This window comes from Choloepus didactylus, chromosome 2 (assembly GCF_015220235.1).
Source record: "Choloepus didactylus isolate mChoDid1 chromosome 2, mChoDid1.pri, whole genome shotgun sequence".
Classification (NCBI taxonomy): Eukaryota; Metazoa; Chordata; class Mammalia; order Pilosa; family Megalonychidae; genus Choloepus; species Choloepus didactylus.
Window position 1 is genome coordinate 1,595,624 of NC_051308.1, and position 144,179 is coordinate 1,739,802.

At 38.3% G+C, this 144,179-nt stretch overlaps 2 protein-coding genes across 6 annotated transcripts; both read right to left on the reverse strand.

Moving 5' to 3' along the window:
• Positions 1 to 1,413: 1,413 nt before the first annotated feature.
• KATNA1 (katanin catalytic subunit A1) lies at positions 1,414 to 63,681 on the reverse strand. Of its 5 annotated transcripts, none has more exons than XM_037819239.1 (11): positions 63,505 to 63,681; positions 35,158 to 35,332; positions 30,326 to 30,483; positions 20,307 to 20,487; positions 13,363 to 13,484; positions 12,166 to 12,271; positions 11,052 to 11,210; positions 3,721 to 3,847; positions 3,021 to 3,155; positions 2,598 to 2,724; positions 1,414 to 1,774 (listed from the first exon to the last, which is right to left on the reverse strand). In XM_037819239.1, the coding sequence occupies exons 2-11, from the start codon at positions 35,317 to 35,319 to the stop codon at positions 1,576 to 1,578; spliced, it is 1,476 nt and encodes a 491-aa protein (XP_037675167.1). In that variant the 5' UTR covers positions 35,320 to 35,332; positions 63,505 to 63,681; the 3' UTR covers positions 1,414 to 1,575. The 5 variants fall into 5 exon arrangements, with proteins under 5 accessions (XP_037675167.1, XP_037675176.1, XP_037675171.1 ...); XM_037819248.1 differs by lacking the exon at positions 63,505 to 63,681 and adding an exon at positions 46,929 to 46,948; XM_037819243.1 differs by lacking the exon at positions 63,505 to 63,681 and adding an exon at positions 36,068 to 36,119.
• Positions 63,682 to 69,199: 5,518 nt separating this feature from the next.
• Positions 69,200 to 116,086, reverse strand: LATS1 (large tumor suppressor kinase 1). The gene is made up of 7 exons (XM_037819293.1): positions 115,613 to 116,086; positions 112,344 to 112,491; positions 102,959 to 104,472; positions 100,475 to 101,057; positions 81,711 to 81,893; positions 81,407 to 81,513; positions 69,200 to 73,048 (listed from the first exon to the last, which is right to left on the reverse strand). The coding sequence occupies exons 1-7, from the start codon at positions 115,961 to 115,963 to the stop codon at positions 72,539 to 72,541; spliced, it is 3,396 nt and encodes a 1,131-aa protein (XP_037675221.1). The 5' UTR covers positions 115,964 to 116,086; the 3' UTR covers positions 69,200 to 72,538.
• Positions 116,087 to 144,179: the final 28,093 nt, after the last annotated feature.

Below are 144,179 nucleotides of genomic sequence, written 5' to 3' on the forward strand. Positions count from 1 at the left end.
TCATTTGATTGTATTCTGTTCCAAGCCTACTTACCTTGAATACACCAGGATTTAAAAGACGTATTCTCACTTGAAAATAAACTTTTTTGGGGGGAAGAAAACTAGTTTTGATTAAAATTATGTAAAAATATTGCCCAGGTGAGAATTACCTCTCTATGACAACTGCTTTTTTCACTTACACTGCCTGAAACCAAGGTTCAAATCTGTTAAGGAGCCCATCAGCATCCCAGGACCAAAACGTGCCTTTGGTTGTGTGGCTCCAAGTACAGTGCTTTTTGTCCAGCGGCAGTGTTTGTCTCACTTTTTAAGATCATCCATGTTGATATATTTTACAGTATGATCTAGTACGGACAACAGTTAACTTTACTTCCAAGTGATATATGGATATTTTATATTGTTCCATTTTTTTAAAAATGTTGGCTGCAAGCCAGCATTCTAAAAATAATGCCCAAGGAAGTGGTGGCTTAAAAAAAAACTTTAGATTTAGACTAAATAAATATGTAGGGGTGGGGCAAGGGTGACAGGGAATAATGTTCCATTTTGCCTTTTTATTGAGTAATAATAATGGCTCTGTGAAATGAGTCCTATCTCCATGATACAGAATAAATAATAGCATGCAGCTTACAATTCGATCCTACACTCAGCTAGTACAACTTGGTATTTTATGCTCTTCCTCATTCCCTAAATTGCTAGAAAACATCAATTCTAACTGCAAATGATGACAGGGTCTTATTTCATCCAGTAAGCATAGGTGGTAGATTTAGAGAAAGGAAAACTTTCAGTGGCTCTCTGGCCAATTAGAGAATGTAGGCTTTGCATCTTGTTCTGGTTTCTCTTCTGTAGGATGGGATGATTCCTGTTTTGTTTTGTTTAAGGTAATCATAAATGGACCACTAACTATTATATTTTGTTTTAATGACACATGGCATCCATGAGTTCCTGGGTGCTCAGCCAGTGAAATGAGTCTAATTAGAGTACAATGAGTAGTACAAGTTTAGAAATAACCTCCTTGCCTGTAGCACAGCCTCTTACACAGACAGAATAGTCACGTAAGTTGTATCCTTTTTAACTCCTTTGAAATGCCCAGTAAAATGAAGGGTCTTTAAAGCTCTCCTGGGAAGAGGGGGAAGCTAGCATGACTAGGAGGTAGGAAATCACCTCGGACCTGATTCATGCTTCCACTGGCCATGTGTGTAAAAGTGTCCAGGAATTTGAGTTCTACTCACTGGCACCCATGGAGCTAGAGCCACTCTTACTCTCCTCTCTCGAAGGAACAGCAGCAGCAGACGGTGGGAGAGAAGACGCTATTCTCAGAAGTGCATCTAAAGACAGTTTTGAAGCTAAAAATAATAGCATTTCTGTTGTAACATTTGTGGTTGAAATAAAAATCAGATAATGCCAAAGTAAAACAAATTTGCATCTTAAAAAAGTACCTTTATTTAAACAGAATCATAAGGTTTAAAAAAATCTTATCATGAAAGTTTAAAAAAATATAGCACTCAATACAATGAAAATACTACATTTAATTATTATTCAGACATTTAAGGCAGTTTCTCACAGTTTACATGCGAGAATTCAGCATGATCCAAACTCAAATATCCATTTCTCGTATCTTTCAATGTCCGCAGCAGAAACTGACTTAGAAACCTTTTTTAAAGCCATTTCAAAATCCTCCATAGTTGTAGGCATATGCATTTCTTCTCTTGAAAGATTTCGGATTTCTTCTGGGGTCAGACCTTCAATACGCCTTCTCATTGCCATCAAGGATGCATCCCTAAAAAAAATTAAATTTTTTTTTTTTAAAAACTTACCTACATAGATATTTTGATTAAATGAAGGAAAATCTGTGACTAGAAAATTTTTCAATGCCTGTGTTGTAAAATTCTCTAACTGATGATCTTAGTACAGATACATGTGTAGTATTACATAGAATATTTTATCTATCCTGATATTCTCAAAGTCTATTCTGGGTTGTTTTTTAGTAGTTATATCTTCTATAGTGAAATATGTTAATCAATTTAAATAAACAATACTGAGCATGAAGTCCAAGAAAAAGTAAAAGGGTTCAACAGGGAAGGTAGGAACTGAATTTCAGCAACCTTGCTGATAAGCATCCAAGCTAATACTTCGGTTACGACAAAACCTACTTGAAGCAGCAAGATCCAAGACAGTTTTTTTTTTTCTTTATATTGCTCTTCCTATCATCTTGGGTAACCTACACTGAAAATGAGATTGTATTCTCTTTGGATACGCCCCATAATGTCTTACAATCCTGTTTTCTACATAACAATATAGGGAAGGAATGCACCAACAATTTTCTTATCCAAGATAATTACTGATTTTCTATTTAACGCAAATTGTTCTAACCTTAGCTTCTTAAACTTGTAGCTTTCAAATGAACTGCAAGTTCTTCATGGACATGTAAGATATCCAGATATCTTACCAGCACCTGTTAACACTAACTTAAAACCAAAACTTGTGTCTCCAGCTATAAACTGTAATGGGTGGTCTTTATTTTTCTTTTATCTTACCTCAGCATTCTAAACATAATAGAAGTTTATACCCATACAAACCTATGCTTCCAAAATAATTCATACCTGCACACGTTGGTAATGTCTGCACCTGAATAACCTTCCATGTTTTCTGCTATATTTGCAAGGTCAACGTCATCAGCCAATTCCAGCTCACGTAGACTTATTCGTAGTAGCTCCTCTCTGCCTTTTGCTAATAGTAAAAAGAGAAATTTTAAAATGTAAGCCTTCAACGTAAACATAGGGTATCATCATTTCTCAACTCTGTGAGTTTGAAGATTCAAGAGGCATTCCTTACTGTTAATTTCCTAGTACCTAGAGCTTTAGGCTCTAGATCTAGCCAAATTGAAACAGCCAGAGTGGTTAATGTAAGGAAAGATACTCAACATCTGTTTGTTAAAAGAAAGTTCATTAACAGAATTTGAGATTTCTACATACAAACACCTGAAAGTTAACATGAACTTTTGGATGAGCTTTGAATGAAGATACCTGATGGTAATGGAATATAGATTCTTTTTTCAAGTCGTCGTCTTAAAGCTTCATCAATATCCCAGGGAAAATTAGTAGCTGCCAGAACCATAACCATCTTGGAAGGGTCATCATTTTCAGAAGCACCGCCAACGCCTAAAAGAAGGGTAAGGAGGAAGGGGAAAAAAAAAGTTTATACAAAATGAAGCCCAGATACTTAAGGACCAAATATTTGGCACATGACAATACAAAGTCATACAATCTCTGAAGTCTCTTGAAGACTTTTAAAGCTAACGTGAAGTAGTCCAAGAAAAATGAGTTTTTATGATATGCAAATATGACTCAAAAGAGATCTAATAAAAAGACCAGCTCAGTTCAGCTACCTATCAGCTAAAAAAAGTCTTCTAAACCATTTAGGTTGTTCTCTAAATAACGTCTATTTGCATTTATTTCTATTTCACAACTAAAAGATAGGACATTTTATATAGCAATGGGGTCTGAAACTAGCCATCATTTCTGGGGTCACCACTGTCATTGTACCAGATTTATCACTTACCAATCTCCAGGAACTAACCTGGACTTTACTACTTGCTGCCCCTCTAGTAAGAGGGTTGTCTGGTAGGAGTCAGGAGCCCCTGTGAGAAGCCTGGGGCTAGCCCTGCGGCGGCGCTTGACCCACCACTCCCAGCCACCCACCCCGAGTCTGGTCATGTCCACACACCATCCATCTGAACAAGCAACTCTGCCTTCACCCTCCTGCTGGCTTCGTGCTCTTCAGACGTCCCTCTGCGACTGCAAATGGAATCTATCTCATCAATAAATATGGTGGCTGGAGAATAAAATCGAGCCTAAAGGAAGAAACAGTGCAATACCAGGTTTTCATTTTATTTTACAATAATCTACAAGTTAGCAATTAGAAGACAGCTGAGCATCCTGCCGTACTGGGCACCTGTCCCTCTGTCCCTAATATTGGGGATGGAGGATAGAATTGGAACGGCTGAAATATAGCCTCTTATGCAGACTTACAATTAAATATTATATGACAATATTTTTTGTTCCACTTAATGTAACTGGCTGTTAATGAGTGACATAAATACAGGATTATCCAAAACTCTACAATGATATGGATAATCACAGTGGGAAAACATTTACAAGTACAGGTAGGTGTTCTAGCTAAAAAAAATTTTATTGGGAAGAACCATTACCTTAATAAAATCATATACATGCCCTCTAAGACATTCTAATTATATTGCCATTTTCTCCCTAAGGCTAATACATGTAGATTTTTGCCCTCTTAAGTAGTCAATTAGAAGAGTAAATTTATACGGCCCACATTTTTTTCACTGAGATAAAAGTCACATAAAATACACCATTGTGTACAATTCAGTGGTTTTCAGTAAATTCATAATGTTGTGCAATCACCATCACGATCTAATTCCAGAACATTTTCATCATCCTAAAAGGAATGTACCCATTAGCAGTCACTCCTCATATCCCCCTCCCCGCCAGCCCTTGGCAACCAATAATCTACCCTTCTGCCTCTGCAGATTTGTCTATTCTGGACACTTCATATAAACAGAATCATACCATATGTGGCCTTTTGTGTCTATCTTATTTCACTTAGCCTAATGATTTCAAGGTTCATCCATGTTGCAGTATGTATCAGAACTTCATTCCTTTTCAAGGCAGAATATTATCAGCCATGAAATATAAGTTTATAAAAATATGTTTATTTTTGCACCTTAAGTGCTGTTCTAGTTTGCTAATGCTGCCGTATGCAAAACACCAGAGATAGATTGGCTTTTAAAAAAGGGGGTTTATTTGGTTACAGAGTTACAGTCTTAAGGCCATAAAGTGTCCAAGATAACACATCAGCAATTGGGTACCTTCACTAGAGGATGGCCAATGGTGTCCACAAAACCTCTGTTAGCTGGAAAGGCGCATGGCTGGCATCTGCTCCAAAGTTCTGATTTCAAAATGGCTTCCTCCTAGGATGACCCTCTCTAGGCTGCAGTTCCTCAAAAATGTCACTCTTAGTTGCACTTGGGGTATTTGTCCTCTCTCAGCTTCTTCAGAGCAAGAGTCTGCTTTCAATGGCTGTCTTCAAACTCTCTCTCATCTGCAGCTCCTGTGCTTTTTTCAAAGTGTACCTCTTGGCTGTAGCTTCTCTTCAAAAGTTCACTCTCAGCTGCACTGAGTTCCTTCTGTTTGTCAGCTCATTTATATGGCTCCACTGCTCAAGGCCCACCCTGAATGGTGGGGCCATGCCTCCATGGAAATTATTCCATCAGAGTCATCACCCACAGTTCGGTGGGGCAAATCTCCATGGAAACACTCAAAAGAATCACAATCTAATCAAAACTGATACATTTGTCCACACAAGATTACATCAAAGATAATGGCATTTGGGGGACATAATACATTCAAACTGGCACAAGTGCATTCCTTCCTCAAACCCAAGAACAGAGAATAATAATCTCATCATTAAATGCTAGGCCTCAGACAGCATTTACTCTACTAAATAGCTTGTAAAACTCAACAGTATCATTTTACTTTTGGGATATTAAGGAAGCAGTTTATCATCGTACCTAAAACTTTCTTGTAAATCATTTTTACAACATTCAAAGATATACCCAAATTTACAGAAACACTGCACGGAAAATTTGAACTTAAATGATGACAAAGATTCCTCAAAACAGAATTTGAGTGAACAAACATCATTTTAAAGGTTTTTCTCAAAATAAAAGTAAAATAAAAACGGCAGGTGGACATTATAGACTTGAACATTTAATTGTATTGAGTCTATCAATTCTTTTGGACCAAGAGGGTATAATCTAGTACAATGTTGAGAGGCAACTGTGTTGATAGCAATATGCCTTCAAAATATGGAGTCTATTAACTTAGAAAATTCTAATATTTAAATTTCACTTTTTTTTCCTAGTTGAAAAGTTGAATTCTAAGTCATCTCGTCCCTCCAAATTTCATTTTTAATATAGTTGTTACTTGGGTTTTAGGTATAAAAAAATGTACTTACTTTACAAGAACTGTAGAGAGGGAAAAAATAAACTGATCTTTAAAACACCCAAGAAAATTCTCAATTGGAATTCTAGCTAGGAACCATCTAACAATAGAATCTACATGGACAAAATTAAATTTCAATGTATTTGACGCTGCTCCAGGGAAACACCACTAGGCTGAGTTTTCCCAAAACTGGGGGTGTGTTAGATGGGTAGATGGCATGTGCAGAATTGGCTTTGGGTTAACCCGGAGAGTCCCATGGAGAGTTCTGTAGTGGACACCAAGCATTTCTGCCTGCACAGCATCCCTTCTGGTGGAAAGAGAAGCCTTCTCTTTCATTTGTAAATCATCCCTCTTCCATTCTTCCACTATTTCAAAAGCGGCCATGCAGCTCCAGGGGTGTGACTGAGGGCTGCCCACCAGGTCACTCTAATACCCAACCACAAAGAAGGTTCAGGCGTGGGCGTGTGACCCAGTGAACTGAGAAGCAAGTGCTGACTTCCCTGGGATTCCCGTAAGGACTTCAGCTTCTGACGGCCATTGCAGCCAACACTAGGGCCTACATAAAAGCAGAGCCAGCCCAGAAGTACACAGATAAAGGTCAGCAAGAAAGCTTCCTGAGGACATGTGCACAGCTGGACCAAGCTAGACCTACAAATATAAAATGTAACTTCTTTTGTTTAAGCTCATTTTGCTGGATTTCCAACACTTTAAAATGAGATTTCTCAATAATACAATAAAAATTAAACTGTTATTTTCTTGTGTGTATATGTTACCATGCCATGGACAGATTTTCACAAACTCAAGTGGTCTTATTTAAAATACAGGCCATGAAGCATGCTGAAAATCCCCTACACCGGTATGTATATATTATGTCCCCCAGAAAAAGCCACGTTTTTTGATGCAGTCTTGTGGAGGCAGACGTATTAGTATTGATTAAGTTGGAACGTTCGGATTTGGTTGTTTCCATGGAGATGTACCCCACCCAACTGTGGGTGATGACTCTGACTGGATAACTTCCATGGAGGTATGGCCCCGTCCATTCAGCGTGGGCCTTGATTAGTTTACTAGAGCACTATATAAGCTCAGACAGAAGGAGCGAGCTTGCTACAGACAAGAGGGACACTTTGAAGAATGCACAGGAGCTGAGAGAGGAGCTTCAGCTTACAGAGACATTTTGGAGATGGCATTTGAAAGCAGATTTTTGCTCCAGAGAAGCTAAGAGAGGACAAACGCCCCAAGAGTAACTGAGAGTGACATCCTGAAGAGAAGCTGAAACCTAGGGAAGAACGTCCTGGGAGAAAGCCATTTTGAAACTAGAACTTGGAGCAGACACCAGCCACACGCCCTCCCAGCTAACAGAGGTTTTCCGGATGCCACTGGCCTTTCTCCAGTGAAGGTACCCTTTGTTGATGGACACTTTATGGCCTTAAGACTGTAACTGTGTAACCAAATAAACCCCCTTTTATAAAAGCCAATCCATTTCTGGTATCTTGCAATCTGGCAGCATTGGCAAACTAGAATATCCCCTTTGAGGGATCCTGGGGTGGGGGTAGGGGGGTGGAGGAGCACATCTCAAAACCATCCTCTACAGAGATGTCAAAACCAAGGTATGGAGAGGCAGTACAACTGCTTCATGAGACAGTCCACGTGACAAACAGAAAAGGCCAAGCTGCTTTCAGATATGAGCCCTAACCATCAGTTAGTCACAAGGGCAGAAGCTCCAAAATGTAGCCCTGGTGTGTGACTGAGCCACTCCAAGATGAGCAGGTAGGCAGTTCTCTAATGATGGATTGTGATTTTCCCAAGCAACATCAGGGATACGATATGCCTTCATAAACCCTTCTATAAAAAATAAGCAATGCAAATTAGCACTTAGTAAGAGGCTTCCTCCACAGAAGAAAATGGTCATTTTTCTTAAATATAAAACACTGTGTTAAAAAATAGACCAAATAATTCTTAAAGAGTAACAGCTAGTTAAGCCCTTCTGGGTCAGTCTTATATTAAGCAGTTTACATGCATTAGCTTGTTTTGCCTTCATAACATTACAGAAATAGGTCCTGTGTTATTTATCCTTTTCTTACAGATAAAGCAACTTGGAGGGTCAGAAAAGGGGAGTAATTTGCCCACAGTTACCCAACTAGGAAAGTGGCAAGAGAGCTTTGAACCCAGGCCACCTGACTCTAAACAGATTCCTCACCAGACCATATGTTCTATTTAGCTTACATCTTTTAAAGGCTTAGTTATTGTAGAATACATTTGCTTTTTTCCTGAAACAATGGGCACACTGATTTATCAAAATGATATAAAGAAGTTCTCCATTAGATTGCTATTGTGCTAAGAAATAATAATAAGCTATCAGGTACATGTTAAAATTTGCATTCTGGTCTATGGATTATCAAAGTAGAAGAAGAAAGAAAAAGGGAACTGAAACAGGAAGAAGTCCTTCGAGAAAACAGAAAATCTGCTATTGTTTTGCTAGGTTTGTTTTATTTTGAGCCTAGAAAGGAAGCTATTAGCCTGGTCACCTAAGGCTTCGTCCAGTATTGTTAAGAATTTCAGGCTTTGTCACTATCTCCATGGTAAGCATACCCTGTTCTAACACTTCTACCTACACTATTTCTTCACTGAGACAAGTTAACTTAGTGAAGCTTAAAGTCTGAAGTCTAAAAGCTGTTGAGTTGAATCCAAACATTCTACTGGATGCTGATGAATTACATTTCTCTTCCTACTAGTATGCAGATGTGTCGAGGTGGAAGAAGGAAAAAGAAACTCAAAGTCAGAAAAACTTAATCCAAAGATCAAGTCATTAAACTCAAGATATTTGGTGAGGTTAACAGATTGGAGAGCATCTAAGTTTCAAAACTATTTATGATTTCACCTTTCAGCCTTAATGTTATGATACTGTGTCTTACTTTCCTAGGGCTGTCTTAACAAAGTACCACAAACATGGTGGCTTGAAACAACAGAAATTTATTTTAGTCTCACAGTTCTGGAGGCTAGATGCCTGAAATCATGGTGTCAGAACATGGTGCCATGTTCTCTCCGAAGGCTCTAATGGACCCTTCCTTTCCTCTCTTAGATTCATCTGGTGCCCAGGCAATCCTTAGTGTACCTCGGCTTTTGGTACATCACTCCAACTTCTACCTCCTTCTTCACCTGGCTTTTTCCCATGTATGTGTCTCTTTATCTTCTCCTCTTCTTATAAGGACACCAGTGATTGGATTTAGGGCCCATCATACTCCAGTATGACCTCCTATTAACCAATGACATCAGCAAAGACTATTTCCAAATAAGGTCACACTGTGAGGTTATGAGTAGACATGACTTTAGGGGGGACACTGTTCAACCACTACATACTACATTTACCATATTATAACTAAGCCTATTCATTTAAAAAGCTTAAGAATAATTTCAAAATCCTACAGCCAAGCTCAGCAGATATGAATGTCAGTATTACTGCATACAGCCACTGTCAAAAAAAAAAAAAAAAAAAGCTGAAAAAGAGCCCAGACTTCAACTAGTGATATGAATGAAGCAGGTCTGGTTAAGACCAGGGCAAGCCAGGCCAAAGGATAAAGGTTGAAACTGATTGTGTTTTAAAACTTCAACTTTCATATGAGACCAAGGGAATAGATATCTATTTGGTACAGGATCTAAATTTTCTGAATGGTACAACCCTACAGTCGATTTGTTCAAACACCACAATTGCGTGGAACTTTGAATAGGGAGTGAGATACAGCAGGTTAGTATAGGCTGGAGTGAAACAGTGACACATCCTAGAGTAATCTGGGCAGATAATAAAAAATATATTTACAGCCTCCCCCTCCCCAGCCCCGAGGATCTGGGGAAAGGTGCGGATGTCTTGGACATCCTCACCTGGACTGGTGTTGATGTTGTCACAAACATTGGGACTGGCGGTTTGATGTGCTGAGCCCTCGAGCATGGGACTTGCCCTTATGAAGCTCATTACCACAAAGGAGAGTCTAAAGTTGTATGTAATGGTGCCTAAGAGTCTCCCCCTGAGTACCTCTTTGTTGCTCAGATGTGGCCCTCTCTCTCTCTGGCTGAGCCATCTCGACAGGTGAACTCGCTGCCCTCCCCCCTACGTGGGACCCAACTCCCAGGGGTGTAAATCTCCCTGGCAACGCAGAGTATGACTCCCGGGGATGAATGTGGATCTGGCATCGTGGGACTGAGAGTATCTTCTTGACCAAAAGGGGGATGCAAAATGAGACGAAATAGTTTCAGTGGCTGAGAGATTCCAAATGGAGTCGAGAGGTCACTCTGGTGCACATTCTTATGCACTATATAGATAACACCTCTTAGGCTTTAATGTATTGGAATAGCTAGAAGCAAATACCTAAAACTACCAAACTCCAACCCAGCAGTCTGGACTCCTGAAGACAATTATATAATAATGTAGATTACAAGGGGTGACAGTGTGATTGTGAAGACCTTGTGGATCACACCCCTTTTATCTAGTGTATGGATGAGTGGAGGAATGGGGATAAAAACTAAAGGAAAAATGGGGTGGGATGGGGGGATGATTTGGGTGTTCTTTTTTCACCTTTATTTTTTATTCTTGTTCTGGTTATTTCTGATGTAAGGGAAATGTTCAGAGATAGATTGTGGTGATGAACGCATAACTATGTTATCATACTGTGGACAGTGGATTGTATATCATGGATGATTGTATGGTGTGTGAATGTATTTCAATAAAACTGAATTTAATTAAAAAAAAAAAATCCTACAGCCAAAACAAAAACAAAAACAAAAACAAAATCCTATAGCTTCTGAGTAATGGTAATCCCATAATGTGAGCATGCCCACAAACTAGCACAGATGAGGGAAGGAGACAAAGAGAAACAAGTTATTTATATTAGTAAAGGATGTCAGCTTTCAAGTGCACAGAAATCATATACTGTGGGCAAAATGTCATCCGGCTTAGCTATTTTTTATACTGGAGATAGTTACAACTCACTTTCTTCCCTTTCAGAGGAAAGAATCATTAGAGCTGTCTCAAACATTCACCATTTCAAACAGAAGACGAACAAGCTTCTCAGACTCTCCTCTGTATTTGGAAGTAAGAGTTGATGAAGAGACATTGAAGAATGTTGTCTTGCATTCAGTAGCTACGGCTTTAGCAAGGAGGGTCTTTCCAGTGCCAGGTGGGCCAACCATCAACACTCCCTGTTGGGAATACAATAGCATAAACAAAGGATTAATCTGACATCTCCCAAGCTGGTTTTACTTGTTCTAATTCACAACAATGTCATTACCAAATACCAAATTTCAACCAACTTATATATAATATTTTAAGACCAATAAAAGACAAACAGAAAGATAAACAGACAACAAAATCATGATTTCCTTTTTCCAATATTAAAATTTTGGAACTCAGAGATGGAAAAAAGTAGTTTATAAGATCAATACTCTAACTCAGACACCACCAATTTAGGTATATTCCGTGCCAGTCTTTCTGCCCAAATTAGGATATTTTTTAATATAGTTGTACTCAAAGAATACCTACAATTCTGCATCATACTGTCACTTAACATTTAAAAGATTTTATAAATATTAGCAATAGTAAGTGCAAAGTAAGTCATTAGCATATATTTTCTAAATCCAAGAAAGGTTTCCTGACAGGCTCTTTTCAGTCAAGCCATGACTTTAAAAAGTACCCATTAGAGTCCTGTTCAGAGGACATTATTTTGCAACCTTTGAAGTAAAGAGCCTGCCACGTTACCTTTTCTTTTTTTGAAGTGAAAACATAGCAGGTATTTATTAATTTCTTAAGAACAATTCCAAAAAACACAGGATACAAAACACAGACATACAAAATGGAGTGTTTTTGCACGGGCTGACCAACTAGTTTATAGTTGTAAATACATTTCCATTCTAAATTTGCCGTGTATCCAACTTTCCAAAGGTCACATTGTACCTATTCCTTATTCCAGGGATCTGGCAATAGCTTGTGGACTAAAACAAAATTAGGAGTAACACCAACACATACTTTTTAAATTTAAAATATTCTTTACCTAAACCACTCTCTCCCCACACCTCTCCCAATACAGATAAACAGTGGCTCCATATAGCAATACACTTGCCATTCACTTTGATAATACCATAATACTAATAAACTTACCTTCCATGGTCTCCTAATGCCCTTAAAGAATTCTGGCATCCACATAGGTAATACCACAGCTTCCTTAAGCAACTTCTTAGCTTCTACTAAATCAGCAATATCATCCCTGAAAGAGAAGACATTTTATCAACAATCCCTCAGATTATATATTTAACTCCATGTAGCTGTTTCTGCAATTCCCCAGAAGCACAGGATTTTATATTGCTGCCAGATGCCAAGCCCCACACAGGTACCAGTGAGTGAACACACAGGGCTGAGGCCCACCATGTCAACCAGCACACACAAAGAGCATCATCTGAGTCTCAAATCTTGGGAGTAAGGATGTTCAGCTTGGCTCATTAGAAAAGAGGCCTATGAGACCACTTGTAAGGATGATCCCTTCCATCTCATAAGTTCCTGCTCTCCTGATGCTCTATCCGTCAACAACATGATTTAGAAACAAGGAGTCCATTAGAAAAACATAAAAGAAAGAGTGCATAAAGCAAAGCAAGTTCTAACATTGCTGCTTTGCCCCAATTCTATTAAGAGGAAGACACCAAGGTATCACACCAAGGGTATCATAGAGATTACAATGAAGTCATCCCAACCATGAGTACAGCATCACTACAAGTAGTACACATGGCACATTTTATTATGAAAAGAACATCCTTTATTGTAAAAATACATATTCATTATATAAATATTGAATTAGAAAAATTATTTTCAAAAGGTCACCCAAAACCACACCTAATAATCCTTAAAATTTTAAAAGAAAATATGTAACAGAATGTACCTGAATTAGTGAGAAAACGAGCTTTTAAAAATAACTTGTTTTAACAGGTTACAGTTCTGTGAATAGATGTAATATTAAACAAAGTTAAGAACCAATGCTCCAAGTAATGGGGAAAAAAGCAACATCTACAGGAGAAACCTTTAGATAATAAGCAACACACATGCATAAAAACCACTGGCTCTTCACCATTGATTTCGTAAACAGAGGATGACATTTCTTACCCGCTTTGTACCTAAGAAGTAAGGTGTCAGGCAGGCCCAAGAGCCTGGCCTGGAGTGCAGTCTTCCACACTGGATTATGCCCATGCTGGGGGCAACTGGTTCTGACTCCAAGCTCCGATCTTTGGTGTGTGCCCACATGAACCCCATTTCCAGTTTCAAAAAAGCATCATCGGCACCCAATTATTTTGATGTGATATGACTTACCATCGGATATTAGGATTCTGAGAAATTATATCTCTTTCCAAAGCTTCCACTAAGTCCTTATCATATCCAGTAGAGTCAAATTTATTTGTCTCTGGTTCTGTAATTGCAGCAGGTGATTTGTTCTAAATTGGGAGAAAACATAAATTTCTGATTGATTCAAAAATCCTATTTTATTTCTGTTGAGTCAGAAACAAAGACTAAACTCAAGTGATATTTTTTAAAAAGCTAAAATAATAGCACAATAAGAACAGAATCAAAGACTCTAGGTCATCCTTCTATGACTATCAGTTTAACATTCAGTTTGTTTTTACATAAAGAGAATGACGGATAAAAAAATGTTAAAGAAAAATAACAAAAATAATGATACATACAAGTGGAGAGAATCCAAAAACTTAATACTGAGAATAACTTTGGTCATGATTATCAGAAAGATATGGCATCCATCTCAAAGCTTTAAATGTGTTATGGTTAAAAACAGATGTTTTACTTTACCAAGACTACAGCTCACTCTTTAAGCCCTATTTGATTCCCATCAATGCTCCTAAAAACGTCCCTTTTCACTATTTCCATGCCCTCCAAAAGAGACATCTCAGTCCTTAGGAGAGAGATTCTCCCATTCTCATCACACATTAGGGCCACACTTCCCAAACTGTGTATTATAGTGACCTGGGGTATCATAGCAACTGCACAGGGGCACTGAGGGACATTTTCAATGATGGAGGGAACACAGCGGTATCTGTGGACCACTGAACCACCAGTTTGTAGTGGCTTGCACTTTCAACATTAAGATTGTCATATTCATGACTAAATATACAAATATAAAAAGTACAAATATAAAAATGTTTTTACATGGGGGAGAAAAAATGAATGTCAACCTTGCAAGGTGTTGAAAAAGGGATGGTACTGAGGGAAAAAATATAATCACCCCAAACTGGAGTCTGTAGTTAAGCGTAACTTATAATGTTTCCACTAAATGTAACAAAGGCAATATACCAAAGCTCAATGTCTATGAGAGGAGACTATAAGGGATGGGTATGGGATTCCTGGTAATGGTGTTGTCTAACCTTATTACTGTATTGTATTGTATTGTATTTTAATTTTTTTATTATTCTTAAATAATGAATATGTTCAAGTGCAGACTGTGGTGATCAATACATAACTATATGATGATTCTGTGAACAACTGATTGTAAACTGTGGATGACTGTATGGTATGTGAATATATCTCTAAAAAACTGCAAGGAAAAATACAGACAGAGGGATACAAGTGCTGGAGAAAACGTGGCGAGAGGGATGTACCTATCCAGTGTTGGTGGGGAAGTAGAATGGTGTAGCCTATCTGGAGGACAGTGTGGTGGTTCCACAAGAAGCTAAGTATATGGGTGCCATAACGTCCTGCAACTTCATTATGTGGTATATACTTGGAAGATCTGAGAGCAGGGATACGAATGCACATTTGCACACTGGTGTTTATGGCAGCAGTATTCAGGATTTGTAATGGCTGGAGGTGGCCTAAGGGGACACTGACTGATGAACAGAATGGTGAACTGTGGCATATGTTGACAATAGAATATCGAGCAGCTGCAAGAAGGAATGAAGCTGTGAGACATACAACTAGGTGAATGGATCGTGAGGACAGCATTTTGAGTGAAGTATGCCAGAAACGAAGAGACAAACGTAACACCTCACTGATATGGACTAACTATAATGTGTAAAGTCTGAGAATTGAATCTTAGGGCACAGGTTATCAGGGGAATGCTTCTTGTAATGGCTCCTAGATTGTAAGCTCTTACAGCAGTCACATCTATTCCTGAGTTGTATTCCTCAGTCAAATTCAGAGATGCTGAGCTCTTTGTGTATACCCTGGTCAGTCTCTGGAACTTTGGGTATCTGTGTGACACTTGAAACTCAGAGTTAGAGCTCCACAGCTATGAATGTCAGTATTACCTCATACAGCAACTATTTAAAAAAGCTGAAAACGAGTTCAGACTTCAATTAGAGATATGAATGAAGCAGATCTGGTTAGGACTAAGGCAAATCAGGCCAAAGTGTAAGAGATGATACTGACCATGTCTTAAAACTTCAACTTCTGTGTGAGACCAAGGGAAGAGATGTTTATTTGGTGCGGGATCTGTATTTTCTGTAGCACACTAAATAATTTAACTTGTATGGCCAGTTTATTCAAACACCATAATTACATAGAACTTTGAATAGAAAGTGAGATCTGGTAGGTTTGTATAGGTTAGTGTGAAATCCTGATACATCTTAAAGTAATCTGGGCAGCAAATAGAAATGTATTTGCAGGGTCCCCCTGAGGAACTGGGGAAAAATGCAGAAATGTTGGACTTCCCCACCTACATTACTAACATTCTCACAAACATTGAGGACTCCCAATTTAGTGGGCCAAGCCATCTATCTTGGGGCTTGCCCTTTTGAAGCTTGTTACTTCAAAGGAGAGGCAAAGCCTACTTATAATTGTGCCTAAGAGTCTCCCCCAGAGAACCTCTTTGTTGCTCAGATGTGGTCTCTCTCTCTCTAAGCCCACTCGGCAGGTAAACTCACCGCCCTCCCCACTACGTGGGACATGACTCCCAGGGGTGTACATCTCCCTGGCAACTTGGGACATGACTCCAGGGGATGAGCCTGGACCCAGCATCATGGGATAGAGAAAATCTTCTTGACCAAAAAGGGGAAGCGAAATGAAACAAAATAAAGTTTCATGGCTGAGAGATTTCAAATAGAGTCAAGAGGTCACATTCTTATGTGCTATATAAATATCCCACTATAGTGTATTGGAATAGCTAGAAGGAAATACCTGAAACTGTCAAATTGCAACCCAGTAGGCCTTGATTCTTGAAGACAACTATACAACTAAGTAGCTTACGTGGCATGATTGCGTGACTATGAAAACCTTGTGGCTCACACTCCCTTTATCCAGTGTATGGACAGGTGAGTAAAAAAATGAGGACGAAAGTTAAATGAAAAATAGGGTGGGAGGGGGGATGGAATGCTTTGGGTGTTCTTTTTTCACTTTTATTCTTATTTTTTTGGAGTAAGGAAAATGTTCAAAAATTGACTTTGATGATGAATGCACAACTAAATGATGGTACTGTGAACAGCTCATTGTACACTGTGGATGACAGTATGGTATGTGAATATATCTCAATAAAATTGAGTTTTAAAAAAAAAAAGATTGCTACATTCCTCTCAATGAAGCTGGGTTTTTGGCATTTTCTATGACAGAATGTATGGTGGGAAAATCAATGTGTAATAGGTCAATGTGGGTGGGATGTTCGTTCTGATTCCAAAGTTAAGAAGTTGTGCAATGCCCAACAGGTATTAAGTTATTAGGACATAAGCACTTACACTACATGGCCAAATAAGCTTCTGGTAATTTACATATTCAGTATCCAAAATGAACCTAAAAGATTCAAGGAAATAATTGTGCAATACTTATAAAGAGAAGAAATGGGTTATCTTTCCTTCTAAATATTTATGAAGTTGTTATTCATTCACAGATATTTTACCAGTATCTATTCTGTGCTAACAGCTGCAGGAATAGAAAGAAGACACTGCCTTAACTATCACGAACGTAAAATGTAAACTGAAGAAGAAACAAACAGAAGGCGCATTCTAGTTCTTTCTCTTTGTTCCCACATGAGATAATGCTGAGGGAATGTTTGCAGACAAAGCAATAAGTTTTTTGTTCATCAAATTGAGCAACTTCCTCTCTATTCCCACTTTTCTGAGAGTTTTTATGGGTGTTAAATTTTGTCAAATGCTTTTTCCTTCATCAATTAATACAATCATATGATTTTTTTTCCTCTTTAACCTATTAATATGGTGAATTACAATGATCAGTTTTCAAATATGGAACCAGCCTTGCATACCTGGAATAAACCCACTCTGCCCACCCTGTTGATGAGGCCGGTTCCCCATGGGTCAGGCTCCTTTCCGACTCCATGTCACCCATACACCATGGCCCCAGACACACCCTGGCCAGGAAGTACTTCACCATTTACTAGCCCTCATCAGCAACAATGGTCTTGCCTCACCTCAGCTAAGGAAAGGTGGAAAACATGGATCTTGATTACTAAGTATTATCAGCCTCTTAAGCACTAAAAAGCTTTAAAAATCTTTATTTGTAGAAATGGCTGAGAAAATATTGTGGAATGATGAGAAGTATTAAGTTGATACACTCCAAAACAACTGCACACACCCAAATGTGCTTCATGTGCACCCCTGATGTACTTGATAAAAACATTTACTTTTTACAAGAGCTGCTAAAGAAAGTGAAAACAACATTTTGTTCCCAGCCCTGCCAGACATATAAGCAGACTTTTTTGTCTTCAGAATTCAACTATTTGGGGTATATATCTAGGAGTGGAATTGCTAGGTCATATGGTAATTCTATGTTTAACTCTTTGAAGAAACACCAAACTTTTACACAGTAGTTGCATCATCTTATGTTCCAACCAGCCATGCACAATAGTAAGCAAAACAGAATAACCTCTGTCCTTACAGGGAAGCTATTATGTCCCAGTCAGGCTGTAACTTTCTGTCTACTGCCTATAGTCCAGACTCATGCTTGGCTTTCTTTGAAGATCCATCACTATCTAGCCCAGCTCTACCACTCCACACTTCTCTCTTCTCCCCAAGCACACCCACTATCCTAACACAAACTTATTATCACTCTAATCAGAACACAATCGTCATCATTCTCACTGTCTCTAGGCTCATATTTCCTTTTCTCTACTCCATTTAGAATAGACCAATTTAACAAAGAAAGATTGTCAGAATGCAATGATAACTGAAAATAACGGGCTACTTTATAACTCCACTTACGGTAAGAAAAAGAAATCACTCATAAAGAAGATGGGCCAAGGAAGCCTTGGTACTGACAGACTCCACCAGACCAGACTTGTTAGCCACCTCCCCAACCCCTGTTATCCTTTCAAGAATGAACACAGAAAAACTGTTAGGAAAGTGCAGCAATACAGGACTACAGGATTATCTGGTGAGAGAGACTCAGAGAGTTAGCTGGCCAGATTTAAAGGAGGAAGTCAATCTCAGGGTGGGGTGGGGAGGGGAAAGTAAGGCTCTTAGCACAAAACCAAGAGCTAACAAGGAAGGTGGTTGATTAAAGACTTGGCTTTGCTTGTTATTGCTTGAGGTTCTCACACAGAATTAAAAAGCTAGATTGCAAATCTAGGAGAAAGTGTGAAGCAAGGACTGATGTAATGTTTTGGGAAAGAGCTGATTGGAGCAACATTGGGGGGCTTTCTGTTTTGCTATCCTCAGTTGTCTCTTTTGCACAGGTAGTGTGGATGGGGTCCTTTTGGCACAACAAGCTAGACAAGTTACCTTGTATTTTACTACACTGGGCTGGGATGGGAACGGGAGAAGGTTGGGGAAGGAGAAGTAGAAGAGATGGAAGCAGAGGAAATAATACTGAGTTCTTAGATTTTTATATGTGTCTTACTAGGACAGTACCAATCCTCAAAAAATATCCATTAGCACCAAACTCTTGGTTTTTAAATTCCATTATCCATCTGAAAGGAATCAGGGCTCCCTAGAAAACTGGGCAATTCTAGGAACAGGACAGGGGAAATATAAGATAAGTCTGGGGAAATATAAGATAGCCTCTCCTACTGTGCCAGAAAATGAAGTCCTCAAAAATCAATGGGGACATGTCAAAAAGAAATAGGCTACAGCTTCAAAGGGCACTCACTCCTCAAATCTGGAACAATTTAAGCATCAAAATAATAATGATAGCAACAGACTAAAACTCACTGACTAAAATAAGTCCATACTGATATAATTAAATAAAAAGGAAGAAGGCAAATCTTTTCCTTACCATAGAATGCCAATTAATTAGTATCAAAGAAATAATGGCATTAGAAAATCATGAGTTTTCCCATCATCATAGTGACAACTAGTTTGGGCCAAGAATCATCATTGAATGCTAAAATGTGTAGGTGAAAGTCTGATAAGAAACAAGATTTCTACACAGCATCAAAGTATCTCCCTACAAATTATTATAAAGGGAAAAATAGTAACTCTACAGCGGACAAACCCTGCAGACAGCACTTTAACCAACCAGTAAAGGGACAAATAAACATCATGTGCCTCTTCATGTGATACATTAGCACTCAAAGGCAAAACATCACTTCAGCAGTACTGCTGCCAAAAAAAATGCATAACTTTAATCTAATCATGAAGAAATATAAAACTAACTCAAACTGAGGGACATTCTATAAAATGACTGGCTTGTACACTTCAAATATGCTAGGTCAAAAAAAAAAAAAAGAAAGAAAGAAAGAAAAGAAAAAAGCTAGGTCAAAAAAGACAAAAGAAAGGATGAAGAAATGTTCTTAGATTAAAACTGACTAAAAAACACAAGTGATGTAATGGGTGATCCTGGCCTGGGGAACAAAACAGCTATATGTAACATCATTAGGACAATCAGTGAAATTTGATTTAGGCCTTTGGATCAGATAATAGTACTCTATCAACATAAAATTCACTTCTTTAGATAACTGTATTGTGTTTACATAAAATGATATACTAGCATTTAGGAAATATCCTCTTAAGTATTTCAAGGTAAAGGGTCCTAATATCTACAACTTAATCTGAAATGGTTCAGGGAAAAAAATGTAACCAGAGAAAGCAAATGATGATGCTAGTTAAACTGTCCTTATACTATTCTACACTATTCTTGCAACATTTCTGCAAGTTTTAAATTATATTGAAAGAAAATTACAAAAAACAACCAAAAATATTTGTCGAATGGTGAACGGGAAAAACATCCAGCTGAGGTGGAGCACTACTTAAGTTTTACTATTGCTCTGGCAAATGGTTAATGACTACAACTTAATAAAATTTGTACAGTGTTCACTGTTAAGGTTGACGAATATTTCATTTCTGAAACACAATAACATTTACCTTTTCCTCTCTTCCTTTATTCTGTTCTCTCTTTTCCCGACTACGCGCTGCTTTCCCTCTGTCACTGTGAAGACTCTGTGCAGATGGACGATGAACTCTGACAGCTGTACTTGGACGGTTACCATGTGGCTTAGGGTCACTGCACTGAGGAGACTGGCGTTTTCTAGGGCCTGGTGAGGGTCTAATCAAACACAAGGTCAATACAATCCTAATCAACTCCTGCTGTTGGTCCAAATATGAGGCACACACACACAAGTGTGCAAACCAGCAGCTACGAAGGAAAGAGGCCAAGGCAGAGATGAAACACAGGACAGGACTGAATAAAGTAAAGGACACCGAGCCTAAGACCTAATGGTTAAATTGGACACAGCAGTCTGTGGTGGTTTACAGAGAGGAAAAGTAGCATGAGATTAGTAGTAGTAACAGAGTTACAACTGATGTGTGGTGCTTTATATTTACATACATCATCTCATTTCACATTTATTTCTGTGGCAGAACACAGACCTCTCAAACATTAGGCTCCTGTTACACTCTGAGACTTGGCTGGAGCCTTTAAAAAGGAGTAATAAAATGGGGAGAGGGTCCTCTTCTCAAATACTACAGAGTACAGGTAAGCAAGAAGATACATAAAACCAAGTAAGTATACTAGAAGGTACAGAAAAGGACCTAGTGCAATGGGAATAGCCTCATGCAGACGGAAAATTAATTGGGCCTGGAAATACAGAATCTGAATTGAACAAGAGGGTGCAATTGCAGACAAGAGAACTGAAGAACAAAAAATTCAGAAGAAGCATGATCTGTGTAGAGGATTATAAAGAAAACAACCTGATAGATAATGGTGAGCATCAGATGATACTGAACAGATGAAGTGGTTTGGCAAGTATAAGACTGGAATGCCAGTTCATAGCATTTGCTTTTTATCTAAGTGCCAACAAGGAACACTGAACAGGCTTTAGAAAGATGAGACTAAAACAAAAGATATACTGTTAAAGGAAACAAAGAAAGCAGGCACATCAGCTTATAGGACACAAATGTTATCAAGGCACAAGATTAGGGTCCAAGAGACACTAAAAAGACTCTCCTAGATATGGGAAGCTGAGGAAATTGGGAGGATGATGGGAACAAACCAAGGTACAACTGGAAGTGAAGATGGGTGTTCAATTTTGGAGAGAAAATATAGCCAGTGAAAATGTTCCCTTAAAATATGTAATTATTTTTCCTCCTACTAGAAAAATACAACACAGACACTGAAACACAACAAACTATAAAGAATAAAAAAGTCACCTGTAACACTGTAACTCCACTATCTAGAGTTAATCTTTTAACATATTACTTTCTTTCATTTAAACAAAATTGGAACTATTATATATACATACACTCATATTTTTCTCTACTTATTATATCATGAGGCATTTGCTGTGTCATTAAATAGCTCTCTCATAAATGACCTTTTTATGTGTACAAGTTTTTTATTATGGTAAAATATACATAACTCAAAATCATTTTAATTTTAAGTGTACAATTCTGTGACAATAAGTACACTGAAAGTGTTGTGCAACCTTTAACTACTTCTAGAACATTTTTATCATCCCAAACAGAAACTGGTATCCCTTAAGTACATTTCCCCCTCCCCACAGCCCCTGGTAACCACTATTCTAATTTTTGTCTCTAGGAATTTGCTTATTCTAGTGTTTCATATAAGAGAAATCCTTTTGTGTCTGGCTTACTTCACTCAACATGATGTCTCTAAGGTGAGTCCATGCTGTAGTATGTATCAGCACTTCATTTCTTTTTATGGCTGAATAATATTCCACTGAATGGTTATATCTCATTCTGTTTATGCTTTCATCTGCTGATGGATATTTGGGTCGCTGTCACCTTTTGGCAACTGTGAATAATGTTGCTATAATTTTCCACACATAAAAATCTTGGTTAATTTTTTTTCCTTAAGAATTTTAAATATCCCACTGTCTTTTGGTCTGCATGTTTTTGATGAGAAAACTGCTATTAATTTTATTATGAATCCCTTGTATGTGAAAAGTAGCTACTCTCTTGCTGCTTTCAAAATTCTCTTTTTCTCTTTGGATTTTGACAATTTCACTATAATACATCTTGGTATAATACATCTTTGAGTTTATCGTGCATGGAGTTCACTGCGCTTTTCAGATGCGCATATTCACATCTTCAACTAAATTTGGGAAATTTTCAACCATTATTTCTTCAAATACTTTTTCTGCCCCTTTCCTTCTCTCTTGATCTTCTGAAGACTTATGATAAGTATGCTGGTGTGCTTTATTTTGTTGAGACACTGTTTTCTTAATTTCCTTTAGCTCTTTTTCTATGGTGTCCCTGAGCTCACTGAACATATTTTAGATAGTTGATTTAATATTTTAACTAAGAGTTCCAACGTATGGGCTTCCTCAAGGATGGGTTCTGTCAAATTCTTTTTTTTCTTGAAAACTGGTCAGTCATATTTTCGTATTTCTTCATGTACTGTATAATGTTTGTTGTTGTTATTGAGCTGGACATTCTGAGTATTATGTCATTATAACTCTGGAAATCTAATTCTCCTGTATCACTGGGAATGTTTTTTGTTGTTGAGAGCTGGAGCCACCAGTCTGTAACATTGCCAAATTAGTTTTTGCTCGCAAATAGGAAAAGGAAAGAGAAAAATGAAAAAAAAAAAAAAAGAAAAGAAAAGAAAAGAAAAAAGAAAAAGAGGTATGTCTCTTTCAGACTTCTCTGCTGCCTCCACCTACCGAGGGTTAATACAATGGCCACCCCAAGATCAAAAGCAGCTGTCAAAATCAGCAATCAAAGGCAGCTGACAGCAATCAGAACACCACCCCCCTACTCCCACCACAGCCTGGATTTTGGAGGATTTAAAAACAGCAGTTTAAAAATAATTTTTAAAGCCCTTTCTCTTAAACGTATGTACAAGTGAAAGTGTGTGTATGTGACAGCAATGAAGACATATATAGTACATCAGACGATAATAAGTGCCATCAAGAAAAATAAAGAAGCGTTAAGGGACTTTAGGATGATGGGAGGTGGTGTTTTAGGTAAGGGGGTCAGAAATGGCCTTTCTGATGTGACATTTAAGTAGAGCTCTGAAATAAAAGAAATAAGCCATCTGACATCCAAGCTGAAAGAATGGCAAGTGCAAAGGAATGAAGCCTGCAGGTGTAGGGCTTGTTTCATGGGGCTGGAGCACAGGGCCAAGAGAGGCTTGTCAGAACTGAAGTCACAGAGGCACCAGGGGCAGACTTCACAGGGGCCTGAAGGCCATGATAAGAACTCTGGGCTCTATTTTATAAGATGGGAAAATATTGGAGAAACATCATTTGACTCACCAAATACATTTTAAAAGAATCACATCTAACAGTGTATAAGCTACTTCTGACCTTTCTTTTACAAGGCTTCAATTAACCTCCGTTTGATTACATTTTTGTGCAGTTCTCCAGAAGAGTAAAATTACTGGATGTGCTGAATCTTTTCCAAATGAGACTAAAATTCAGGGGATGACAAGGTTAGAATCACCAACAAAGTTGAAAGAATTAAAGTAAGTTTAAAAAATATGAATGCAAATCAAGACTAAAAGGAAAAAAAAGTTTTGAAGGAAAAAGTAAAATAATTTACAGGAAATTAGCAGCAAATAAAGTCAAAAGAGGGAACTTCATAGTTTACAGTAATACAAGATGTTCAAAATCTGGGACAATAAAAGGTATCGAAGAATGCAAGCAGCAACAAGAAGGGACACTACTTAGGGTTCATCATCACAGAACTGTTTGAGACGAAAAGGCTCATCTAATTCAACTTCCTGCTACCTCAAAGAGATAGCCCTCCTGCCTCTGACTGTAAGACTCAGTGACCAATAGTTCACTGGGAAGCTCTTAACAATAACTGAAAGATAATGAAATACGTATTTAAAAAAAAGGAATTAGGGACCAAGTGATGATTCTCAGGAACAAAGAGAAAAGAGAAAGTAAACAGGAATAAAACATATAAGACAGGCAGAAAAAAACAAAAATATAACTAAGAAAAAAGTAATCACAAATGTAGAAAAAGTTTAATCCACAAATCTTCGAGGGAAAACAACTGCTAAGAACATGGTTACATCCTATGCAAAAGTTGGCAAAAGCAGAGAACTGTTTGCTATGGACTGTAAATCACAAATGTTTATGATCTGAAGAGCAAATTAAACTATTTAAGCTAAAGTTTCCTCATCAGAAATTGGGGCTAAAAAATTAGTACTTATTCCTTCAAAGACTTTATAATAAATGTAAAGGAAGTAAGAGAGAACCTGACACATGGTAAGGTTGTAGTAGCAAGCTTTAGGACATAGTCCTTCCACAAAAACAGCTATTGAACAGGCAGGAACTATCTGTAACAACTGTTCTGGTGCTCCAGCAGCCAGAAAAACACTGTACAGAATACAGGGAATAGCGGGAGGAAGAGGCTGAAAAACTAAGGTAAAGAAGAATTTCTCTCTCCATGTGATGGCTGGCAGTGCCATCGCCCACTCTCATAGCAGACCACCTTGGGATCCACCCCCTGGGATTAGCTCACTGTTGGCAGAAAGGGACATAAAAACCCTCTTCTACAAAAACAGGGATAGACATAGCCTATCATCAATCATGGTTTTTGAATAGTGAATTCAGATCCTTGCTGTTTCAGTGCCCACCCCAGCCTCCACACAAAGGCTGCTACAGCCAGTGCTTCCACAGGTCTGCAGGGAACAGACAGCTAAAGGGCTGCATGTGCTGTGCAAGCCAGGAAAGCATAGCCTTGGGGAGCTATCAAAGAGGCCATTGGTGTCCTTCCCAATCCCCTCCCCAGGGCACTTTGGAGTTGTTGCTCTGCTCCCTTCTTGTGGGTCTCTGACTCTGTTTTGAGTGAGAAATACTGACCTGTGAAAGTCCTCTCCACGGTCACCTTCCTACCAGAATCTGCCCACCAGGCAGAAGCAGCTAGAGACAACAAAAGAAGAGTAAAAAACTCCAGAGTCAAAACAAAAACAAATCTCAAGATTCCCAGAGAAGGCACAGAGCAAAGGAAGTGTGCTGGTTTAAAACTGTTATGTGCCCCAGAAAAGGCCATGCTCTTTTAATCTATTCCTGTGAGTGCAGCCCTTTTGTGGGTGAGACCTTTTGGTTAGGTTATTTCAATTGAGATGTGACTTAGCCCATTCAAGGTGGGTCTTAAACCTTTTATGAGAGGATAAAGGACAGAAAAGGCCCTGATTGCTCAGAAAGAAAAATCCCCAGAAGAGCTGAGAGAGCCACTGAAGCCAGAAGCTGAAACCAATGAAACCCAGGAAAGAAGGACCAACAGACACCGGCTATGTGCCTTCCCACATGACAGAGGTGTCCCAGATGCCAGAAGCCTTTCTTTAGAGAAGGTATCCTCTTGATGCCTTAATCTGGATATTTTCAAGGCCTTAGAACTGTAAATTTGTAAGCTTATAAATCCCCATTGTAAAAGCCAACTCATTTCTGGTATATTGCATTCTAGCAGCTTTAGCAAACCGAAACAGAAAGCTTTCTCCTGGAGGTGAAACAACTGCACAAAAAGTATAATTTAAAAAATTATACTGCATATACAAGGAAAGAATGAGATGAAGAAGAGGTGAAAAAATCTGATCAGTTAAACATGGACTATTCTAAAGGTCTAGAATAAGTTTAACAAAGTGTCAAAGAAGAGACTTAACACAAAACCAATCAACAATAAAATTCTAAGCAAAAGAGAGACACTGACCGTCAGAGTAAACACATCAAGATAATCAGATGCCTAGACATCAGCAAAAACTTACAAGCCATATTAAGAAGCAGAATATATGGCCTAGTCAAAGGAACAAATTAAAACTTCAGAGGAGACACAGAATTTGGGACAACTAATCGAAGATGTTTAAACAACTCCCCTAAATCAATTCAAAGAGATGAGAGAAAATATGGCTAAAGGAGATAAAGGATATTAATAAAGACATTATGTGAGCATAAGGAGGAATTTGAAAGTATAAAAAGAAACATAACAGAAATTATGGGGATAAAAGGCACAATAAAAGAGATATAAAACAGCAGATCTGAACAAGCAGAAGAATGAATCAGTGAACTAGAAAACAGGACAACTGAAAACATACAGTCAGAAAAACAAATAGGAAAAAGAACAGAAAATATGAGCAGTGTCTCAGGGATCTGTGTGAAAGTATGAAGTGTACAAACATATGCATCATGGGTGTCCCAGAAGGAGAAAAGGGAAAAGGAACAGAAAGAGTACTTGAGGAAATAATGGTTGAAAATTTCCAAATTCCTAGGAAAGACATAAATACGTATGTCCAAAAGGCAAAACAACTCCAAACAAAATAAACCCTAACAAACCCACTCAGAAACCAATACTAATCAAAATGTCAAATGCCAAAGATCAAGAGAGAATTGTGAAAGCAGCAGTACAAAAATGGTTTGTCACACACAAGGGATCCTCAGTAAGTCTAAGCTGCCAATTTCTCAACAGAAAACAAGGAGGCAAGAAGGCAGTGGTATGATATATTTAAGATACTGAAAGAGAAAAACTGCCAGCCAAAATTTCTTTATCTGGCAGAACTCTCTTTGAAAAATGAAGTAGAGTTTAAAATATTCAGAGAAACAGAAACTGAGAAAGTTCATCAACAAGAGACCCACCCTACAAGAATTAGTAAAGGGAGTTCTGCAGGCTGAAAGGAAAAGACAAGAAAGAGTGGCTTGTAGTACTGCGAAGAAATGAAGATTATCGGTAAGGTAACTAAAAGGTAAAAAAGAGAGATTTAAAAAAAAGATAAGACATAAAAAACAAAGAATAAAATGGCTGAAGTACTGCCTTTACAGTACTAATACTGAATAATAGTGGATTAAATGGCCCAATCAAAAGACACAGATTGGCAGAATGGATTAAAAAAGCATGATCCAACAATACACTGTTTACAAGAGACTCACCTTAGACCCAAAGACACAACTAGGTTGAAAAAGATGTTCCATGCAAGTAGTAAGCAACAACAACAAAAAAAAAAAAAAAAAAAAAAAAAAAAAGGAAAGAAAGAAAGAAAAAGATTTTAAATGCAAAACTCTTATAAGAGACAAAGAAGGACCCAATACACTAATAAAAGGGGCAGTCCACCAAGAAGAAATAACAATCATAAACATTTATGCACCAAATTATGGAACCTCAAAATATATGAGGCAAAAACTGGCAAAACTGAAGGGAGAGACAGACCTCTCTACAATGATAGTTGGAGACTTCAATACACCAGTCTTATCAATAGCTAGAACATCCAGATGGAAGATCAATAAGAAAACAGAGAACTTGAATAATGATGATAAATGAACCAGACCTAACAGATACATACAGAACATTGCATTCCAAAACAGCAGGATACACATTCTTCTCAAGTGCGTATAGATCATTCTCCAGCATAGACCACATACTGGATCATAAAATAAGGGGAAATCAATAACAGGTAGAAAACTGGAAAACTGACAAATGTATAGAAGTTAAACACACTCTTAATCAGTATATCAAAGAAGAAATTGCAAGGAAAATCTCAAGACAAATGAAAACAAAAACACAACATATCAAAACTTAGGGGATGCAGAAAAGGCAGTGCTGAGAGGGATATTTATAGCTCTAAATGCTTAAGAAGAAAGAGCCATTGATTGTACACTCTGGATAGTTTGTGTGGTGTGTGAATAAAACTCTTAAAAAAAAAAAAAGCACATGATACGATGCTCAATGTCAACTAGCTATTAAGGAAATACAAATCAAAACCACAATGAGAGAATCACTTCACACCCACAAGAATGGCTACTGTTAAAAAAACAGAAAATTACAAGTTGTTGGAGAGGATTTAGAAAAATAGGAACACTCATTCATTGCTAGTAGGAATGCAGAATGGTACAGCTGCTGTGGAAGACAGTTTGGCAGTTTCTCAGGTAGTTAGATTATAGAATTACCATATGACCTGGCACTCCCACTACTAGGGTATACACCCAAAAGAACTGAAAGCAGACTCCAAAAGATATTTACACAGTGGCATTATTCACAACTGCCAAAAGATGGAACCAACCGAAGTGTCCATAAAGCGATGAACTGATAAAAGAAATGTGATATATACATACAATGGAATATTACTTAGTTGTATAAAGGAATGAAGTCCTGATATATGCGACAACATGAATGAACCTAGAGAACATTATGCTTAGTGAAATACACCTGGCAAAAAAAGGCAAATATTGTATAGCTCACTGATATGAACTAATTGTAATAAGCAAACTCCGAGTTAGAATCTAGAATATAGGTTACCAGGGGATAGACTGGGGGTAGAAAATGGAGAGCTGATGGTTAATTTGTACAGAATTTCTATTCAGGTTGATTGTAAAGGTTTTGAAATAGATGGTGGTGATGGTAGCATATTATTGTGTGTGCAATTAACAGGTGAATTAGGTATGTGAATGCGGTTGAAAGGGGAAGTTCTGGGTTGTGTATGTTACTAGAATCAAAGTTAGAAGATAAAACATTAGACTGTATAACGCAGTGAACCCTCTTGTGGATGATGGACTGGGTTTAATAATACAAGTGTAGGAATGTTTTTTCATGAACTGTAACAAATATATGACACTAATACAAGGTGCTAATAATAGGAAACAAATCCACCTAATGTAAACAATGGACTATATTTAATAGTATTATTTTAATGATCTTTCAACAATTGTTAACAAAGGTACCACACTAATGTAAAGTATCAACAATAGGGGGGTATATAAGCTGTATGTATTTTTTTACTGGACATTTCTGTGAACCTACAACTTCTCCAATTAAAAAAAATAATAATTTAAAAAAACAACAAAAAACATTGTTAAGTGAAAGAAACCAGACACAAATACAACATATTGTACAATTCCATTTATATAAAATGTAAATATAAATAAATCTATAGAGACAAATAGATTAGTGGTTACGTCCCTAAACCTGGAGAAAGACAGATGGATTGAGAAGTGACTGCTAAGGTGTATGGGGTTTTTCTTTTGGAGTAATGAAAATGTTCTACAATTGATTGTGGTAATGAATGCACAACTCTGTGAATATACTAAAAGCCACTGATTGTACACTTTGGATGGACTGTATGGTAAGTGAATATATCTCAATAAAACTTTAAAAAAAAATCAAAGCTGGATGAACTCAAAGCAATGTTCTACTCCCAAAGCTCTCAAACTAGTTAGGGGCCAAAGAACCTGGAAGTCATAGTGCTCTTTGTATCACAGCCCAAAATATTCACGTACTTAAAGCATAATACAAGCTAGAGAAACTGTTATGTGAGTGAAACACATACTCACATCTACCTGCACACTTGTCAGTTAAAAAACACACAGTGAAACTAAGTATGATTGGCTGTTTTGAGCATTTTAGTAAATATCAGTTTTCATTCATTGTTCATTTGCTAGCAGTTGCTAATAGGAAGCTGAAAAAAAAAAAGATGCCAGAGAAAAACCTAAAATTCAACATCGTTCTTTATTTTTCTTTGTGAATTAAAAAAAAAGGAACCATTTTTCAATTTTAGCAGCAGTATAACTTGATGACCAGCAGTATTCTGTGACAGTTTTGAGAAACCCTGTTCTAGTCTAACTCCTTTGCTTTACAAAGGAAAAAACCTGAGGCCTAGAAAGGTTAAAGGATTTTCCCAAAGTCAGATAAGGGCAAAGACAGAACTTGATCTCTGATATTTCAATTCTCAGCCTCATGCTTCTTCCATAAGATAATGTTTCCAATACTTCAAGCTCATTCACCAAAGCAATTTTTGACTTACTGCCACTGAAATTTTATCTTCTGAAATAGATCACAGAGTCATATGATACACAATTTAAGAGTTATAAAAGGGCCTTTTATAAAAACCTCCCTCTCATTGCTGTCTCTCAGCCGGCTCTCCTCCTAATAATAACAAATGCAATCAACTTCTTGTGCTAATTTGTTTCTTCAAAGGTCCCCCCACTTACCTTCGTTCAACAGGCACAGGCAAGGACCAGACCTCTCCCTCAGAAGCTTGAGGTTCATGTTGTGCAGCTTTCAAGGGAGTACTCTCCAGTTTAAAGCTCTCTAATGTTTTCATGATATCCTTAACATGTTTAGCTTCCACATTTATTTCCTGCCAGACCTGGTTTCAAAGAAGAATATGGATCCTTAAATTTCTATAACTAACAAACCACTGCCGTGATTAAACTAAGGCCATTTCTTAGAGATGTCAGAAACCTCTCTCTTGACATCAGACATCCAGTAAATCATAACTGAGAAAATGAATTACTATTTTGGCTAATTAAACCATGTTGCTAACTGTGGTTCTTATTCAAATTGAGTAACAAATTGAAAAGTTACCCATATCTTTAAAGTTGGAAAAAAAATAATACTTTTGCAAGTTGCACTTTGATGGTTTCTACAATATTTAATTTACTTTAAAAATGCTGATCAAAATCCACTAAATTAATATCATAACTCCTAATGGATCGCAACCTACAGCCTGAAATATATGGCTTCAGAGGACAAACATCTAAATTCAAATGCAACCAAGATTTTTTTTTAAATAATCTTAACTCAATTTTTAAAAATGAAATATGTAATACTGAAATGAAGTCTGAAGTTGAAAATGTTTTATTTTAAAATTAAATGATTTAGTTTTTAGTATCTTTACAAAAAAAGCTTAGACTTTTAAAATAAATGTTCTCTGGCTTAAGAGTAAAAGGTCTTAAACATTCTTCAGTGACAAACTTGAGACTCTTATGAAATAAAATATTTTCCCCTCTGGTAACGTAAGAGATATGGAGGGGCAGATTTACCTGAGGTTGAGTTCAAAGAGGGAGGATATTCTCTCTTTTAAAGAAATTAAGGGCAAATATGGAACAATATCAAAAAAGCAGTTCAGAAGAGGCTGAGATAATAACCTAGAAGACCAACTCAAAAAGACGACTTCTAGTATCTGCACCACTTGTTTTCTTTTACGACATAGTTGAACCTTATTATAAATGTCACCCTCAACTACACCTGTAAGTCTACAATTTCTACTGTTCTAAGTGACTTAAAGCTGTTCAAACGGGATTCAACTATGGTGCGCTTCATAATGCTATACAGGGAATAGGGTCCCAGTGAGGTTCAAGTGTCATTCATAGTTTCAACAATGGCTTAATAAAATCAACTCTAATTTTACCAGCTAAAAATCTATGCTAGAAATAAACTTCAAAATCATTACTTTTTTAATCTATTAGAGTATTTTAAAAAGAGTTTTTAGAAAGTATTCTTTCCAAGGCTCCCACAAGCTCATAATCATACAATCAGAATAAATGAGTAGAACTTATAATACTGATGACGGTGTAAATGGACTATTAGTAAAAGAAGTTTGCAAGTACCATTATATACAAATCCATGCAATAAATCATAGTCTTAATGTGCAGCTGCATATAGCCATTTCCAACTGCTTAAACCTCTTTTGATTACATAACCCATTAAAACATATAGCTGAGGACTCGGGCAAGATGGCGGCATAGAGAGGAGTGGAAGCTAAGTAGTCCCTCTGGAACAACTACAAAAAACCAGAAACAACTAGTAAATAATCCAGAATAACTGCGGGGGAACAAACGAGACCATCCACTCATCATACACCAACCTGAATTGGGAGGAATGCCCGAGAACACAGCATAAAATCTGTAAGTAAAACCTGCGGAACCAAGTCGTGAGACCCCCTCCCCCACAGCCCGAGCTGCAAAGCCTCCTGGTGCCAGAGAAAAGCTCTCTCCCAGCAAGCGAATATAGCTCAGCTGAGCTCCAACTGGAGTTTTAAGTAGCGAGTGTGAACTGCTCACTACAGGTACGCATCCCCAAAAACAGACAGAGGCTTTGGGTGACGACTGACCTGGGAGAGCCGGAGGGTCGCCTTGGACTGGGTCTGAAGGGGACTATCTGTTTCTTTTTCGGCTCAGTGGAGAAAGCCCCAGTCATTTTCAGTTTCCAGGGCTGTGACTCAGGGAAGGGTGGAGACACAAGCAGACAGCGAGACCACTGAAATGCTAATGACCTCCACCTGGGGGGTCTGTCTTCTCTAGGAGGAAAGGGGTGGGGCCCTTTCCATTCAGAACCAGACCCCAGAGCCTGGGGGAACACAGCCACACCTCCTCACACCAGTCAAGAATTATAGGCTAACAGGCGTCACCTGCTGGGCAGAAAAGCACAGTGACTCGAGGCATCACAGGGTGGAGCAATTTTCTAAGACACACCCACAGGGAAACCAGATACTGAATATTTCTTCCCTCTGGGACCTGAGCCTGTTCTGGTCTGGGAAAACCTGATTTGGATAACCAAGGAAACCATGCCTAGACAACAGAAAATTACAACCTACATTAAGAAAAACAAAGTTATGGCCCAGTCAAAGGAACAAACGTACACTTCAACTGAGATACAGGAATTTAAACAACTAATGCTAAATCAATTCAAAAAGTTTAGAGAAGATATTGCAAAAGAGATAGAGGCTGTAAAGGAAGCACTGGGCATGTATACAGCAGAAATCAAAAGTTCAAAAAAACAACTAGTAGAATCTATGGAAATGAAAGGCACAACACAGGAGATGAAAGACACAATGGAAACACAAAACAGCAGATCTCAAGAGGCAGAAGAAAACACTCAGGAACTGGAGAACAGAACACCTGAAAGCCTACACACAAAGGAGATGGAGAAAAGAATGAAAAAATATGAGCAACGTCTCCGGGAACTCAAGGATGAAACAAAGTACAATAATGTACATATCATCGGTGTCCCAGAAGAAGAGAAGGGAAAGGGGGCAGAAGCAATAATAGAGGAAATAATTAATGAAAATTTCCCATCTCTTATGAAAGACATAAAATTACACATCCAAGAAGCGCAGCGTACTCCAAACAGAAGAGATATGATTAGGCCTATGCCAAGACACTTAATAATCAGATTATCAAATGTCAAAGACAAAAAGAGAATCCTGAAAGCAGCAAGAGAAAAGCGATCCATTACATACAAAGGAAGCTTAATAAGACTATGTGTGGATCTCTCAGCAGAAACCATGGACGCGAGAAGGAAGTGGGGTGATATATTTAAGACACTGAAAGAGAAAAACCGCCAACCAAGAATCCTGTATCCAGCAAAGCTGTCCTTCAAATATGAGGGAGAGCTCAAAATATTTTCTGACAAACAGACAATGAGAGACTCTGTGAACAAGACACCTGTCCTACAGGAAATACTAAAGGGAGCACTACAGGGTGATAGAAGACACGAGTGCATGGTTTGGAACACAATTTTGGGAGATGGTAGCACAACAATGTAAGTACACTGAACAAAGGTAACTATGAATACGGTTGAGAGGAAGATGGGGAGCATGTGAGACACCACAAGAAAGGAGGAAAGATAACGACTGGGACTGTGTAACTTGGTGAAATCTAGAGTATTCAACAATTGTGATAAAATGTACAAATATGTTCTTTTACAAGGGAGAACAAGCAAATGTCAATCTTGCAAGGTGTTAAAAATGGGGAGGCATTGGGGGAGGGATGCAATCAGCATAAACTAGAGACTGTAACTAATAGAATCATTGTATTGTGCTTCCTTTAATGTAACAAAGGTGATATACCAAGGTGAATGCAGATAAGAGGGGGAATAGGGGAGGCATGTTAGACACTTGACATTGGTGGTATTGTCTGATTCTTTATTCTACTTTAAGGTTATTTTTCCGTTTGCTGCTTCGTAGCTGTCATTTTTTTTCCTCTTTCTTTTGTCTCTCTACCTTCTTTGACTCTCCCTCCTGCCTTGTGGAAGAAATGTAGATGCTCTTATATAGATAGTGGTGAAGGTGGTGAACACATAAATGTATGACCATGCAGAAAACCATCAATTATTTACTTGGGATGGAATGTATGGTGTGTGAACAAAACTATATTAAAAAAAATGGGTTGATGACAAAACCTCGAGGGCAATATACTGAGTGAAATAAGCCAGACACATTAGGACAATTATTGCAGGGTCTCATTGATAGGAACTAATTATAATATGTAAACTCACAGACATGAAATATAAGGTACCAAGATATAGGACGAGGCTTAAGAACGGGGAGTGGTTCCTTAGTATGAGCAAAACGTTCAATTAGGATGAACTTAAATGTTTGGAAATGAACAGGGGTATTGGTAGCAAGATGTGAGAATAACTAACAGTGCCGAATGGTGTGTGAATGAGGTGGAAAGGGGAAGCTCAGAGTCATATATGTCACCAGAAGGAGAGTTGAAGGTCAAAAGATGGGAATCTATAAAACTGAATCCTATGGTGGGCAATGACCATGATCAACTGTACAAATACTAGAAATCGCTTCCATGAACCAGAACAAATGTATGACAACACAATTAGAAGTTAATAATAGAGGGGCATATAGGGAAGAACTATATATCTATTACAAACTACATAATACAGTTAGTAGTATTTCAACATTTTTTCATAAACAGTAACAAATGTACTATATCAATACTACAAGTCAACAATAGAGGGGGGTTGGTTAGGGATAGGGGAGGATTCGAGTTTCCTTTTCTTTTTTTCTTTTTTTATCTTTCACTTTATTTCTTGTCTGGAGTAATGAAAAGTTTCTAAAAATTGAACAAAAATTAAGTGTGATGGATGCACAGCTGTATGAGGGTACCCAGGAGCAAGTGATTGTACACTTTGGATCTTTGGATAATTGTATGGTATCTGAACAATCTCAATAAAAAAGAAGAAAAAAAAAGGAAAAACAAACAACAACAACAACAAAAAAACATATAGCTGACATGCCTCTTACCTGCTGCCATTTCTGCTGGAGGTATGTGTCTTTCACAGAGTATAGATACTTGTTCATCTGGTCAAGGACTCCCTGATAGTAGACCATTGCAGAGTCATAGTTTCCCAGCAAAGCATATTCGCGAGCCAATTTGACATTCTCACTAATCATAAGAAGACTCATGCTCAATTAGAAGCTAAAAAAGAAAGAAAAATGCTTTCAGATTACGTCTCTTAAAAATAAGAGTTTTTAAAGAGTATTTTAAAAAGAGTTTTTAGAAAGTATTCTTTCCAGGGCTCCCACAAGAAGCTCATAATCATACAAATTGCACTTTTCAGTCTCTGTACATTTCCCCATGCCCTTCTCACTCCTTCAAAGAAGCATCTCTTCAGTTACCACATCTGAAAGGCTGGCTCGGATGGCAGTTCTCCCCCATGTTAACCCCTCAACTCCTCTGCTCAAAGTAAGCTCTCCCTCTTTGAAAAATCCCTTGGCTCTTCACCATGACCTTTTATCTCAAGGCCTTTATCTACTTTGAGTTAGAGTTGGTTATGCATGTCCTATCTCTACCAGACTACATTCTGAGAGTAGGATCTGCACCTGGCAGTGTGAGACTGTCCCCAGTGCACTACACACTGTTCTTACTGAACATCTGCAGAATGAATGCTCAATGTCGTACAAAAGTTTGAAGGCAGTGTGGTATAGCAGAAAGCGTACTTCTTTTTTTCATCCAATGTCTTTATTACTCATCTACCCATACACTGGATAAAGGGGGTGTCAATTACAAGGTTTTTACAATCACATGGTCATAAGATGAAGGTTATAAAGTTATACAATCATTATTAAAGATCAAGGCTACCGGGTTACAGTTCAAAAATTTCAGGTATTTCCTTCTGACTATTTTAATACACTAGAAACTAAAAAGAAATACCTATACAATGAGCAGTAGTCATAATCATTCGTTGACTCCTAACTTCTCAATTACAACTCCTCCCTCTCATCTGATTATTCTCTCAATCTTCAGGGATACCTGGGCAATGACCATTCTATACTTCTTCATGCTGAAAATGGGTGTCGACATTACTGGGCAGAGGAATGAAGCTGGCTGATATTCTTGGAGAGACTAGTACCTCTGGGTTTCAGGGATTATCTGGCATAGGAGGTATCTAAGCTTCTGAAAAAAAAAAAAACTTAGTAGGTAAAACTTTTATAGAGTCTTAGAGCTCAGGGTATTCTTTAGGGTTTTCAGGAATACTGTTGGTTGGGGCTTGGCATATGTGCCAGTTTGGATGTACTATGTCTCCCAAAACCCTGTGTTCTTTGATGCAATCTTGTGGGGGCAGATGTATCAGTGTTGACTAGGTTGGAATCCTTTGTGTTTCCATGGAGATGTGATTCAATCAGCTGTGGGTAAGACCTTTGATTGGATAATTTCCATGGAGGTGTTATCCCACCCTGAATGGGTGGGTCTTAACTGAATCACTGGAGTCCTATAAAAGCGTTCACAGACAGAAGGAAGTGCTACAGCTGAGAGACACATTTTGAAGACGGCTGTTGGAAGCTGACAACTGACATTTTGGAGAAAGCCATTCTGAAACCAGAACTCCAGAGCAGACGCCAGCCACATGCCTTCCTAGCTATCAGAGGTTTTCCGGATGCCACTGGCCACCCTTCAGTGAAGGTACCCAAAGGCTGATGACTTACCTTGGGCATTTTATGGCCCTAAGACTGTAACTTTGTAAGCAGATAAACCCCCTTTATAAAAGCCAACCCATTTCTGGTATTTTGCATTCCAACAGCATTAGCAAACCGGAACAGCATACTATAGCAATTTGCAGTATCTGGCTGAAGCTTGCATAAGAGTAATCTCCAGAATGACCTCTCAACTCTATCTGAAATCTCTTATCCACTGAAACTTTATTTTGTTTCACTTCTCTTTCCCCTTTTGGTCAAGAAGACATTGTTGATCTCATGATGCCAGGGCCAGGCTCATCCCTGGGAGTTCAGTCCCATGTAAAAGCACAACTTTTGAAATCAGAAAAATCTTGGTTAGAATTATAATCCTGTCACCTTGAGCAAGTTCTTTAACTTTTCTAAGCCAAAGTTTAAAGATCTATAATACTGGAATCGTAATAGACATGGAATCACACCCAGTGGAGAAGCAGGGATGTCAAAATCCTACCCAAAATCCCAGGCTTTCTCTTCTCTGCCAGCCTTTGATAGTTCTCATTCTCTAACTAGCTACAGATACAACTGCTCATCTTTTACCCAATTAGGATATGTCATGTATTATATTTTAGGATCTGTATTACGATCTTCCAGACCAAACATCTTTCACCTCAGTATCAAGTCCAGTTCTCAAGCACAGAACAAGACAGGAAGCCAAGAGAGCTGCTGGTTCCCCTCTGAAACTCATCCTAGCAGAGTCACTGACAGTTGGGAAACGCTGATGGACTCCAAAACTCTAACATAAAAATTCTGAAATGCCAATGAAATGACTGATGGGACTGAATTCCAATGTGTGGAATAGAGGTGGGGGTGGGGGTCATTGCAGCCCAGAGGAAAACAGAACAGTTTAGAGTTTTTGATCTGGGCCCTTTCTGACTTCTCCTATCCTAAGGAATTATTGCCCACCCTACCTCATGCCAACATGGGAGAAAACCAGCAATGCTAGCCCAGCACTGGATAGAGACAACAGGGCAAACCTCGGCCAGAAGAGTGGAGAACAGATAAAAACAGAGGTAAGAGTGATGTCAGCAAGACGGCAGAGGAGAAAGTTCCAAATGCATGCCCATCCCATACCACAGAAACATCAAACTGTCAAAATCAATTTTCTCAGAATCTGGAATACAGTCCAGTAAACGCAGCACTCAAACAAATGCTGTGTGCCGGTTCTTTAATGCAATCTTATGAGGGTAGGCATTAATCTTTTGACTGAGTGTTTCCATGGAGATGTGACTCAATCAACCATGGGTGAGACCTTTAATTAAATTATCTCCATGGAGATACAGACTCGACCCATTCAGGTGGGTCTTAATTAAACCACTGGAGTCTTATAAGAGAGCTCACGGAGAGGCGGGGCAAGATGGCAGACTGGTGAGCTGTAAGTTTTAGTTACTCCTCCAGGAAAGTAGGTAAAAAGCCAGGAACTGCGTGGACTGGACACCACAGAGCAATCTGTCTTTGGGCATACTTCATACAACACTCATGAAAATGTCGAACTGCTGAGATCAGCGAAATCTGTAAGTTTTTGCGGCCAGGGGACCCGCGCCCCTCCCTGCCAGGCTCAGTCACGTGGGAGGAGGGGCTGCCAGCTCCGGGAAGGAGAAGGGAGAACTGCAGTCGTAGCCCTTCTCGGAAACTCATTCTACTAATCCATACTCCAACCATAGATAGACTGAGACCAGACACCAGAGAATCTGAGAGCTGCCAGCCCAGCAGAGAGGAGACAGGCATAGAAAAAAAAAAAATAACACGAAAAACTCCAAAATAAAAGCAGAGGATTTTTGGAGTTCTGGTGAACACAGAAAGGGGAAGGGCGGAGCTCAGGCCTTGAGGCGCATATGCAAATCCCGAAGAAAAGCTGATCACTCTGCCTTGTGGACCTTTCCTTAATGGCCCTGGTTGCTTTGTCTATTAGCATTTCAATAACCCATTAGATCTCTGAGGAGGGCCCTTTTTTTTTTTTTAATCCTTTTTTCTTTTTCTAAAACAATTACTCTAAGAAGCCCAATACAGAAAGCTTCAAAGAATTGCAATTTGGGCACGTCAAGTCAAGAGCAGAACTAAGAGAGCTCTGAGACAAAAGGCAATAATCCAGTGGCTGAGAAAATTCACTAAACACCACAACTTCCCAAGAAAAGGGGGGTATCCGCTCACAGCCACCATCCTGGTGGACAGGAAACACTCCTGCCCATCGCCAGCCCCATAGCCCAGAGCTGCCCCACACAACCCAGTGTGACGGAAGTGCTTCAAATAACAGGCACACACCACAAAACTGGGCGTGGACATTAGCCTTCCCTGCAACCTCAGCTGATTGTCCCAGAGCTGGGAAGGTGGAGCAGTGTGAATTAACAAAGCCCCATTCAGCCATCATTTCAGCAGACTGGGAGCCTCCCTACACAGCCCAGCAGCCCAGAACTGCCCTGAGGGGACGGCACTCACCTGTGACATAGCACAGTCATCCCTCAACAGAGGACCCGGGGTGCACGGCCTGGAAGAGGGGCCCAATTGCAAGTCTCAGGAGCCATACGCCAATACCAAAGACTTGTGGGTCAGTGGCAGAGACAAACAGTGGCAGGACTGAACTGAAGGATTAGACTATTGCAGCAGCTTTAAAACTCTAGGATCACCAGGGATATTTGATTGTTGGGGCCACCCCCACTCCCCGACTGCCCAGAAACACGCCCCACATACAGGGCAGGCAACACCAACTACACACGCAAGCTTGGTACACCAATTGGGCCCCACAAGACTCACTCCCCCACTCACCAAAAAGGCTAAGCAGGGGAGAACTGGCTTGTGGAGAACACGTGGCTCGTGGACGCCACCTGCTGGTTAGTTAGAGAAAGTGTACTCCACGAAGCTGTAGATCTGATAAATTAGAGATAAGGACTTCAATAGGTCTACAAACCCTAAAAGAACCCTATCAAGTTCAGCAAATGCCACGAGACCAAAAACAACAGAAAATTATAAAGCATATGAAAAAACCAGACGATATGGACAACCCAAGCCCAAGCACCCAAATCAAAAGACCAGAAGAGACACAGCACCTAGAGCAGCTACTCAAAGAACTAAAGATGAACAATGAGACCATAGTACGGGATATGAAGGAAATCAAGAAGACTCTAGAAGAGCATAAAGAAGACATTGCAAGACTAAATAAAAAAATGGATGATCTTATGGAAATTAAAGAAACTGTTGACCAAATTAAAAAGATTCTGGACACTCATAGTACAAGACTAGAGGAAGTTGAACAACGAATCAGTGACCTGGAAGATGACAGAATGGAAAATGAAAGCATAAAAGAAAGAATGGGGAAAAAAATTGAAAAAATCGAAATGGACCTCAGGGATATGATAGATAATATGAAACGTCCAAATATAAGACTCATTGGTGTCCCAGAAGGGGAAGAAAAGGGTAAAGGTCTAGGAAGAGTATTCAAAGAAATTGTTGGGAAAAACTTCCCAAATCTTCTAAACAACATAAATACACAAATCATAAATGCTCAGCGAACTCCGAATAGAATAAATCCAAATAAACCCACTCCGAGACATATACTGATCACACTGTCAAACACAGAAGAGAAGGAGCAAGTTCTGAAAGCAGCAAGAGAAAAGCAATTCACCACATACAAAGGAAACAGCATAAGACTAAGTAGTGACTACTCAGCAGCCACCATGGAGGCAAGAAGGCAGTGGCACGATATATTTAAAATTCTGAGTGAGAAAAATTTTCAGCCAAGAATACTTTATCCAGCAAAGCTCTCCTTCAAATTTGAGGGAGAGCTTAAATTTTTCACAGACAAACAAATGCTGAGAGAATTTGCTAACAAGAGACCTGCCCTACTGGAGATACTAAAGGGAGCCCTACAGACAGAGAAACAAAGACAGGACAGAGAGACTTGGAGAAAGGTTCAGTACTAAAGAGATTCGGTATGGCTACAATAAAGGATATTAATAGAGAGAGGGAAAAATATGGCAAACATAAACCAAAGGATAAGATGGCCAATTCAAGAAATGCCTTCACGGTTATAACGTTGAATGTAAATGGATTAAACTCCCCAATTAAAAGATATAGATTTGCAGAATGGATCAAAAAAAATGAACCATCAATATGTTGCATACAAGAGACTCATCTTAGACACAGGGACACAAAGAAACTCAAAGTGAAAGGATGGAAAAAAATATTTCATGCAAGCTACAGCCAAAAGAAAGCAGGTGTAGCAATATTAATCTCAGATAAAATAGACTTCAAATGCAGGGATGTTTTGAGAGACAAAGAAGGCCACTACATACTAATAAAAGGGGCAATTCAGCAAGAAGAAATAACAATCGTAAATGTCTATGCACCCAACCAAGGTGCCACAAAATACATGAGAGAAACACTGGCAAAACTAAAGGAAGCAATTGATGTTTCCACAATAATTGTGGGAGACTTCAACACATCACTCTCTCCTACAGATAGATCAACCAGACAGAAGACCAATAAGGGAATTGAAAACCTAAACAATCTGATAAATGAATTAGATTTAACAGACATCTACAGGACATTACATCCCAAATCACCAGGATACACATACTTTTCTAGTGCTCATGGAACTTTCTCCAGAATAGATCATATGCTGGGACATAAAACAAGCCTCAATAAATTTAAAAAGATTGAAATTATTCAAAGCACATTCTCTGACCACAATGGAATACAATTAGAAGTCAATAACCATCAGAGACTTAGAAAATTCACAAATACCTGGAGGTTAAACAACACACTCCTAAACAATCAGTGGGTTAAAGAAGAAATAGCAAGAGAAATTGCTAAATATATAGAGACGAATGAAAATGAGAACACAACATACCAAAACCTATGGGATGCAGCAAAAGCAGTGTTGAGGGGGAAATTTATAGCACTAAACGCATATATTAAAAAGGAAGAAAGAGCCAAAATCAAAGAACTAATGGATCAACTGAAGAAGCTAGAAAATCAACAGCAAACCAATCCTAAACCAAGTACAAGAAAAGAAATAACAAGGATTAAAGCAGAAATAAATGACATAGAGAACAAAAAAACAATAGAGAGGATAAATATCACCAAAAGTTGGTTCTTTGAGAAGATCAACAAGATTGACAAGCCCCTAGCTAGACTGACAAAATCAAAAAGAGAGAAGACTCATATAAACAAAATAATGAATGAAAAAGGTGACATAACTGCAGATCCTGAAGAAATTAAAAAAATTATAAGAGGATATTATGAACAACTGTATGGCAACAAACTGGATAATGTAGAAGAAATGGACAATTTCCTGGAAACATATGAACAACCTAGACTGACCAGAGAAGAAACAGAAGACCTCAACCAACCCATCACAAGCAAAGAGATCCAATCAGTCATCAAAAATCTTCCCAGAAATAAATGCCCAGGGCCAGATGGCTTCACAGGGGAAATCTACCAAACTTTCCAGAAAGAACTGACACCAATCTTACTCAAACTTTTTCAAAACATTGAAAAAAAATGGAACACTACCTAACTCATTTTATGAAGCTAACATCAATCTAATACCAAAACCAGGCAAAGATGCTACAAAAAAGGAAAACTACCGGCCAATCTCCCTAATGAATATAGATGCAAAAATCCTCAACAAAATACTTGCAAATCGAATCCAAAGACACATTAAAAAAATCATACACCATGACCAAGTGGGGTTCATTCCAGGCATGCAAGGATGGTTCAACATAAGAAAAACAATCAATTAAACACATTAAAAACTCGAAAGGGAAAAATCAATTGATCATCTCAATAGATGCTGAAAAAGCATTTGACAAAATCCAACATCCCTTTTTGATAAAAACACTTCAAAAGGTAGGAATTGAAGGAAACTTCCTCAACATGATAAAGAGCATATATGAAAAACCCACAGCCAGCATAGTACTCAATGGTGAGAGACTGAAAGCCTTCCCTCTAAGATCAGGAACAAGACAAGGATGCCCGCTGTCACCACTGTTATTCAACACTGTGCTGGAAGTGCTAGCCAGGGCAATCCGGCAAGACAAAGAAATAAAAGGCATCCAAATTGGAAAAGAAGAAGTAAAACTGTCATTGTTTGCAGATGATATGATCTTATATCTAGAAGACCCTGAGAAATCAACGATACACCTACTAGAGCTAATAAACAAATTTAGCAAAGTAGCGGGATACAAGATTAATGCACATAAGTCAGTAATGTTTCTATATGCTAGAAATGAACAAACTGAAAAGACACTCAAGAAAAAGATACCATTTTCAATAGCAACTAAAAAAATCAAGTACCTAGGAATAAACTTAACCAAAGATGTAAAAGACCTATACAAAGAAAACTACATAACTCTACTAAAAGAAATAGAAGGGGACCTTAAAAGATGGAAAAATATTCCATGTTCATGGATAGGAAGGCTAAATGTCATTAAGATGTCAATTCTACCCAAACTCATCTACAGATTCAATGCAATCCCAATCAAAATTCCAACAACCTACTTTGCAGACTTGGAAAAGCTAGTTATCAAATTTATTTGGAAAGGGAAGATGCCTCGAATTGCTAAAGACACTCTAAAAAAGAAAAACGAAGTGGGAGGACTTACACTCCCTGACTTTGAAGCTTATTATAAAGCCACAGTTGCCAAAACAGCATGGTACTGGCACAAAGATAGACATATAGATCAATGGAATCGAATTGAGAATTCAGAGATAGACCCTCAGATCTATGGCCGACTGATCTTTGATAAGGCCCCCAAAGTCACTGAACTGAGTCATAATGGTCTTTTCAACAAATGGGGCTGGGAGAGTTGGATATCCATATCCAAAAGAATGAAAGAGGACCCCTACCTCACCCCCTACACAAAAATTAACTCAAAATGGACCAAAGATCTCAATATAAAAGAAAGTACCATAAAACTCCTAGAAGATAATGTAGGAAAACATCTTCAAGACCTTGTATTAGGAGGCCACTTCCTAGACTTTACACCCAAAGCACAAGCAACAAAAGAGAAAATAGATAAATGGGAACTCCTCAAGCTTAGAAGTTTCTGCACCTCAAAGGAATGTCTCAAAAAGGTAAAGAGGCAGCCAACTCAATGGGAAAAAATTTTTGGAAACCATGTATCTGACAAAAGACTGATATCTTGCATATACAAAGAAATCCTACAACTCAATGACAATAGTACAGACAGCCCAATTATAAAATGGGCAAAAGATATGAAAAGACAGTTCTCTGAAGAGGAAATACAAATGGCCAAGAAACACATGAAAAAATGTTCAGCTTCACTAGCTATTAGAGAGATGCAAATTAAGACCACAATGAGATACCATCTAACACCGGTTAGAATGGCTGCCATTAAACAAACAGGAAACTACAAATGCTGGAGCGGATGTGGAGAAACTGGAAGTCTTATTCACTGTTGGTGGGACTGTATAATGGTTCAGCCACTCTGGAAGTCAGTCTGGCAGTTCCTTAGAAAACTAGATATAGAGCTACCATTCGATCCAGCGATTGCACTTCTCGGTATATACCCGGAAGATCGGAAAGCAGTGACACGAACAGATATCTGCACGCCAATGTTCATAGCAGCATTATTCACAATTGCCAAGAGATGGAAACAACCCAAATGTCCTTCAACAGATGAGTGGATAAATAAAATGTGGTATATACACACGATGGAATACTACGCGGCAGTAAGAAGGAACGATCTCGTGAAACATATGACAACATGGATGAACCCTGAAGACATAATGCTGAGCGAAATAAGCCAGGCACAAAAAGAGAAATATTATATGCTACCACTAATGTGAACTTTGAAAAATGTAAAACAAATGGTTTATAATGTAGAATGTAGGGGAACTAGCAGTAGAGAGCAATTAAGGAAGGGGGAGCAATAATCCAAGAAGAACAGATAAGCTATTTAACGTTCTGGGGATGCCCAGAAATGACTATGGTCTGTTAATTTCTGATGGATATAGTAGGAACAAGTTCACAGAAATGTTGCTATATTATGTAACTTTCTTGGGGTAAAGTAGGAACATGTTGGAAGTTAAGCAGTTATCTTAGGTTAGTTGTCTTTTTCTTACTCCCTTGTTATGGTCTCTTTGAAATGTTCTTTTATTGTATGTTTGTTTTCTTTTTAACTTTTTTTTTCATACAGTTGATTTAACAAAGATGGGAAAGTTAAAAAAAAAAAAAAAGAAAAACAAGGAAAAAAAAAAGATGTAGTGCCCCCTTGAGGAGCCTGTGGAGAATGCAGGGGTATTCACCTACCCCACCTCCATGGTTGCTAATATGACCACAGACATAGGGGACTGGTGGTTTGATGGGTTGAGCCCTCTACCATAAGTTTTACGCTTGGGAAGACGGTTGCTGCAAAGGAGAGGCTAGGCCTCCCTATATTTGTGCCTAAGAGTCTCCTCCTGAATGCCTCTTTGTTGCTCAGATGTGGCCCTCTCTCTCTGGCTAAGCCAACTTGAAAGGTGAAATCACTGCCCTCCCCCCTACGTGGGATCAGACACCCAGGGGAGTGAATCTCCCTGGCAACGTGGAATATGACTCCCTGGGAGGAATGTAGACCCGGCATCGTGGGACGGAGAACATCTTCTTGACCAAAAGGGGGATGTGAAAGGAAATGAAATAAGCTTCAGTGGCAGAGAGATTCCAAAAGGAGCCGAGAGGTCACTCTGGTGGGCACTCTTACGCACAATTTAGACAACCCTTTTTAGGTTCTAAAGAATTGGGGTAGCTGGTGGTGGATACCTGAAACTATCAAACTACAACCCAGAACCCATGAATCTTGAAGACAGTTGTATAAAAATGTAGCTTATGAGGGGTGACAGTGGGATTGGGAAAGCCATAAGGACCAAACTCCACTTTGTCTAGTTTATGGATGGATGTGTAGAAAAGTAGGGGAAGGAAACAAACAGAGAAAGGTACCCAGTGTTCTTTTTTACTTCAATTGCTCTTTTTCACTCTAATTATTATTCTTGTTATTTTTGTGTGTGTGCTAATGAAGGTGTCAGGGATTGATTTAGGTGATGAATGTACAACTATGTAATGGTACTGTAAACAATCGAAAGTACAATTTGTTTTGTATGACTGCGTGGTATGTGAATATATCTCAATAAAATGATGATTTAAAAAAAAAAAAAAAAAAAAGAGAGAGCTCACAGACAGAAGGAGCCAGAGCAGCTGAGACAGACATTTTGGAGATGGCTGTTGAAAGCAGATGCTTGGAGACATTTGCAGATGCTAGCCCAGAGTCTGTTCCAGAGAAGCTAAGAGAGAGACAAGCCCAGAGAAATTTTGGAGAACGCTATTTTGAAACACAACCTGGAAGCAAAGGAACAGCAGACACTAGCCACGTGCCTTCCCAGCTGACAGAGGTGTTCCAGACACCATCGGCAATTCTTCAGTAAAGGTATCCTCTTGTTGATACCTTAGTTTGGACACTTTCATGCCCTCAGAACTGTAAATCTGTAAACAAATAAACTCCCTTTATAAAAGCCAATTCATTTCTGGTATTTTGCATAACGGCAGCATTAGCAAACCAGAACAGATTTTCAAGCTGTATTAGCTAAGAGTTCTCTAGGGAAACAGAACCAACGGGAGATATCTGTAAATATGAGATTTTATAAAAGTGTCTCACGCAACTGTGGGGATGCATGAGTCCAAATTCCATATGGCAGGATGTACGAGTCCAAATTCTGCAGGGCAGGCAGCGAGCTGACAACTCCAATGAAGGTCTTCATTGAACTCCCCAGGAAAGAGTGGCTGGCTGAAGAAGTGCAAGTTCTCTCTTTTCTCCCTTAAAAGTCTTCAACTAGGCAGTGGCATGACATATTTAAAATTCTGAGAGAGAAAAATTTCCAACCAAGAATACTTTATCCAGCAAAACTCTCCTTCAAATTTGAGGGAGAGCTTAAATTTTTCACAAACAAATGCTGAGAGACTTTGCCAATAAAAAACCTGCCCTACTTCAGATTCTAAAGGAAGCCCTACCAACAGAGAGACAAAGAAAAGAGAAAGAGATACAGAGAATTTTAACAGACATATATAGTACCTTACATCCCAAATCACCAGGACACTCATTTTTCTCCAGCGATCACAGATCTTTCTCCAGAAGGGACCATAAACTGGGACATAAAACAAGCCTCAAGAAATTATATAAAAAAAAAAAAAAAAGAAAAAAAAAGAAATTGAATATACTCAAAGGACATTCTCCAAACACAATGGAATACAAATAGAAGTCAATAATTTTTGAACTATAACTCCACTATTTACTTCCTACATGATATAAATTACACAAACTCTAAGGACAAATCAGTGGTTTCGAACTCAATGTAAAATATGTAATTTTAGACAACTATATAAAGGTGGGGGAATGAAGGAGTACAGGAACATAGTTTATGTGCCCTATTGAAGGGAAGGTGGTATCAAAGAAAAACAAGATTGATAGGGATTTAAGAGGTTAATTTTAAGCCCCACAGTAAACACAAAGAAATTATCAGAGAATATAACCATAGAGATGAAAAGTAGAGTTTGGGTTAAGAGAAATGGGAGAAGGGGCAATGGGGAGTTAAGAAAGGAGTGTAGGGTTGCTGTTTGAGGTGAAGGGAAATTTCTAGTAATGGATGGTGGGAAAGAGCATAACATCATTCTAAATGTGATTAATCCCACTAATGGAAGTCTAGGGAGGGGGTGGAATGGGAAGATTTAGGCTGTATATATGTTTCCACAATTGAAAAAAGAAAAAAAAAAAAAAAAGGGACAAGTTGAGACATAAGGAAAAGGAAATATAGAATGTAATCACTGCATGATTGTTGAATCTCTTATACTTAGCTGTGCTTAATGGAATTACATAAAAGAATGTTCTTGTTCATGGGAAGTACATACATGAATTATAGTGTATGTTCAAGGATGTGTGCAGCTAACTCTTATACGTTCAGAAGACAGAGAAATATATGATGGATGATAGGGAGGGAGGGAGGGAAAGAAATAGTGATGTGACAGCATGTTAAAGTTGGTGGATTGAGCTATAGGAGGAGGGGATTCAGGGTATGATGGAATTCTGTGTATGGGGCTAGTATTGTTTTGTTTTTTTGTTTTTTTTTGGCTTTAACTACGGAAATTTATTAGCTCATAAGCCTACAGTTTTGAAGCTGTGAAAATGTCCAAATCTAGGCATCATCAAGACAATGCTTTCCTTTTTTTTTTTATCTTCATTTTACTGAGATATATTCACACACCACGCAGTCATACAAAACAAATCATACATTCGATTGTTCACAGTACCATTACATAGTTGTACATTCATCACCTAAATCAATCCCTGACACCTTCATTCGCACACACATAAAAATAACAATAATAATAAAGTGCAAAAGAGCAATTGAAGTAAAAAAGAACACTGGGTACCTTTGTCTGTTTGTTTGTTTGTTTCCTTCCCCTATTTTTCTGCTCATCCATCCATAAACTAGACAAAGTGGAGTGTGGTCCTTATGGCTTTCCAATCCCATTGTCACCCCTCATAAGCTACATTTTTATACAATTGTCTTCGAGATTCATGGGTTCTGGGTTGTAGTTTGATAGTTTCAGGTATCCACCACCAGCTACCCCAATTCTTTAGAACCTAAAAAGGGTTGTCTAAATTGTGCGTAAGAGTGCCCACCAGAGTGACCTCTAGGCTCCTTCTGGAATCTCTCTTGCCACTGAAGCTTATTTCATTTCCTTTCACATCCCCGTTTTGGTCAAGAAGATGTTCTCCATCCCGCGATGCCAGGTCTACATTCCTCCCAGGGAGTCATATTCCACGTTGCCAGGGAGATTCACTCCCCTGGGTGTCTGATCCCACGTAGGGGGGAGGGCAGTGATTTCACCTTTCAAGTTGGCTTAGCTAGAGAGAGAGGGCCACATCTGAGCAACAAAGAGGCATTCGGGAGGAGGCTCTTAGGCACAATTACAGGGAGGCCTAGCCTCTCCTTTGCAGCAACCGTCTTCCCAAGGGTAAAACCTATGGTAGAGGGCTCAACCCATCAAACCACCAGTCCCCTATGTCTGTGGTCATGTTAGCAACCATCGAGGTGGGGTAGGCGAATACCCCTGCATTCTCCACAGGCTCCTCAAGGGGACTCTACATATTTTTTTCCTTGTTTTTTTTTTTTTTTTAAATCAACTGTGTGAAAAACAAAAAAAAATTTAAAAAAAACAACCATACAATAAAAGAACATTTCAAAGAGACCATAAGAAGGGAGTAAGAAAAAGACAACTAACCTAAGATAACTGCTTAACTTCCAACATGTTCCTACTTTACCCCAAGAAAGTTACCTAATATAGCAACATTTCTGTGAACTTGTTCCTACTATATCCATCAGAAATTAACAGACCATAGTCATTCCTGGGCATCCCCAGAATGTTAAATAGCTTATCTGTTCTTCTTGGATTATTGTTCCCCCTTCCTTAATTGCTCTCTATTGCTAGTTCCCCCACATTCTACATTATAAACCATTTGTTTTACATTTTTCAAAGTTAACATTAGTGGTAGCATATAATATTTCTCTTTTTGTGCCTGGCTTATTTCGCTCAGCATTATGTCTTCAAGGTTCATCCATGTTGTCATATGTTTCACGAGATCGTTCCTTCTTACTGCCGCGTAGCATTCCATCGTGTGTATATACCACATTTTATTTATCCACTCATCTGTTGAAGGACATTTGGGTTGTTTCCATCTCTTGGCAATTGTGAATAATGCTGCTATGAACACTGGCATGCAGATATCTGTTTGTGTCACTGCTTTCCGATCTTCCGGTATATACCGAGAAGTGCAATCGTGTATGTTCAAGGATGTGTGCAGCTAACTCTTATACGTTCAGAAGACAGAGAAATATATGATGGATGATAGATAGGGAGGGAGGGAAAGAAACAGTGATGTGATAGCATGTTGAAGTTGGTGGATTGAGCTATAGGGGGAGGGGATTCAGGGTACGATGGAATTCTGTGTATGGGGCAAGTATTGTTTTTGCAACTATTCATGTAACTTTGAATTTACCTCAAAAAAAAAAAAAAAGACAAAAAAAAAAAAGTCTTAAACTGATTAGATTAAATCCAGCCGAACGAATGCTCTCATTGCGGAAGACCTGCTCTTTGTTGATATTCAGCCACAGATGCAACCAACTGACCGATGATTTAATAAACCAGCCTTCTGGTTTATTAACCAGCCACAAATGTCCTTGCAGCAATGGTTAAGTCAGTGCTTGTTTGACCAGACACCTGGGCACTATCTCCTGGCCAAGTTGACACATGAACCTAACCATCACATGCTGAATCAAGAAGAGGCAACCTAAAAAAAAAAACAGGAAACCTGCTTGGCACTTTTACCAGAATTGGCCCCACTCCCTTCCTGGCTAGGCCACCATATTTAGGAACTAACAGTGGTTTGCATTCCCAGGACAGGTCTGGTATATAGTTAAGGAAAGAGAAGAGTACTCCTAAGGTGAAAATTAGTGTTTTTATGCCTGTTGCAATCCATCTGTGACTACCTGAAAAATGAACTCAAGGCACTTGTCTGTTATGCTAATCCAGAATTTGCTGGAGAAAAGAATTGATACAGAGCAGTGGCACACACTGAACAAACCACAGGCACCTGCAGGAAAGCTATAGGAGAGATTTTTGGGGAAATTAGTAATGTCCAGGAGCATTCGTGCATACTAGGGGGTTCTGAAAGCCACACTCATATCCAGGGCAAGAAGCATGCTCAGAAAAACCTGAGAAGACCCTAAGAATTCATCTTGGGCTGACGTACAGGCTTAGTATACACTGCATAAGTGTTGAAGGAGAGCCTCAACACAGAGCCAATTTGAAAAGGCTGGGAAAGATGTTTTTGTTTGTGTTTTTTTTAATTGTTTTATTACAACATTCAAATGTCCAGATTTCAACAAAAATACAATAAGGTAAGAGTCTCCACTTGAGTGCCTCTTTGTTGCTCAGATGTGGCCCTCTCTCTCTAACTAACCCACCTCGGCAGGTGACCTCACTGCCATCCCCCCTACATGGGATCTGACTCCTAGGGGCGTAAATCTCCCTGGCAACGCGGGATATGACTCCCAGGGATGAATCTGGACCCAGCATCCTGGGATTGAGAACATCTTGACCAAAAGAGGGATGTGAAATGAAATGAAATAAAGTCTCAGTGGCTGAGAGATTTCAAATGGAGTCAAGAGGTTACGCTGGTGGACATTCTTATGCACTATCTATATAACACTTTATAGGTTTTAATGTATTGGAATAGCTAGAAGTAAATAACTGAAACTATCAAACTCCAACCCAGTGGCCTTGACTCTTGAAGGCAACTGTTTAACAATGTCGCTTACAAGGAGTGACGGTGTGATTGTGAAAACCTTGTGGATCACACTCCCTTTATCCAATGTATGGATGGATGAGTAGAAAAATGGGGACAAAAACTAAAAGAAAAATAGGGTGGGATGGGGGGATGATTTGGGTGTTCTTTTTTACTTTTATTTTTTTTTTTTTAATAATTTTTTTATTTTGGAAAAAATGTAAACATACACACTAGTAGAGAGAATAGAATTAAAACCCTCATGTGCCCACCACCAGCTTTAATGATTGTCAACATGTGGTCAGCATAATTTTTTATACACACACCAGTGCCCCTTCCCCTCCTCCCCACCCAGATTATTTGAAGCAAATCTCAGCCATATTTTAATTTTTCCTTAAAGTGCATATCCATAAAAGATAAACATTCTGAAAACCATAACCACAATACCATTATCATACCAAAAGTTTAACAAAAATTCCTTAATATGGCAAATGTACAGTCCGCAATCGCATTTCCCTAATTACCCTATCATTTTGCTACATTTCTATAATTTTTTTATCTTCATTTTATTGAGATATATTCACATACCACGCAGTCATACAAATCGTACTTTCGATTGTTTACAGTACCATTACATAGTTGTACATTCATCACCTAAATCAATCCCTGACACCTTCATTAGCACACATACAAAAATAACAAGAATAATAATTAGAGTGAAAAAGAGCAGTTGAAGTAAAAAAGAACACTGGGTACCTTTGTCTGTCTGTTTCCTTCTCCTATTTTTCTACTCATCCATCCATAAACTAGACAAAGTGGAGTGTGGTCCTTATGGCTTTCCCAATCCCATTGTCACCCCTCATAAGCTACATTTTTATACAACTGTCTTCGAGATTCATGGGTTCTGGGTTGTAGTTTGATAGTTTCAGGTATCCACCACCATCTACCCCAATTCTTTAGAACCTAAAAAGGGTTGTCTAAAGTGTGCGTAAGAGTGCCCACCAGAGTGACCTCTCGGCTCCTTTTGGAATCTCTCTGCCACCGAAGCTGATTTCATTTCCTTTCACATCCCCCTTTTGGTCAAGAAGATGTTCTCCGTCCCACGATGCCGGGTCTACATTCCTCCCCGGGAGTCATATTCCACGTTGCCAGGGAGATTCACTCCCCTGGGTGTCTGATCCCACGTAGGGGGGAGGGCAGTGATTTCACCTTTCAAGTTGGCTTAGCCAGAGAGAGAGGGCCACATCTGAGCAACAAAGAGGCATTCGGGAGGAGGCTCTTAGGCACAACCATATACTTTTATTTCTTATATTCTTATTCTGATCCTTTCTGGTGTAAGGAAAATGTTCAAAAATAGATTGGGGTGATAGATGCATAACTATATGATAACTACTGTGAACAGTTGATTGTACACCATAGATGACTATATGGTATGTGAATATATCTCAATAAAACTGAATTTAAAAAAAATACAGTAAGGTCACAAACACAAAAAAGGATGGCCCATTCAAAGAAGCAAAATAAAACAACAGAAACCATTACTGAGGTGGCCCAGAAACTGAAACTACTAATCAAAGACATTAAGACATCTCTCCTAAATAAGTTCAATGAGATAAAGGAATTAAAGTTCCAAATGCATGCCCATCCCAAACCACAGAGGCTTTGCTTTTGAACCACTCTAGGGAATTGTTAATTTCTGTTACTGTGGTCTTCAGCTCTGTTTGAATCCTTTTCATAATTTCCATCTCCCTGTTGATACTCTCTTTGTGCTCATCTGTTGTTTTTCTGATTTCCTTTAGTTCTTTGTCCATGTTTTCTTTTAACTCTTTGAGCATAATTAGGACCATTCTTAAAGTCTTTGTGTGGAATGTCCCATCTATGATCCTCTTCATTGATGGTATCTAATGCTTTAATCTCCTTTGCCTGGGCAAAGCAGACTGGAGCTGGCAGAAGACTCCACCAATTAAAATCATCTAGTTTGAGTAGAAAAAGTGAATGAAGAAAACTGAATAGAGCCTCAGCACACCATCAAGTGTACCCACATACGCATCGTGGGAATCCAAGAAGGAAAAGAAAGAGGCAGAGCGTCAAAGAAATAATGGATGAAAACTTTTCCAATTTAAAAGACATGAATATACCCATTCAAGATGCTCAATGAATTCCAAATGTGAGGAACCCCAAAAGACCCACACCATGCCATGTTATAATCAAACTGTCAAAGGAAGTGTCAACCTTGGATACCACCAATGTCACAGGTGACACTGCCAACTCATGGTGGGGGTGGAGATAAAAACCCCAGGGTACAACCTAACCTTTGCCAGCAAAGCCTCAGAAAGAGAAGCCACTGGGAAGGCACATAATGACCCAAAGGATACCATCTCTGCCAGCAGGGTCCTATGCCAAATTATGGGATGGATTTATTTGGCTAACTCTTATCATTAGGAAACTTTCACAAGCTGCCTACCTCTGTTAGGAACAAAGAAACCACTCAACAGACTACAGACCAATAAATACTAGATATCTAGACTGCATGTCTCCTGAGAAATGCTCCCATACCACTGTCCTCATCAGCAATGAATGGTTTACCACTAACTGGGGCTGATACCCCGATAACTACTAGGTTTCCCCTAAAGACAAACAGCAGTTATAAGGCACAAACATGTGGCTGTGGGGAAGACAGGGAGATGTACTCTTGGCTTCCCTTGGATGCACTCTAGGATATTAAACACAACCCAAGCCTTAAATGAGCCTATTTAGAAAGGGAGGTAAAGAAAGTCTGCATTCTCTTGGTGGGATTATTTCTCTCTGATTTTATTCCCCAAGGAGGGGATACTGACATCATGCTCAAGACAGAAATCTTCCAAAAGTAGGTAACCACGGTCCTAAACATTAATAAACACAGCATCTCTGCAAAAAATCAAGAAACTGTAGCCACGTGGGCTTGTGTAAGATGGTACTACAAAACCACATGGCCTGCTCTCTCTCTGGCTAAGCCAGCTTGAAAGGTAAGATCACTGCCCTCCACCCTACGTGGGATCAAACACCCAGGGGAGTGAATCTCCCTGGCAACGTGGAATATGACTCCCGCGGAGGAATGTAGACCTGGCATCGTGGGACGGAGAACATCTTCTTGACCAAAAGGGGGATGTGAAAGGAAATGAAATAAGCTTCAGTGGCAAGAGAGATTCCAAAAGGAGCCTAGAGGTCACTCTGGTGGGCACTCTTACGCACACTTTAGACAACCCTTTTCAGGTTCTAAAGAATTGGGGTAGCTGGTGGTGGATACCTGAAACTATCAAACTACAACCCAGAACCCATGAATCTTGAAGACAGTTGTATAAAAGTGTAGCTTATGAGGGGTGACAGGGGGATTGGGAAAGCCATAAGGACCACACTCCACTTTGTCTAGTTTATGGATGGATGAGTAGAAAAATAGGGGAAGGAAACAAACAGACAAAGGTACCCAGTGTTCTTTTTTACTTCAATTGCTCTTTTTCACTCTAATTATTATTCTTGTTATTTTTGTGTGTGTGCTAATGAAGGTGTCAGGGATTGATTTAGGTGATGAATGTACAACTATGTAATGGTACTGTGAACAATCGAAAGTACGATTTGTTTTGTATGACTGTGTGGTATGTGAATATATCTCAATAAAATGAAGATTAAAAAAAAAAAAAAGAAAAAAAAACCACATGGCCCAACATGGCCCTGGATATACTCTCTGTGGCCCGAAGTGGAACATGCACCTTATTAAAAACTGAGTACAGCATCTATATCTCAGATAAAGAAATGAAAGTGAATAAGTCCTTAGGCCACTTGCAAGAACAATTGCAACACAGAGATTAAATGAGTGATAACTCATGGTGGTCCCAAAGAAAGGCTTGGTTTGCAGGGTGGGTATCTTCTGGAAAATACTGTTGATGAACATTCTAGGTGTTGTGGTAATTGCACTTATTCTATGTACTTTATATACTGGTGGTGTGGGTTCTGTCCCAAATGCTCTTTAAAAAAGGAAAAAGTTTTATAAGCTATACTCCCACCCCACCCATGGCATAGTGACTTTTGCAAAAGAGGGGAGCATGTGAGATAGTAAGGGCTGATCAGAGGGGTGTATGGTGTGATATATATAGCATCTCCTACCTGACCAAGGATTGATCTCACCTCTGCCCTCCTTCTCAGACATCTCTTCCCATAACACCCTAGAAGCAGACTGAGCTTTTGACTGCTATAACCTTGGGTGCAGCCTGCCCCAAGCACATCTTGTTTTAGAAAAAAGCACACCCAGATGTTTTCCCAATACTTGCACACAAGCCCCTGGTACTTAGCCACCTTTGTTCCTCAACCATTTATAATCTGTGAAGCAGTTACCATAGGCGCGGACATACTCAAGTGATCTTGCCATCTCACTGTCCATCACATGGTATGTGCAACTCTTCGTAAGCTCCCTTAATAAATGCTTTTGGACCAATCATCCTGGCATTTAGTGCTTTTCTTCGGAATTGCAACCAGCCCCATAGTTGGGTGGTTTGGGGCAGTCACAGGTAGGTGGTCTTCCACTATTCCTTCTTGTGTTTCCTGCTACTGTTTCAGCAGGATGCAACATACATGCTACAACATGGATGAAACCTGAAAACTAATTCAATAAATCGAACTAATTTGAATGAAATAAGCCAGACAGAAAAGGACAAATACTGTATGATTTCACTTATATGAGACACTTAGAACAGGCAAAGTCATAGACACAGAAAGTAGATTTGAGGTTACCAGGGGAAGGGGTAGGTGGGGAGTTACTGTTTACTAGATACAGAGTTTGTATTTGGGGTGTTTAAAAAAAGTTGTGAAATGGATAGGGGCGATGACTATTTGCTTATGGGATTATAAGTATCAGAGCTGTATTGAAGGCGAATAGGAAAGAAAGGGGCTGTTTAAAGGCATGTTTCCCACAGATCAGCACCACAAATATAGATGGATGCTTGCATGATATACTTCTAAGGTATGACACCAGCACAGAGAGTTGACAACAGAAAGGTACACCAGGGACTATAATTAATAGAAATACCATACTAGTATTACACAAATACTAGGGACAAATAATTAAGAGCTGACAAGAGCTACGAGATGTTTGGGGTCATGAGAAATGTTTAAAATGAAGAGTGAGGAAGATTTTACAACTAAGTGATGATAATGTGAGATGTGGATGGAATTTTGTGGACATAACATATGCTATGTGAAATTAGGAACCCCCTGCTTTATAAGTCAAGCCCTGGATACTGAGGCTTGCTCTGGTGAAACTTACAGCTATAAAGAGGAGCCTAAGCCCATCTGTAATTATGCCTAGGAGATACCTCCAGAGAATCTCTTTTGTTGCTCAAATGAGGATTTTCTCTCTCTAAGCCTAACTCTGCAAATAAATGCATCACCCTCCCCCAATGAGAGACAGGACTCCCAAGATGAATGAGCCTTCCTGGTGACATGGGATGTGGATTCCAGGAATAAGCCTGATTCTGGCACCAAGGGACTGAGAATGCCTTTTTGACCAAAAGAGGGAAGAGAAAGCCAACAAAATAAGGTTTTATAGGATAAGAGAATTCAAATAGAGTCTAGAGACTGTCCCGGAAGTTCCTCCTATGCAAACCTCACCTAGATATGCCAAATGACCACAATATGATAAGCCCAAGTCAACAGCAGTCCCGAAAACCTTAAAGAATACCCAGATCCCTATCTGAGAATCTATAAAGGTTTCACTCACTAAGTTTATTCTTCAGAAATTAAATCCTTCAGAGACTCCTATGCCAGCTAAGTCCCATAAAGCTGACACCCCTTTTCAACATGAAAAGCTTAGGATGGTCACTGCCTGGGCATCTCTGAAGATGAGGAAAGTGACTAAACTAGAGGAAGGGGTAGCAACAGACAAGAGGGAATTTAACAAAGGATTATGAATTCTGAATCTTTATAAAATTTTCTTTTTCTTAGTTGCTAAGGTATTAGAATAGTTAGAAGGAAAGAACTGAAATGGTGGAACTGTAACCCATAGCATCCTTTGAAATTTGTTCTATAACTACTTGTTAAATTGTAATTTGAAAGCTATACCTTTTTGTATATAGGTTATATTTCACAATTAGGAAATAACTGAAACTATGGTACTGTCACTCACAACAGCTTTGGAAATTTCCTATATAACTATTTATTAAATTATATTTTGAAAGATACTACCTTGTATATATGTTATATTTCATAACTGAAATTGTGGAATTATAACCTATAACATTCTTTGAAATTTGCTCCTAACCACTTGTTAAATTACATTTATGTATATGTTATATTCTACAATAAAAAATATGAAAGTTTTGATAACAGATGGTGATGACAGTGGCACAATATTATGAATATAATTAATACCACTGAATTGTACACTTAAAATGGTTAAAATGGGAAAATTTGTTCTGTAAATGCTATTACAATAAAACTTTTTTAAAGTAAACAAACAAAGGTCAATAACAGAAAGTAGAGCTCATACCACATGTCAATACCGCATGGTCTCTTCTATGCTTCTGCTCACCTTAGGCTACACGATTGCAACTGAGAAAGACAGTTCTTAGAAAAGAGCGTTACTCAGGCTGAGGATCCCAGAACAGCAGGATTGGGACAGGAGACATTATCAAAATGAGAGGGAGTGGTTGCATACACTGGACTCACCATACCTCACCACCTTAAGAAAGAGTGAACATAACTAAACCAAGCCATTAACTCAAGACAAAGACTCACAAAATAAACCAAATTGTACTAAGGAAAAAAATAAAGAGCAGAAATCTAAACAAACAACAGCACCCCCTCCCCCCCAAAAAAGATTTATAGACTCAATATCTGGCTTTTACAAAAAGAAAAAAAAAAATCTCTAGCAAGACCGATTAAACAAAGGGGAAAAAAGGACATAAACAAAATACAAAATGAAAAAGAGGAAACAGTTAGACAGACGGGAGATTAAAGAAAATGATCTCCCACTTTAAAGAGCCCCAGGCTAAGTTTTTATAGATAAGTTTTACCTAACTTCTAAATAGAGAATAATTTCAATCACAGGAAAGGTGATCCGGCGCATTTACACATTTTCTGTATGTTTGGATTAAAGGAGACAGGGTATGTCAGGAAAAAGCGAGAGAGTATCTGATACATAACGGGCAATAAAAATATGTTATTATTTTAAAAAAAAGCTTATTTAGAAACAAGGGAGAAGCACTTAACTCTTTTTTATGAGGCTGGGGTCACCTCAATTTCAAATCTGAATAAGAATACAAGGGAAAAAAACCTATAGGCCCATTTTACCTATGAACATAGACATGGAAATCCTAGATAAAATATGAGCTAAACAAACTGAACGATGCATCAAAACACACAAACACACACAAAGAGAAACACACACACACACACACCCCAAGATCAAGAAGGGTTTATTTCAAGTATGCAAGGATGGATTAATATCAGAAAACCCATCCTTTTAATTCCTTACATTAATGAACAAAAGGACTTTTACACAAAAATAGTCAAGAGCATAAAGTGCAATTCGCAGAGAAAGGAAAACCCAAATGGCTAACAAGTACAGGCACTGGTAATTTATTAATCAAAATCAAAATAGTAAGATGTCTTTTTTACATTTACCAGATTTCAAAAAAAAAAAAAAAAATTAGCAATCTCAATAATACTAAGTATTGTCAAGTTCTGGGCAGAAAAGAAAGCCCTCACATACAATTTGGGGCACAAACTGGGAGAGCCATGTTAGAGTGCAATGTCAGGACTTAGGAAAATTATGTATGCATATGTTCTTTGATTCAGCAATCCTATTCTTCTGTAAATATTTCAGAGAAAATCTCAGATAGATCCACAAAGGAACTTACATTTGGATGTTAATGACAAAACTATTAGAAAAATCGAGGGGTTGGAGGCAATCTAGCTATTCCCTGCTAGGGGAATAAATAAGAAAATGTGGAATATTTGAATACATGTAGCAGATGGAAGCAATAACTAATTTACAAATAGTAAAATGGATAGATCATCAAAATAAAGGATTGGATGTAAAAAATGTTTTAGACACAGAACAAGATCTACATCACAGTATCATTTTATAAATTAAAAATGAACATGCTATATAACACACTCCTTTTTTTAAAGGATACATATATACTCAAGAACATACATTATATATATTAGAGTGTCTATGGGGGAAAGTGAATGAAGAAAGCAGATTGGGGGGTGGGAGGGTAGCGGGACAAAAAAACAGGAGAAGGGCCTATATCCATAGATAATGACAATGAGCTTCTAAGATGGCTCTCAATGGGCCCCAACTGTTTGAATGTGGGCTTCTAACAATATAATGAAATGTCATTTCCAAGATCAATCTGTGCTTACCCCCTCTGGCTGGCATCACCTAAGGGAAACCAGTTACCACACTGCAAGCTGTTCTGCATAAAGGCTCACATGGCACAGAACTGAGAGAGGCCCCAGGCCAGCAACCACTGAGAAACACAGGCCTTCACTCCAGGAGCCCATGAAGAACTGAATCCTGCCAACAACCATGTGAGTGAGCTTAGAAGCAGATCCACCTCAAATTGAGCCTTGCAATGACTGCAGCCCTTGCTTATAGCCTTGTGGGAGACCATGAGTCAGAGGCACCAAGCTAAGTCTTGCCCAGATTCCTGACCCAAACGAACTATGAGATAATAAATATTTGTTGTTTAAGCTATGAAATTTTGGGCTAATTTTCTACGTAGCAATAATATTAATTGAGGTCTATGATAACTAAAGCCTGGCATCTGAGGTCCAAAGCAAAAAGGAAAAATGCCCATAGCCTAAATAGTGCCTCCGTAGAGTCATGGCCACTGATAATATTCCACTAGAATAAAAGCTTCATGGTCATGGACCATGTATCTCTTTTATTCACGGTTGTAGCCCAGCACCTAGAATCATGCTTGGCATACAACAGACACTCAATGAATTTGTGAGTAAATAATTCTTTTTGGTTTTTGTCTTAACTACTAAGATTCTATCCTGACTCAGCATTCTCACATTCCTTAATCCTCAACTCATCCCCAAGAAAGCTGTATTATGGCTTGGCTTCTGCATAATTACTTCTGCTCTGAAGCCCATGCCCTACACTGACAGCCAGTCTCAGTAACTGTGTTCCAAGCATAGAACTGGGGCCAGATGCTGATCTGGATGGGCTTGGCTATCAGGCCTCTCATGTCTTTTTCCTTTCTCCCTCTTCACTTAATAGACCCTTTCCATATCTTTCTTCCCTTCCCACCCCCACAAAAAATTAAAAACAAACAAACAGAAAACCCCATGAAAACTGTAATTAAATTGTTACATACAGATGGTTTTTTGTTTGTTTTGAGGGCCACAGATCTATAGTCCCAAAGTCACTTCAAGCCTTCTTCAAAGGTTTTGTTACGAACTTCCCTTTCTCACTGGATAAAATTCCTTAGGAGACAATGAATTGACATTTTCTAACAAATATACATGTAAAGTTGATCCAAGGCCATATTATCAAGTGACTTGAAAAATTCCTGATTATGAAAGTAGCAATGTGTTTCCTGAAAATAATTGCAAAGCATCCTTAGTTTGCCAAACATTAGCCAAAAATAATTTTTCCAACTCCTTCAGTAGCCTCTACCACAAGATATCCTTCTCAAATGAATGGCAACACTGTAATTTATGCAATTCTCCTATGAGCAAGAATATGTCCTTATCATTGGTAAAATTACACCACAGGACAGAAACAGGCCTAACTAGCACAATATGAAGAAATGAATATATCTGAAGGTTGAGAAATCAAATCTTAACCACCATGAATTGTAAACATTAGCTATTGGTTCAATATTAATAGAACACTTATAAAAAATGATTTTGTTCAAAAATTCAGACTCTTGGTTACACAAATTATTAGAGAGAAAAATAACCCCAGGCTATGCCCACTTCCTTGTATAGCAAGCTTTTCTTTACCATATTCAATAAGAACCACTCTTTTGCTTATATGGCTTGAGGATTTCTGATTTAGCTAATGACTATATTCATTTATTTAAACTACAAAAGATGGATCACAAAATTTCAATTAAAGTAACAAAGTCAAATTTGTATAATTAAGTACTAAAAACTCAACTTTACAGCAAATTTCTAACAAATGTGATATCTGATGCCGTGTGGATCTCCAAAAAGACTTAAAATGTTTTTTTCTTCTCTATGATTAGGAAAAAGAAGTGATGAAAGAGACTGAAAAACAACAGCCAACACATCAAACTACACAAGTTCTAAGATTCATATTCTCTCTCAAAACAACAAACAGAAGGTCCTCCCCCATCCCACCTCTGAAAAGGATACTTTATACACTTAATTTTCTAAGGAAACTGAGGCTAGGTTCCACTTATACTGCAGTTTTTACCATAATGTACACAGATCATTCACTCAAGAAATATTTAAGGAGTACCTACTGAGTTGCAAGAAATTGCACTGAAGACAAAAAAAAAAAAAAGCATAGAACATTAAACAGGCTAAAAAGATAACATCAATGTTGGAAGCTTGAAAATGTTTTAAAAATATTTAAATCTGTTTCCTAAAACAAAAACATATCATGAAACTCAATCCTGCATCTTCTCGAAGGCACGTCAGTAAACCAAATGTGTAACTTTAAAAATGGCAATTTGCCAGTAAGCGATTTTCAGAATGCTCATCTCTGGGATACAAAAGCAACCATAGGCTAATTTAAAGTCAGTCATTGATGACTATGAATAAGAACAGTAAATGAGTCGCCCACGACCAATTATAGCAAGTCATACATTTTTCTTACATTTATAATCACATGATAAATTACTCAAGCATGAGAAAGTATCACTATAAAAAAAGCATCAAAAGGAAGCCTATCAGAAAACAAAATTACATATAAAGTCTACTATGTATGTATTTGATAAACTTTCCTGCAAAAAGACAACTGGATAATTTTCAGTTTACCCTGAACAAAACAAAAATAAACAATCAGTGAGTGTAGAAATTAAAATGTAATTTAAAAGCTATATTCAAGCCATATCAATAAACGGCACACGCAAAACCCATTTAGCATCTTACCAACTTTGACCATTTTGACTTAATAGGCTATCTTTTTCAAACAGCTGAGGAACTAAAACAAAACAAAATTTTGAACATACACACACACACATTGTTGTAAAAAGCAATTCAAAATTCTCTAATCTTCAGTATTTGTCAGAACAGGAAAAAAAAATGCAGACTCCCGTGTTATCCTACCTAGTATGCCTTAGCACTGAATCTGTAAAACGTAAAAAATTCTTGAATAACCAAAGACGTAAAGAAGTTTAACATAGCTTTTTATAATCTAGGAATATTGGAAAGTAGATCAGCACTGCCTTTTTTTTTTTTAAAGCATGGTATGTGCCACAAGATATTAATATTAATACAAGAGAGAGTTCTCTCGCTATTTCTTTACGTAGGGACTCACTGATTACAAAAACCACTCCATGTGAAAAAGAAATAGGACTGCGTATTGATACATTTAGTACACTATGAGCATTACGAAAAACTTCCTTGACACCATGGAGTTCTATCATTGTGACTGTGTGGAAAAGATCTACTGCACACATTCTAAGACTAAGAATGTTTTCAAAGTAACTAAGGGTCTAATTTCAAGGAGGAAAACAAAATAGTTTTTCAAGAAGAAGGGTGTATCATGGTGCTGCTGGACATTAGTCAATAACATATGAAAGTGGCACTTCGCAGTTAAATGGGGGAACTATTTTTGATTGAACAGAGCTTGAAATTACCCATTAAAAGGCACTTAAAGATCTACGTTTATTCCTTACTTCGTCACCATAGAATATACAAAATGAAACAAATGTAAAAGTTTTCCAAAAGGTACCAACTGTAAACAAAAAGCCATCAGACTCCCAGAGGACGACCGGCTCTAGAATGAACTAAATGAGAAACAACATCCTCAACAATATTGCACCGACCTAACAAAATACAGAAAAGGAAGCTGAATAAAGACAGAGGAAATAAAGACAGGTTCTCTCCGCCGGAGACTCCTCTAAAAATACAAGCCTACAGGTGGGAGCTGCAGGAGACCCCGAAAGCCCCTGGATGGACGAGATTCCTCAGGTAGGAGCCTCACTTGAGTTATACATGTCGGTGACAAAAGCAAGGACCCGCGCGCCTCGGAGCAGGTACGGCGGTTCGCAACAGGATGCGCAGCGGTCCCCACCTCAGTACCCCACCCGCCCTCAGGACCGTACGGAGACCCTGCACTTACCTAAGGCGGCTCGGAGCGACACCGCCTACCGCCCGCCGCAGGAGCAGGCCCAAGCGGGCTCCCGCCGACAAAGGAGGGCAACTGGCCCCCCCGCCCGCTCTGGAACTGGCACTGCCCACTCCAACTACCGCCACCCCCCAGCGTTGCTGCGGCTGGTCGAAAACCTGACGGCGAATGCAGCACGGTCACTTCCGGTTCCGAGAGGTGCCGCGGTGACTCCGACGCACGCGAGGTGACGCGCTGGGAGCGCAAGCGCCAAACGACGTAAGCGCGCCCACCAAAGGCGAAGGCGGGGAAGGGAGGAACATGCGCTTGCGCAGGGGCAGGCTGCGCGAGACCGGAAGGCGGGGGGCTGGGCGGGGCAGACAAGGGCGAGGCAGCGGGGCGCGCCTGCGCAATTTCTCATGGCCACCTTGAGGCGGAGGTAGTGGACTGGAGTCACTGAGCCGGTAGCACTTCGATACCTCGTATCTTTTTCGAAGTGTTTGCTCAGGTTGCCTCCCATTTGATTTTCAGCGCAGAAGTTAGGAGCGTGTCCAGATCGAACGAGAGGTTTAAAGCCAGTTCTCAGGACTCGGCTAGAGCCCTTGTCACAGAGAGGGGCCACAAGGGGGCCAACATAGACCGTCACACAGCCTGTTTTAGAATTTTCATTTTCTTTCTTGGCTGTCCTTATGTCACCGTTTGACAACAAACCGATGTGATTTACAGATATCACGTAGTCGGCAGTGCTGCTGGCTGTCTTCAGCTTCAAACTCCATCCCCCGTCTTCAATTTAAAGAATGGGGCACTTACCCTTTAGGAGTACATGGTAATTAAATTTCTAACATTAAAGAGTCCCAGTAATTTACTATAGATTTGTGTAAAAGCAATTCAAGGGAAATGCGTCCACTAATTCCACAAATATTTACTGAGCCAATAATACGTGCCAGACATGTTAGGCCCTAGATACAATGTGTTAAAAAAAAAAAAATTAACAATAATTCATGGAAGGTAAAGTCTTGTAAAATTCCCAATTAAGTAGAAAATAATAGCTTCACCATGTTGCATATGGAGTCTATTGTAATAGGGCACAGGAAACTATACCTAGTATATCTTTTTGTAATTAAAAAAAATGATTCAAAGAGGTACAGCTTAATTACTCTAATTAGGCTGAATTCAACCTTCAAATTTTTATGAATGCAGGGGTATGCTAATTTACAATGCCAAGTTATAATCTAAAAATTTCTCAAAAGGTACAAAATGAATACATGTTCTATTTCATTTATATGAAATACTAGAACAGACAAAACTTATCTGTGTTAACAGAGTAAATGAGTGCTTGTGCCTGGGGTTGAACTGAAGAGGTTGCGGGTGGGTGGTGGAGATGGAATGCAAAGAGGCATGAGGAAATGTTTTGAGATGATGTACTTATTCTATGCCTTGATTAAGGTAGGGGTTACACAGCCATACACATTTATTAAAACTTATCTACACAGTACATAGAAAATGAATGTATTTTATTTTATGTAAATTATATCTCAATATAGTTGTTTTTTGGAGTTAAAAAAAAACAAAAACAAAAACAAAAAAACCTCCTCCAGAGTGACTTACATTCACTACTTCCTTGTCTTCACTAGTTGTACCGCTCAGGGAAGGCAAGTCTCTGATGTAACAACCCCTAAATCACTAAGACTTCAAACAATAGGTTTTTTTTCTCATTCATTCTACACATCAACAAGAGAGTGGATGCAGGCACTGGGACCTACAGTAGTAGAAAACAGAGAATTAGATAATCGCTTCTGCTTGGATATGGTTTGTAGTCATTCTGCCCACATTTCATTGGCCAGAGGAAGCCATATGACCAAGCTTAACTTCAAAGGGATGGGGATATTCAACTCTACAGTGTGTCCTGAAGAAGAAATAATATTTGTGTACCACCCTTGTTGGTCGGAAGATTCCCACTTCCTGATTTTTAAACTTATTACAAAGGTACAGTAATGAAAACAGCATAGTACTGGTGCAAGGACAGACATATAGACCAATGGAATCAAATTGAAAGTTCAGAAATAAACATTTGCATCTATGGCCAACTGATTTTTGACAAGGGTGCCAAGTCCACTCAATTGGGAAAGAATAGTCTTTAACAACTGGTGCTGGGAAAACTGGAAATCCATATGCAAAAGAATGAAGGTGGACACCAACCTCACACCATATATAAAAATCAACTAAAAATGGATCAAAGGCCTAAATGTAAGAATTGAAACTATAAAAAGCTGTGGTGGTTGAAATTGTATGTACCCCAGAAAAACATGTTCTTAAATTTAATCCATTCCTGTGGATTAATGCTGAAGTTACTTCAGTTAAAGTGTGGCCCAGGCCAATCAAGATGAGTCTTAAACCTATTACTAAAGTCGTTTATAAGCAGAGTGAAATTCAGACAGTCAGAAAGAAAGCCATGTAAGCAAGAAGCTGAAATTCAACAGAACCCCGAAAAGAACAGAGAGGCCAGGAGAGGCCACCATGTGCCTTGTCGTGTAACAAGCTAAGGACCAAAGATCACCAGCAGTCAGCTCCAGAATGCCAGTCTTCAGGAAGAAAGCATCTCCTCAATGATGCCTTGATTTGGGCTTTTTCCTAGCCTCAAAAAGCTAATAAATTCCCCTTGTTTAACCTGACCCATTTCATGATATTTGCTTGAGCAGCCTACGAAATTAAAACAAACCCTAGAAGAAAACGTGGGAAAGCATCTTCAGAACCTTGTGTTAGACAATGGTTTCTTAGGCTTTATACCCAAAGCATGAACAACAAAAGAAAAAAACAGATAAATGGGACTTCAAAATTAAAAATATTTGTGCACCAAAGAATTTTATCAAGAAAGTAAAAAGACACTGTACAGAATGGGAGAAAATATTTGGAAACCATACATCTGATAAGGGTTTAATATTCAGAATATATAAAGAAGTCCTATAACTCAACAACAAAAAGACAACTCAATTAAAAAATGGGCAAAAGACATAATAGGCATTTCTCCAATGAAGATATAAAAATGGCCAATGAATATGTGAAAAGATGCTCAATGTCATTAGCTGGGAAAAGTGGATATCCACATGTAAAAAATGAAAGTGGGACACCTACCTCACACGACATACAAAAATAAACTCAAAACTGATCAATGATCTAAATATAAGAACTAAATTACAAAACTCTTAGAAGAAAACAGGGAAATATGGTTAGGAGCTTGTCACAGGTAATGGATTTTTAGACTTTACACCAAAAGGACAAGCAGCAAAAGAAAAAATAAACTGAATTTCATCAAAATTAAAAACTTCAGTGCATAAGACATTATCAAGGAAGTGAAATGACAACAGATTGGGAGAAAGCATTTGGCAACCATATATCTGATAAGAGTTTAATATTCACAATATATAAAGTACTCCTACAACTCAGCAACAAACAAAACAAACAACCCAACTAAAAAAATGAGCAAAGAATTTAAATAGACATTTCTCCAAAGAAAATATAAAATGGTCAATAAGCACATGGAAAGATGTTCAATACCATTAGCCATTAGGGAAATGCAAATTAAAACCATGAGATAGTACCTCACACTCACTACAATGGCTATCATTAAAAAAAATGTGTGGAACTGTAACCCATAATATTCTTTGAAATTACCTATATAACTACTTGTTAAACTGTACTTTGAAAGTTATCACCTTTCTTTATATATATTTCATAAGGAAATAACTGAAATTGTGAAACTGTAACCCGTAATATTCTTTGAAATTTGTTAACTACTTGTTAAATCGTACTTCGAACGTTATCACTGTTATGTATATATATATTAAATTTCACAACAAAAAATGTATTAAAAATAAGTGCTAGTGAGAATGTGGAGAAATAGAAAGTCTCATATATTGTTGCTGTTTGTAAAATGATGCAACCACTGTAGGTAACATTTTGACAGTTCCTCAAAAAGTTATGCATATGATGCAGCAATCCCACCTTAAGGTATATACTGAGAAGAATTAAAAGCAAGGACTCAGACAGATATCTGTACACTGTTGTTCGTAAGCATCATTATTCACAACATCCAAAAGGTGAAAGCAACCCAAATGTTCATCAGTAGATGAATGGATAAGCAGAATGTGGTATGTACACATAATGGAATATTACTCAGCCTTAAAAGGGAATGCAGTTCTGATACCTGCCATGACATGGATGAACTTTGAAGACATCATGTTAAAGTGCAATAATCAGACCCAAAGGGACAGATATTATATTATTCCACTTATATGAAACAGCTTGAATATGTCAACTTATAATTAAGACAGAAACTAGAGTGCAGAGTACCAGGAGCAGAAGGGAAAGGGGAATGGGGATTTAATCCATAATGGCTATATGGTTTCTGTTTGGGGTGTTGGGAAAGTTCTGCTAATGGATGATGGTGAGGGCAGCACAACACTGTTAATGTGATTGATCCCATTGAATGGTATGCTTGGAGTGGTTGAGATGGGAAAGTTTATGTTGTATATGTTTCTACAATCTAAAATTTTTAAAAAAGCAACTAGAGATAATGACAAAGGCAAAACATGATCCTGAACAGGATCTAATAATGGAGGAGAAAAGGCTCCAAAGGACATTATTGGGACTTTGAGAAAAATTGGAATATAGATTATAAGCTTTCTGTCAATGCTCAATTTTGTTAACTTGATAACTGTACTTAAGGTGGTGTTCCAGTTTGCTAATGCTGCTGTTTCACAAAATACCAGAAATGGATTGGCTTTTATAAGAGGGGTTTATTTGGTTGCAAATTTACAGTCTTAAGGCTGTGAAAGTGTCCAAACTCAGGCATCAACAAGAGGATACCCTCACTAGACAAAGTCTGACGGCGTCCAGAACACCTCTGTCAACTTGGAAGATATTTGGCTGGCATCGGCAGGTCGTTCATTCTTGGGTTGTTTCAAAATTGCTTTCTCCAAGATGTCTCTGGGTGTCTTTCAGCTCCTCTCTCAGCTCCTGTGCGTCCTTGCTTCTTTCTCCCACGGTGTCTCTCTCAGCATCTGGGAGCCCTCTCTAAAGCTTCTCTGGGGCAAATACTAGGCTGCATCTCTTAGCTTAGCATCTCCAAATGTCCTTCTGTCTGCATCTTCAAGTATCTCCAAGCATCAGCAAGCATCTGTGTTGGCTCTTAGCTCTCTTAAACACTCAAGTGAACTAATCAAGACCTACCCTGAATGGGTGGGGTCCATACCTCCATGGAAATAATTTAATCAGAGTTCCACCCTAAACAACAGACGAATCAGTCTGCCCCCCCAAGATTGCATTAAAGAATATGGCTTTTCTGGGGGACATAATATATCCAAACTGGCACATGTGCTTATGTAAGTGACTATCCTTGCTTAGGAAAATGTACATGGACGTATTATGTGTTGAAGGAGCATGATGAATACAACCTGCTCTCAAATATTTAGAAAATAGATTGATCAATTGATCCATTTATTGATAGATGGATGATTTGATAGATGGTTAGATGGATAATAGAATGATATGACAAACGTGGTAATAGGTTAAAATTGCTGGATCTGGGTATTGGGGATGTATGTTGGAGTTCTCTGTATGGGTTTTGCATTATTTTTGCAACTATCCTGTTAAGTTTGGAAATTATTTCAAAGTAAAAAGGTTAAGAAAAAAAAGTCAGCCTTCCACATAATTGAGAGATTGGAATTTTGCTTTTTTATTATCCCACCAAATGTTACACTAGAGAAAATGATTGGGAAAATACAAATAGATTCACTAAAAACACAGGTGATTATTGATATCTATTACATTCAAAAGTATGCAAAACAACTTAGTTATATTGCAAAGATGTAATTCCTTTTCCTAACAAAGCATTATTTTATAAAAATGTAGTGTTGTCATTGATTCAATTTTAATACAAAATATTTATATACATAATACAATATAAAATAAACTGGTATAGTGCCTTCCACAAGGGGATATATTAAGGCGCTTGACAAATATACCAATATGTTGACCCAAATTACGTTCTGCTTCAATTTAAAGCAAATAGGCTAAATGTCTCACTTAAATACAAAAGAGCTGTTTGTATTTGTTTACTAAAGGAAAACTTCTAAGGTACCTTGGGTAACAGCAGCAGCAATGTCTAAAAATCCTCCCAATGCATTCTCTAATTTCTAACATATTATTAAGTCAGAATAAAACATTTCCACTCACAGTTTTGCACATTGCAACAGCAGAAGGTAATAACTTTTTAAAAAAAGTCAATCTCAGGTGACTTCTTAGTCATACATTCTATAGTTTCTATTATAAGTAAGAAGGTAGGAAAGATACAGTAATAGGTCCTGCCTTAGGATGTCACTGGACAGTATACAACAGCATCTACAATTACATAACTATAGAATACATTTTATAAATACTATTGATATGCATAAAAAGGGTTACCCATAAGAAAGACAGCATTTTTTAATAAGTGGGAAAATTATTTTGAAAACATGTATAACCTTATTTCAGTTCAGAGTATCTAGATTTTTTATGTTGTTGCTCTCATCTGTTTGATGAGGAAGCACCAGATTTTATACTGGGAGAGCTAGATATAGTTTGGGAATAAGATAGCTAATAAGAAAACCAAACTACAAAAACTGCAGATACAAAAGGCTTGTACACTGCTTCAGATAAACACGCAAAGCTTATAGTGTCAGAGGATTTTGAAAATAATACAAAATTTCTAGTGTCCTATACATTTGTTAAGTAAAGGCAATACAGATTCTGTGGGAGGAGTGGGGAGTAAGTAACAGCACCTTAGTTTTCCTATAATGCAAATGTAACAGTTGGTTTTGTACTGTATTGCACCAGAGTCCAGAAGTAAAACAACTAAATGGAAATTTAAATGTCAGATTGAAAAAGCTCAAAGATCAAGAGAAATATCTTAAAACTGTGAGAAACTGAAAATTCCTGAACTAGTTTGTTTTGCATAGGACTTTATGGGGCCAATTAAATGTTCTATGAAGTGAAAACTGCCATGTCATTATAGTGCATTTTCTTACAATTCTGATTAAAAGCCCTTCAGAAATAATACTTCAATAAAAAGCCAAATATCTCAGTGCCCTAAAACGGTGTTTAAAACATCTCAATGTTGAACCAGCAAGAGAGAGGCAATCATAGGGACATCTTATCACATGCTACACAGATCTTTTCACATCACAAATTGTCAATATTTATATAAAAATGTGCTAATTTGAGGACTAATCAACAAATTAATATCAAAGTCCTTAGTTTAATTAATTTCCTTGGACAGATGTCCATAACCTAGAGTTTGTGACAGGTTTCAATGTGTTCAGAATCCCCTGAAACTGCAAGCAATTTTATGTATATGTGTTTATGTGCATTTTTCTGGGTAGAGAGTCCACAGCTTTCATCAAATTCTCAAAAGGACTAGTGACTCCAGAAGACTCACCATTACATGGCAGTGGTTTTGAAGCTGGGATCTGAGGTGTCACCTTGAGAAAGGTGGGAAAGGTAAGCTAAATAAATGTACCTTTGCCCTCCCTCCAATTTGACTGCAACAGCATTGCCTTTAAATTTACTTATATATAGCCTCCATTAGCTTTTATATGAAGAAAGCTAAGACTTTGAGAAGCATTAGAAGTATGCCTCTTATCTGCAAATAATACATTTTGATAAAACACTTCTATATCAGTGGAGCTTAAGGAAAGGAAATAACAATACAAATTTTACTAAAATCAGAATAGAGCCCTTTCCTGTTCCTAAAAGATAAGCTAAATGTATTTTGGTATAAAACTACAAGTCTTCCTTAGAACTTAAGCATTATATATAGTAGGCATGTTGAAAATCATATTATTTAATCTTATATAAATTTAGGAGGATTTGAATTTTCTAAGACCACTATGTAACGTTTCTTAATTACTAATGGCTATCTCAACTAAGAATTAATGATTAATGTGTTTTACCAATTTCCTGCCATTGGCTAAAATATTGCCAAATCACCAGATTTTCCTTTGCCAATCACAGTCTGCATATATAGCACTGTTCTGAAAGAGGAAAGCTGTAACATTACTGATGACATCAACAAAACTAGTCACTAGAGAAAAAGTACTTTTCTAGAGAGTACCAACAAATAATTTCTAATCAAACTTTCCTATGAAACTGAAAATAATTTCTCTGCTTGGGGAAGTGGAAAAACATTTTTTGAATTTCAAAATAAAAATATGAAAGATCTTGGCTTTAAGCACTCTAAAATTTTGTTGTATAGCAACTCTGTTCCCTTTTAAAACTGTAAGCAGCATTTAAAAAAGAGCCAATATGGAAAGAAAATTGGTAGTGCTTTGGCTTCTTTTAAAGCCAATAATTCTTAAGAATTAAATGCTATAAGATGAAATATTACACAGAGAGAATAACGATAAACTGCACTATTTTTCCTCCTGATGAACATATTAATATTATTTCAACCCTGTATCTCCCAGTTTCAGTATGTGACTTATACAGATTATCATTAGCCCAGGAACACTCACCAACATGATGGCTTAATTTCTCTACCTTATTTTGTACACAAAACAAGGTTAAAGACAAAATAAAAAAAAAAAAAGCTCTGTAAATATGGGGTATAGTTCGTATTTGGTTAAAGCAAGGTAAAACTAAAACTGTCTTTCAAAAAAATTTCAAACTCTTCTTTTAAAATTATTTAGCATATATACAAATACATACCAGACTTCTTTTAAACAAAGCAATATTTTTTAAGTACTTTAAGTACCAAAAACTGATTATAATGTCCAGTTCATAATTTACTTTCTTATAACAATTTTTTCTAAATTAATGATTAGAAAGGCTTGAATAAATTAATATTTAAAAAGAATTTCCCATAATTTAGGAAAATAAAATAGCATACACAGAGCACATACATAGCTCTGTTACATTTGGATAATTTTACTCTCAGAGCCTCCAAACACCCTGCATTTGAGGCCTATTTGCAAATCCTCATTACCAAACTATGGTTCAATCATTCTCTAGTGTGTTAAACATACACAAGATCGCGATTTTTTATCTCCAAGCCTGTGTGTTGGTCATCTTCATCTGACTGTTGCTCTGAGCCTTGTGAATTAATGTACTCATATTCAATAGGCTTGGGATAATTGTACGGATAGCCATTGTCATCAAAAAACCTCCGAAAGGTAAATTCATAAAAAGCATGTTCTGGATGCTTTCCATTTTTATACCATCCATTGAGAGTGTCATTTACATTTTCCTCCTCACTGTCATCACTCCACAACTTATCAGGATCAACCGGATCAAAATTTGATGTATCCGTTGGGTGTGTAATCTTAGGAATGTATGAAGCAGATTGCTGTCTCAGGTCACTGGAGAAATCAATTGTTTTAAAAAACGGATGAGCTTTTATTTCATCAGCACCATTCTTGCCTAAGCGATCTTCTGGTCCACGGCAAAGTTTAATAATAAGGTCAGAGGCTTCAGGACTAAGTTTGGCTTGTGGTGGAATGTGAAGAGATGTTTGCCAGTTGATAACCTTTAAAGAAGATTTTAAAAGTTAGTAGGGAAGACCTCAGTAACAAAAACACATCCAAATTTTATAGGAAAAAAAAACCTTACTGGATTATTTGTGGTTTTATTTTTTAATGAAGTGCCACAGTATTTAACCTTCCACATCTTATTCAACATATCATATCTGGATAACTTTTTCTCCTACCTCTTCTCTCATATTTCAAGACTCACTGTAAGTTTGATCTCCCTAATTCATCCTTTCTACTTCTGTAGAATCTGACGGCTTGCACTGGGCATCCTCTGCATTGTGTATCTATTTCTATTACAGTACCTTCAATTTATGTATGCATCCTACTGGAGAATAAAGTTCCATGAGGCTAGGGACCATGGTTTATTTGTTTTACATTTTCCAGTGTTTGGTAAATTGCCTGGCACATATTAGATGCTTAATTAGTTTTGTTCCTGTTTTAAATAAACTGGAATGAGTAAGGAAAAAAGGAAGGCTAAGAGAAGCCAGACGATGTAGTTTCCCCTTCTGAATGAACTCTTGGAGACGGGGGTGGGAGTGGGGGTATGGGTGACATAACAATCTGACTACAATGTGAAAAGTGTTTTGGGTACAAGTAAACTCAGTTAAATGAAAGAAAGCATTGCTATTTAACTTAGATAAAACATCTTAAACCTGACACAAGTATTAATAAATATTTGTTAAATAAATGAACCTCACTCCTCCTTATTCATAGATGCTTATCAGCTGCTGTAGATGGAAGAAAAATATACTCCCATTTATAATATCTATCCATCTTAAAGCCTTATGCCAGGTTAGAAAAAAGAGATGCTTCCACCAGTAACAGAATATATTTGAAAATATGCTTTAAAATATAACAATAGAGAACCTAAGATGGTGGCTAGGAGTGACAGGGCAAAAAAACAACTCCATGAAAAATACTAGATAAAAGTCAGAAAGTGACCCAGAACACCAGTTCCAGCGATGCACCAGCTGGACAAGCTCTGCTAAATCCACAGGGACCGTGCACTTGGTGAAACTGGGAGTATGCGTTCTGAAATGAGTAAGTGAACACGCTGAATGTCCGGCAGCCATGCTGTGGTGTGGGGAAACCGTGGGTTGGCATTTGGAGGCAGACTGGTTCTTTTTTAAAAAAGACCCAAAAGTGGCTGCAGATATAGCAGCGAGAACCACACAATGAAGCGTAGTGGGAACGGGCTGTGCGAACGCCTCATCTGGTGTGGAAGATAGCCTTTCGTGGACCCACTGCTAATTGTCTCGGAGCAAGGAGGGCAGAGGTGAGCCAAAAAGGAGAAAAAAACCATCCCCCTTGCAGCCATCGTCCGGTGGGCTGGGAATGCTCTGCCCGGCGCCAGAGCCACGTACCAGAGCCACATCTAGGGACCCAGTGTGACGGGAAGTATTTCCCGCAACATCGCACACATGCCACAATATCGGGCGTGGACAGTGGCCTTTCGAGCGCCCACAGCTGGTTGTCCCGGAGCTGGGAATGCGGAGTGGTGCAAAAAGGGGGAAGGTTAACATGCCCCATTCAGCCATCTTTACAGCAGGCTGAGAATGCCCCTACATGGCCCAGTGCCCCAGGGCTTCCCTTGAGGGACGGCGCGCACTTGTGACGTAGCACAGCCTTCCCCCAGCAGAGGCCCTGGAAGGGCATGGCTGGGAAGAGGGACCCACTCAGAAATCCCAGGGACCCTATGCCAATACCAAGCACTTGTAGGTCAGCAGCAGAGACAATCTGTGGCAAGACTGAAATGAAGGTTTAGACTCTTGCAACAGCCTTAAATCTCTGGGAACACCTGGGAGGTTTGATTATTAAAGCTGCCCTGCCTCCCTAACCACTCAGACACACGCTGCACATTCAGGGTGGACAGCACTAACAACACACCCAAACCCGGTGCACCAATTGGACCCCACAAGAACCAGACCCCCACACGCCACAAAGACAAAGTCAGGGAGAACTGACTTGAGGAGAATAGATGACTCGTGGATACCATCTGCTTCTTAGTTAGAGAAAGGGTACGCCACCAAGCTGTAGATCTGACAAATTAGGGATTGGGGTTTGAATAATCCTTCATATCCTAAAAGAATACTATCAAGTAAAGCAAATGCCAAGAGCCCCAAAACAACAGAAAATTTTAAAACATATTCAAAAACCAGACGATATGGATAACCCAAACCCAAACACCCAAATCAAAAGATGAGAAGACACACAGTACTTGGCTCAAATAATCAAAGAACTACAGACAGGCAATGAGAGCATGGCACAGGATATAAAGGACATGAAGAAAACCATGGCGCAGGAGATAAAAGACATAAAGAAGACCCTAGAAGACCATAAAGAAGATATTGCAAGAGTAAATAAAAAAATAGAAGATCTTATGGAAATTAAAGAAACTGCAGGCCAAATTAAAAAGACTCTGGATACTCATAATACAAGATTAGAGGACGCTGAACAACTCAGCCTCCTTGAGGACCACAGAACAGAAAATGAAAGAACAAAAGAAAGAATGGAGAAAAAAACTGAAAAAATAGAAATGGATCTCAGGGATATGATAGATAAAATAAAACGTCCAAATTAAGACTCATTGGTGTCCCAGAAGGGGAAGAGAAGAGCAAAGGTCTAGGAAGAGTATTCAAAGAAATTGTTGGGGAAAACTTTCCAAACCTTCTACACAATATAAATACACAAAGCATAAATGCCCAGCGAACTTCAAACAGAGTAAATCCAAATAAACCTACTCCAAGACATATTCTGATCAGACTGTCAAATACTGAAGAGAAGGAGCAAGTTCTGAAAGCAGCAAGAGAAAAGCAATTCACCACATACAAAGGAAACAACATAAAACTAAGTAGTGACTACTCAGCGGCCACCATGGAGTCAAGAAGGCAGTGGCATGACATATTTAAAATTCTGAGAGAGAAAAATTTCCAACCAAGAATACTATATCCAGCAAAACTCTCCTTCAATTTTTCACAGACAAACAAATGCTGAGAGATTTTGCCAATAAAAGACCTGCCCTACTTCAGATAATAAAGGAGCCCTACCAACAGAGAAACAAAGAAAGGAGAGAGAGAGAGAGAGAAATTTAACAGACATATATAGAACATTACATCCCAAATCACCAGGATACACATTCTTCTCTAGTGATCACAGAACTTTCTCCAGAATAGACCATAGGCTGGGACATAAAACAAGTCTCAATAAAAAAAAAAAAAAAAAGAATTTGTTTAAAGCACATTCTCTGATCACAAAGGAATACAAACAGAAGTCACTAACCATCAATCAGAGACTTAGAAAATTCACAAACACTTGGAGGTTAAAAATGAGGGGAAGATGAAAACATTCCCGGATAATCAAAAGCTGAGGGACTTCACCACCAGTAGATCAGTTCTGTAAGAAATGCTAAAGAGAATTGTGCAGGGTGAAAGGAAGGGACACTAAACAATGGACTGAAACCACATGAAGAAATAAAGATTTCCAGTAAAGATCACATGGTAAACATAAATACCAATTCTACAATTTTTGATTTGTAACTCTACTATTTACTTCCTACAGGATCTAAAATACATAAAGTATAATGATAAATCAGTGATTTTGGACTCAATGTAAAATATGTAACTTTTAACAAGAACTACCTAAAGGTGGGGAAATGGAGGAGTACAGGGACATACTTTATTTGTCCTATTGAAGTTAAGTTGGTATCAAAGAAAACAAGATTGTCATAGACTTAGGATGTTAAATTTAAGCCCCACGGTAAACACAAAGAAAGTATCAGAGAATATAACCATAGAGATGAAAAGTGAGTAGGGGTTATGAGAAGTGGGGGAAGGGGCAATGGGGAGTTAAGAAATGAGTGTAGGGTTTCTGTTTGGGGTGAAGGGAAACTTCTAGAAATGCATGGTGGGAAGGTGATAGCATTGCAACATTCTAAATGTGATTAATCCCACTAATGGAATGCTAGGGAGGGGGTGGAATGGGAAGATTTAGGCTATATATATGTTTCCACAGTTGGGGAAAAAAAAAAAAAGTCTAAATAGATGACAATAAATGCCAAGGATGATCCCGGATGGGATCTGAGGATGAGGAGAGGAGGCTCAAAGGGACACAGATGGGATACAAGAAAAAAAAAAAACAGGAAATACAGAATGTAAGCTTTATATCAGTGTTGAATTTCTTGAACTTCTTAGCTGCACTTAATGAGATTGCATAAAAGAATGCTCTTGTCCATGAGAAAGGTATATGTGAATTATATTGTTTTTTCCAACATATGTGCAGCTTGCTCTCATATGTTCAGAGGACAGAGCAATAGATGATGGATGATAGATAGGGAGGAAGGGAGGGAGGGAGAGAAGGAGGGAAAGAAAGAAATGGTGGTGTGACAGGATGTTAAAGGTGGTGGTTTGGGGTATCGGGGGAGGGGGTTCGGAGTATGATGAAGTTCTATGTATGGGGTTTGTACTGTTTTTGCAACTGTTCCTGTAAGACTAAATTTATTTCAAAATAAAATTTATTAAATTAAAAAAATAAAGTAAAAAAAAATACTGGAAAAAAATCAATAATACATATTGATCACCGATCCATGGAAATAAATTTTAATATAAAAATCAATTTTAAAAGCTGATGAACATTTGACCATATGGACAAAAAATTTATTTAAACAATCTCTTTCTGTTCTACACTTTTACATTGTTTACAAATTCTAATTATATAAATACAATGCCACAACAAAAATTTTTACAGTTAAATATTTGCATATATCTGCAATTACTATTTTAGAAATTTTTACATGGAATTATACCAAAGAGCATGCAGAAATTTAAAGCATTTGATATGTTTCACCAAACTGAATGGCTAAAATTTTAGCTTATTTCTAATCAAAATTTCTGTAAAATATTATTTAATTAACATTTACTGGGTATTAAGCTCTGTGTATGCAAAAATGAACTTGAAATAGCCTCTCTACACTTAAGGAGCTTACAGTTTAGTGGAGGGATGGAAGAACGTAAAGAGATATTTTCAACATGTTTTGTTGAAATAATTCTACTTCCAGTTAGGAAGCAAAAGGTCACAATAGCCCATTGTTTCTACTGCAAAAAATACTAAAACTGGATAAATGATAAAATCATGTATTTCAAAAGCTATCAGAGAGCTATAAAATCAATAAATCAATAGATTATTTTAGAGAGAGATGAGCTCTTCCTAAGTGAGCAGAGATGTTGAACCCAGATATTAAAATTAGTGGTAAAGATGTTACGATAACTACTACTTTTATGTATCTTGCTTTTGGTGTCATTTCTAAGAACTCGTTACAGGTCACAAAGATTTTCTCCTAAGAGTATTATAGCTTTACGTTTTACATTTATATCTATAATCATTTTTAGTTAATCTTTGTGTAAGGTGTGAGGTTTAGATCGAGGCTCATTTTTTGGATATGATTGACCAATTTTTCCAAGAAATTTGTTGAAAAAACTATCATCTCTCCGTTTGTACCTTTGTCAAACATCAAATACCCATATTTCTGTGGATCTATTTCTGGACTCTATTCTGCATCATTGATTTATGTGTTTATCTTTTTGCCAGTATCACAGTTTAGATTATTGTAGACTCACAGTAAGTCTTAAAATCAACTAGTGTGAGTCCTCCAACTTTGTTTTTCTTTTTAAAAATTGTTATTATTATTTTAGTTCCTTTTTCTATGCATACAAATTTTAGAATCAGGATATCTATATCTACAAAAAATCCTGCTGATTCTGATTGGAAATGAGTTAAATATATAGATTAATTGAGAGAGAACTGACAAGCTTTAAGTCTTCAAATCCATGAACATGGTATATGTCTCTCCATTTACTTATATCTTCTTTCTTTCATCTTTTGTCAGTATTTTGCAGCTTTCAACATAAAGATCTTATTCTTGTTCTGTCAGATTTATACCTAAATACTTCATGGTGGGGGGTGGGCATTTTAAATGGTATTGTTTTAAAATTTCAGTTTCTAGTTGTTCATTGCTTTAATATAGAAATATGATTGATTTTTGAGTGATAGCCTTGTATCCTGCAACCTTGCTAACTCACTTATTAGTTCTATGAGTTTTTACATAGATTCTCTGGAATTTCCTACATAAAAAATCAAGTCATCTGTGACTAGAGGCAGTTTTTATTTCTTCCTTTCTAATCTGTATGAGACTTAATAATTTTCCTTGCTGTACTGCACTGCTTAAGACTTCCAGAACATGAGTGACAATACGGACATCCCCATTTTAAGGAGAATTAGTGTCCAATGCTGCACGCACACATACACTCTCTCTCCTTCTCTCTCTATACACATGCACACACACATATACACATATATACTTACTTATGTATATATTTTTAAATGATGGTGAAATAAAGACATTTTCAAACAAACAAACCTAAGACAAACCTGAGAGAATGCATGATCAGCAGACCTGCACTATAAGAAATAATAAAGGCAGTTTTCCAATACAATATATTAAATTCAATGACAGAAGTAGTCACAGCTTTGGGGAGAGTATGACAGAAGAGATGGTATCTCAGGAAACATTCAAAGAATGATTAAGAATGATCAGGAAGGGGTGTGAATCTCCCTGGCAATGCAGGATATGGCTCCCGGGTGTGAATCTGGACCCGGCATCATGGGATTGGGAACATCTCGACCAGGGGGGAGATGCGAGATGAAATGAAGTGGAGTTTCAGTGGCTGAGAGATTCCGGGTGGAGCTGAGAGGTCACTCTGGTGGACATTCTTACACACTATATAGGTAACCTTTGTTAGGTTTTAATGCATTGGAGTGGTTTGAAGTCAATATCTGAAACTATCAAACTGCGGCCCAGTAGCCTTGATTCTTGAAGACAATTGTATGGCAATGTAGCTTGCGGGGGATGACAGTGTGGTTGTGAGAGCCTTGTGGATCACTCCCTTTGTTCAGTGTATGGATGGCTGAGTGGAAATGGGGGACAAAAACTAAATGAAGAATAGGGTGGGATGGAGGGGATGATTTGGGTGTTCTTTTTTACTTTTATTTTTTATTCTTATTTTTACTTTTTCTGGTACAAGGAAAGTGTTTGAGGAATGGATTGGGGTGATGAATGCATAGTTATGTGATGGTACTGTGAACAGTTGATTGTACAGTTTGGATGATTGTATGGTATGTGAATATATCTCAATAAAATTGAATTTAAAAAAAAAAAAAAAAAAAAAAAAAGAATGATCAGGAGTTAACCATGAATCAGAAAGAAGAATTGTGAAGGAAGGGAAAGAAAGATGAAGGATATTCCAGGTAGAAGGGATAGCAGAACAAAAGAACAGAGAACAAATTTGGACACTAATCCAAGGATAAGGGTTTTAATAGAGAAAATTTACGGTCAAAATTGTGAGGAGCTTCTCATTTAAGCAAGGTATTTTGAAGTGACAATACAGGTATTTGTTAAGTAGTCTGGGACTATAATGTGCAAGGAAGGAAAAAAGGAAGTTGCAGTGGCTGATAGATAAGGAGTAAATTGGAACACATTTTCAAAACGGACTAAAGATCTCTAAGGGAATGATGATTGTGAGTAAGGAAGGATATAAGATTATGGTGATAGTGGGATAATGGAGATTAGAATTCTTGGATGGAATTTTACTGGGTTCACAGACCCTTAGAAGTTCATTCTTTAACCCCACATTAAGATGCTAAGTAAATCTAATGAATAAAAAGTCTATGGTTAGCGACTTTGTGACAATTCTTCTAGCAGCAGAGAAAAATTTTTGCCATGCTCAGTCATAACTGGACTAGGACTGTATTATTAATCACTTTTATTACTGAATCAACTTTGGAACATAATAGAAAATTTAAGAAAAAATGTAAATATTCCCTAAATTCTCACCTTAATGCGGTTGTTAATTTCTGTTTATTCACATCTAGTCTTTAATAATACAATTAGTTTTAATGTAGTTTAATGTCAAGTGCACGTAAAATCTGGTGATTTGACTTTTGTTTTTCCCCTTAGTATTTTCCACATATGCCTATTTCTTCCACATAGTTAAGATTTTTTAATGACTGCATATTACTTTGTCTTTATAGGCATCCTAATTTTCACCACTGTATAGCTACGTTAGTTACAAGTTTTCACTAGTGCTATAAATATCCATACTTTATACAATGCAGATATTTTTCTCCTTTTGATAATATTCCTTGAAATAAGTTTCAAGAGGCCATATTACTAACTGGGGTCAAAAGTTATGAACATGTTCATGGCTCTTGTTATAACTTAAGTTGTATTCTTGAGGACTGAGATGATCAAAAGACACATCTCCAAATGAATGGGTTATTACTAAAAAGATTCTGTACATTACCTTCATTTGTGTCTCTAATGGTGTTTGTGCCAAGAAAGGAGGTTGTCCAACCAACATTTCAAAAAGAATCACACCAACACTCCACCAGTCACATAACTGTGTATAACCTGAAATAAGATACCAAAATTACATTCATTCATGAGCACTTCAAAAAAAACATACAAGATGAAGAATATCCAACTTAACATTAAATCACCAATTTGTACAGTAAAATTAATACTTTTATCATAAACCTGAAAACTTCGTATATGTTTCAGCTGGTCGAAAGGCACATCAGTATTATTTATGAAACAAACCACTTCACCTGTTCGTAGTAATACTTCAGGTGCAATATAATTGGGAGTCCCAACCAAAGAATGTGCTAGACATCTCTGGTGCTGACGTGCAGCTCTCCGCTCTAGGGGCTTCAGTCTGTCTCCACATCGACAGTTAGAGGGGTCACTCCATTCATTACTGAAATCCATGCTATCTTGCCTTGGATGGTCACCTGTACATTAAAAAAAAAAAAAAAAGAAGAAGAAGAAGAAATAAAGGAAAGAAATAAAATAAAATCTACAAGAACAGGAGTACACCTTAAAGTCCATTTAATGTTTTGACATCAAGATTTGGGGTTAGCAACATTTTCCCCAAATAAGATGCAACGCCAAATAACTGATGATGTTTATCACCAACTGAAGCTTGTTTTCTGAGATATCACTAGTGTAAGTCTTACATTAAGAAAAATAAGCAGCATACCTGAGGGGGCCTCAAAGAAGATGGCAGAATAGGAGACGCAGAGAAAACTTCTCCTCTGTGAAAAGGACTAGAGAAGGGGCAGAGGGAGCCCAGAACAGAATTCAAGGGTTTAGAGAGGGAACTCTACAACTCATAGTGGGGACTTCGATGGAGAGATGGAGAGACTGCGCCTGAAAGGACTAGGTGTGTTTGATCAAAACTGCCACTGGTGTCTAGTGGCTGCAGCTGGATGCCAAGCAGGGTGGGGTGGGGGTGAGGGGAGCGTTCCATGCCCTGTGCACCCATTTCAACAATTGGCTGGTGATATAACCCTTCACAACCCCGTGGCTGGGAGCTCCTGTGAGGGAACTTGAGATTCAATGGACTTGTGGTGACAGCATTTACTCTGCCTCCACGGAAGCCTGCAGTGTGCATGGACAAGAGGTGGGGAGAGGCGAGGGCGCCACATGGAAGCTTAGGAGACCTTCCCCAACCTAAGAGGCTTGTGGGTGCACAGCAGACAGAGTCCAGAGCGCATTTGAGCTAGTGGGTGAGACACGTAGCCACACAGCTCAAGAATAAACCACTTGGAGGCCCAGGAATTACGAGACTCACTGCCAGGCTGCCCAGGGCCCAACCCCAACCCCAGGGCTGGCAGTCCCTAGTGCACGTGGACAACTGGTATGCTGACTGGATTTCCACCTGGTTTGGACCCCATACAGTGCATACATGAAGAACGGGGAAAGCAGGATTGAGAGTAAGACGTGGCTCAAGAGCGCATATGCAGGGTGGACAGGGAAAGTGCACTCCAGCAAGCTGAAGCTCGGCCAAATTATATATAAATGCTGAAATAACTCCTGCATATCTCAAAATAACCTTATCAAGACAAGCAAATGCCATGAATACAACAGGAAAATCAAAAATCAAGTAGATATGGACAAGCCATATGACCAAAATGAAAAACCAGAGAAGACACAAAATCTAGAGCACTTAATCAAAGAAGTACATACAAATCTCCAAAACGTCAATGGGTTGGCTAAAGACATAAAGGACATCAAGAAGACTCTAGAAGAGCAATTCTCTTCCCCCTTTTACTCCAGAAAATTTCAAATGGGAGTTAAGAAGTCATTCTGGATATAACTCTTCTGTATTATATAGACATCCCTTTTTAGTTTTTAGTTTATTAGAATAGCTAGAAGGAAATACCTGAAACTCCTGAACTGCAGTACAGTATCCTTGATTCTTGAAGGCAATCGTATAAATACATAGCTTACGTGGTGCGACTGTGTGATTCTGAAAACCTTATAGCTCACACTCCCTTTACCCAGCATATGGATAAATGAGTAGAAAAATGGGATCAAAAAGTAAATGAGAGGCGGGGCAAGATGGCAGACTGGTGAGCTGTATGTTTTAGTTACTCCTCCAGGAAAGTAGGTAGAAAGCCAGGAACTGCGTGGACTGGACACCACAGAGCAATCTGACTTTGGGCATACTTCATACAACACTCATGAAAGCGTGGAACTGCTGAGATCAGCGAAATCTGTAAGTTTTTGTGGCCTGGGGACCCGCACCCCTCCCTGCCAGGCTCAGTCCCGTGGGAGGAGGGGCTGTCAGCTCCGGGAAGGAGAAGGGAGAACTGCAGTGGCAGCCCTTATCAGAAACTCATTCTACTGATCCAAACTCCAAGCATAGATAGCCTGTGACCAGACACCAGAGAATCTGAGAGCAGCCAGCCCAGCAGAGAGGAGACAGGCATAGAAAAAAACAACATGAAAAACTCCAAAATAAAAGTGGAGGATTTTTGGAGTTCTGGTGAACATAGAAAGGGGAAGGGAAGAGCTCAGGCCCTCAGGCTCATATGCAAATCCCGAAGAAAAGCTGACCTCTCTGCCCTGTGGACCTTTCCTTAATGGCCCTAATTGCTTTGTTTCTTAGCATTTCGATAACCCATTAGATCTCTGAGGAGGGCCCTTTTTTTTAATCCTTTTTTCTTTTTCTAAAAAACTACTCTAAGAAGCCCAATACAGAAAGCTTCAAAGACTTGCAATTTGGGCAAGTCAAGACAAGAGCAGAACTAAGAGAGCTCTGAGACAAAATGCAATAATCCAGTGGCTGAGAAAATTCACTAAACACCACAACTTCCCAAGAAAAGGGGGGTGTCCGCTCACAGCCATCACCCTGGTGGACAGGAAACACTCCTGCCCGTCGCCAGCCCCATAGCCCAGACCTGCCCCAGACAACCCAGTGGGACAGAAGTGCTTCAAATAACAGGCACACACCACAAAACTGGGTGTGGACATTAGCCTTCCCTGCAACCTCAGCTGATTGTCCCAGAGTTGGGAAGGTGGAGCAGTGTGAATTAACAAAGCCCCATTCAGCCATCATTTCAGCAGACTAGGAGCCTCCCTACACAGCCCAGCAGCCCAGAACTGCCCTGGGGGGACGGCACTCACGTGTGACATAGCACAGTCATCTCTCAACAGAGGACCCGGGGTGCACACCCTGGAAGAGGGGCCCACTTGCAAGTCTCAGGAGCCATACGCCAATACCAAGGACTTGTGGGTCAGTGGCAGAGACAAACAGTGGCAGGACTGAACTGAAGGATTAGACTATTGCAGCAGCTTTAAAACTCTAGGATCACCAGGGAGATTTGATTGTTAGAGCCACCCCCCCTCCCTGACTGCCCAGAAACATGCCCCATATACACGGCAGGCAACACCAACTACACACGCAAGCTTGGTACACCAATTGGACCCCACAAGACTCACTCCCCCACTCACCAAAAAGGCTAAGCAGGGGAGAACTGGCTTGTGGAGAACAGGTGGCTCGTGGACGCCACCTGCAGGTTAGTTAGAGAAAGTGTACTCCACGAAGCTGTAGATCTGATAAATTAGAGATAAGGACTTCAATTGGTCTACAAATCCTAAAAGAACCCTATCAAGTTCAGCAAATGCCAAGAGGCCAAAAACAACAGAAAATTCTAAAGCATATGAAAAAACCAGACGATATGGATAACCCAAGCTCAAGCACCCAAATCAAAAGATCAGAAGAGACACAGCACCTAGAGCAGCTACTCAAAGAACTAAAGATGAACAATGAGACCATAGTACGGGATACAAAGGAGATCAAGAAGACCCTAGAAGAGCATAAAGAAGACACTGCAAGACCAAATAAAAAAATGGATGATCTTATGGAAATTAAAGAAACTGTTGACCAAATTAAAAAGATTCTGGACACTCATAGTACAAGACTACAGGAAGTTGAACAACGAATCAGTGACCTGGAAGATGACAGAATGGAAAACGAAAGCATAAAAGAAAGAATGGGGAAAAAAATTGAAAAAATCGAAACGGACCTCAGGGATATGATAGATAATATGAAACGTCCGAATATAAGACTCATTGGTGTTCCAGAAGGGGAAGAAAAGGGTAAAGGTCTAGGAAGAGTATTCAAAGAAATTGTTGGGGAAAACTTCCCAAATCTTCTAAACAACATAAATACACAAATCATAAATGCTCAGCGAACTCCAAATAGAATAAATCCAAATAAACCCATTCCGAGACATATTCTGATCACACAGTCAAACACAGAAGAGAAGGAGCAAGTTCTGAAAGCAGCAAGAGAAAAGCAATTCACCGCATACAAAGGAAACAGCATAAGACTAAGTAGTGACTACTCAGCAGCCACCATGGAGGCGAGAAGGCAGTGGCACGATATATTTAAAATTCTGAGTGAGAGGAATTTCCAGCCAAGAATACTTTATCCAGCAACGCTCTCCTTCAAATTTGAGGGAGAGCTTAAATCTTTCACAGACAAACAAATGCTGAGAGAATTTGCTAACAAGAGACCTGCCCTACTGGAGATACTAAAGGGAGCCCTGCAGACAGAGAAACAAAGAAAGGACAGAGACTTGGAGAAAGGTTCAGTACTAAAGAGATTCAGTATGGGTACAATAAAGGATATTAATAGACAGAGGGGAAAAATATGACAAACATAAACCAAAGGATAAGATGGCTGATTCAAGAAATGCCTTCACGGTTATAACGTTGAATGTAAATGGATTAAACTCCCCAATTAAAAGATATAGATTCGCAGAATGGTTCAAAAAAAATGAACCATCAATATGTTGCATACAAGAGACTCATCTTAGACACAGGGACACAAAGAAACTGAAAGTGAAAGGATGGAAAAAAATATTTCATGTAAGCTACAGCCCAAAGAAAGCAGGTGTAGCAATATTAATCTCAGATAAAATAGACTTTAAATGCAGGGATGTTTTGAGAGACAAAGAAGGCCACTACATACTAATAAAAGGGGCAATTCAACAAGAAGAAATAACAATCATAAATGTCTATGCACCCAATCAAGGTGCCACAAAATACATGAGAGAAACACTGGCAAAACTAAAGGACGCAATTGATGTTTCCACAATAACTGTGGGAGACTTCAACACATCACTCTCTCCTATAGACAGATCAACCAGACAGAAGACCAATAAGGAAACTGAAAACCTAAACAATCTGATAAATGAATTAGATTTAACAGACATATACAGGACATTACACCCCAAATCACCAGGATACACATACTTTTCTAGTGCTCATGGAACTTTCTCCAGAATAGATCATATGCTGGGACATAAAACAAGCCTCAATAAATTTAAAAAGATTGAAATTATTCAAAGCACATTCTCTGACCACAATGGAATACAATTAGAAGTCAATAACCATCAGAGACTTAGAAAATTCACAAATACCTGGAGGTTAAACAACACACTCCTAAATAATCAGTGGGTTAACGAAGAAATAGCAAGAGAAATTGCTAAATATATACAGACAAATGAAAATGAGAACACAACATACCAAAACCTATGGAATGCAGCAAAAGCAGTGCTGAGGGGGAAATTTATAGCACTAAACGCATATATTAAAAAGGAAGAAAGAGCCAAAATCAAAGAACTAATGGATCAACTGAAGAAGCTAGAAAATGAACAGCAAACCAATCTTAAACCAAGTACAAGAAAAGAAATAACAAGGATTAAAGCAGAAATAAATGACATAGAGAACAAAAAAACAATAGAAAGGATAAATATCACCAAAAGTTGGTTCTTTGAGAAGATCAACAAGATTGACAAGCCCCTAGCTAGACTGACAAAATCAAAAAGAGAGAAGACCCATATAAACAAAATAATGAATGAAAAAGGTGACATAACTGCAGATCCTGAAGAAATTAAAAAAATTATAAGAGGATACTATGAACAACTGTATGGCAACAAACTGGATAATGTAGAGGAAATGGACAATTTCCTGGAAACATATGAACAACCTAGACTGACCAGAGAAGAAATAGAAGACCTCAACCAACCCATCACAAGCAAAGAGATCCAATCAGTCATCAAAAATCTTCCCACAAATAAATGCCCAGGGCCAGATGGCTTCACAGGGGAATTCTACCAAACTTTCCAGAAAGAACTGACACCAATCTTACTCAAACTCTTTCAAAACATTGAAGAAAATGGAACACTACCTAACTCATTTTATGAAGCTAACATCAATCTAATACCCAAACCAGGCAAAGATGCTACAAAAAAGGAAAACTACCGGCCAATCTCCCTAATGAATATAGATGCAAAAATCCTCAACAAAATACCTGCAAATCGAATCCAAAGACACATTAAAAAAATCATACACCATGACCAAGTGGGGTTCATTCCAGGCATGCAAGGATGGTTCAACATAAGAAAATCAATCAATGTATTACAACACATTAACAAATCAAAAGGGAAAAATCAATTGATCATCTCAATAGATGCTGAAAAAGCATTTGACAAAATCCAACATCCATTTTTGATAAAAACACTTCAAAAGGTAGGAATTGAAGGAAACTTCCTCAACATGATAAAGAGCATATATGAAAAACCCACAGCCAGCACAGTACTCAATGGTGAGAGACTGAAAGCCTTCCCTCTAAGATCAGGAACAAGACAAGGATGCCCGCTGTCACCACGGTTATTCAACATTGTGCTGGAAGTGCTAGCCAGGGCAATCCGGCAAGACAAAGAAATAAAAGGCATCCAAATTGGAAAAGAAGAAGTAAAACTGTCATTGTTTGCAGATGATATGATCTTATATCTAGAAAACCCTGAGAAATCGACGATACAGCTACTAGAGCTAACAAACAAATTTAGCAAAGTAGCGGGATACAAGATTAATGCACGTAAGTCAGTCATGTTTCTATATGCTAGAAATGAACAAACTGAAGAGACACTCAAGAAAAAGATACCATTTTCAATAGCAACTAAAAAAATCAAGTACCTAGGAATAAACTTAACCAAAGATGTAAAAGACCTATACAAAGAAAACTACATAACTCTACTAAAAGAAATAGAAGGGGACCTTAAAAGATGGAAAAATATTCCATGTTCATGGATAGGAAGGCTAAATGTCATTAAGATGTCAATTCTACCCAAACTCATCTACAGATTCAATGCAATCCCAATCAAAATTCCAACAACCTACTTTGCAGACTTGGAAAAGCTAGTTATCAAATTTATTTGGAAAGGGAAGATGCTTCGAATTGCTAAAGACACTCTAAAAAAGAAAAACGAAGTGGGAGGACTTACACTCCCTGACTTTGAAGCTTATTATAAAGCCACAGTTGCCAAAACAGCATGGTACTGGCACAAAGATAGACATATAGATCAATGGAATCGAATTGAGAATTCAGAGATAGACCCTCAGATCTATGGCCGACTGATCTTTGATAAGGCCCCCAAAGTCACTGAACTGAGTCATAATGGTCTTTTCAACAAATGGGGCTGGGAGAGTTGGATATCCATATCCAAAAGAATGAAAGAGGACCCCTACCTCACCCCCTACACAAAAATTAACTCAAAATGGACCAAAGATCTCAATATAAAAGAAAGTACCATAAAAATCCTAGCAGATAATGTAGGAAAACATCTTCAAGACCTTGTATTAGGCGGCCACTTCCTAGACTTTACACCCAAAGCACAAGGAAGAAAAGAAAAAATAGATAAATGGGAACTCCTCAAGCTTAGAAGTTTCTGCACCTCAAAGGAATTTCTCAAAAAGGTAAAGAGGCAGCCAACTCAATGGGAAAAAATTTTTGGAAACCATGTATCTGACAAAAGACTGATATCTTGCATATATAAAGAAATCCTACAACTCAATGACAATAGTACAGACAGCCCAATTATAAAATGGGCAAAAGATATGAAAAGACAGTTCTCTGAAGAGGAAATACAAATGGCCAAGAAACACATGAAAAAATGTTCAGCTTCACTAGCTATTAGAGAGATGCAAATTAAGACCACAATGAGATACCATCTAACACCGATTAGAATGGCTGCCATTAAACAAACAGGAAACTACAAATCCTGGAGGGGATGTGGAGAAATTGGAACACTTATTCATTGTTGGTGGGACTGTATAATGGTTCAGCCACTCTGGAAGTCAGTCTGGCAGTTCCTTAGAAAACTAGGTATAGAGTTACCATTCGATCCAGCGATTGCACTTCTTGGTATATACCCGGAAGATCAGAAAGCAGTGACACGAACAGATATCTGCACGCCAATGTTCACAGCAGCATTATTCACAATTGCCAAGAGATGGAAACAACCCAAATGTCCTTCAACAGATGAGTGGATAAATAAAATGTGGTATATACACACGATGGAATACTACGCGGCAGTAAGAAGGAACGATCTGGTGAAACATATGACAACATGGATGAACCTTGAAGACATAATGCTGAGCGAAATAAGCCAGGCACAAAAAGAGAAATATTATATGCTACCACTAATGTGAACTTTGAAAAATGTAAAACAAATGGTTTATAATGTAGAATGTAGGGGAACTAGCAATAGAGAGCAATTAAGGAAGGGGGAAAAATAATCCAAGAAGAACAGATAAGCTATTTAACGTTCTGGGGATGCCCAGGAATGACTATGGTCTGTTAATTTCTGATGGATATAGTAGGAACAAGTTCACAGAAATGTTGCTATATTAGGTAACTTTCTTGGGGTAAAGTAGGAACATGTTGGAAGTTAAGCAGTTATCTTAAGTTAGTTGTCTTTTTCTTACTCCCTTGTTATGGTCTCTTTGAAATGTTCTTTTATTGTATGTTTGTTTTCTTTTTAACTTTTTTTTCATACAGTTGATTTAAAAAAGAAGGGAAAGTTAAAAAAAAAAAAAGAAAAACAAGGAAAAAAAGATGTAGTGCCCCCTTGAGGAGCCTGTGGAGAATGCAGGGGTATTCACCTACCCCACCTCAATGGTTGCTAACATGACCACAGATATAGGGGACTGGTGGTTTGATGGGTTGAGCCCTCTACCATAGGTTTTACCCTTGGGAAGACGGTTGCTGTAAAGGAGAGGCTAGGCCTCCCTATGGTTGTGCCTAAGAGCCTCCTCCCGAATGCCTCTTTGTTGCTCAGATGTGGCCCTCTCTCTCTCTGGCTAAGCCAACTTGAAAGGTGAAATCACTGTCCTCCCCACTACGTGGGATCAGACACCCAGGGGAGTGAATCTCCCTGGCAACGTGGAATATGACTCCCAGGGAGGAATGTAGACCTGGCATCATGGGATGGAGAACATCTTCTTGACCAAAAGGGGGATGTGAAAGGAAATGAAATAAGCTTCAGTGGCAGAGAGATTCCAAAAGGAGCCGAGAGGTCACTCTGGTGGGCACTCTTACGCACAATTTAGACAACCCTTTTTAGGTTCTAAAGAATTGGGGTAGCTGGTGGTGGATACCTGAAACTATCAAACTACAACCCAGAACCCATGAATCTCGAAGACAGTTGTATAAAAATGTAGCTTATGAGGGGTGACAATGGGATTGGGAAAGCCATAAGGACCACACTCCACTTTGTCTAGTTTATGGATGGATGAGTAGAAAAATAGGGGAAGGAAACAAACAGACAAAGGTACCCAGTGTTCTTTTTTACTTCAATTGCTCTTTTTCACTCTAATTATTATTCTTGTTATTATTTTTGTGTGCGTGCTAAGGAAGGTGTCAGGGATTGATTTAGGTGATGAATATACAACTATGTAATGGTACTGTGAACAATCGAAAGTGCGATTTGTTTTGTATGACTGCGTGGTATGTGAATATATCTCAATAAAATGAAGATAAATAAAAAAAGAAAATAAACCCCCCCAAAAAAAAAAAAAAAAGTAAGTGGCAGGGAGAAGGGGTATGGGATGCTTTGAGTGTTCTCTTTTACTTTGATTTTTATTCTTATTTTCATTTTTATTTTTTGGAGTGATGAAAATGTTCAAAAATTGATTGTGGTGTTGAATGCATAGGTATATGATAAAACTGTGAACAACTGTACACTTTGGATGATTGTATGGTATGTGAATAAATTTCAATAAAATTACATTAAAATATATATATACATACTAGAGACACACAACAGCAGATTTGAATAGGCAGAAGAAACAATAAGTGAAATACAGGATAAAACAATTAAATGTGAAAGCACAAGAGAACTAATGGTGAAAAAAAACTGAATAATTTAACATGGATCTCAGGGAAATGATGGACAACATGAAGTGTACAAATCTAAGAACTATTGGTGTACCAGAAGGAGAAGAGAAGAGTAAAGGGCTAAGAAGAGTATTAGAGGAAATAAATAGGAAAAACTCCTCAACCCCTCTAAATGACATAAATATGGAAATCAAAGAAGCCCAATGATCTCCAAATAGAATGAATCCAAACAGACCCATTCCAAGACATAGACGAATCAGACTGTCAAATGCTGAAGAAAAGGAGAAAGTCCTGAAAGCAGCAAGGGAGAAGCAATTCACCATATACAAGGGAAATCACATAAGACTAAGTAATGACTACTCAGCAAACGCTATGGAGACGAAAAACCAGTGGTATGACATATTTAAGATTCTGAAAGGGAAAAATTGCCAGCCAAGAATTCTTTATCCAGCAAAACTCTCCTTCAAAATAGAAGGAGAGATTAAAATTTTCATAGACAAATAAATGCTGAGAGAATTTGTTAACAAGAGACCTGCCCTATAAAAAATACTAAAGGAAGCTCTACCGGTTGAGTAAAAAGGAAAGGAGACAGAGGTCTAAAAAGGGCACACAACTGAAGAATATTAGTAAGGGTAACTTAAAGGAATAAGAGACCGAGGGGGGAAAATAGATCTAACAATTAAAAACAAAAGGATAAGATGGCTGGTTTAAGAACTGCCTTCACAGTAATAAGTCTGCAAATAAATGGATTAAACTCCACAATTAAAAGATACAGACTAGTAGAATGGATTAAGAAGTATGACCCATCAATATGCTGTTCACAAGAGACTTGTCTTAGACCCTGCAACACAGAAAGACTGCAAGTGAAAGGATGGAAAAACATATTCCATGCAAGCTTCAAAAAAAAGAAAGCAGGGTTTCTTTCTTTTTTTTTTTTTTTTGTCTGATTAGTACAAATATCAGACAAATATCAGAAAAAATAGACCTTAAATGCAAAGACGTCATAAGAGACAGAGAAGGACACTATATATTAATAAAAGTGATAATTCACCAAGAAGAAGTAACAATTATAAATGTTTATGCACCCAATCAAGGGGCTCCAAAGTACATGAAACAAACATTGGCTAAACTGAAGGGAGCAACAGACATTTCTACAATAATGGTGGGACACTTTGGTATACCACTCTCTTCTATAGATAGACAAACTGACATAGGACCAAGAGGGAAACTGAGAACCCAAACAATGTAAAAAATGAATTAGCCTTAACAGACATATATAAATTGTTATATCCAAAAGTACCAGGATTTACATTCTTCTCTAGCACTCATGGAACATTCTCCAGGATAGATCACATGCTAGGGCACAAAACAAGTCTTAATAATTTCAAAAGATTAAAATTTTTCAAAGCACATTCTCCAACCATAATGGAATGCAACTAGAAATCAGAACCAGATCTTTCACAAATACATGGAGGTTCAACAACACACTCCTAAACAACCAGTGGGTAAAAGAATAAAAATTGCAAGAGGAACAGGTAAATATCTAGAGACGAATGAAAACGAGAACACAACATACCAAAAGCCTATGGAATGCAGCGAAGGTGGTACTGAGAGGGAAATTTATACCTCTAAATGCATACATCAAAAAGGAAGAAAGAGGTAAAACTAAAGACCTAACTGAACAACTGATGAAGCTAGAGAATGATCAACAAACTAACCCTAAAGCAAGTAGAAGAAATAAAAACTATTAAAGCAGAAATAAATGAGCTGAAGAAGGAAAAAACAAAACAAAAACAAAAACAACAACAAAAATAGAACAAATAAAACCAAAAGTTGGTTCTTTGAAAATATCAAAAAGATTGACAAACCCTTAGCTACAGTGACAAAGTAAAAAAGAGAGAAGACAGAAATAAAATCAGAAATGAGGGTGGGGACATTACTATGGATCCCAAATAAATTTTTAAAAAATCAAAAGAGGACACTATAAACAACTGTATGCCAATAAACTAGACAACCTAGAGGAAATGGACAATTTCCTGGAAACACATGAACAACCTAGACTGACCTGAGATGAAACAGAAGACCTCAACAAACCTATCACAAGCAAAGAGATCTAAACAGTCATTAAAAAGCTTCCTACAAATAAAACCAGGGCCAGATGGCTTCACAGAGGAATTTTACCAAACTTTCCAAAAAAGAACTGACACCATTCCTGTTCACTCTTTCAAAAAACTGAAAAAAAGAGAACACCAGCTAACTCATTTTATGAAGCTAATATCACTCTTATACGAAAACCAGATAAAGATACTACAATAAAGGAAAACTGCAGGCCAATCTCCCTAATAAATATAGATGCAAAAATTCTCAATAAAATACTTGCAAACTGAATCCAAAGGCACAATACAAGAACCATACACCACGACTAAGTGGGGTTCATTACTCGCATTCAAGGGTGGTTCAATATAAGAAAATCAATCAACGTAATATAACACATTAACAAATCAAAAGGGAAAAGTCAAATGATCATCTCAATAGATGCTGAAAAAGCATTTGACAAAATTCAGCATCCCTTTTTGATAAAAACATTTCAAAGGGCAGGAATTAAAGGAAACTTCCTCAATATGATAAAGGGCATATCTGAAAAACCCACAGCCAGCACAGTACTCAATGGTGAGAGGCTGAAAGCATTCCCCCTAAGACTGGGAATGAGACAAGGACGTACCTGTCACTACTATTATTCAACATTGTGCTAGAAGTTCTAGCCAGAGCAATTTGTCAAGACAAAGAAATAAAAGGTATCCAAACTGGAAAGGAAGTAAAACTGTCATTATTTGCAGATTATATGATCTTATATACGGAAAATCCTGACAAACTGACCACAAAGCTACTTGAGCTAATAAACAAATTTAGCAGAGTGGCACGTACAAGATTAATGTGCATAAGTCAGTAATGTTCCTATACACTTTTAATGACCTAACTGAAGAGGCAATCAAGAAAAAATTCCGTTCACAATAGCAAATGAAAAAATCAAGTACCTAGGAATGAACTAAACCAAGGATGTAAAAGACCACTACACAAAAAATTACAAAATGCTCCCAAAAGAAATCAAAGGAGACCTAATTAGGTGGAAAGATATTCTGTGTTCATGGATAGGAAGACTAAACATTGTTAAGGTGTCAATTCTACACAAACTGATCTACAGATTCAACACAATTCCAATCAAAATTTCAACAACCTATTTTGCAGACTTGGAAAAGCTAGTTATCAAATTTATTTGGAAGAGAAAGGGGCCTCGAATTCCCAAAAACATTCTAAAAAAGAAGAATGAAGTGAGAGGTCTTACACTTCCTGACTTTAAAGCCTACTATAAAGCCACAGTGGTCAAAATGGCATGGTGTTGGCACAAAGATAAACACAGTGATCAATGGAATCGAATCGAGACTTCAGAAATAGACCACCAGATCCACAGTGGACTGATTTTTGGTAAGTCCACCAAATCTACCAAACTGGGACAGAACAGTTTCTTAAACAAATGAGGCTGAGAGAACTGGATATTCATATCCAAAAGAATGAAAGAGTACCCATATCTCATACCCTATACAAAAATTAACTCAACATGGATCAAAAACCTCAATATAAGAGACAGTACCATAAAACTCCTTGAAGATTAAATAGGGAAACATTTTCAAGACCTAGTAATAAGGAGGTAGCTTCTTAGATCTTAAACCCAAAGTACAAGCAACAAAAGAAAAGGTAAATGGGAACTCCTAAAAATCAAAAGCTTCTGAGCCACAAATAACTTTGTCAAAAAGGTGAAGAGGCAGCCGACTCAATGGGAGAAAATATTTGGAAACTATATTATCTGATAAGAGACTGATATCCTGCATATATAAAGAAATCCTACAACTTAACAACAATAGTACAAACAGCCCAATTCTAAAATGGGCAAAAGATATGAAAAGACATTTTTCTTAGGAAATGCAAATGGCCAAAAAACACATGAAAAAGTTTTCATCTTCACTAGCTATTAGGGAAATGCAAGATAAAACCACCATGAGACATCATCTCACACCAATAAAAATGGCTGCTATTAAACAAACAGGAAACAACAAATGCTGCAGAGGCTGTGGAGAGAATGGAACTCTTGTTCATTGCTCTTGGGAATGTGTAACAGTGTAGCCACTGTGAAGGACAGTTTGGCGGTTCCTCAGAAAAGTAGACATCGAGTTGCCCTATGATCCAGCAATTCTCCTTCTCGGTATATACCCAGAAGATGTGAAGGCAGTGACACAAACATTTGCACACTGATGTTCATAGTGGCATTGTTCACAATTGTCCTTCAGCAAGTGTCCTTCAGCAGACAAGTGGATAAATGTGGTATATACATATGATGGAATACTATGCAGCAGTGAGAAGAAATGAGGTCCTGAAACATATGGCAACATGGAAGAACCTTGAAGATACAATGCTGAATGAAATAAGTCAGACACAAAAGGAGAGATATTCTAGGCTACCACTACTATGAACTCCCCAAACAATGTAAAATCAAGTGTCTTATAATGCAGAATATAGGGGACCTAGAGTTAGACAGAAGGTAGTGAAGGTGGATTGATAACCTAATGGGTTCAGATATGTTAATGAGGGTGAATTTAAAGGTATGGGAATGGATAGGGGTGATGATTGTTCATTAATGGTATTATAAATATCAGAGCTGCATTGAAGGTGAACATGATTGAAAGGGGTTGTTTAAAGGCATGTATCCCACATATTAGCACTACAAATATAAATAAGTGCTTATATGATATACTTCTAAGGTATTACCCTGGTACAAAGATTTAACAACAGAGTGGTATATGGGCAAAACTACCTACTGCATACTAGGGTCTGTAATTTATAGGAATACCTTATTAGTACCACACAAATACCAGGGATAAATAATTAAGGGCTATTAAGAGCTTTGAAGTGTTTGGGTCATGAGAATTGTTTATAATGGAGCGTGATGATGATGGTACAACTAAGTGAAGATAATGTGAGACACTGATTGTTTATCTTGGGTAGAACATATGCTATGTGAAATTAGGAACCCCTTGCTTTATAAGTCAAGCCCTAGATATTGAGGCTTGTTTTGGTGAAATTTATGGCTGTAAAGGGGAGGCTTAGCCCACCTATAATTATGTGTAGAAGTCACTTCCAGAGAACCTCTTTTATTGCTCAGATGTGGTCTTTCTCTCTCTAAGACCAACTTTGCAAATAAATTCATTCCTTCTCCCCAACGTGGGATGGGACTCCCAGGTGAGTGAGTCTCCCTCGCAACGTGGGTCACAAATCCCAGGAATGAGCCTGACCCTGGCATCAAAGGATTGAGAGTGCCTTTTTAACCAAAAGGGGGAAAAGAATGGCAACAAAATAAGGCTGCAGTGGCTAAGAGATTTCAAGTAGAGTCAAGAGTCTGTCCTGGAGGTTACTCCTAGGCAAGCTTCAGCTAGATATGCCACATGGTCACAGTTATGACAAGGCCAAATCAACAGCAGTCCCAAAAACCCTAAAGAATATACCGGTCCCTATCTGAGAAGATATACAAGTTTCGCTCACTAAGTTTATTTTTCAGAAACTTAAATCCTCCAGAGTGTTCCTATGCCAGACAAAACCCAAAGGCAAGAGCCTCTCGAAGAACATTAACCAGATGTGTCCCCCTTTCCTGTAAGGTCGATACCCCTCTTCAACATGAACAAGTTAGGGTGTTCACTGCCTAGACATCCCTGAAGATCGGGAAAGTGATTAAACTAGAGGAAGAGGTAGTAACACACAAGACAGAATTCAACAAAGGATTATAAATACTAAATCTTCATATAATTTTTTTACTTAATTGCTAGGGTATTTGACTAGCTAGAAGGAAAGAACTGAAATGGTAGAACTGTAACCCATAATATTCTTTGAAAATTGCTCTATAACTTATTAAATTGTACTTTGAAAATTATCACCTTTCTGTATATATGTTATATTTCACAGTAAGAAAGTAACTGAAACTGTGATACTGTACCCCATAACATTCTTTGAAATTTCCTGTATAACTGTTAAATCGTACTTTGAAAGATATCACCTTTCTGCATGTATGCTATACTTCACATAAGGAAATAACTGAAATTATGGAACTGTAACCCACACTATTCTTTGAAATTTGCTCTATAGCTACTCGTTAAATTGTACGTTGAAAGTTATCACCTTTCTGTATATATGTTATATTTCACAGTAAGAAAGTAACTGAAACTGTGATACTGTACCCCATAACATTCTTTGAAATTTCCTGTATAACTGTTAAATCGTACTTTGAAAGATATCACCTTTCTGCATGTATGCTATACTTCACATAAGGAAATAACTGAAATTATGGAACTGTAACCCACACTATTCTTTGAAATTTGCTCTATAGCTACTCGTTAAATTGTACGTTGAAAGTTATCACCTTTCTGTATATATGTTATATTTCACAATAAGGAAATAACTGAAACTGTGGAACTGAACCTATAAAATTCTTTGAAATTTGCTAACTACTCATTAAATTGCATTGGACAGTTATCACTTTTATGTATAATATGTTATATATCAAAATTAAAAAATGAAAAACAAATTAGCCTAAGATTCAGTAATACTCAATGTTAAATGATGACAGTATAAGTCATGAATAGGCAGGATTAAAATTTTGTTATTCAGACTACTCCCTGTTAACTACTGTGGATAAACTTTCAAACAAATTAGATTTGTTGTTTCATTCATTAAACAAATATTTGAATAATAAAGACAATGGTGAATAAAAAATACAAGGTTATTTTCTCAAGCAGCTTACATTCTAATATGGAAAGAAACACAACAAATAGACACATAGGAAACATAGAGATTAGAAAACTAAGTATATATTGGGTAGTAGAGGAACACCTAATGAGGTGACATTTAAACTAAAATGTAAAAAACAAGAAGGACCCTAACATTTGAAAATCTGTTCAAGGTATTCCAAATAGAAACAACAGGAGCAGAGGAAAGACCACTGTGGCTGGTTATTAGGTAAAGTAAGGATGGTAGCAGAAGCCAGCTTACATGGGTTTTTTAAGCCAAAAGAAATGGCATGCATTCTACTCCAAGTACAGCTTTTGGAAAGTCTGAAGCAAGAGAATGACAAATTAAAAAAAAAAGGTGGTGGTGGGGGACCTTCCAGCTGCCATGTGGAAAAAGATTATAGGGGGCACAAGAGACAAAACAGAGACCACTTACGAGGCTACTACAGTGAGCTTGGACTGGGATAACAGTGGAGACAGAGAGAAGTGGACAGATTCAGGATATATTTTGGAGCTGGAGTGAATGGAACCTGTTGATAGATTAGATGTGAAAGCATGGGGAAAAAGAATGAAGGATAACTAGGCAAGTGGTGGTTATAAAATTTACTAAAATGGGGAAGACTGGGTGGGGGCATATATGGGGGTCATGGAATGTTCTTTTTTGGCAATGCTAAGTTTGAAAGACTTATTAAAAATCCATGTGAGGATATTTATTAAGCAGCTGGATTTAGAAATCAGGAATTTCAGGGAGTGGCTAAGTCTGGAGACAGAGATTTGGGAGTCATTGACATTAAGATGGTATTTAAAGTCATGGGACTAGATGAAGTCACCTGAGAAATACAACTCAAATTATCCTAACTTAATAATTATCTGAGATCTTGATTAAAATGCAGATTTCCACCCTCCAGCAAAGAAATTCAATGGAAAAATGGGGCTTTTAAGAGCCCCAAGTGATTCAGGTGATGTGGGAGACAATGAATTATATTATGCTGAACAATAAAGTAAGTTCAGGTGTCTCAGTTTGATCCATTTAGTTAATGTCTTAATCTATTTAGCCTACTTAATTTTCTGTGTTCACAGAAGCACAGGAGGCTACTAATACCTCAGAATACTGTTGTAAGCACTAAATTAGAATGTATGTAAAGCATCTAGTACATAGTAGTATTCAACAAATATAAGATCCACTTCTGCTTCTATTAGCACTTGGAGGGATCTTGGTGAGGCAGTGTGATTGGTAGAAATAAAATGGTTTCCAAAGCCTAGCCCTTACACCTACTTTCTGTCTGACCTTGGGCAATTTAATCTAACTAAGTCTGTTTCTTGATCCAGCCTCACAATGACATTGTAAGGATTAAACAGAATAATGCACATAAAGTGTTTAGGGTTAAAAAAGTTGTGTCAGAGTCATACCATGGAATAAGAAATAGCAGGGAAAATAAATTTTATATACAATGACACGGATGAAACTCAAACATATAAGAGGTCAATATAGAAGAATACATAGAGAATGATTACATTTAAATAAAAGTTCAAAAGTAAGCAAAATGAAATAATATATTGCTTAGGGAAATAAACATGTTGTAAAAGTAAAGAGAAAAATAAACTGATTACCAAGTTCTGAAATAATTGTTATCTCTGTGGAGGAGGGAAGGGGAAATAATTGCTTAGGGGCTCCTAAGGCACTAATCTAGTTCTTAAGTCAAATGAAGGGTGTGGGTCTTCACTTTACAATTATTTCAAAAATGTTTTTATTTGTATGACAAATTACGAAATGAAATGTAAAGAGGTTGACTAAAAACATTAATGATATTTAGAAATAATCAAATCTAACATTCACTTTCATTTTATGGGTCTAAGTATTTAAAGGCTCTACCTAGGTTATTCAACAGTCAAGACCTGACTCAGCTCCTGGCTCCCCATCCAGTATTGATACCATCTTACATTTTCCTTCATTACTAAATGGCATATAACATGAACAAACTGAAATAAATTTTAAGATTTTACTTACCACTCTGATAGTACTTAGAATCATGTGTCCATCTGAAGCCAGTGCAGAGGCCAAAGTCAGTCAATTTAATATGACCATCACGATCAATCAAAATGTTATCAGGTTTAATATCTCTATGAATAAAACCCATCTTATGAACACTTTCGACTGCACAGGTAAGTTCTGCTATGTAGAATCGTGCCAGATTTTCTGGAAAGATGCCCATTCTAATCAATAGGCTCATCATATCACCCCCAGGAATGTAGTCCATTACAAAGTATAAATTGTCCTTATCTTGGAATGAATAATATAGTCGAACCACCCATTCGTTGTCTGCTTCAGCCAGGATATCTCTCTCAGCTTTAACATGAGCAACTTGATTTCGAAGCAGAACATCTTTCTTTCGAAGAGTTTTTGTTGCATACAAAGCCTTGGTGTCAACTTTTCTTGCTAGACAGACTTCACCAAATGCTCCTATTCCTAATGTCTTTATCTTCACAAACATTGACTTGTCCATTTTAGCCCTTTTAAGACGGATGTAATTAGACTCTTTTTGGCAAAGCATCTTTCTCATTTGATCCTGGGCATCTTGAGATAATCCAACCTAGGCAAATAAACTAAATATTAAATGAGGAATTATCTTCTATATTGAGTATTAAGAAATATTTTGGAAAAAGTCAGGCATATAATTAAGGTTAAATGTGCAATAATATTTAATAAAGCATGTTAGAAATCTAGAATATATTCCAGAGAAAATTAATTATCAAAAGCGCAGCTTAAGGAATAGTTAACAGGATATTCAGGCGAGTATATAGACAGATTTTGCTGTTGGGAATAAGGAAAAGAGGAAGTCAAAGGTGAGCTTTCTATCCTCTCTGGTGCACTCAGAAAAATGTTCTCACTGTGCATTAAACAAACATCTGTTAACATGCATTCTCATCTCTCTCCATGCATATTCATCCCATATAATCTGATTAGATTGCCTTCATGATATGCTTCTCTTTGTGGAATACCTAGGCCTCAAATATTCTTCCTCCCATTTTATCCTTCGTGAAAAGAAATTCTTTCACTCTAGGTTCATTTATTCTTAAAAACGAATATATAAAGAACAGAAGAATACCATCTCTAATCTGACCACCCATTGCCCATTCTCAGTAAGTAAACAACAGCCAATAGCAAGTCTTCCCTTATGTCTTTCTCAGGGCATTTGAGTAAGGATGGGACTCAGTCTACCAAAGCAAGATGCAAAGGGTTTCTCCTATCTTATTTAAAAGGGACAATCTGTTGGGTTACAAAGTATCTTTTAGCTATTTTGGAATATTTCTAAGAATAATCAATGTGACTTATGAAGATATTTTAAAAAGTAGATAAAACAAAAACAACTTCTAAATTGACATGGAATATCTGGACATAGAAAAGAGGAACAGTTAATTTTTGGCTAATTAATCAAGAGCTAATTAAAGTGTTTAAACAGAAAAGGAGTTCATTGGAAAAGTAGGATCTAAATTTAGAAATGCAAGACTAACTGAAATTTTGCAACCTCATGCTTATGTTAGGAAGAACATTTGCATGCAAAGTCTTAGTATAGAACTGTTTCTCTTAAAATTTTACTTGCCTACACAGTAATGGAGGCTACAGAAGTCAGCAAAGCTTCCAACACCATAAAAGTTTAAATCAGCTATTAGTGAAAGTGAAGAGGAAAAAGGAAAAATAAACTAAGAAAATACATAAAGACAGACTTTAGTAAGAAACCCTAAGAGCTAAAATATAGTCATACAGAATTGTCATGGTTTTTCTCATCTAATAAAATCCAATTTATAGCAGGAATAATTACTGAAAGAGCAGATTTAGAAAAATCATTTTAAAAGAATGGCCCTCTCAATTATGTGAGAAAGTTCAATCACAGATTCAAGCCTCTTGGATTCTAAATGATACAACTAAGATCAGAAGTCAAACCTTGGAACTCTAAGCATCTGATAAAAACAATAATAATGAGATAATACTGCCATATCTCATGACAAGTAATGAAGTGCTGGACAACCAGTGAAGTGTGCTGTGGAACCACAATCTAGAGATTAATCTAAAATGAGAGTTTACTTCTCCTGATCTCCTTTTTAGTATGGTTTGATTTAATAAGTGTGTCAAGAAATGGAACCCAGATATTTCTAGCTTATTTTTAAAGTTGTAAGAAAATGTACAAAACCTAGAAAGTAACTCTTGCTCCAATTTCCATATAAAGGAATTATTTACACCTAAACTGTACACTATAAGTTACATTTTTCTTAATTTACACAAGTCTTATTAAAAGAAATTTTGAATGAATCTTGAAATATTACAATAAGAGGCTATAAAAAAATTTAATGTTTACTCACTTTAAAAATTGATATTGTACTTAGCTATAACAAGAGTAAAATATATTTTAAATATATTTTAAAAAGTATTTTAAAATAAACACCAAGCAAATAGATGATCAAATATAAAAATGGACATTGTAAAAGGTTTTACCCGCATCATTTCATTTTCTAATTGTTTTTTACGATGTAGACGTTGCTGGTGAGATTTGAGTACATTTTCCACATGCTGCTCCATAAAGAACTTAAATGCCTGAGGAGAGTAACTTTGAATACGGGATTCCCTTCGCTCTTCATCTTTCTTGTTTTTCCTAACGGTGATAGGTGAAGTTGTGATCTGTTTCTTTTCTTTATCTCCACTATCAACATTTTCATAACTTTTATCACCCTCATCCTCCTTGGGCAAACTGGGCTGATCCTCTTTGCTAGATTTATTGATTGATTCATATGGAGGAACAGATGGGTTTTGGTGCAGCAGATGTTTTGGATAAGGTGGGGGCGGACCTTGATAGCTTGGAGCTTCAGCAACAGGTGGCATAATAGTCATATTTGAAGTGGTCCCCTCAGAAAAAGGACTGGGCTGAGCAGTCTGGATTGGCTGTGGTATCCAAGAAGGGTGCGTGGGTGCTAAAGCAGTCTGTAGCTCTGGTTTTAATACACGCATGCTTTTCACAGGCTGTTGAATAGGAGCTGGTGTGATAGCAGTTACTGTTGTAGCTGAAGGCTGAGAATTAGCAGAGTGACCTGTTCTATTTCCTAATGGGTTATTAAAAGAATTTGACCTAATTGGTATGTTAGGCTGCCATGTAGGGATTTCATGCCCACTGCTCGGGGATGACTGTGCTGGAGCAGAGGATGACTGAGGCCAAGGTGTTTGTAGTCCAGGTACGCTGATGTTATAAAGTTCCATGTTGTGACTATTTCTGTTTGGCACCATCACAGACTGAGGAGCATTTCCATTTGTGTATGATGAAGGAGCAGCAGATGCACCTGTTTGTAAAGCAGAAGGGCTCTGTCCATTAGCTGGGGTCAGCGGATAGGGAGGGGGTGGCTGCCGATTCACAGCACCAGCAGGGACAACATTTTGGTGCATCATATAATCAGTCTGACCACTCCCATTCTGAATTCCAGGTCTCCCTGGTGGAAAGTTAAATTTATTAGAACTCTGCATGATGATTGGTTGTCGGCCAACAGGAACAGAACTCATGCCTCTCTGTCCCTGATTAGGAGGATTCATTGGGGAAGTGTTAAGAGGCGGTGGGGGATAGCCCTCCTGCCATGCCCCAGGTGGAACAGGAGAGATTCGAGAGATTACATATTCCATGTTCCCAGAATAGCGCTTGGTTTGAGAGTTTGGTTCCCACAAAGGGGGAGGTGGAGTTGTTCCTCTTGGAGGGGGGGTCTGGCCTCTTGGAGGTGGTGGAGGAGTGACGCTCCTTACTTGAGGTGGTGGTGGGGGATTCACCCTTTGTCCATTGCTAGGGTGAGCTTGAGCAAATGTTGTTAGGCCAGACCCTGATAAAGGTCTTCCTACATCAGTCTGGGAGTTGGGACTTTCAGAACGATAGACCACACTTTCTCCTAATGGTGGGCCATGTCTCTGAGGAACTAAGGATTCTTTAGAACCTTTCCAGCTCTGTTTGCGGTTAACTGATTGTTGCACACTCCCTATGGTCATAAAAGAGAGAGGAAAAAAATAGGTTTTTAGCATCTCATTTTTGAAATACTTAGCTTGGAAGTCTGACACTACCTAATAATACTCAATTCTTTCTTGAGAATTATAAAAATCAAATTTCAGTAAATAGTCTCATTTTACCTTTTACAGTTTTCCTTATATTTGACTAAGGAATACATTCTCATGGTTCAAAATTCAAGAAGTCCAAAAGGATACCCACCTCTGTCTCCCAGCCAACCAATTTCCTTTCTTGGAAGTAACCAGAGTTATCAGTAAGATATTTTAGTAATATACGAATAGGTATATACCTATTATATATACAATTGTGCCCAGCTTTTTTCATTAAAAAAAAAAAAAATGAAGATTCTAAATCAGTATATAAAATGTTTCCTCACTCTTTTTTTTTAATGTTATCACAGTTTTTAACTATCTAGATATACCCCAATTTATCTGTTCATTTCTCCTATGGATGGACATTTAGTTATTTCTAATCTTTTGCATTACAAACAAAAAAAAAAAATCAGCATTGAAAAGTTTTGTTCAGATCCATTTCATATATATGTAAGTGTATCTGTAGAAACATTATTAGAAGTGATATTATTGAGTCAAAGGGTATGCCCATTTGTAATCTTGATACCTACAACTAATTTTAAACATATTTCAATATGACTTTTAAAACAGAAAAAAAGACAGTAGGGAATAATTAGCTGAACACTGAATAAGGTATGAAAGATTTTGCAGAGCCTGCCTGTAATGGAATTTTCAAATAAATGAAATAGACAAGAAAATATACAATACCAGAGAATGTGGTATTTAAAATATAGTAGTCTGGAGGCTTATAAAAAATATGTAATATATTTTTAAAATATGTAAAACATATTTCTACAAAATACAATACATATAAACATACACTTCAGAAGGACAAAGGGTTTAAATGCTAACAGTGACACCATAAAAGTACTAGATAAAAACAAGTAAAAATCCAGTAAAATTGGTGTGGGGGAACTCTTTCCAAGCATGACAAAGGTAGAGAACATGAAGCACAAGACTAACTAGATCTGTGATAAGATAAAACCCTTATCACCATTAAAAAGAAAACAAACCTGCTGATGTTCTCACAAACATTGAGGAATGGTGGTTTAATGTGCAGAGCCCTCTATCATGGTACTTGCCCTTATGAAGCTCCTTACTGCAAAGGAGAGGCTAAACCTGCATATAATTGTGCCTAAATTCCTCTTTGTTGCTCAGATGTGGCCTCTCTCTTTAGCTAAGCCACCTCGGCAGGTGAATTCATGAACTTGGTGAACTCACTGCCCTCCTCCCCGTGTGGGACCTGACTCCCAGGGCTATAAATCTCCCTGGCAATGCAGCATATGACTTCCGGGGATGAACTGGGACCCGGCATGGTGGGATTGAGAACATCTTCTTGACCAAAAGGGGGATGCAGAATAAAATGAAATAAAGTTTCAGTGGCTGAGAGATTTCAAATGGAGTCGAGAGGTCACTCTGGTGGACATTCTTATGCACTATGTAGATAATACCTCTTAGGTTTTAATGTATTGGAATAGCTAGAAGTAAATACCTGAAACTATCAAACTCCAACCCAGTAGCCTGGACTCGAAGACGATTGTATAACAATGTAGCTTACAAGGGGTGACAGCATGATTGTGAAAACCTTGTGGATCATACTCCCTTTATCTAGTGTATGGATGGATGAGTAGAAAAATGGGGACAAAAACTAAATGAAAAATAGGGTGGGATGGGGGGGATGATTTGGGTGTTCTTTCTTACTTTTATTTTTTATTCTTATTCTGATTTCTTCTGATATAAGGAAAATGTTCAGGGATGGATTGGGGTGATGAATGCATAGCTATATGATGGTAATATGAGCAGTTGATTGTACATTATGGATGATTGTATGGTACATGAATATATTTCAATACAGCTGAATTTAATTTTAAAAAAAAAAAAAAACCAACCAATAAGAAACCCCCACAAAAGTGAAAGGTCAACATCATCCTGGAAGAAAATATATTTAATAACACTTACGAAAAATAGTAGTACAGAGTATTCAGTTTAACACTGAACCTTCCTTTAGGCTAGGCAGCACTTTGGTCTGTGGCTTCAAGGCAAGTCATCACTCTGGGCAAGCCAGACAAGTCTCCTGGCCACCAGGCTCCATCTCAAATTCCTCAGCTACTCAGCTGAGGCTAAATCCACCATGTCACTCACCAAGCTTTATCAGTTAAAATATAAGTCCCTCAACCCTAGAGTATACGGCTGCCCCTGCTATTCTGTGCCTCCCATGAAGCCCTCCACACTCTGACCCTTTCCACTTTCCAAACCCTTCCTCTGTGCCCTCTTGATCTGCTGCTCTATCATCAGCAAATGCCCTGTTATCACTGACCTTTTCTCCCAGCTTTGCTGCCACCTCCTTTAAGCTGGTTATCTTCTGCTGATACTACTTTCCTTGCAGCACTCTGAAATTAAAGTTTTCTTGAAAAATAAACTGGGCCAAAAGGTGGAGTTGTATCTTCTTAGCTCTCCATTTATTCTTCCAGGACTATTATTCCTTCATCGTCTTTTTAAAAAGCCTGCTTTATTTGAGGCTCATGCTATTTCGGAGGCCACATTTCTTCTCACCACTATGACAAATGAACTCTCACATGTCTTCCTTACTCACTTACAACTTTGGCATTCTGTCTACCCTAGCCCTGCCCATCATCCTGTCACCTCAGTGTCCACATGGATAAACTGCCCAACACCCTCTCTACTCAGTTTCATGACCTCTCTCCTCCACTCCATCTCAACTGTCACTCCGAAGGTCACATTTCCGATTTTGCTATCACGCATATCTGCTCCTCTTTTAAAATCACTAATTTAAGGATTATACTCTCTAGCCCCAATTCTCCTTTCCCTTTGTTTAACTAGTCCTACTGCAAATGTTCTTCAACCTCATTAATACTTCCATATTGATGCCCTACTCTATCAGTCCTCCTCTTTCTTTATGGCTCTCCTTATCCCATCTGAATCCAAGGTCCATCCCTTGTTTCTTCCCTCTGTATTCCCTTTTTCCTTTCATTTCTATTCATTCATTAGATATTTATTGGGAACAGACTATATGCCAGGAGCTGCTTGAAGCAATGCAAGTACATTGGTGAACAAGATAGCATTCCTAATGTCATGGAATTTACATTCTTGGGGGAGGAAACAGACAATAGACAAGTGACTAGATAAACAAGGTAATTTCAGGGTGTGATAAGTGCTATGAAGGAAAAATAAAGAGTCTTGATAGAGAGAACGAGGAGGATAGAAAGAGATGAAATACAGTGACCAGAAAAGGCTTCTCCAAGGAGATGAATGGAGCTTAGATCGGGCAAAGGTCCTGAGGCAGGAGCCCGGTGTTTTCAAAGAACAAAAGGACACCCAGTGTGAGTGGAGAGCAGTAAATGAGGGGTGGTTGTGGGTGAGACTAGGTGAAGTCTGAGCAGTAGCCAGGTCATAGAGAGGAATTTGGAAGGAATGAGAAGTCATCAAAAGCAGAGAAGAAAGATGCTCTGATTAAGGACTTGAATTATCTCCTCAGCAATATTCTGAACTCCCTTTATGAATCTTATTTTGTACTTGGTTAGCAAAACCCCAGCAATGGATGATTCCAGTCATCTACTTTTCTGCAGAAAGAGACATGAAGGACAGACTGATGCCACTATAAATTAATGTCAGCATTCTCAAATGGACTCAGTGCTGCCAGGAAACCCCACTGCTTCTTGGTCTCCATTATGTCAATTTCTAGACTGCTGTCTCCTGAAACTGCCTGCCTGTTCCTCACGCCATCACTCTTTGTAGATGACCTGTCTAATTCAGAGAAAACAGAAGACATCTCTGCATTTTGGCTGGAGAGTGACCATACCTGAGACATACCAAGATAAAGACTTAGAAGTTCCTAATTTTGTTCAAGGAGTGAATGGAAAATATGGTCAAAGCACTAAGGGAGATTAGGAAAATGACAGATGAACAAAAGAGAATATCAATACAAAGATGGAAATTATGAAAAGGAACCAAATAGAGTTGAAGACTACAGTAACAGAAATTTAAAATCTCCTAGAGAGGTTTAACAGCTGATTGGAGCTGGCAGAACAAAAAATCAGAGAACTTGAAGATAAGACAATCGAAATGATCCAGTCTGAGGCATAGAAAGAATGAGTGAAGAAAAGTCAACTGACCCTAAGGACTAAGCCCACCTATAATTATACCTGGGAGTCACCTCCAGAAAACCTCTTTTGTTGCTCAAATGTGGTTTTTTTCTAAGCCCAACTCTGAAAATAAATTCATCACCTTCCCCCTAACATGGGACAGGACCCTCCAGGTGAGTGAGTCTCCCTGGCTACGTGGGGCACAAATCCTAGAAATGAGCCTGACCCTAATATCGAGAGGTTGAGAATCCCTTTTTTACCAAAAGGGGGAAAAGAAAGGCAACTAAATAAGGTTTCAGTGGCTAAGAGATTTCAAATAGAGTTGAGGGGCTGTCCTGGAGGTTACTCCTATGCAAGTTTCAGCTGAATATCCCAAATGGCCACAGTATGAAAAGCCCAAGTCAACAGTAATCCCAAAAACCCTAAAGAATACCCGAGTCCCTATCTGAAACTCAAAAGAAGTTTCACTCACTAAATTTATTCTTCAGAAACGTAAATCCTCCAGAGAGCTCCTATGCCAGCTAAGTCCTAAAACCCAGATGCAAGAGCTTTTTCAAGAACATCAACCAGTCGTGTCCCCTTTTCCCACATGTCAACACCCCTTTTCAACATGAACATGTTAGGGTGGTCAATGCCTAGACATCCCTGAAGATCAGGAAACTGATTAAACCAGAGGAAGAGACAGCAACAGACAAGATAGAATTTAACAAAGGATTATGAATACTGAATCTCTATAATTTTCTTTTTCTTAGTTGCTACAGTATTAGAATAGCTAGAAGGAAAGAACTGAAACGGCGGACTGTTTGAAATTTGCTATACAGTTACTTGTCAAATTGTAATTTAAAAGTAATCGCATTTTTGTATATATGTTATATTTCACAATAAGAAAATACCTGCAACTATGGTACTGTAACCCATAACTTTCTTGGAAATTTCCTATATAACTACTTCCTAAATTGTACTTTGAAAGTTATCACCTTTTAGCATATACGTTATGTTTTACAATAAGGAAATAACTAAAACTGTGGAACTGTAACCCATAATATTTTTTGACCTTTGCTAACTACTTGTTAAATTGCATTTGAAAAGTTATCACTTCTATGTAAATATGTTATATTCCACAATTAAAAAGAAAAAAAGAGTGAACAGAGCTTAAAGAACCTGTGTGACACCATCAAGCGTAACAATATACCATTGTGGGAGTCCCAGAAGAAGAAAGAAAGAAAGGAGCCAAGTGAATATTTAAAGAAATAACAACTGAAAACTTTCCAAATTTAATGAAAGACATGAATATACACATCCAAGACACTCAATGAACTCCAAATAGGATAAACCCAAATAGACCCATGCCACAGCATATTACAATCAAACTACTGAATGCCCAAGACAAAGAATTTTGAAAGCAGCAAGAGAGGAGCAAAGTGTCACATAAAAGGGAGCCTTAATAAGATTAAATGCCAATTTCTCATCAGAAAGCATGGAGGAAAAAAGGCAGTAGGATAACATATTTAAAGTGCTGAAAGCAAAAACCGCAAACCAAAAATTCTGTATCTGGCAAAACAGTCTTTCAAAAATGAGGGAGACTATGCAAGCTTCAGCTAGATATGCCAAATAGCCACAGTATGATAAGCCCAATCAACTGTAGTCACAAAAACCCTGAAGAATACCTGGGTCCCTATCTGAGATTCTATAAAAGTTTCATTCACTAAATTTGTTCTTCAGAGAGCTCCTATGCCAGCTAAGTCCCACCCAGAGGAAATAACCTCTTCAAGAAAATCAACCAGATATGTCCCCTTTTCCCATAATGTTGACACCTCTTTTCATCATGAACAAGTTAGGGTGGTCACTGCCTAGACATCCCTGAAGATTGGGAAAGTGATTAAACTAGAGGAGGGGATAGCAACAGGCAAGACAGAATTTAACAAAGGATTATGAATACTGAATCTCTGTATAATTTTCTTTTTCTTAGTTGCTAGGGTATTAGAGTAGCTACAAGGAAAGAAATGAAATGGTGGAACTGTAACCCATAACATTCTTTGAAACTTGCTTTCTACCTACTTGTTAAATTGCACTTGGAAAGTTATCATTTCTATGTTTATATGTTATATTCTACAGTTTAAAAAATAATTTAAAAAATGAGGAGAGAGGAACACTGCCAGATAAACAAAAGCTGAGAGAATTCACCACTACTAGACTGCCCCTACAAGAGATGCTAAAGCGAATTTTGAAGGTTGAAAGGACAACAGAAAATAGATCAAAGTCCCATGAAGAAAGAACGAACTCCTATAAGGGAATGACAGGAGTAAACAAAAATGCTGGTACTATCTTTGAATTTTGGTTTGTAACTCTACTTTTTACTTCCTATAGGATCTAAAAGGCAAATTCATAAAATGTAAAGAGAAATCAGTGGTTTTGAACTCATGATGTATAAATATGTAATATGTGACAAGAAATACATAAAAGTAGGGGGACAGCAGGGTATAGGAATATTATGTTTGCATATAATATTGATATTAAGTTGGTATCACAGCAAACAAAATTTTTACAAATTTGGGATGTAAAATTTAAGCCCCATGGTAACTATAAAGAAAATATCAGAGAATATGTAAGCTTACAGACACAGAAACTAGAGTACAGGCTGCTATGGGAGAGGAGGAAGGGGAATGGGGAGTTAATGCAAAATGGGTGTAGGGTTTCTTTCGGGGCATATGGGAAAATTTTTGTAATGGAAAGTGGTGAGGGTCCCAGACCATAATGTCAGTGATTAATCCCACTGAACGGTATGATCGGGAGTGGTTGAGATGGGAAAGTTTATGTTGTACATATATTACACCACAATAAAAAATGCAAGATTTTCTTGAATTTCATAACTGTACTTAAGGTGGACATATAAGTGAATATCATTTTTAGAAAATGTACATGGCAATGTTAAGTATTCAAGGAGCATGCTGCAGACAACCTACATACAGGTGTTCAGAAAATGGACTGATAAATAGACAGACAGATAGATGAATACAATGACAGACCAATGGATAGACAGAATAAAACAGCAAATTTGGTAAAATGTTATAATCGGTGGATATGTGTATCGGGGGGATAGAGGTATGTGAGCTTGACTGAGGTTTGTATTTTTGTAATCATCCTATAAGTTTGAAAGTATTTCAAAATAAAAATTTTAATTTAAAGTAAAAAGCAAAAAAAAAACAAAACACACACACACACAATAAACCCACTCACACAGGAAAAAGAAAAACGACTGGGAAAGAAAACATACCAAAACACTAAAGTTATTAACAGTAGTGTTTTTGCTTATTTACTTTCTAAATGCTCTATGATGAATATGTTTTATTGTTATCTAACAAGAAAAAAAAAGAAAAAGAAAAAAAGAGAGTCTGAATGATGATATTTTTGGAGGAAAGAAATATATTTCAGTTGTAGCACAACCAGGCAAGTGGTTCTCAACCTGGACTGGTGCTTACCAGCATTTCCTATGGGACTTTTCACTGTAAGGGCCCCAACCTCAAATTCATTTTGGTTTAACACTATAATGTTAATATCTTTGTGGAGACTCACTTACTGGGAAGCTTTTAATAATTTGTAAGAATAAGGAGTTGATATGCTTTAGTATTTTTAAACTATATTATAAGAGACTAGAAAAAACTGTATAATACCTGGTTTCATGCCAGCATTAATAGGTTTGGCAGCTGCCGCAGCCATCTGCTCCCGTCGAGGATCTTGGTAACTCATTTTACTAATGAATTCAATTGCTGCTTCTATACTTCTGTTATTAGTTTTCTGAAGAGCTTGTATAACCATATCCTGATATCAAGTTTGAAAAAGAAATGAAATTGAAATCATATACATAATAACTATGAGTTCCACCAGAGAAATTCATAATTATGAAGAACAGGACCCCCAGACCGTAACATTAATATCCTGTCTGTAACTATTATAAAAATCCATTCAATCTCAAATTACTATAAAAAAGAAAACAAAACCTCAAATCTTTCAAATGTTTTAAGATATTTGTACCTTTATGTAATTTATTACCGTTTCCTTCTGGGATTAACTTCTTCCTAGTACAATCATAGCAACTTAATTCTGATTATTTCTCATTCTTATATAAACAAACCCAGAGACTATCTGATTTTTAAAGGTATTGATCAATGTACTGGAAACTATTGTTTTGTATCGTTAAAAGCATTTCATTCAACATCTCTTCACTATGTATTCTAGTAAAAGAACTATGTAGTTTTGATTCCTAACCAGTTACAGCTCACATTTTCAGAAAACTATATTTACAAGGACACAAATATAGGATACACATTAGAAGAAAACTACTTAGACAATACATGATTACATGATGAAGAATTTAGGAGGCTAGGTGGTATGATGGAAGAAGCAGAGGATTTGGAGTCCAACAGATCTTGGTTTGAATTCCAGCTGCTCCACTTTTAGAACTGCATGACTTTTGTCAAGTTATTTAACACTGCAAAGCCTCAGTTTCTTCATCTACAATATGCTCATGGGGTTGATGTGAGGCTCAAACAAGAAACCATGTAAAGCACATAAGCACACGGCCTGGAGCTACATAAATGTTGGTTGTACTCCTGCCCTGCTCCATGTCCTTTGTTATACGGGGGCACATAAAGTGTCATGAGGAAAGTGTGCTGATCTGCATTTCACAACGGGGTGGCAGCTATTTACTTGTCCTAGAGGATTTAGCATATCAAAAGATATTTTTAAATGATAAATGGCTTGGTAAGACTAATGGGTGAACAGGCTCCTTTGTGAAATGATTGGAGATGAATGTGAGACCAACCAAAGAAAGGCTGGGGCAGAGACTTTCTGCCTACCCAAGACCCATTCTCCCTTTCTTGGAAAAGTTACAGATTTTGATGGGAACAGTTTTCCTTATAGCTAGAGTGGACACACGACAGTTTTGACTAAGCATTTCTGAAATAATTTTGCTATCCCTGATTTAGGTATTGCTCCTTTCTATAACCTGTGTCCTAGACAATAGGTCTGACAGCTGTGCTAGTGCATCTGTCTTGCCACCAAGAAGGAGAATTCTCAAGAATCATAAGAATTTTAGGCTCTGACATCTCTAAGAGGTTGGACCCAGGCTAGCTATAGAACTTGAATCATTATCTTGTTTATAGCATTATTTGTTCTTTGGTTAAAAACAACCAAACTCAACCCCTAGGTGATACCAAAGGAAAGTGTGGTCACATTTTATGCCAATTGGACTTTGCAAATTTGAATAAGTAAAATACAAGGAAATTAATGTCTCACTTAATAGGTAACATTTAAAATAATATAAAGCACCCAAAATTAAAATTCATCAGGGAGTGTTTAATTTTAAAACTGGTTAAGCCAAGTAAACTCTAAGTGTTTTTATGCTACTACCACATGGCAGTGCCAATTCAGTTGACAAGAAAATTGGCAGCCATCATCCTTTCTTGATATTATGAGAACCATATTCTAGTTAAAGCATTGGAATTTCAGTCAGTGATTTTGGTATTACTATGCTGGCTTTTATTTATTTAGTTTTAATACAGTATTTTAATAATTCAGAAAGTAATTTACAGATAAGTCAAAAATAATTTCTGCATTTACTTTTCCTTTTATTGTAGTTATGTATATAACATAAAACTTGCCATTTTAAAGTGTACAATTCAGTGTCACTAATTACATTCATGTGTACAATCATCACCACCATCCAATATCGAAACATTTTCATCACCTAAAAAAGAAACTACTAACCAGGTTCTATCTTCCTCCTTTTTCTCAATATTTTAGTATAAAAATGATACAAGAAGGAAATGCTTCCCAATTTCAAAAAAAAAGAAAAGATGTGAAATAATATTGATCAAATAAACAGAATAAGCCAGAAAGAATAACCTTTTTTCTTCCTAATTTGATTGTAAATCTCCCTTTTCAGATCCTTTACTATAGCACACCCTTAGGTTCTCTTCAAATTGAGTACAGCAATATCTGTAAATGTAGCTATCAAAGTATCAACAATACCAAAGGGATTTTAAGAGTAATTATCTTTGAGTATTGGGGGTAAAGGTAATCTTCAGTTTCTTCTCTATCTTTTTTATTTTTAACTGGGTGCAAATGTTATTTTGACAATCAGGAAAAAAGTTACTGTAATTTTGAAAAACTGTAACTCCTGATTATTCATCTTTAGTTACATTTCACATAGCCAATTTTTCTAAAATGATTTCTGTCAACCTAAAATATTAAACACAAGGTATGTTATCATAGAAAACAAAAATTTTATTAACAATGTAAGCAAAATAATTAAATATATGTGCTGTGGAAAAATTACAAAATGAACTTCAAAGATAAACTAGAGTTAGCATAATTAGCATGAACTGAAATTTCATTAAAATACAACTCTAAAATTCTTGGGGATTGATTAACATGCAATCTTTCAGTTTTTATGAATTTAAGATTTAGGCCCGAGAGTGATATGAACATAACTGCTTTCTGCTATGAATATCAAATCCATGATTATATCCTTTCTCTCTACTATAAACGTAAACTTCATATCCTTAGAGCTAACATTTCTGCAACAGCCATTTAGATCACCACTGTTCATATCTCACGTGAACAGATGTTGTCTCTCTACCTTCCACTGTGGCTTACTTCAACTACACTTGGACTGTCATTGTGACCTGTCCTTTTAAATCCCAGAAACTTCACAAGTTAGGGCTAGCTATCACAGAGGAAACAGAAGAAATAATTGCTCTGTTTAAACAATTACTGGAATAATAAACACAATATTCCACAGTGCACAAAAATACATTAACTAGACAAAATTAAAACCATTACTGTATCATGGACTGGTTAAAATCTCTCAAAGGAAACATTTAGGCAAGAGTAGGATAATATCAGAAGAATCCTTTCTTTTGTATTTCCAAGTTCTTACCTCATCAAAGCCAGCAGCCTGCAAATCCTGAAGCATCTGTGGATTAACTTCTGAAGTATTCCGGGAGGAAGAACTTGTTTCATTTGCAAATGGTAGTAGAGAGTTTCGAATTTCCTGCAAGGCTTTATGATACGTCCCAAATTTTGGTGGATTTCTGACTTGACGAGGATCTTCAGTGGACATTTTACTCATGTTATGCTCAGCCTTAGCAGCATCAGATGGTTTGGATAAATTCCTAAGGGATTCCCGAATTTCTTGCAACATTTGCCGGCTGCTGCCAGTGTAGTTACTGGCAGGAAAGGTCTTAGGCCTCATTTGTCTATATCCTTCCGGCCTTTCACTCCTCTTCATGAAAACATCTATATAAATAACCCCCACAAAGGATTTCTTTAAGAGCTACTTGGTAGATTCAGAGCTTTCAGTTGAACAAAAGTGAAAAATGATTCTTCAAATGTAATGTTGAAATTCTTTACTATCTCACTACAACCACATAAAAGAAAAATAAATAAAACGCTGTAAGTGATTAACTGATAACAGAAAGGTACATAACATAGAATGAAAACAGAATGACTTTGGCATTAGAGACCTGGGTTAGATCTGGCTCCATTAAGGATCACTGAATGATCGGGAAAAGTTACTTAATCTCCCTGTGCTTATTTCCTAATCTATAAAATGGATTTACTTTATTTAGTTCAAATAGTGGTTCTGAAGATAAACAACTATTTTAAGACTGCTTGGTAAGTATGCTGGTTTGGAGCTGTTATGTACCCCACAAAAGGCCACATTCTTTTAATCCATCCCTGTGGGGACAGACCTATTGTGGGTGGGACCTTTTGGTTCAACTGAGATGTGACCAGCCCATTCAGGGCGGGTCTTAATCCCTTAACTGGGGTCCTTTATGAAGATAAGGGAGAGAAAAACGTCCACAGAAGCCCAGAGACATTTTGGAGAGAGCCACTGAAACCACAAACCAAAGAGAAGGACCGCAGCACATAGCCATGTGACTTCCCCACGTGACAGAGAAACACCAGATGCCAGCAGCCTTTCCTCAGAGAAGGTATCTTCCTCTAATCGTGATGCGTTAATTAGGACATTTTCATGGCCTTAGAACTGTAAATTTGTAACCTAATAAATCCCCACTGAAAAAGCCAACCCATTTCTGGTATATTGCAATCCAGCAGCTTCAGCAAACCGAAACAATAAGCATATAAAGTTAATGCAAATAAATGCACAGGACTTTACTAAGTGAACAACGCAACAGGCAACCTCTCACTATCAATTTCACCTCGCAGCTCCAATTTTAGATTTTACAATTAGACATCAGTTTTAAAATTTCTTTAGAAGAAGGAGTATTGTTGCTTTACAGAGGTTTTTAAACCACTAGAAACGCTTCAAAAACAGAGGTTTGGGTTTATTGTCCAAACCATGAACTGGCATGGGGAGAGGACCTTTGAGGTCAATTTATCTTATTCCTCAGTTAATGCATGACTCTCTTGCACAACACACTGGAAAAACAGTTCCTCAAAGTCAATTTAAATGACCCCACAGGGAGGGAAATCACTAATTCCAGAAAGCCATTCCAGCTGTCATCTGCAATAAGCATTAGACATGTTTTCCTTATGTGGAGCACCATGAACTATCCCTCAGTGCCCACCAAGAGTCTACTCTGAGCCAGTGTGAAGCCATTTTGCCTATATTCTTATCTAACACTCCCATACCCTGTGAGGTAGGCTTACTATCTCTACTTGGTAGATGAGGAAACTGACATTCGAGGAATTTGGGTAAACCAGTACATCAGTGATAAAGTGAGATTTGAAACATTGCAAATTATCATCTGCTGGGGGTCTATTTCTATTTTCATTAAATGTAATCCCCACTCATTTGACATAGAGATGTCCATAGATATATACAGATATCTCCTTCTCCTCATTCAGGCTTCCGCCCTATGTTACCTACTTCCTCAAAGAGCCTGTCCCTGGTCACCTATTTTATTTTTTAATAGTACATATTACAATCTAAAATGACCTTCTTTGTTTACTTCTTAATCACCCATCTTCCTTCACTGAAGTAAAAGCTTCACAGGAGTAGAAGACCATATTTGTCTTGTATCCACAGTCTGTCCACACTGCCTATTACACAGCCTAGCATTTAACAGATGCTCAATAAACATATAGGTTGAGCAAATGAATAAGTATGTGCTTCAAAACATCCCCCATTCCTTTAACTGGTCCCTAATTTTAATCATGCTCTTCTGGAAACATGCTCATTTGTCAAAATCCTACAGATACTAGAAAAGTGAAGAACTTATAATGGAAAAAAATAAGCAGGATTCAATACTTGTTCTGATAGTTACTACCAAAGTGAACTTTGGCATTTAATTCTCTGAGACTATCTCCTGAATTGTAAAATGTTTGAAGTATCATCAACCTTATGGACTGACAAGAGTAACAGGAACAGTGCAATGCAACTAAAGAAATATATGCACATGTGCATGAAGATGTAGGATGTTCTCTGAAGCACTGTCGGTAACAGCAAACTATGACAGAAATCTAGATATTCCTCAATGGAGGATTAAGTAAGTCATAGGTCATCTATATAGTATATGACTAAGCAGACATTAAAAAGAACAAGACAGTTCGATCTAAATATATGGACATGAAGAGAAACCCATAATTTATTCCTATTTTAAAAAATTTAACTGTGGCTTTATATAGATAGATAGATAGCATACATATATAAGATAAAATTTGCCACTTTAAGTGCACAATTCAGTGGCATTAATTACATTCACCATGTTGTGCTATCAGCACCATCCATTACCCAAACTTTTTCATCACCCAAAATAGAGACTCTATAACCATTAAACAAAAGCTCCCCAATCCGTCCTTCCCCAGCCCCTGGTAACCTCAATCTACTTTCTGTCTCTAATAATTTGCTTATTCTAGACATTTCATGTAAGTGGAATCATACAAATAATGTATTCTTAAGAAGAAAAAAAAGCCAGTTTCAAAACACTACATATAAAATAAACCCATTTTTTGTTCTAAAATTAGATTATGACGATTGCACAGCTCTGTAAATATACTAAAAACCATTGAACTGAACAGTTTAAATGAGTAACTTTATGATATATACATCATATCTCAAAGGAGCTGTTAAAAAATAAACTCATTTTTATTTTTAAAATTACATCCATGGAAATTAATTCTATACACACCTACACGCTTATTTGAGCAGGCCTGAGATAGGATGAAATCCTGCAGCAGATCACTAAAGGCACTGTTTCCTGAAGACTTCATTAATCAGGACGTCATGGTCTAATTGCCAAATTAGTTATGAATATCAAACACTACCTGACAAGCTGCTCACATTTCTCCATTTTGTAAAAAAAAAAAGAACTCTGATACTGTCTTCCTGAAAAACTACACATATTCTGTTTCTGAAACAACCCAATCTACTGAAAATTATTTCATAAATGAAATTAGGGAAGTCTGACAAAATCTGTGCTTTTATAAAGGAAGACCATCTCTAACAGAAACTATTTTCTTTTCCAAGGCTTCCCAAAATATTAACTTAATAGTTCACTACTGAATTTTTCTGGGTTTAACATTCACCAGTCAAAAGTTTGTACAATTCACCTTCTCGCCCTTTCTGAAGGTGAAGATATTTTCCATTTCTGGTCTTCTGGAACTGATCATTTCTCCAGGATCAAGGATTAACAACAGTGGTTGTGCAATCTCACATGCCAGTTCTCTCAGTATCTGGATTGCAATTCATTTATACCATATAGGCATTCCTTTATTATCTCATTTATTTTGGGTTTCAACTCCAAGTTAACTATCATTTTATTATTATTGTTGTTGTTGTTATTGTGCATTTCCAAATCATTCTCCTTGACAGAGAACAAAATAACAAAATATACAGTTTTGCTTCTCTCTGTCAAAATAAAACATTTGCCCATACCCGTAATATAGCATCTGGCCAAAAGTATTTGTTGAACTAAAAAATGAAGGCAGTGTGGGATCCAAGATGATGTATTAGGAGAGACAGAGCAAAATTCTCTGTGAAAAATACTAGATAAAGGACAGAAAGTGCTCCACAACAGCAGCTCCAGGGTTACACCAGCTTGGCAGGGATTCCCACACCCATAGTGACTGTGTATTTGGAGAAACTGAGAGGCTGCATTCAGAGATGGGTGAGTGTGCAACCCGGAAAGCCACCAGAGAATGAGCAGGAAGGTCCACAGGCGAGTGGATGAGTATTCAGCCTGAATAGCCGTCAGGGAAGGGCCAGACGAGCCACAAACGACCAGGTGAGTGTTCGGCCCAGAAAGCTGCCGGGAAACAGGCAGTCGGCCCCGCAGACAAGCGGAACCATGGCTAAGAATCCCCACGCTAGGGACTGGCCATTGCAGCAGACAGACGAGAGTGGAAGGGGGGTAGCTTTCCATGCCACATGCAGCCGTCTTTGCAGAAGGCTGGGAGACACCCCTGCACAGCGCTGCAGCCAAAAGCTTCCTTGAGGAAATTTGGGATTCAGCAGGCTTGCGACAGCATCCACCCTTCCTTCATGGAAGCCCGCAGTGTGCATAGCCTAGAGGAAGGGGTGCCAAACTGAAGTGCCAGAAACACTTCCCCAATCACAGGGAACCATGGTTGCCCCACAGAGAGGTACTACTGAGCATCTGATCTGGAGGGGGAGTCACACAGGCTTGCAGCCCCAAGGTATGCCACTTGCAGCCCCAGGAAAAGCTGGAATCACTGTGTCCTGGAGTGGTCTCCCTGCCAAACTGCAAAGGACATGCCCTGCACCCAAAGGGCTGGTGGTCCCCACAGCACACAGAAAACTGGTGCACTGATAGGACTTCCACATGATTTGAACCTCCACTTAGTGCACAAACAAAGTTGGGGAGAACTGGCTTCAGGGTAAGAGATGGCTCAGGAGCACCATCTACTGATTGGTCAGGGAAAGTGCATTCCACCAAGCTTTAGCTCTGTCAAATTATAGATAAGTGTTCAAATAAGACTACATAGGGTAAAAACTCTATCAAGACAAGCAAATGCCAAGAGGTCAAAAACAACAGAAAATTTTAATGCATATGAAGAAACCAGAAGCCATGGATAATCGAAACACCCAAATTAAAAAGCCAGAGGAGACCCAGAATTTGGAGGAATCAGTCAAAGAAGTACTTGCAAACATCAGTATCATGCCTCAGGATATAAAGGATATGAAGAAGACCCTAGAAGGGCATAAAGAAGAATTTGCAAGAGCAAATTAAAAAAAATAGCAGCTTGTGGAAATAAAAGAACTGTTGATCAAATAAAAAGATTCTTGAGACAAAAAAGACCAGATTTGAAGAGAAGGTAGAGGAAAGAATTAGCGAATTCGAATATAGTGTGATGGAAAGTGAAAGCACAAAAGAATGAATGGTCAAAAAAAATTTTTTTAATTGAAGTAGATCTCAGGGAAATGATGGACAACATGAAGCACACAAATATAAGGATCACTGGCATTCCAGAAGGGGAAGAGAAGAGTGAAGGGTTAGGAAGAGTATTCAAAGACGCTTTTGGGGAAAACTTCCCAACCCTTCTAAATGACATAGAAACACAAATCATATAGTGCATACAGCCACTGTCAAAAAAAAAAAAAAAAAAAAGCTGAAAAAGAGCCCAGACTTCAATTAGTGATACGAATGAAGCAGGTCTGGTTAAGACCAGGGCAAGCCAGGCCAAAGGATAAAAGTTGAAACTGACTGTGTTTTAAAACTTCAACTTTCATATGAGACCAAGGGAATAGATATCTATTTGGTACAGGATCTAAATTTTTTAAACGGTACAACTCTACAGTCGATTTGTTCAAACACCACAATTGCATGGAACTCTGAATAGGAAGTGAGATACGGTAGGTTAGTATAGGCTGGAGTGAAATAGTGACACATCCTAGAGTAATTTGGGAAGATAATAAAAAATATATTTACAGCCTCCCCCTCCCCAGCCCCAAGGATCTGGGGGAAGGTGCGGATGTATTGGACATCCTCACCTGGACTGGTGTTGATGTTGTCACAAACATTGGGACTGCTGGTTTGATGTGCTGAGCCCTTGAGCATGGGACTTGCCCTTATGAAGCTCATTACCACAAAGGAGAGTCTAAAGTTGTATGTAATGGTGCCTAAGAGTCTCCCCCTGAGTACCTCTTTGTTGCTCAGATGTGGCCCTCTCTCTCTCTAACTGAGCCATCTCGACAGGTGAACTCGCTGCTCTCCCCCCTACGTGGGACCTGATTCCCAGGGGTGTAAATCTCCCTGGCAACGCAGAGTATGACTCCCGGGGATGAATGTGGACCCGGCATCGTGGGACTGAGAGTATCTTCTTGACCAAAAGGGGGATGCAAAATGAGACGAAATAGTTTCAGTGGCTGAGAGATTCCAAATGGAGTCGAGAGGTCACTCTGGTGGACATTCTTATGCACTATATAGATAACACCTCTTAGGCTTTAATGTATTGGAATAGCTAGAAGTAAATACCTTGTGCCGGTTTGAATGTATTGTGTCCCCCAAATGCCATTATCTTTGTGGTCTCGTGGGACAGATGTTTTGGTGCTGGTTAGATTTGCTTGGAATGTGCCCCACCCAGCTGTGGGTGGTGACTTTGGTGGGATACTCCCATGGAGGTGTGACCCCACCCATTCAGGGTGGGCCTTGATCAGTGGAGCCATATAAAACATGCTGACTCAAAGAGACTGGACGGAGTGCAGCTGTGAGTGACGTTTTGAAGAGGAGCAAGCTTGCTAGAGAGGAACGTCCTGGGAGAAAGCCATTTTGAAACCAGAACTTTGGAGCAGATGCCAGCCACATGCCTTCCCAGCTAACAGAGGTTTTCCAGACACCATTGGCCATCCTCCAGTGAAGGTACCCGATTACTGATGTGTTACCTTGGACACTTTATGGCCTTAAGACTGTAACTGTGTAGCCAAATAAACCCCCTTTTTATAAAAGCCAATCCATCTCTGGTGTTTTGCATTCCGCAGCATTAGCAAACTAGAACATACCTGAAACTACCAAACTCCAACCCAGCGGTCTGGACTCCTGAAGACAATTATATAATAATGTAGATTACAAGGGGTGACAGTGTGATTGTGAAGACCTTGTGGATCACACCCCCTTTATCTGGTGTATGGATGAGTGGAGGAATGGGGATAAAAACTAAAGGACAAATGGTGTGGGATGGGGGGATGATTTGGGTGTTCTTTTTTCACTATTATTTTTTATTCTTGTTCTGGTTCTTTCTGATGTAAGGAAAATGTTCAGAGATAGATTGTGGTGATGAACGCATAACTATGTTATCATACTGTGGACAGTGGACTGTATATCATGGATGATTGTATAGTGTGTGAATGTATTTCAATAAAACTGAATTTAATAAAAAAAAAAAAACAAAAAAAACATAGATGCCCAACAAACTCCAAATACAATAAATCCAAATAAAGCCACCCTGAGAAATAGTCTATAAGATTATCAAATGCTGAAAAGAAGGAGAAAGTTCTGAAAGCAGCAAGAGAGAAGCAATTCACCACATACAAGGGAAACAACATAAGACTAATTAGTAACTATGCAGCGGCCACCATGGAGGCAAGAAGGCAGGGGTATGACATATTTAAAATTCTGAAAGAGAAAAATTACCAGGCAAGAATTCTTTATCTAGCAAAACCCTCCTTCAAATTTGAGGGAGAGCTTAAAATTTTCACAGACTAACAAATGCTGACAGAATTTGCTAACAAGACACCTGCCCTACAAGAAATACTAAAGGGACCTCTACCAGCTAAGAAAAAAAGAAAGGAGAGAGAGGTCTGGAGAAGGGCACAGAACTGAAGAGTTTTTGTAAAGGTACCTACATTAAAGGAAATAAAGAGAGAGAGGAAAATACATCTGACAAATAAAAACCAAAGGATAAGATGGCTGATACAAGAACTGCCTTCACAATAATAACATTGAATGTGAGTGGCTTAAACTCCCGACTAAAGGATATAGATTGACAGAATGGATTAAAAATATATGTTGCTTACAAGACTTATCTTAGACTCAGAGACACAAAGAAACTGAAAGTAAAAGGATAGGAAAAAATGTTCCATGCAAGCTCCAGCCAAAAGAAAGCAGGGGTAGCAATATTAATCTCAGATAAAATAGACTTTAAATGCAAGGATGTAATAAGAGACAAAGAAGGACACTATACATTAATAAAAGGGACAATTCAACAAGAAAAAATAACAATCATAAATGCCTATGCACCCAATCAAGGTGCCCCAAAGTACATGGCACAAACACTGGCAAAACTGAAGGAAGCAATAGATGTTTCCACAATAATTGTGGGAGACGTCAATATATCACTCTCTCCTACAGACAGATCAACCAGACAGAGGACCAAAAAGGAAAGAGAAAACCTAAACAATGCGATAAATGAATTAGACTTAACAGACATTTATAGAGCATTACATCCGAGATCACCAGGATACACATTCTTCTCTAGTGCTCATGGAATCGTCTCCAGGATAGATCATACGCTGGGGCATAAAACAAGCCTCAATAAATTTTAAAAGACTGAAATTATTCAAAGCACACTCTCTGATCATAATGGAATACAACTAGAAGTCAATAACCATCAGAGACTTAGAAAATTCTCAAATAACTGTAGGTTAAACAGCACACTCCTAAACAATCAGTGGGTCAAAGAAGAAATTGCAAGAGAAATTGCTAAATATCTAGAGACGAATGAAAATGAGAACAAAACATATCAAAACTTATGGGATGTAGTAAAGGGCATATTGAGGGGGAAATCTGTAGCTCTAAATGCATACATTACAAAGAAGAAAGAGCTAATATCAAAGAACTAATGGAACAAACTGAAGAAGCCAGAAAATGAACAGCAAACCAATCCTAAACCAAGTAGAAGAAAAGAAATAAGGATTAAAGCAGAAATAAATTATATAAAGAACAAAAAAATAATAGAATAAATAAAACCAGAAGTTGGTTCTTTGAGAAAATCAAAAGATTGACAAGCCTTTAAGGAAGATTGACAAAATCAAAAAGAGAGAAGACCCAAATAAACCCAAATAAACAAAATAATAAATGAGAGAGAGGACATAACTAAGGATCCCAAAGAAGTTAAAAAAATCATAAGACAATATTATGAACAACTGTACGCCAACAAACTAGATAATTTATAGAACAATTTCCTGGAAACACATGAACAACCTAGACAGACCAGAGAAGAAACAGAAAACCTCAACAAACCAATCACAAGCAAAAAGACACAATCTGTCATCAAATACCTTCTCAAAGACCTGACTCCCAGCGGTGTAAATCTCCCTGGCAATGCAGGATGTGACTCCTGGGGACGAATCGGGACCCGGCATCGTGGGATTGACAACATCTTCTTGACCAAAAGGGGGATGTGAAATGAAATGGAATGGATCTTCAGTGGCTGAGAGATTTCAAACGGAGTCGAGAGATCACTCTGGTGGACATTCTTAGACACTATATAGATAGCACTTTTTAGGTTTTAATATATTGGAATAGCTATCAAACTCCAAACTACCAAACTCCAACCCAGTAGCTTTGACTCTTAAAGATGATTGTATAACAGTGTAGCTTACAATGGGTGACACTGTGATTTGTGAAAACCCTGTGGATTACACTCCCTTTATCCAGCGTATGGATGGATGAGTAGAAAAATGGGGACAAAACCTAAATGAAAAATAGGGTGGGATGCGGCGACACGGGTGATCTGGGTGTTTTTTTAATCTTTATTTTTTATTCTGATTCCGATTCTCTCTGGTGTAAGGAAAATGTTCAAAAATAGATAGGGGGAGAAACTAAGATGGCGGCTAGGTGAGACAGGGCAAAGGAACACCTCTGTGAAAAACACTAGATCAGGACCAGAGAGTGACCCAGAATACCGGTTATAGTGATGCGCCTGCTGGATGAGGTCTCCTAGTTCCCAGGGGCCATATACTTGGTGAAACCAGGAGTCTGCATTCTGAAACAAGTGAGTAAGCTGGCTGGAAGACCCGCAGGCACGTGGCGATCTGGGGAAGCTAGGGTTTGCCGTTTGGAGACCGACGGGCTCTTTAAAAAAAAAAAAGAGAGAGAGAGAGAGAGAGAGAGAAAACCCAGGAGCGCCTGCAGCTGCGATAGTGGAAACCACGCAGTAAAACACAGCAAGAGGGAGCCGGGCCAGCCTCTCGGTGTCTGGCCTGGAGGATAGCCCACTGCAGATACCCTTGGGGCCGGGAGAACGGAGGGGAGAGTCGGAAGCAAAAAGAAACCCCGCGGCTAGCAGCTGGCTCCATGGAGGGCTGGATAAACTCCTGCCCGGGGCTGTGCCCACAGCCCAGAGCCCCGCCAGTTGTCCCAGAGCTGGGAAGGAGGAACTGTGTGGGGGAGGGGGGAGTTGAGACGCCCCATTCGGCCATCTTTGCATCAGGCTGAGAGCGCCTACCTGCACAGCCTGGCGGCCCAGGGCTTCCCTTGAGTGACGGCGCGCACTGGTGACGCAGCACGGCATTCCTACGGCAGAGGTCCTGGAGGATCGCGGCTGGGAGGGGGACCCGCTCGGAGAACCCAGGGACGCTACGCCAAGTCCGGTGGTTTGTGGGACAGCAAGAGAGAGGGTCTGGGGCTGAAATAAAATGAAGGCTTGGACTCTTGCGGCGGCCTTGAATCTCCGGGAACCTGGAGGATTTGAATATTGAGGCTGTCCTTCCTACCTGGCCACCCGTACACACGCCCCACATTCAGGGCGGACGGCTCCAGCAACACACCCAGGCTGAATTCTCCGGCTAGACCCCACAAGAATCATTTCCCCACACACCACGGGGACAAGGTGGAGAACTGACTTGAGGGGTATAGGTAACTCACAGACGCCATCTGCTGGTTAGTTAGAGAAAGTATGCCACCAAACTGTTTCTGAAAAATTAGATATTTTTTTTTACAACTTGAAAGAACCCTGTCGAGCAGAGCAAATGCCAAGAGGCCAAAAACAACAGAAAATCTTAATGCATATGATAAAACCAGACGATATGGAGAATCCAACTCCAAACACACAAATCGAGTTATCAGAAGAGACACAGTACTTGGCACAATTAATCAAAGAACTACAATCAAGGAATGAAAACATGGCAAAGGATTTAAAGGACATCAAGAAGACCATGGCCCAGGATATAAGTGACATAAAGAAGACCCTAGAAAAGCATAAAGAAGATATTGAAAGAGTAAATAAAAAAATAGAAGATCTTACGGAAATAAAAGAAGCTGTTGGCCAAATTAAAAAGACTCTGGATATTCACAATACAAGACTAGAGGAAGCTGAACAACATCTCAGTGTCCTAGAAGTCCACAAACAGAAAATGAAAGAACAAAAGAAAGAATGGAGAAAAAAACTGAAAAAATAGAAATGGATCTCAGGGATACGATAGATAAAATAAAACGCCCAAACTTACGACTCACTGGTGTCCCAGAAGGGGAAGAGAAGGGTAAAGGTCTAGAAAGAGTATTCAAAGAAATTGTTGGGGACAATTTCCCCAACCTTCTACACAATATAAATACACAAAGCATAAATGCCCAGCAAACTCCAAATAGAATAAATCCAAATAAACCCACTCCGAGACATATTCTGATCAGACTGTCAAATACTGAAGAGAAGGAGCAAGTTCTGAAAGCAGCAAGAGAAAAGGAATTCACCATATACAAAGGAAACAACATAAGACTAAGTTGTGACTACTCACTGGCCACCATGGAGGCGAGAAGGCAGTGGCATGGCATATTTAAAATTCTGAGAGAGAAAAATTTCCAACCAAGAATACTTTATCAAGCAAAACTCTCCTTCAAATTTGAAGGAGATCTTAAATTTTTCACAGACAAACAAATGCTGAGAGACTTCGCCAATAAAAGACCTGCCCTACTTCAGATTCTAAAGGAAGCCCTACCAACAGAGAAACAAAGAAAGGAGAAAGAGATATAGAGAATTTTAACAGACATATATAGTACCTTACATCCCAAAGCACCAGGACACTCATTTCTCTCTAGTGATCACGGATCTTTCTCCAGAAGGGACCATAAGCTGGGACATAAAACAAGCCTCAAGAAATTAAAAAAAAAAAAAATTTGAATATTCTCAAGGCACATTCTCCAACCACAATGGAATACAAATAGAAGTCAATAATTTTTGAACTATAACTCCACTATTTACTTCCTACATATAAAATACATAAACTCTAATGACAAATCAGTGGTTTTGAACTCAATGTAAAATATGTAATTTTAGACAACTATATAAAGGTGGGGGAATGGAGGAGTACAGGAACATAGTTTGTGTCCTATTGAAGTGAAGGTGGCATCAAAGAAAAACAAGATTGATACGGATTTAAAAGGTTAATTCTAAGCCCCACAGTAAACACAAAGAAATTATCAGAGAATATAACCATAGAGATGAAATGTAGAGTTTGGGTTAAGAGAAATGGGGGAAGGGGCAATGGGGAGTTAAGAAATGAGTGTAGAGTTGCTGTTTGAGGTGAAGGGAAATTTCTAGTAATGGATGGTAGGAAAGAGCATTACAACTTTCCAAATGTGATTAATCCCACTAATGGAAGGCCAAGGAGGGGGTGGAATGGGAAGATTTAGGCCGTATATATGTTTCCACAACTGGAAAAAAAAAAAAAAAAGACAGTCTAAATAGATGATGACTGAATGCCAAGGATAAACTTGGATGGAATTGGAGGATAGAGGACAGGTGGCTCAAAGGGACACAGCTGAGACAGAAGGTAAAGGAAATATAGAATGTAAGCTCTGTAACATTGTTGAATCTCTTGTACTTCTTAGATGAGCTTAATGGGATTGCATAAAAGAATGTTCTTGTTCATGGGAAGTGTATACGTGAATTATAGTGTATGTTCAAGGATGTGTGCAGCTAGCTCTCATATGTTCAGAAGACAGAGCAATAGATGATGGATGATAGATAGGGAGGGAGTGAAGGAGGGAGGGAAAGAAATAGTGATGTGACAGCATGTTAAAGTTGGTGGATTGAGCTATTGGGGGACGGGGGGCAGGGTATGATGGAATTCTGTGTATGGGGTTAGTATTGTTTTTGCAACTGTTTCTATAACTTTGAATTTATTTCAAAATAAAAAAAATAGATTGGGGTGATGAATGCACAACTATAAGATGGTACTGTGAATACCTGATTGTACACCATGGATGATTGTATGGTATATGAGTATTTCTCAATAAACTGAATTGAAAAAAACAAAACAAAACAAAAAAACCTTCCCACAAATAAAGGCCCAGGGCCAGATGGCTTCACAGGGGAATTCTACCAAACTATCCAAAAAGAGCTGATACCAATCTTACTTAAACTCTTTCAAAAAACTGAAGAAAATGGAACGCTACCTAATTCATTTTATGAAGCCAACATCACTCTAATACAAAAGCCAGGTAAAGATGCTACAAGAAAGGAAAACTACATGCTAATCTCTCTCATGAATATAGACGTAAAAATTCTCAACAAAATACCTGCAATTTGAATCCAAAGACACATTAAAAAAAATCATACACCATGACCAAGTCTGGTTCGTTCCAGGTAAGCAAGGAAGATTCAACATAAGAAAATCAATATAATACAACACATTAACAAATCAAAAGGGAAAAATCAAATATCATCTCAATAGATGCTGAAAAAGCATTCCACAAAATCCAGCATCCTTTTTTGATAAAAACACTTCAAAAGGTAGGAACTGAAGTAAACTTCCTCAATGTGATAAAGGACATATATGATGCTATAAATTTTTTAAAACAGAAAGTTAAAAAATGAAAAAAAAAAATTAAAAAGAGGAAACGACTCTAGTTCTCCGGGCCTTGGTATGGCTCTGCTACAAATTATTCCTATTCAATTACAAAATACACTAAAAACACACAGTTTTCTTTACTTTAAAGAAATCATTACTTCCATGAAACAGTAACATTTTGACATCTGCTTTTCAGGAGAAATAACAAACATTATATTTAAACATTCATTTCATTTTAAGGCAATCTGTATCTCCTGATTTTAGAATGTTGGAAAGGAGGAAATATAACATTTTTATCCAGTTGCTTTTAATCAGTGCACTTTGGCAGAGACTATATTCACATACTCCCTACATTTCCAGATTAGTTTTGGCCAAAGCCCTGTGAGAACTGACGTGTCAATTCCAGGCTGAGGCAGTTAGAAGCCAAAGTGCTTCTCTACCTCTCTTCTTCTTCCCCTGCTTCAGTGACCTCGGTCACCTTTTGAGACAGTTGCATTACAACATGGAGGGAATGTATATCCCCCTGCAAGCCACTGGACTTTATATGAACAAGTTCCCCTACCCCCGCCACCTTGAAGTTTATGTTAACAAAATAGAAATCTCCATTGTGTTAAGCTATTGGTATTTTGGCATTTATCTGCTACTGCAAAATAGCCTAATATTATTGTGGAAATATACAAAGACCACCCAAATGAGAATAAGCAGAGGCTACTATTTATTCAGAGCCTGCCAAAGCAAGAGAGTCAGCCTCTTCGTCACTTGCATTTGGCTGCGACTCAAATGCAGGCAGGGATCTGGAAAAGCTTTACAGTGAAAATAAAAAGGGGAAAGCTTCAGGTATGCGCTTCATGGTAGTTGCTGGCATGGGGAAGCTGGAGGAATGCTAACTAGAAGCAGGGCATCTTATGTGATTGTTTTGGAGAACATATTTGGTTTTCTCTGGTTGGTCCTGAATTGGAAGCAGGGGCAAAAATTAGGAAAGCTGGCAGTCATTGACTAAGTCCAGACCCTTTGGGGACAACTGCTGCAGAGGTTGTGGTCTGGCTTTCCAGATTGGTTGCTACAGAAGTTGTGGATTTGAGTTCCATTTTCATACATGGTGTAGTGATTGTCTGTTTGTATATTCAGTCACTCATTATCCTAATACAGTGATATGCTGCATAACAAAAAGTGAGGTACTGCTGTAAAAGAAACCTAATCTGGTATTGGCTTAGTGGTCAGGCGGAGGGCTGTAAGGAAACTGACACTGGAGGTTGGGAAGATGGAGAACTATGTTTTATGGTGGCAAAATATTTAGTAAGTTTGCTTGTTACAACTTACAAGGTGACTGAGAGTCTACTGAACTCGTAGTCCCATGAAGAGTTTGGAAAACAGAACCTAAGAAGTGTATGTTGCCTGCATTGTGTGCTAATGACTGCACTGGCAAAGTGTTGAAAGTAAATGACGATGAGGTTGGGAAAAAAGTGACAGATTTGCAAGCAGAAACAGGAGGGAAGAGAAAAAAATTCAGAAATTCAAAGGCTTGCAGGCTTGGAAAAGCAGACCATTTCTAGATTCCAAACAGGAAGAGAGAGGATTAGGAAACTGAACACAAATGCCCACTGAAACCTCTTAGCAGACTAAAGTAACCCAGTGGCAAAAATCAGATTAAGGGTGTGGCCTTCCCATTCAATCCTAATAGTTTTAGAAAGCGAGGATAGGAAGCTCTCAATTCTTTGGATGAGGTTACTAATAAATATAAACTGTGGTTGTTACTGATACACAGAACAATCAGATCAGAAGTGTACTAACTTTGAGGCAATTGTTGTTTTAACCTCAAGTTGAGACTAAAAAAGTCTTTGACTTCTCAAACTTGGGTACCCAAGTTCCAATGGGTAGTGAGCTGGTTGCAAAAGATCTGCACTTTCTAAAGAGGGAAAATTCCCGCAAAAAGTTCATACTTCACATGTGGCCGAGAAGGACAATGGAAAAAGAACCTCCTAGAGGTTCTTAGAGGGTCCTGGAGAACAACAGGCCAAGGATCATAGGGAACAATAGGTGACTAATCAAGGAATCTCCCCTACCACCAGGGCTGCTGGATGCTTTCACAAACTCTTCCGGGAGAATTCAGAATTATTACAGATCAGCACTTGCTGTTGATTTCCCATTCCTCCCCCTTTTCCAATAGTAATGCTTATTTTGGCCTTCCTGTCCTTGTTCCACTTTTGTACAGTGTGGTGAAAGGGGGAGAGAGGGAGAGAGAGAGAGAGAGAGGGAGGGAGGGAGAGAGAGAGGGATGAATAGAGGGAGATAGAGGGAGAGAGAGGGAGAGAGAGGGAGAGAGAGGGAGAGGAGAGAGAATAATGAATGTGTGTGTGTAGGGCAGAGAACTTCACAGGTTTCTGGACCCAAGGAGTTAATCTGGACCTCATAGACAGATTCCTGGGCATGAGGAATATAGAATCTATGAATCTAGATGCTACCACCACTGCGTAGGGTCCAATATGCTAGCGAAAGAATAACATAATACTATGAACATCTTACTATGACAACTCACACCATGTTTCCTTGATTCTAAGATGCATGCTGCTATGGCTTGAATCATATGCCCTACTAAGAAATAATTAAGCCTTCACCTCTGGTCCTGTGGATGTGAACCCATTTTAAACAGGATTTTAGAAGGCATGTTCAGTTAAGGTGAGGCCAAACTGAATCAGGGCAGGCCTAATACAATATGACTGGAGTCCTTATAAGCAGAGGAAATTTACACACAGGAGAAGACAGACAGGGAAAGAGACCGCCATGTGATGGAGGCAGAGACTGAGTTATGGAATACCAACAAGCTGCCACCAGAACGCTCCAGACTTTAGAGAAAGCACAATCCTGCCAACACCCTGATTTTGGACTTGTAGCCTCCAAAACTGAAAGACAATAAATTCTTGTTGTTTATAAGCCAACCAGTTTGTGGTATTTGCTGTAGCAGCCCTGGCAAACTAAAACATATACATTTCCATATTTTAATATTTCCAAAATGGAACACGTTGTAAAACCATAATAAAAGAAATTTGCCAGCTGCAAAGCAGAGAAGTTCTGGAATAGCAGATACTGAATGCACCTAACTTAACTGGAAATAAAAGGCATCTTTCCATCTTCTTGTCACCCTGACTGCATTATTTTCACTTGTAGCACCACATATAGTTAGATGTGGATCCCTGATTAACGTTCAACACATCTTCAAAAAGATTCCACTGCGATGTAGAATTGTGGACACAGAGATTGTTAACCAATAGACAATGCAATTAAAAGGACAAACAACTGCCAAATTTCAGTGAGATCAAAGAATTTTCAAAGGTAAGATGGACTCCTATGAAGGACAAGAACTCAAATATTAAACATCTGTCAAAAGCTTCTGCCTTATCTTCAGAAGCAGCTGTTTAATTTTCAGCAATAAGAACTCAATTAAGGCAACAAAACTAAGAGTTTCAGCAAAAAGGAAAGACAAAACCCCAATATTCTTCAATATGCCTCAAAATTATATACTCAAACATGAAGACAATAAAGAGGTTCAAAACGGCTACTTAGGGTTATGTAAAGCAGCATGTCATTATGATGTTACGTACTAACTACCAAGTAATTTAGAAAAAATCCTAGATTCTGATTGTGCATAAGGCCATGTCTCAAATTTTATTGTGAATGAAGAAAGTAATACAGAATTGAATGGATAAATGTATGTTATTTCTGGAAAATAAGAACCATATCTTTATTTTCCTTCTCCCGAAAAACATAATAAATAGATGCTGTCTTAAACTTAATAGTGTCTTGGTACTAAGAACATAGGACGACAGATCCATCTCAATGCCTTTAATATCTTTATATTGAATTTCATCACAGATGTACCACAGTTGCTCTTCCCCCTATGGATGGGCATTTAGGTTGTTTCTAATATTTTACTATCATAAATAATATTACAAACACTGGTAATTTCAACTGAATGGGTAATATTCTAGTTCTGAAGATAGGTGGTGAATTGTTGGATGTTCATTTTATTGTCCTTCATAACTTACATATATGTAAATATTCCTTGTACCAAATTATTTTATAAAAATCTGCTGTAATAAAAATCCTCGTTGATTAAACACACATTGAGAATTTTCCTTAAGATAAATTCCCAGAAGTGGAATCACAGGGGTCAGAGAATGCATATTTAAAATTTTGATATTTATTGTCAAAGTGCCTTCCAGAAAAGCACACTAATTTACAACCCCTCCAACAAGATATGGTCAGTACTGGAATTATCAAAAATTATTAATCTTTGCTAAAATGAAATGGGAAAATTCAAATTCGTTAGAGGCAAAGAAAAATTGTAAAAGAACTCTTCAAAGCAGAATAGCTTAGCTCTTTAACCCACATTATTCTTCCTAATGAACAGTTCTGATCATGTCACTTCCCTACTCCAGAATCTTCCATGACTCCTTTAACACAGTGGTTAAAGTAAGTGTTCTGGAGTCAAAGTGAATAGATATGATTATCTAGATATAGATTAGCTCTAGAACTTACTAGCTGCGTGACCTTGGCAAAGCTGTGCCTCAGTTTCTTCATCTTTAAATGTGGGTAATAATAGGTCCTATTTTCATAGGGTTGTTGTGAGCATTAAATAAATTTAATACATGTCAAACATTTATAACAAGTGCCTGGCTCAATGGTAGCTATCTTCATATCTCTTTCCAACCTTATCTCCCACTGTCTCCATACGTGTACTCTATACCTCACCAAACCAAGTTACATTAGCTCTACCCATACCTTGTGCTTTTCTATTTTTAGATCCTTACTGGTCCTTTTATTCTTCTTGGGAGAGCACCTGCCATATTTCTTTTTAGAGAAATTATACCTAATCCTCAAGGCCCCATTCAAATGCTTCCTTCTTCACTAAAGCTTTCACTGAACTCCCAGTTGTTATCTTCCTGTGAACGCCAAATGCACTTTGCATGAGTTCAAATACATCTGACCACGTTTTTGCCCTATTCATGTTCTTCTTCTTTACTAACTAGATCACAGATTCCCAGAGCATAGGGTATATTGGAGATTATATTTTTACAGATGAGGAAAAGGATCCAGAGAGGTAAAGTGGCCTGTCCAAGGTCCTGCAGCCAGCTATACTCTACATAGGGACTCCATGTACCTTGGCCCAGCCCAGGGTTCTTTCCACTCCATACATCTTGAGCTTCCTCAGGGCAGGGTCATGACTCAGTCTTACAGGGGGTTCTTAAATTGGTTAGACTGAGTAGACTTAAAATCTCCACTTCCTTGAAAGTTGAGCCCTTCATCAAAAATGCAAATGTCAGTAAATATGAACAAATACTGTTGAGTATCTTGCCAGTGCTTACCATTACATAATAAGATTTCCAAGCGTTACCCTGGTTTGCACTAGGGTTATAAAAACATGGCCTGTCTCAATTCTTCAAATAGATGAGTTATGAAAATATCAACAGTAACAAGTGCTTTCTTTCTTAGCAGCAAAACTCTTCACAGTCTTAGTTGCTTGAATCTGTGCAATACTGACATTTTCTTTGATTCACTTTCTAAGAATTAACTGATCAAAACTGAAAACAATTACTATAGTTTATCTTCATGCTGAAAAATGATCACCACTTCTACCTGACAAAAATCTCATGATTTACAAAAATCCACCACTAACTTAAATATAACATTTAGAATGATAAAATTAAGTAACCAGAGGTACGACTATTCCAACACTATATTTATACAGAATAACAAGGATTAACATTAGAAACAAAAATTAAATATTGGATGGAATCCAGATATCATACAAAAGATGTTAGTAGAACATTTTTTATTTGCTTTTGGAGAATGGCAAGGCACATTCAATCAATATGCAGATTGGAAAGAATGTTCCTTCCACTGCACAGGCCGCGATCTAGTTTCTCCGGATCAGAGGAACACAATGCCACTTCTTTTACTGTTAAATCAGTGAAATTCTTTCCTCTGCCTTAGGGAATCAACTAGCCCATTTTACCTGTCAATTTATAAAAGGAAGGAAATAGCCTCAGTTAAAGCAACTATAAATGTAGGTATGTTAGTACACATCATTCATTCCAACGATATGCCCTATCTTTTCTTTCTCCTGGAAGAAATTAAACATTTTTAATTTTCAGTAAACAATCCATAAAAGCCTAACAAGCTTCATGTTCCCAGGCATCCAAACCCATTTAAAAAGCTGGAGTGATACAAAAGTATTTGTGTGTGTGAGAGACTATTCTTACTTCTCACTACATTTATAAATAACTTCTAGACGATGATAAATATTTCAAAAGTGATAATATGCACAAGTAGACAAACTTTAAACTTCGTTCCCTTAGAAAATGACTTTCAAGTGGATAAGTCAGAGAAGGGGGTTAAATCAAGTCGTCTCAGAGTCATTCTTTGAGCTACCAGTTCTTTTTCAAATTTGTAATATGTAATGTTCCCTAAAGTGTCTTTCTTTCATCCTCCGTATTGATATACACACCACTCCTCCATAAAGACCCCTCCATCTCTCCCATCCCTTTCTGCTATGAACAGTAACCGAACACACGGCGACTGCTGTACACGGGACCTGGTCTCTCCGGGCGCTTTTACTGTTTTTCCCTCGGAACCACCTCTCGAGTTCCTTCTATCCTGGTCACTGCGGACACCCGGGACTCGTGCGTGGAATTTGGGCAAAAGGGAGCGGGAGCGGACAGTCCGCGCATGGCCGCCAGCACCGCGAGCTCTGCCCAGGCAGAGCGGCTCCTCCCAGGCACAACGCCTGGGGCTCTCCCTGCAGGCCGGCGCAGCTCCCCGGGACAGGGCTCGGTTCCGGTCTTCGCCAGCGGCGGGTCCAGCCCGCACCTGGCGGCTTCGACATCCCGCCTACCCGCCCGCAGCAGCTACTGGACCCAAGCTAGCGGGAAAGGCGTGGGCTGGCGGGCTTGGGAGGAGAGCAAACCGCACCCTCTACACCAGTCCCAGACCTACCTGCAGGGGAGAGCGGGGCTCCTGGACAGCGGCCACGGGCCCGAGGCGGGCGCCGAGGCTGTCGGAGCGCGTCTCAGAAGCCCCAAGTATCCCCCAGAGGGAGGAGAGGAGCAAGCAGGGAGAGGCGCCCGGCGCCGCAGGCCCGCGTGGCCCGTCGCGGGGTCACGGGCACCTGGCTCACCCCTCAGCACCAGGCCGCTACCGCCGCCACCGCTGCCGCCATTTTGCCTTCCACTCCGTGTCGCCGCCGCCGCCGCCGCCGCCGCAGGTTTCCCGGATGTGGGCATTTCCCGGCGTCGCTTGCGCGGCTTAGGACTCGCGGGTTCGACCTGGCGGGACCGCTGCCTGGGGACCCCGGAACCGGTCCTCAGGTTCCCGGACTCCGGGTCCCCAACCTGGTCCTTAGCACCCCGTATAGCCCGGATCCCCAGACCTTCTGACCTTTGGACCCAGCACCCCCGGACCTCTGGACCCCAGACCCGGGCCCAGCGCCTCTCTGCGGCGTGTTTGAGCTTCGCCCGCGTCGCGCTCGCCTTTAAGGGTCTCAGTGACAAGTGGGACAAGGCTTTCCCCCGCCCAAGCCCACTCCTTTTTATTTAGATCGCTCTCTTTTATCAATTGAGCGCTTTCTACGGACTGGTCTTTCTCTGAAGAAGGAAATAGTAATGCGTTGTCTTCTGAAACCCCGCTGTGGAGATCAGCATTCAAGCTTTATGGAGGCTTTGGTTTTATTTATTACACTTTTCCCTGGTTGACCCCTGAGCTTCAAGAATATTTATTTTCTGAATCAGCCAAATATTACCTTCCCTAGATCAGGAGAGATTGATTTTAGATCTTTATCTGTCAACCATTAAGGCAGAAAAGGAGGTAATATTACCATAATTAGAATAAGAATGACGGTGTGAGAAGTTTTGTTTTGTTTTTTTTCCTGTTAAGTTGAATTGAAAGTTTGGAATAGGATCAGTGGGTGTCTTAGTTTGCCTGGCTGCTGTGACAAATGGCACACAAATGCATTGGCTTAACAACAGGAATGTATCGGTTCTCTGTTTGGAAGGCTAAAAGTCCAAAATCAAGGCAAGGGCCAAGACGATGCTTTCTCGCTCCAAATTCTGTAGTGTTCTGGTGCTCGGTTGCTACAGTTCCTTGGGCTTCCTTGACTTCCATCTCTGCCTCCTGTCACATGAGGATCTCTCTCTCCTTGTGTCTGCTCTGACTCCTGGCTTCTGACTCCTCTGTGACCTTCTCTGACGTCTCTTTATAAAGCTCCAGTAATATGGATTAAGGTCCAACCTGCTTCAGTTACTCACACCTTAATTTAAAATAACTTCTTCAAAAAATGACAAAACAAAAAGAAAAAAAATTTAAGTAACATCTTTAAAAATTTCTGTTTACAATGTGTTCACACCCACAGGAATGTGGGCTAAGATGAAGAACATGTCTGTTGGGGTATCTGACTCAATATACTACACTGAAGGTTTGTGATGTTTCGAGGCACTGTCCACCTTTTCTGAAGAGGGCCTTGCCAATTCAGCCTCTAGAAAATATATACAGTTAGCATTTTCAACATTTTTCTATTAGAGACTATTTTTTTTTTTTAATGGAATTAACTTTTTTTTTTAATCATCATTTTATTGAGATATATTCACATACCACGCAGTCATACAAAACAAATTGTACTTTCGATTGTTTACAGTACCATTACATAGTTGTACATTCATCACCTAAATCAATCCCTGACACCTTCATTAGCACACACACAAACATAACAAGAATAATAATTAGAGTGAAAAAGAGCAATTGAAGTAAAAAAGAACACTGGGTACCTTTGTCTGTTTCTTTGCTTCCCCTACTTTTCTACACATCCATCCATAAACTAGACAAAGTGGAGTTTGGTCCTTATGGCATTCCCAATCCCACTGTCACCCCTCATAAGCTACATTTTTATACAACTGTCTTTGAGATTCATGGGTTCTGGGTTGTAGTTTAATAGTTTCAGGTATCCACCACCAGCTACCCCAATTCTTTAGAACCTAAAAAGGGTTGTCTAAAGTGTGCGTAAGAGTGCCCACCAGAGTGATCTCTCGGCTCGTTTTGCAATCTCTCTGCCACTGAAGCTTATTTCATTTCCTTTCACATCCCCCTTTTGGTCAAGAAGATGTTCTCCATCCCACGATGCCGGGTCTACATTCCTCCCCGGGAGTCATATTCCACGTTGCCAGGGAGATTCACTCCCCTGGGTGTCTGATCCCACGTAGGGGGAAGGGCAGTGATTTCACCTTTCAAGTTGGCTTAGCCAGAGAGAGAGGGCCACATCTGAGCAACAAAGAGGCATTCAGGAGGAGACTCTTAGGCACAAATACAGGGAGGCCTAGCCTCTCCTTTGCAGCAACTGTCTTCCCAAGGGTAAAACTTATGGTAGAGGGCTCAACCCATCAAACCACCAGTCCCCTATGTCTGTGATCATGTTAGCAACCATGGAGGTGGGGTAGGCGAATACCCCTGCATTCTCCACAGGCTCCTCAAGGGGGCACTACATCTTTTTTTTTTTTTTTTTCCTTGTTTGTCTTTTTTCTTTTTTTTAACTTTCCCTTCTTTTTTAAATCAACTGTATGAAAAAAAAAGTTAAAAAGAAAACAAACATACAATAAAAGAACATTTCAAAGAGACCATAACAAGGGAGTAAGAAAAAGACAACTAACCTAAGATAACTGCTTAACTTCCAACATGTTCCTACTTTACCCCAAGAAAGTTACATAATATAGCAACATTTCAGTGAACTTGTTCCTACTACATCCATCAGAAATTAACAGACCATAGTCATTCCTGGACATCCCCAGAACGTTAAATAGCTTATCTGTTCTTCTTGGATTATTGTTCCCCCTTCCTTAATTGCTCTCTACTGCTAGTTCCCCTACATTCTACATTATAAACCATTTGTTTTACATTTTTCAAAGTTCACATTAGTGGTAGCATATAATATTTCTCTTTTTGTGCCTGGCTTATTTCGCTCAGCATTATGTCTTCAAGGTTCATCCATGTTGTCATATGTTTCACCAGATCGTTCCTTCTTACTGCCGCGTAGTATTCCATCGTGTGTATATACCACATTTTATTTATCCACTCATCTGTTGAAGGACATTTGGGTTGTTTCCATCTCTTGGCAATTGTGAATAATGCTGCTATGAACATTGGCGTGCAGATATCTGTTCGTGTCACTGCTTTCCGATCTTCCGGGTATATACCGAGAAGTGCAATCGCTGGATCGAATGGTAGCTCTATATCTAGTTTTCTAAGGAACTGCCAGACTGACTTCCAGAGTGGCTGAACCATTATACAGTCCCACCAACAATGAATAAGAGTTCCAATTTCTCCACATCCCCTCCAGCATTTGTAGTTTCCTGTTTGTTTAATGGCAGCCATTCTAACCGGTGTTAGATGGTATCTCATTGTGGTCTTAATTTGCATCTGTCTAATAGCTAGTGAAGCTGAACATTTTTTCATGTGTTTCTTGGCCATTTGTATTTCCTCTTCAGAGAACTGTCTTTTCATATCTTTTGCCCATTTTATAATTGGGCTGTCTGTACTATTGTCATTGAGTTGTAGGATTTCTTTGTATATGCAAGATATCAGTCTTTTGTCAGATACATGGTTTCCAAAAATTTTTTCCCATTGAGTTGGCTGCCTCTTTACCTTTTTGAGAAATTCCTTTGAGGTGCAGAAACTTCTAAGCTTGAGGAGTTCCCATTTATCTATTTTCTCTTTTGTTGCTTGTGCTTTGGGTGTAAAGTCTAGGAAGTGGCCTCCTAATACAAGGTCTTGAAGATGTTTTCCTACATTATCTTCTAGGAGTTTTATGGTACTTTCTTTTATATTGAGATCTTTGGTCCATTTTGAGTTAATTTTTGTGTAGGGGGTGAGGTAGGGGTCCTCTTTCATTCTTTTGGATATGGATATCCAACTCTCCCAGCCCCATTTGTTGAAAAGACCATTATGGCTCAGTTCGGTGACTTTGGGGGCCTTATCAAAGATCAGTCGGCCATAGATCTGAGGGTCTATCTCTGAATTCTCAATTCGATTCCATTGATCTATATGTCTATCTTTGTGCCAGTACCATGCTGTTTTGGCAACTGTGGCTTTATAATAAGCTTCAAAGTCAGGGAGTGTAAGTCCTCCCACTTCGTTTTTCTTTTTTAGAGTGTCTTTAGCAATTCGAGGCATCTTCCCTTTCCAAATAAATTTGATAACTAGCTTTTCCAAGTCTGCAAAGTAGGTTGTTGGAATTTTGATTGGGATTGCATTGAATCTGTAGATGAGTTTGGGTAGAATTGACATCTTAATGACATTTAGCCTTCCTATCCATGAACATGGAATATTTTTCCATCTTTTAAGGTCCCCTTCTATTTCTTTTAGTAGAGTTATGTAGTTTTCTTTGTATAGGTCTTTTACATCTTTGGTTAAGTTGATTCCTAGGTACTTGATTTTTTTAGTTGCTATTGAAAATGGTATCTTTTTCTTGAGTGTCTCTTCAGTTTGTTCATTTCTAGCATATAGAAACATGACTGACTTATGTGCATTAATCTTGTATCCCGCTACTTTGCTAAATTTGTTTATTAGCTCTAGTAGCTGTATCGTCGATTTCTCAGGGTTTTCTAGATATAAGATCATATCATCTGCAAACAATGACAGTTTTACTTCTTCTTTTCCAATTTGGATGCCTTTTATTTCTTTGTCTTGCCGGATTGCCCTGGCTAGCACTTCCAGCACAATGTTGAATAACAGTGGTGACAGCGGGCATCCTTGTCTTGTTCCTGATCTTAGAGGGAAGGCTTTCAGTCTCTCACCATTGAGTACTATGCTGGCTGTGGGTTTTTCATATATGCTCTTTATCATGTTGAGGAAGTTTCCTTCAATTCCTACCTTTTGAAGTGTTTTTATCAAAAATGGATGTTGGATTTTGTCAAATGCTTTTTCAGCATCTATTGAGATGATCAATTGATTTTTCCCTTTCGAGTTTTTAATGTGTTGTAATACATTGATTGTTTTTCTTATGTTGAACCATCCTTGCATGCCTGGAATGAACCCCACTTGGTCATGGTGTATGATTTTTTTAATGTGTCTTTGGATTCGATTTGCAAGTATTTTGTTGAGGATTTTTGCATCTATATTCATTAGGGAGATTGGCCGGTAGTTTTCCTTTTTTGTAGCATCTTTGCCTGGTTTTGGTATTAGATTGATGTTAGCTTCATAAAATGAGTAAGGTAGTGTTCCATTTTTTTCAATGTTTTGAAAGAGTTTGAGTAAGATTGGTGTCAGTTCTTTCTGGAAAGTTTGGTAGAATTCCCCTGTGAAGCCATCTGGCCCTGGGCATTTATTTGTGGGAAGATTTTTGATGACTGATTGGATCTCTTTGCTTGTGATGGGTTGGTTGAGGTCTTCTATTTCTTCTCTGGTCAGTCTAGGTTGTTCATATGTTTCCAGGAAATTGTCCATTTCTTCTACATTATCCAGTTTGTTGCCATACAGTTGTTCATAATATCCTCTTATAATTTTTTTAATTTCTTCAGGATCTGCAGTTATGTCACCTTTTTCATTCATTATTTTGTTTTTATGGGTCTTCTCTCTTTTTGATTTTGTCAGTCTAGCTAGGGGCTTGTCAATCTTGTTGATCTTCTCAAAGAACCAACTTTTGGTGATATTTATCCTTTCTATTGTTTTTTTGTTCTCTGTCATTTATTTCTGCTTTAATCCTTGTTATTTCTTTTCTTGTACTTGGTTTAGGATTGGTTTGCTGTTCATTTTCTAGCTTCTTCAGTTGATCCATTAGTTCTTTGATTTTGGCTCTTTCTTCCTTTTTAATATATGCGTTTAGTGCTATAAATTTCCCCCTTAGCACTGCTTTTGCTGCATCCGATAGGTTTTGGTATGTTGTGTTCTCATTTTCATTCGTCTCTATATATTTAGCAATTTCTCTTGCTATTTCTTCTTTAACCCACTGATTGTTTAGGAGTGTGTTGTTTAACCTCCAGGTATTTGTGAATTTTATAAGTCTCTGATGGTTATTGACTTCTAATTGTATTCCATTGTGGTCAGAGAATGTGCTTTGAATAATTTCAATCTTTTTAAATTTATTGAGGCTTGTTTTATGTCCCAGCATATGATCTATTCTGGAGAAAGTTCCGTGAGCACTAGAAAAGTATGTGTATCCTGGTGATTTGGGATGTAATGTCCTGTAGATGTCTGTTAAATCTAATTCATTTATCAGATTGTTTAGGTTTTCAATTTCCTTATTGGTCTTCTGTCTGGTTAATCTATCTATAGGAGAGAGTGATGTGTTGAAGTCTCCCACAATTATTGTGGAAACATCAATTGCTTCCTTTAGTTTTGCCAATGTTTCTCTCATGTATTTTGTGGCACCTTGATTGGGTGCATAGACATTTACGATTGTTATTTCTTCTTGCTGAATTGCCCCTTTTATTAGTATGTAGTGGCCTTCTTTGTCTCTCAAAACATCCCTGCATTTGAAGTCTATTTTATCTGAGATTAATATTGCTACACCTGCTTTCTTTTGGCTGTAGCTTGCATGAAATATTTTTTTCCATCCTTTCACTTTCAGTTTCTTTGTGTCCCTGTGTCTAAGATGAGTCTCTTGTATGCAACATATTGATGGTTCATTTTTTTTGATCCATTCTGCGAATCTATATCTTTTAATTGGGGAGTTTAATCCATTTACATTCAACGTTATAACCGTGAAGGCATTTCTTGAATCGGCCATCTTATCCTTTGGATTATGTTTGCCATATTTTTCCCTCTCTCTATTAATATCCTTTATTGTACCCATACCGAATCTCTTTAGTACTGAACCTTTCTCCAAGTCTCTCTGTCCTGTCTTTGTTTCTCTGTCTGTAGAGCTCCCTTTAGTATCTCCAGTAGGGCAGGTCTCTTGTTAGCAAATTCTCTCAGCATTTCTTTGTCTGTGAAAAATTTAAGCTCTCCCTCAAATTTGAAGGAGAGCTTTGCTGGATAAAGTATTCTTGGCTGGAAATTCCTCTCACTCAGAATTTTAAATATATCGTGCCACTGCCTTCTTGCCTCCATGGTGGCTGCTGAGTAGTCACTACTTAGTCTTATGCTGTTTCCTTTGTATGTGGTGAATTGCTTTTCTCTTGCTGCTTTCAGAACTTGCTCCTTCTCTTCTATGTTTGACAGTGTGATCAGTATATGTCTCGGAGTGGGTTTTTTTTGGATTTATTCTATTTGGAGTTCGCTGAGCATTTATGATTTGTGTATTTATGTTGTTTAGAAGATTTGGGAAGTTTTCCCCAACAATTTCTTTGAATACTCTTCCTAGACCTTTACCCTTTTCTTCCCCTTCTGGGACACCAATGAGTCTTATATTCGGACGTTTCATATTATCTATCATATCCCTGAGGTCCATTTCGAGTTTTTCAATTTTTTTCCCCATTCTTTCTTTATGCTTTCATTTTCCATTCTGTCATCTTCCAGGTCACTGATTCGTTGTTCAACTTCCTCTAGTCTTGTACTATGAGTGTCCAGAATGTTTTTAATTTGGTCAACAGTTTCTTTAATTTCCATAAGATCATCCATTTTTTTATTTAGTCTTGCAATGTCTTCTTTATGCTCTTCTAGGGTCTTCTTGATTTCCTTCATATCCCGTACTATGGTCTCATTGTTCATCTTTAGTTCTTTGAGTAGCTGCTCTAGGTGCTGTGTCTCTTCTGGT

Coding starts and splice junctions, on each gene's coding strand:
- KATNA1 (XM_037819239.1), bottom strand. CDS start 35,319: ATGAGTCTTCTTATGATTAGTGAGAATGTCAAATTGGCTCGCGAATAT. Junction 30,484..35,157: donor TCCAGCAGAAATGGCAGCAG/GTAAGAGGCATG, acceptor CTTTGAAACCAG/GTCTGGCAGGAAATAAATGT. Junction 3,848..11,051: donor TTCGTCTTCTGTTTGAAATG/GTGAATGTTTGA, acceptor TTCTTCCTTTAG/GCTCGATTTTATTCTCCAGC.
- LATS1 (XM_037819293.1), bottom strand. CDS start 115,963: ATGAAGAGGAGTGAAAGGCCGGAAGGATATAGACAAATGAGGCCTAAG. Junction 104,473..112,343: donor TAATGCTGGCATGAAACCAG/GTATTATACAGT, acceptor TTATGACCATAG/GGAGTGTGCAACAATCAGTT. Junction 73,049..81,406: donor CATTAGAGACACAAATGAAG/GTAATGTACAGA, acceptor TCTTCTTTAAAG/GTTATCAACTGGCAAACATC.